A 144,179-nucleotide genomic window follows, 5' to 3' on the forward strand; every position below is an offset into this window, starting at 1 on the left:
TTGTAGCACAGTTTACTATTTTTAGCAGTTTTTAGGGTCCTGAAATTCCGGAGCCGTTTTGAGGCCCTAAATGATGTTTTTTGGGAAATCCATGGACCCCTGTTGCCCTTCCCAAAGTGGTAGTGCTCGGATAGATCTTTCTAATGAGCTATTGTACACGTCAAACAGAGATCGTATGCCAAAGCTACGACCCTGGGAAATTGATATACCAATTTACCCAAACAGGGCCCACAATTTGGCGTTTCATCTTCTAGGGTTAGGTTTTGGGATGTTAAGGGTTTTCCATTGTTTCTCAACAATAAATAGGCCTTCGAGCCTCATTGTAACACAGTTCAGAGGCATGTAGCCGCCACGTCTCTTCTCAGAGATAAGCTACAATCGCCCTAGCTGGTTTATTTCCAATTCTGTTTGCAAGCATATTTCAGCATTTTACATTAATGAAATGAAGTATTATTTCCGCTGCATCTCTGTGTTTATGGTTATCTCTGTAATTTGTTGCATTCCTATTTAAATATAGATCAGAGGTGGATGGTAATGAATGATGGTGGTGGATGACGTGGAGGAGATGAAATTGAGTGAAACGATGGGGGTGGCCCGCTGCAGGGGTAGGGAGTGTACGGGAGGTTCATCAGGCTTGAGATCAACTTGATCCCCCGCAGTGATCTCAAGCCATAGATCTTAGTCAAATACCTTGACGTCATGGTCAACTGCCGGGGTTGAGCCTAAGTTATAACTCGTGCTCATTCCCCCACGGAGTACTTTACCTGCCTCTTGAGCCCTCACTTACTTATATCTCATGATACCACTCAAACTTTAATATTTGGGTCAGAGCCCCACCTTATATCGGATTTGAATGTCGCCAATAATATAAAATAAATCATTGTTTTCGGACTTTCAAACTCTGCTTTGATTTTTAAACATAATATTTGATTTTTTTATTTTTATGATAATATTGAAAATGAAATTCAAATGATGATGGATGCTACAACATTCTTCATGTCATTTTTCAAATGAAGAAAATTTGAATTTTGAAAAACAGAATTTTGGATCCAAATAAGCCAAGTCGGTCTTGCTCCTAGTCAAGTCAGCGCTAGTCAAAGAGGCACCCATTTTTATAGCCATACTTGTATATATAAGGCACTTGACCTCCTCCCTTGGGCACAATTAAAATCACACATAAAACCAAGTATCTTTTGCAGTGGAAGTAACGAATAGAAGGTTGAATTTGTCTACAAGAAGAAGAAGATTGATCTCTCTCTCACTGTCTCACTGCAACTAACCTTGCATGTGTGAAAGGACAAAATTTCTAAGGAATTACGGTATTGCAAGACCAAAATTCTTGGGTATAGAATAAGGATGAAATTCTTCCCTAACACACTAGATTAGGTCAAGTTCTTAGGTAGTTGTTTAACTTGACTAGGAGGTAGTTGGACCAGGCTTGACCAAGTCTACTTTGTTGGTCAGTTTGACCTTGTGGTTAACTAGATGATATTGGTGTGTCTCTTGTTGCACTAAAGAATTTCTCTAGGAAAAGGTTGTTGGGTTTTTCCCCCATGTGGGTTTTCCCCAGGTAAATGATTGTGCTCTTGATTTGGTTGTCTCTTTATGATCCTAATGGCTATTGTTGAAGGTCTTCTGTGTAATTTATTAATGATTAAGATGAATATGAAAGAATCTAAAGGGGATATCATTAGAAGTGATTATCAGATAGAAGACCTACGAAAAATCAACACTGTATTAGACCTATGGTTGAAGAAACGACCTTGAAGATGTAAGATCGGGCCAAGTTTAGGAAGAGATGCCACCAAACTTTTGTGTATCTCATACCCTAAAAAGAGGGGTTTGTATAGGAAATGAATAGGAGAATAAAAAATTGAAATTTTTTGTTCTATGTACAGAAGAGGAGTGTTGAGATTTCAAGCCTCAAATATTGTGACAGGGTCTATTGAAGTAAACCAAAAAACCTCAGTTAAAATATGAAAAATCCTCAGAGACTGTACTAGTAAGTTGAGAAACTACAAACAGTGACCAAGAGTTACCTCAACCAATGGAAAAGATAGTGTACAATTTGTTTTGGTTACAAACTTGACTTGGATCAGTAGAGCATATCATGTTCATTAAAGTGATGTCATGAAAACTAAGCTTGTCCTATATTTACGTGATCATGAGTATAGTCTAAATCTCTATGACTAAGGTCAAGAAACCTCAAACATGGCTTAAGTCCATCTCTTATCTCTAAAAGAGGAAGATGCTTCAACAAAATTATTGGTAATCCTTGCAAAAGGAAGTTTGTCTAGATTCAATATTTTCTTCGGTTTGATCTGTCATCAGAATTTAGGCCGAATTTCTATGGAAAATTTGTGCTCTTTCCATATCGAAATAAAGAGGAATCATCGAAATCCTGTCTGGAAAAGATGAGTTTTGTTCTATACAAAGGAAGGAATGTCGGAGCTCCAAAAGAAGCCTAATGAGGCTCAGATTCAACCTACTATGGAAGGCTGAAATATCTCACTGAAATTTTGTGCCTCAAAAATCCGAAATAATACACTAAAATTCTATGCCTCGAGAGCCTAAAATTCCTCAAGGGGTCGAATGTGGTTGCAGGAAGGCCCCAAAACTTGTCTCATTCTGAGAAGCCTCAAAGATGGCCTCAAAATCCCGAAATTCTCAGAAGCTAAATTTGGGTGTAGGAGACCAAAAGTCTCAGATTGTCCTCAAAAAGATTGATCGGGACCTAAACCCTAGTTTAAGACCAAATTCCATCATACTCATTTCAAGGTCTATTCAAGATTGTGATGATATTCTTAAAAGGTCGAAAATCCATTTTGGTCGAGTTACCGTAGAATTGGAAGTTTGAAGGAGTCTTAAACAATCCCTTGTTATCTTAAGGAGCCAAGCTAGTGTCACCTTGAAGGAAGCAATTTTGAAATATCTTTGTCTAAGGATAAGCAAGCAAAGTCATCAGGTTGAAGTATTTGAAGATTTGTTCAAGTCACGAAGCAAGCACGACTTTGTTTCCATCCAAGCATGCTACAATAAAGAGTTAGATGAGTATGAGACCTGCGAAGTTAGAAGTTTGTGGCTTAATGCTTGGAATAAAGGGTATGTATGTATCTATAGTGATTTCATTTAGATCAAAGCTCTTGTAGACCGCAACTAGAGGAAATAATCATCTATATTATTGGTTGAAACAAATTGTATCAAGATTTTTCATGAAAATCTGAATAAGACTATGACCTACCCCTTTAGAAAGATTGTAATACTTGTATCAAAGTTGTCTTTCATGAAAAGGTCTGACCTATTACCTTATAAAAGAGATCCATGAAAAATCCTTTATAAGACAATTATAATAGATTTTGAAAGAGTTCACCTTACAAGTTCATTGATGAGATACACTACAAATATGTAGCATAAAAGTATCACAATTCGGATGATCTACATACATGTCTTGGACATTTGAAGTATGACATAAAAAACTTGAATATGTTGCATTGTATATTCGAAAGCAAGTCTTTATTGATGCCATTTATTGTAATAATTCATTGCACTATTAAAGGCCCTGAAAAATGCATTGCACTGACTATTGATATTAAGGTATTTGGATGGGGCAGATTTTTCTCAATCCTGGAGTTTATTCCTTGCATTCTAAGACAATCAAAATTTGGAATAAATATCACAATCATGGAGCAAGTTCATGTAGATTACCTTCACTTTTGACCTGATAATATTACAATGAAGAAGAGGTTGAGTTCCTCCTCAATATTGGAGACCAAAGTCATCTTGAGAAAAATGAGTCTCTCGGTGTTCTTATTATGATGAAGCATAGGCTACTTGGATTAAAAGGATAGTAATCAAAGTTTAGTTGAGAACACACGATTGCTAGCAATGAAACAATAATCAAGTATGATGTGGGTCTATCATGTTTTTTTCTTGATTAAGACATTTGAACTCTATAGTTTTTGGTCATTTGGATATGGAAAATAAAATTTGCACACTACAAATTTTGATTGGATATGAAAGAGGTATAAGATGCAACTAGGGTTTATCCTAAAATACATTGTCTTGGATGTAAAAATTCTAGAGTTTGTAGATAAACCCTAGATGTTGATTAACGTTTATGTTGAAAGAATGAACCCTAGCCTATGCAAGGAAGGAATGACATCATGTTGATGATGAGGGAAAGGATGTTAAAGTTGCAAGATGGATGCAAGGAATCTAAGATCAAGATGGAGCTAACATTTACTATAATCCTAAAAAGATAAGTGTTTTATATCTCTCTTCTTTGATTATTACTATTGTTATTGTTTTACTATTAGTCTCTTATCTTTGTATACTTTGCTTGGTTGTAATTGTTCTTCCATGGCCTCATAGTGAAGATTGAAGGTACATAGCAAAGGCTTCCAAGGCCCAGGCAGGAGATGGAAGTAGTGTAGGAACAAAGCAAATCCTATAACAAGAGGATTTTCCCTCGAATCAGTGATTTGCATTTAGAGATATTGTAATAGATGGGATATGAGCTTAGAGGGAGCAGGGAGATCAATAAGTTTGAAGTATACCTTGATTGCGCCAAAGATAAGTCATTGGGGACTTCCAAATAGATCTACAAGATCTAGCGTGTAGCAGATGGCAGCATAGTCAAGTACAAAGCAAGAGTTGAGAATAGAAGGTTATCCTAGAAAGAGGGAGAGGATCATGACAAGATGTTTTCTTCAGTTGTCAGGTACACTTTTGTTCGAAATATTATCATTGTTTTGAAAATTGCACCAAGTGGATGTAAAGATCATTTATCTCAATGGAGTAATTGAGGAAGAATAAGTGTACATAAAGCTACCTCGGGACTTCGGGGAACATGAGAAGAAGTCTCATGATTGAAGAAGGCTTTGTATGATCACAAGAAAACATGTTAGGCTTGGTATTGTTGGACTGATGGATATCTTATGAGTCTTTGTTGATCTTATTATTATATGATTTGTTTCTGGCTGAAGCATAAGGACTCATGTTTCAAAAGGAGAAATTGTTGCGGCAAGATTTGCTTCCAGAAGGGGTTGTCATGAACCCTTGTTTTAGCTTCAGAGGAAGTTGACCACTGAGATGGATTCACATTGAGATTATCAGGCTAGATAATTGAATGATGGTGAACCAAGACTAGTCAGTACAATAAGTGTCAGATAGATCGTAATTATGGCGACTAGTTGATGTTAATTGATGTACCATGTGTCAGGAGTAACAACCAGGATTATGGTGAAGATACACCATAGGTCAGAGGTACCAACTGGAATTATGGTAACTTGTTGATGTTTTTGATTTACCATGTGTCACATTCAATGACCAGATTATGGTAATTGGTTGATGCTAAATATTTACCATGTGTCACAATTGTTGACCAGATTATGGTAATTGGATATTGATGATGATTTTTTATAACCTTTTCTTAGAAAAATTTGTCAATATGAGAACATCTAGATAATCATTATGAATACCTCTCTAGCTAAGAGGGAGCGTTGAATTTTGTTGTTATGGTCGATCTTCATAATTAATATTTTAGCTCTTGATGTATTTGTAATGATAATATAAAGCATGTTCTTCATACTATTGTCAAAACAAAAAATTATAAGGCATGTTCTTCATGTCCTTTTTCAAAGAGAGATAATTTGAAATTTTGAAAATAGAATTTTGGCTCCAAATAATCCAAGTCGAATCTAGTTAAAGAGGTACCCATTCAACTAGCCAGACTTGTATATATAAGGCACTTGACCTCCTCTCTAAAAACAATTCAGATCACACATATAACCAAGTATCTTTTGTGATGGAGTCAAGGAATAGAAGGTTGAATTTGTCTAGAAGAAGAAGAAGGTTGGCCTCTCTCTCTCTCTCTCGTGAAATTCCTCACTACGGCTAACCTTGCACGTGTGAAAGGATGAATTTTTTGAAGAATTATAACACTGTAAGGCCGAATTTCTTGGGTGTAGAAGAAGGACAAAATTATGCCCTCGCATACCAGATTAGGCTGAAGTTTTTAAGAAATCATTTAACTTGACTAGGAGGCAGTTGGACCAGGTTTGACCAAGTCTGCTTTGTTGGTCAACTTGATCTTGTGGTTGACTAGATGATGCAACTGTGTCTCTTGTTGAACTGGAGAATTTCTTTAAGGACAAGATGGTTGTTTTCCCCCCATGTGAATTTTCCCAAGGTAAATGCTTGTATTTTTTAATAGGTTGTCTCTTTATGATCATAATGTCTATTATTGAAGGTCTTTTGTATAACTTCTTAATGATTAATGTGAATATGAAAGAATCTAAAGTGAATATCATTAGAAGTAACTATCAGATAGAAGACTTACAAAAGAGATAGGATAAAGGTAACCAAACAATGTAAAATTAAATTTGTTATAAGTGCAAAGTATATTAATGAAATAGAATTAGATGCAATGCCACTTGATGTACGTAGAGTTGTGGTTTGGAGTCCTGACATGTATACAAGGAATGTAATCTTCGTGCGGAGAGCCAACTAGTGTGACTCATCAATGACAGAAAATCATCCATCGTCAATGCACACAAGGGCTAGTCAGAGTCTCCATTCCCAAATATTGAACTATACAAGCAATCCATTCTCGAATCCAGTGAAGTGAAGATACAGTGGAAGTAGCTACTACAGGAAAGGGTCATTTGACCAAGTACCTCACCATGTGGATAACCCATCATTCGAAAAAGTACCTCACAATGTGGAAATTGTGCCAAGGATGGGACTTGGCAAATGTGCATTGACTATAAAGCGTTAAACAAGATTACACTCAAGAATAGGTATCCTCTACCATGGATTAATGACATTTTGGACTAATCGCAGCAAGTTAAATACTTCACCGAGATAGATTTAAAATCATGGTATCACCAAGTTCAAGTTAGAGAAGAAAATCCCTGGAAGACCGTCTTTAAAACCAAGGTTTGCATGATTGGTTAGTCATGTCTTTGGATGTATGTAATGCACTAGTTACATTCATGAAATTAATGAATGATGTGCCACACCCTTATATAGATTCCTTTGTTATTATTTTTAAATGATATATTGGTTTATAGTGCTACTTGGGAGGAGCACATCTCACACTTGATGCAAGTGCTGGAAACATTGAAGAACAAACAACGGCTAGCAAATATCAAGTGAGAGTTTGTGCAACAGTCTTTAGTGTATTTAGGATATGTGAATGGCAAAGGCCAGCGTAAGATAGATCTCGTGAAGATGAAGGTCATCATGAAGTGGTTGGTGTTTACGAATGCTTTAGAGGTTAGGAGTTTTGTTGAAAAACACAACACCAGAAGAAATTAATAGATTCACTTGCAACTATGACCACACTACTTGATGCCATAATAGTGACTAGAAGGGTTTCCAATGGGGGCAGGGTTAATAGAAAGCTTTTGAAGAGTTGAAAAGGAAAATAAGTCAAACAACAATTCTTGGGTTACCAAACTTGCAACAATCATTCAAAGTGGAGATAAATGTGATTGGGTATACCGTGGGAGCAGTCTTGTGCAGGGAGGAAGACCTGTATGTTATCATTCTCAAGTATTTCATGGGACAGTTTTCCACTTCCTTACCTATGACAAGAAGCTCATGTCATAGTACAAACTATTAAAGAGTAGAAACCCCTATCTGATGGGTAAAGAGACTATCATATGCATAGACCACCAACCACTACGGTATATACAAGTTTAGAGTAAGTTACAAAAAACTAGACATTACAAGTGGATGGGGTTCTTAGAACAATGCCATGAAGTGATCAAGTACAAGAAGAGTAACACAAACAAGTTGGTTAGCATGCTTTCAAGACCACACACATCAAAAATCATAGCTTTGGGAATTCTAATGCACATGAAGCCTTTTACCCATGATGCATACAAGAAGAAATATACAAAGAATGAGGACTTTAAGGAGATGTATCAACAACTATAAGCCCAGAGTCATGTGAACGATTGTGATAACACTATTGACTATAATCTCCATAATGGGTTACTCTAAAGATTGGACAAGTTATGTATTTTTAAAAGTGAGCGATTGCAACTAATTAGAAAGGCTCACACCTCCAAGGTTGTAGGGCATTTGGTGTTGGGAAGACAATTGTCAATTTACAAAGAATGTGTATTAGCCCAAGATGTAAGAAATGTAGCTAGGTTCATCATAGAATGTATACTTTGTTGTATTAACAAGCTCGGTAACATGAAATAGGGTCTATATCATCCCTTACATGTATTCACTATTCCTTGGAAAAACAATTCCATCGATTTTGTGGTCAGTTTACCAACAACCAGTAAGGGACATGATTGTTCGTGCTAATTGACAAATTCAACAATATGTGCATTCTCATGCCCCATAAAAAGACTATCAAAAGGCAAGAAGCAACAAACTCTTTCTTTGAACAAGTTTATGTGCTCTTTGGGATACCAAGGAGCATTGTTTCAAATAGGGACACTAGATTTTTCAGTTATTTTGGACTATGTTGTGAGAGAAGATTAACACAAAATTGAAGTTGCCTACATCATTTCATCCACAAAGATAAGGACAAACAAAAGTAGTCAACAGGACTTTGGTATAGTTTTCCATGGGTTACAATCAAAAGCATCCAAAGACCTAAGATGATAAACCGGTCTACATACAACACTCGTACAACAAAGAAATCCATAATGTATCTAGTAAGTCACCATTTGAGACTTGTTTTGGATATTTTCCACCTTCACTTCACCTTTAGTTGTATATGGGAAGCAAGGACTAAAGGAGGATCTCACAAGGAATGTTTTAAGAGCAAAAACATGTGTTAAGAAGAATAGGCAGATCAATGTATATGTACAAAAGGCATTAAAGAAGTCACAGAAAAAAAAAAAAAAAAATACAATTTTATGCATGATTAACATAGGACAGAGAGGTCATTTGGAGTAGGAGACAGAGTATGGCTACAATCGAACAAGGAGAGATTAGAAGGTCATGATAAGAAAATAAAGGCTCTGTGATATGCTCCATTCAAGATACTAGGAAAGGTGTGAGATCATGCCTACAAAGTCAATGGTGAACGTAGAAAATTTGAAACTATATGGCCTTTCTAGTTAGATCAAGAAGAGGAGTGAGTCTTGCCTTCCATAAAGGATTTAGCACCATATGCTTAAGAAAAGTTGATGGAATATGCTTAAGGGCAGCACAACCTTTGGCAGATTGAGTTGAAATGAAAACTTTCAAGCTCAAATGGTACTCCAAGGAAAAGGTAGAGGAAATTTTTCCTCTTCTCATTTAGTAGAAGCCTTTGGAGACCAAAATCCTCCCAAAATAGGGATGTACGATCAAAATTGGATCATTATATTACTTTTCATCCATCTTGATGATTTCAGAATGATAAAATTAGAGGAATCAACTTGGAAAATTGCGGACGAAAAAACTTCAGGAGCCATGTTGAGGCCATAAATGATCATTTTTTGTAGTTTGTAACTTTACACATGTAGATTCCATAATCTACACACCAATACCTTTCCAGTAGTGCAAGAATCCCCTCAACCAAAGCTCGTATGAGAAAGGTATGTCTCATGAAAGATGACATGTTGTTATTGACCACCGTAGTTCAAGAGGATGCCACGTCAACCCTATTACTCATGGAAAAGGGGCTAGCCACATGGCGGATATGAAGAAGAATATAAGAGTCTAGTTGTAACACGTGGATTAATGGGTCAAATCTAACCCTTAGTTCGTTATCAAGATATGTTATAACCGACCCACTAAGAGGACAAAGGGTTCCATTCTATTTGTTTGCACTTTGTTCCATAGTAGAACAGAGTTATTAATAGTGGATAGAGAGGAGAACATATGGCAATTTTGCTTTATAGCAACCCACAAGCCACAAGTCTCAAATAACTCCATAGAAAGTACATCATCCTTTGTATTTGCATCATTTCCATTTCAAACAAAAGAGAAGAAAATAGCAACATCTTCCAACTAGATTTTCTCCCAAGAGGGTTTCTCCAAGCATATCTTGGTGTTCATTGTGATTAGCATGTGTTTGTATTTCACTATTATCTATTTTCGCATTTTATCTATTACATGCATAAACAACAAAATCAGTGATATAAGATCTACAATCTAAAGGAATTAACCCTTCAGAATATAAAATTTAACCTTATTTTAATAGATATATTGTAATGAATTATTCAATTGAATATCCACTGTAATTTACAGATCAAAATTGGTTCAGAATTGTGGATTCGCAGATCAATTTTTCATTCATTTGGAATAAAGAAAATATTTTTGGAATATGTTTCTAATTCTCAAATACAGATCCGGTATCTTAAGAAACTATTCTTAATTTTCAATTCTAAAGGAATTATAGAGAGGAGAACATATGGCGATTTTGCTTTATAGCAACCACGAGCCTCAAATAACTCCATAGAAAGTACATTCTCCTTTGTATTTGCATCATTTCCATTCCAAAGAAAAGAGAACAAAATAGCAACATCTTCCAACTAGATGTTCTCCCAAAAGGGTTTCTCCAAACATATCTTGGTGTTCATTGTGATTAGTATGTGTTTACATTTCACTATTATCTATTTTTGCATTTTATCTATTACATGCATAAACAACAAAATCAGTGATATAAGATCTACAATCTAAAGGAATTAACCCTTCATAATATAAATTTTAACCTTGTTTTAATAGAGACATTGTAATGAATTATTCAATTGAATATCCACTGTAATTTACAGATCAAAATTGGTTCAGAATTGTGGATTTGAAGATCTATTTTCCATTCATCAGGAATAAAGAAAATCTTTTTGGAATATGTTTCTCATTTTCAAATACAGATCCAGTATCTTAAGAAACTATTCTTAATTTTTAATTCTACAAGGAATTATAGAGAGGAACATATGGCGATTTTGCTTTATAACAACCCACAAGTCTCAGATAACTCCATAGAAAGTACATTCTCTTTTGTATTTGCATCATTTCCATTCCAAACAAAAGAGAACAAAATAGCAACATCTTCCCGCTAAATTTTCTCCCAAAAGGGTTTCTCCAAACATATCTTGGTGTTCATTTTGATTAGTATGTGTTTGTATTTCACTATTATCTATTTTCGCATTTTATCTATTACATGCATAAACAACAAAATCAGTGACATAATATCTCTACAATCTAAAGGAATTAACCCTTCATAATATAAATTTTAGCCTTATTTTAATAGATATATTGCAATGAATTATTCAATTGAATATCCAATATAATTTACAGATCAAAATTGGTTCAGAATTGTGGATTTGCAGATCTATTTTCCATTCATCAGGAATAAAGAAAATCTTTTTGGAATATGTTTCTAATTTTCAAATACAGATCCGGTATCTTAAGAAACTATTCTTAATTTTCAATTCTACAAGGAATGGAAGGGAATCAAATCCTAATTTCTGATTCTGTGAGGAATCTGATATCTTCTTCAATATGGATCTAGAATCTTTGAAAGAGACTATATTTTTAGATATATTCAAATCCCGGGTGGTTGGGAGGAAGGAATGGAATCCTCCCCAACCTGGTTCAATTCTTGCAAATGACATGACAATGTTGACAGTATTGACATTATACATACATATATCATTGTCATTATACATATATTCCTTGTTTGGAATATACAACCTTGTACATGTAAAGAAAAGAAAAAACAAAACATATAAAAAAAAAAGCATCAATGTGTCGATAATCATTTAGCATAATGAAAATTAGGCTGGTTGAAATAAAGAATTGCTTCAAGTTCCTTGAGAAATTCTCAAACATATTCCTTTGAATGCACGCCTAGTAAGTCTGAACACAAAATAATGGGCATTTCAAGCTTTGGAGCTGAAATATAATCACAAAGATCTACGCTTCGTGCACTTATCATTCTCAATCATATCACCCTAGAATGTTACAAAGGTGGCAACTTGATTAACATGAGTGATAACTTTTGTGGAATGCGAATTTAATCAACGAATCAGATTGTGATGTTGTCATAGTACAAAACTTGTACTTTAGTCTCAACCAAAAAAATTCATTTAAGAGTTATTGGGAGAAGATGCCACTGATGCAAAACTGAAATTGCAATAAAAGTTCACATTATAGAATGTATGGTTATTTTTTAAGAAGCCTGGACATTGTCTTTATGAAGCATTGACCAAAGTACCACGAGTATGAGAAATGTCTTAATTTGAAAAAAGGAGGGGGGGCTCAAACTATCTCAAAGTTCCGAGTGGATAAATGTTATGGTCAACAAAGAGGTTTTCCAGTGAAGATACAAGTAGCATCACTTAAATCACTTAGAAACTGCTTGAGGTCATATAACAGTTTCAACTTTCAAGAGATAATAGGGCGAGCTGGAATTACTGAAATCTGATGTGAAGATCAATTATGGAATAACAATGCCAACAACTTCAAAATATTAAAATAAATGGAAAAACTATTAAAAATAGATTTCATGTCAATAAGATGGAACCACGTCAATGCCAACTATCCAAAGTTGCTTAAACAACCATTGATAATTATTCTTGATATTCTTCGAGAATGGGGGATGAATATTTATATTTATGGTGAATGCAGATTCTGAATAGTTTCTTTGCATGTCATTAGAAATCTGGACATTGCCTTAAATGATTACTCTCTCCAGACAGAAATACATTGCCTTGTTATGGGTCAATTGGTAATTATCTGTTGTATCATTAGATTTTCATTATTTTATTAAAAAAATAGGTTTTAAGGTTCCAAATCTCCAATTCCTAATTCCGGAATGTATAGCACACCCGTACTGGATTCTTCAACTGATTCCGATCAAACCCATGGCTCCAATAACATTGATAAACTTTTATTTATTATTAAGAATTTATTTTATATTCCAGATGGTTAACTGCTAGGGCCACAATTCCAGTCTACAAAAATGTATTAACATTTAATACTATTACTCTCCCCCAATCTTCATATTTATTTGACCAGTCAATCCATGCCAGAAAAGACGATACAGCAGACCAGTTGATCTGTGCCACAATAAGAAGATATTTAAAATAAAGCAGCCCTGCATCCTACAGAATCTACCCGCGTAGCTTCAAATGGACCTAAAAATTAATAAACATTAATTCTAAGCTCTTAGACAGCTAGGATGATAATACCATGTTCACAGAAAAATTGAAATAATAAACGTCAACAGAACCCCTTTTGTTCAGCTAGTATTCATGATGAGTTTTCCAAAACCCATTCAACCAAGGTTGAGACAGCAAATCCTGTTGCACCACGTTTCTTATCACTCCACACTGGTCCAGCCATGTCTATATGCAGCCATTGCACATTTTCATCCACAAACTGAAAAGAAGCAATTGTTACATTAGAACTTCAAAAATGGAGAGAATCCAGATACTATACCTCATACGCTACCCACCAAAACTGGCAATTTATAAACTCAGCTTAAAAACATTTTCTGGCTAGAACCCATTTATCTATGAAGTCAACCAAGGCTATAAAAGATAGTAACCACTTTGCAAGAGAGGATAATGAAACCAAAATATGAGTGAAGAAATTGGATAAATAAACATTTCATGTAGATATTCGATATTCAACATTAACATCTGAAAATAAGTCTTGTATACCTGCTTAAGAAAAAGTGCAGCAGTGATGGAGCCACCTGGACGGCCTCCAGTGTTCACCATATCAGCAATCCCAGATTTCATTGATTCCCAATAGCTTTCCTCAAGTGGCATTCTCCAAAACTTTTCTCCTGCAATTTCTGCAGCTTTGGATATTTCTTCTGCCATTTCATCATTGGGAGTGTACATTCCTGTTTGAACAGAGCTTTATCAGCCAATCAGAGAGGCAGGCCTTGTACACAATGTTTATTCTTTACAATCAAAATGTTGTCATTCCATGCTGACATGTTTGAGAAAACAATATGACATGGATTGCCCAGGAAGCCACGAATTCCTCAGCATTATGTTTAGTGAAAATATGTATCCGATGCAGGGATGGCACGTGCAGAAGGATCCTTCTTGATCCCAAAGGACAAGAGGACTTTGAATTTGCATGGGGTATAGGAGACCCCACAAACAGTGAGGCAGAGTCCCTCGCAACCGACCAACGTCTCGAACTACTAATTGAACACACTCTGCTAGGTGTTAATGTTAGGTGTTAAGTATTTTTGTGCCTTAATTGCAATCTTTTGGGGGACGTTTGGCTTATGTTTTGTATGACCAAATGGCACTATTTTTATGATGGATGAACTAGGTAATTTTGTTAGCATCTGTGGCTTTGAAGCCAATTCTACTTCTGCTTGTGGTGGCCAACTTTGTGGCCTTTTTTGTTTAAAAATTCCCTGTATGCATATATTTTTCCACATATTAACAATGTTCCACCAAGTTTCTGAGACAGGCATGAGGAGACACATGGGGACGTGTGGGAGCACCCCCAAATATTATGGATATTCAGGGGGAAGGGGAGAGGTCGAGGTATATATATGCATATATCTATATACCCCGACGTCCCCCCTGAATTTCCATAATATATATATATATATAAACATGATTCAAATTCAGTAAGGAAATAATTGATTCATACATCATAAATTATTCAATGAAAGGAAAATAGTAAAATATTGTATATATTGATTTAAGTTCATCATTCATTATTCGAGAATCTGATCAGTACTAAGCAAAAAAGTAGATAGTAAAGTTTGCAGACTAGAATTGTAAATTGAAATTACTCAAACTCAAAAATAGTAAAAAGTGGTGAATCAAAGGCTTAGTCTAAGGTCATCAGCATCTAGAGTCAAGACTCAAAAGTTAAAACTAGGAATAAACCAATGTTATCAAACTAGTCCAGTGACCAAACTAGTCAACCTCAAAACTGGGAATTGGATTAAAAACAGGGCCAAAAAATCAGTTGACCAAACAATACATGAATATTCAAATTTTGAAAAAATAGGTAAATATTCATGTGCATACACTTGAATCCAAACCATTATACACAAATATGTGAAGTTTCTCATATATATAGCAACGGTGCAAATAACCAAAATAGCAGAGTGCAATCAATATTTGCACCAAAAAATAGTAAATACATCAGCAAAAAGGTTTTATGGCCTATATATTCCAAAAGATTCATGCAACAACAAATACCTACATATCATCAAAATCATTGCATATATTGGGATCCTCATCATAAATATCTCCCTCTAGGCATTAAAATAAGATAGAAAAAGGTTAACATGTCAAGTCGAGATTTTGTTTGAGTGATAGGTACAATTTTGGTAGGTTCATGACAGAGGAGTTCAAGAATCAATGCCACCAACATTGAGGTACATAGAGGGCTTGGTGCTTTTGATTAATGCTAGTCCCAAACTCTCATACATGATAGAATCCAAAGGAAATGTTGGAATCCCCCCAATCCTGAAATCTTGAAAACTATTAAGTCTGATGGAATTTGAGAGAGATCTAAAATTATACTTTCTCCATATGAAATCCAATGAGGTCAGAACCACTCGCAAACATCCTGAGTCAATTAATGGTAATGTTAAAAATTTAAGTAAAAGGATGGAAATGAAAGATAGAGGAGAATCTTAAACATTATTGTTAATTAAATAGCATTAGTAGGGCCCTAGGGTTGAATATTAGGCTTCACCACTCACAAATTATTGTTTTCAAGCAACATTAAGGGGGGATGCCTAACCCTTTTGGGGGGGGGCACCCACAATCACCCGTTTTGGAGGAACACATCCCCCATATTGGGGAAACGTTTTTCCAGGCGTCTCCCCATCCTGGGTGCGTGGGAAACATAGGGTGCACACACCCCACCCTAGGGGATGCACCCCCATGGAACACCACATGTTAAGAATCAGAGAGTATTATTTATTCTTCATATGATCACGATGTACATTGGTTGCAATCTACACATAATCACTTAAATGGAATGCCACCATGATGGAAATTGCATGGATCACATAATACGATCTTAAGCTATAACAGTTACACAATGCAATATGTGGCCATTCATGTTGGCAAGTTCTTATCAAAGAGTACAACATCAAAACCAGAAGAGTTGCAGATTAAACAACAAACATGCATATAAATTAAGATTCGCTAAAATATTTAGCATGCAAAATTTACAATTCTCAACAATCTAAATTTCAAAAGAATACAACACTATAAGAAAATCACATTACCAGCAATTTCATTTCCAAGAGCAATTATGCAGGCTCCAGTGAGAGTTGCAAGATCGACCACCTACATCGATACAGAGGTACATCACATATTGAAAATGCAATCAATCTTAAATTTTTACATTTTGTACTTAATGCCCTTCTCACAGAAGATATGATCATAGCAATGAAAGAAACGTACGAAAAAAGATAATATCTCGCTGTCACTGTCAACATACTAAACAGTAGACGACTTTGGGTTATATAACAAATGACATGACAGCTCTAAAATACCAAGGAGCATGATTAGCCTTAAAAAAATACCACAAAACTTTCAACATTCGAGACATAAGAGGCCAAGCCATTAGCATATCAGTGCATGCTCAACAACAAAATCCCCAGATCAGATACTTCCTGCTTCATATATCACCACAAAGTCAACTGAAAATACAATGCCTATCCATTTCATTATGCAAACTCTACAACCTTTATTAAAAAGATCTTTGAAAATACTAGAGAAAGTGCTAAAACCAACTGCCACAGACATCGGCTAGGGTAATTTCAAATTAACAGAACAAAATGGACATAACTATCTAAAAATTCTGATAAAGAATCAAACTACCCCCAATTAAAATGCATGATAGTATAAATATTAGAATAAGAAACGGAATAAAGGTACCTTATGAACGCCTTGTTTACATGCATAAACCAAAGCATCTGCCAATGTCAACCTGCCTTCAGCATCCGTGTTATTTACCTACATAAATAAAGATGGATGCTTAACATCTTAGTCTTCATAATGAGCATCAATGATGCCACACAAAGATGAAACTTCATATAAAACGGCAAATAAATTTGAAACTTTAACCCATTAAAGGGCAGAAAAAGTGCACTTTAAAATCCATTAAACTTTGGAAATGCAACTAAAAGCACTCCAACACCAGTAGATGGTGGAGTGATTAAAAACAACAGAATCCTTAGAATATACTACAAATAGACGTGAAACAACAGCAGGCAGAAATCAATTGTATAGTACATCTTGACCATACATACATACTGACAATAATTCATCTTCATAAAAATGCATTGAAAGTATGGTATCTGTACAGCAGCAGTAATTATATGGCAAATAAATTTGAAACTTTAACCCATTAAAGGGCAGAAAAAGTGCACTTGAGCCCTACCAAGTGAAAAATCCATTAAACTTTGGAAATGCAACTAAAAGCACTCCAACACCAGTAGATGGTGGAGTGATTAAAAACAACAACAATCCTTAGAATATACTACAAATAAACGTGAAACAAAAGCAGGCAGAAATCAATTGTATAGGACATCTTGACCATACATACATACGGACAATAATTCATTTTCATAAAAATGCATTGAAAGTATGGTATCTGTACAGCAGCAGTAATTGTATGGATTACACAATTTTTCCTTGAATTGGAATGTATAGACATTACGGGTTGTGGCTTTTAATTCACTGTACAGCATCTAATCACACATTTAATTAATCCATACAAGACATGTATGATGAGTATTGTACGGACAATTTATGGGTTGTGGCTATACAACCTGAAATTTAACTGTACAACACTTCAGATAATTTGCTATACGGACAGCATTTATTGTGCGGATCAGATATCCTTTTGGTTGATGGCTCGGGATTCGTGGTGTCGGATTCGGGACACGCTGACCCCCGGAACAAGACACGTTAGGACACGTTATATATTATTTTATTAAAAAATATATATATATATATATATATATATATATATATATATATATATTATATATATATATATATATATATATATATATATATATATATCTTAAAAATTAGTTATTAGCATATTTCTTACACAAATTTTAATTAATGATACAAATTTATTGATTTCAAAAAACAAGAGAACAATTATTAACAGCACCCTCAGACATCTCAAAATTAGTAATATCCTCAGTGTCACCAAAATTTTGTGCAGCAATATCACTACAACACCCAAGGTTGTGCACATTTAGGCCATGATTAATCCATCTTCCTTCACACCAGCTTGTTCCTTCTTATTTTCTACCTACGGAAATTGACAAATGGATGTCTTCACAAGGTTGTTTAGTCCACATACTAGTATTTTCACCATGACCTTCACTATCTCAATCACAATAAGGTCCTCATTAAAGGATACAAAGAAGCTCTTTTGTGAGATGAGATGAACTCATGCAAATGACATGGGTCAACACTCAACAGCCTTGCTGTAATAAACTGGAGCAGTAAACAAGTTTTCACGCCGGGTATCTCTGTGATTTGGATGAGAGAACAGAACTCAAGACAGAGTTTGGAATCATTTGATGATTACAGACTACAGTATTGCTGTGATAAGGGTTCTATACACTTATCGCAATAGGAATACAGTTAAAAGGCTATGACGAAAACTTTAGCTAAATATATTCTAATACTAAAAGTTTATTCAGCTGGTCAGAGCGAAGAATTTCTATAGGTCTTCTGCCCAATTTGATTTTCTTAATCAATTCTTATAAGGAATCAGTCAGCATACCTGGGTTTGACCTGAGCCTGTCCCAGGAATTCCATTACTTTACAAAGTAACAAACAAGAAGAATTCTGTATTCTTTTTTGCAGTTAGCCATAGATAAACACACCAAATTCAGAGGCCAATCTACCAATAGTGAGCTATAATAATGCCTTTCTGTTGTGAAGGGTTAAATTATCAATATTCTTTTGGATCTTCTAGAGCAAAGAAGATACAAATTTCTGTAACGTCAATCTGTGGTTTATTGCCGTCGAAGAAGGATCACGTAATATAGTCTCGGGTAGTTGTATAACATACAAAACACGGTCTTGTGAATACAAACACAATCATGTGAGATATATCCTTGGCATACAAAATGCAGTCTTGTACTGAACATAGTCACGTGACATCTCAGTCACAAGTCTGAGTGTTGCTATGTAATACACTGAAACTTAAAACCTACAGGTCTTGGGTCATCGTAAAACATGTTTTAACGGTTACAATGCGGTCCGCTGAGCAAACTAACCTGCAAGTGTATTCCGCTCCTCGCTGCAACTGGTGATTCCGTGAACGGTGAATGAAACCTGATCGCAAATGCCAAATCGCTGTGCCTGTTTCCTTTGCAAATGCCGTCAAATGGGAGAGACAACAGGCATTTAAACCTAGCAGCAGCCCGAAAAACGAATCCGAAACCAGGACTCGATTCCAAAATTCGTGACACGTTATTCATTTTTTGAACACGCCCATGACACGACGTACCCGAATATGACACGACGAGTCCTTGCAACATGACACGTGTCAGGACAGAATCGTGTCCGATTCGTCCGATTCGGGATTCGTCCAGGGGTTTGGACGAATCCGGTTTCATAGGTTGATGGTTGTATTTTTTTTGTTTTCCTGATACATTTATTTTTAAATTTGCAGTGAAACAGGTTTTCTTTTTATTGATTTCTCAAGAGTCAACAGTGATATTTGAAAGTAAACTTCCTCATTTTTTTTCTTTATTGTTTGGTATCAGAGCTTTGTTTCTAATCCCGGCTAAGGGATGTATGAGTTATGGTTGGGTACAACAGCAGATGTGTACAGCCCGTTGAGATTTTTGCAGCAGAATTTTGTTTTTTGATTTATTTTTTCCAATTTTTCATGCAGGCATAACTCTTCGACCCTAAATCTCCTTAAAGTGAAATTCGCTAGAGTTTGGTAGAGAGCTAGCTTCTTCTCTCCCCCTCTCTATCCAACATCCTCTTCCTTTGACCTCGTCCTCTTGGCTATATATGCCCAATTGATTGAAGACGCTAGTCTTTCTGTGTTGACCAAATTATACATTCAATCTTTTTATTATTTATAGTAAACTAGGGTTAGGGTTTGGCAAAATCTACATTTTATAGCTTGATTTCACCTATATGTTATTGTCTCAACATTAGACCTTCCATCTATTAATTCTAAAATGCAAAATTCACCATTTCATGCATTTTTTAGCCACAATTTTAGGGCTGACGTCTAGGGTTTCTTAGCTGTTTTGTGCATTTTCAGCCATTAGAAACTTTGATTTAACCTTTCCCTTGTTTTCCCTTTTAAACTTTGTGTTAACCAAAGTTCCCTTGCATCTATTGATTCTAAAATGCAAAATTCACCATTTCATGCATTTTTTAGCCACCATTTTAGGGCTGACATCTAGGGTTTCTTAGTTGTTTTGTGCATTTTCAGCCACTAGAAACTTTGATTTAACCTTTCCCTTGTTTTCCCTTGCTGATAACACCCTTAGTAGGCTATTTTCAATTGCTATTATATGTTCCGCATGCTATAAAAAGCGCCTTTACCTAAAACCCCAATTTATAACAGCAATATATAAATTGATGGTGGCTAGTGGAAAACTAGCTTGAAAAATCTATAGGACATATCTCGGCCTCCTAGGATTAGCCAGTGGTTTCCATCGACCCATCATTTCTCTCTTACCTCGAACCTTTCTTTATTGAAAACCTTCATGGGTGTATGAATTAACAAGCTCCTTAGAAAGCATTTGACTTAGAATATCTTAGTCATCCAACCTCGAAGTGTTGTTGAGGAAGCCTTCCTTCTAGAGATAACTTCCAACCACAAAACAGCAAGGGAGAAGCCACTAAGTGGCAGTGGTGGCTGATCTCATGGCTTCCCTAGACCTAGAGTGCCTAGTGAGGCTTTGCACTAGGCTGCTAAACTTTGCAGTAACAGGTACCATCCTCGAAATAAAGGGAAATGCCCAAAAGATTCCCCCTGGGATATATTAAAGAATCATATCAAAAGTGAGGGTATTGAAAAAATACTTTATAAAATTTTTGTAGGTTCCTCATATTGTGTGTTCCCACTTATTACAGAAAATATACACGTTTTGGTATCAAGGGTGTACTTTGAAACAAAAAAGGTATTTCAATGAAAACAAAATGGAGTCTAGCGATGAATAAAAGGAAGATGCCCTTGGACTTACATAAAATGCACTAATGATCTATAAAATCTTATGGGGATTATTCAAGGAAAGAATATTAGCATCATTGTTTGTTGAAACTTGAAACAAGAAGAAAAAACACGCTGAATTTGACTTGGTGAATCAATTAATGATTCCATACCAAAGTATAATTAGACCTATTACGCACCAAAAGAAAATGTTCTCCTCTTTGGACAGCCTGAAGCGTAAAAACTTTTGATACACAGAATTATATGTATAAATATTTTATTAAAAAGATGAATTACCAATGATGATTGATTACAATGGGGTTCCTGGCTTATATACAGCCATGGACACCCTTTGGGAAAGGGCATGATCTTATGATCGTGCCCTTTCGTCTAATTAAAATTAAAATTAAATAATAAACCTAAAGTTAACTAATTTTTTACATAACATTGCCTTCCTCTCGAAAGAATGCTTTGTCCTCAAAGCATAAGTAACGACGGATGTTGTTGAAGAATGATTCATTCTCCCAGAAAGCATCTTCTTCGGGTAAGTCCTTCCACTTGATCAAATATTCCAAGATGATCAAGGTCGCACACTTTAAAAGGTCTTGGATTAATCTCTCAAGTTCCGTTTTTTGGTGATGTGGATATCGGTATGGCTTGATGTTGACAAGGTCTGACCCTGCCTTGACTTCTATTGTATGCTCAATTTCCGTATTAGGCGGCCTCTTCATAGGTAGGTCTTGAATTACTTCTTCATACTTCTGAATCAAATCTTGTATCCCTGGTGACTCTTCTCTAGTCATATTTGCAGATAACATTTCTAATTGGTGACATTGTATTGCATAAGCAGGTGCTCTTCTTCGACTCAGCTTCATCATCTGAGATGATGATACAACTTGATTTTCTGGTGCTTGGAATCCGTGTAGTTTGTACTTCTGACCTCCCCATTTGAATTTTATAAATTGTACTTGATGGTTGGCGGCATAAGTGCCTAAAGTTCGTAGCCATTGGATACCTAGGACTACATCTACTCCTCCTAATGGTACCGTGAAGAATGGAGACTCTAGATTAAAGTCTTCAATCTGCAAATTGACCTTATGGCATTTCCCTACCTTTTCAATCTTCTTACCATTAGCTACCATCACTTCATGTTTGGTAAGGGAAATGAAAAAATATTGAGTCTCCTTGCCACGGTTGCATCTAAAAAATTGTGTGTGCTACCCGAGTCGATGAGAACCACTACGTTGTTCTTCTTTATGTGTCCTTTTAACTTTAAAGTCTGAGGTTGTAATATACCTGTCATAGCTGATAATGACACTTGCGGAATACTTCCATCATCTAATTCTGGTGAGAATTCTGGGGTGTCTTCTGTGTCTTCTATGTCATAATCTTCACTGTTTGAATCATTGGTTGCTTCACAATTATATAGGTTCTTTGGTTCTTTTCGGGGGCGTGTATTTATTTGCCAGCGAAAATATTTTTCCTCTTTTTTTTATTAGCTAAAATAAATTTTATACATATAAATTTTAATTAATTAAAATAAATTTAATTAGTTAAATTAACATATATATATAACTTTTAATTAATTAAATTATATATATATATAACTTTTTAATTAATTAAAATAATTTTAATTTATTAAATTAACTTTTTATATATATAAAACTTATAACTAAATTAAATTATGTATTATATATAACATAAAATATATATATATATATATATATATATATATATATATATATATATATATATATATGTTATATATAATATATATAAATTAATGTTATATAAATGTTATGTATTTTTCAAGTTATATGTCACGTTATTCACGTTAATAACGGTTAGGTATGAAAAGTCACGTTCGAATGTATGAACAGTGATGTCAATTAAAGATACGTTATTGTTGACCGCACGACCATCCACCCTTGTGCGGATATCACTGCAGAGCCCACCACAGGTCAGCAGAGATGGTCACGACGGCAGAAGTCCTCCGCTGATGGTTCAATTTATCACCGAGCGTATCACCTCCCGATGTTGCGGTGTGGTTAGCTGGTGTGAAATTGTCCGTACGCGGTTAGCTGTACGCCCTGTAAAAAAACCTGCGCTTGGTTGTTGTTTAGCCACAAAGCCTATAACAACCACACTCCAGACAGAGCACGAATAGCCCACACGCACTGTTATTTTATGAAAACTCGTAGGGCCTGATGGCCAGCAGAATTTGTGGGTGTCACCAGTCTCGTGTTGGCTCTGATACCAGATGAAGCGTAAAAACTTCTGATACGCAGAATTATATGTATAAATATTTTATTAAAAAGATGAATTACCGATGATGATTGATTACAATGGGGTTCCTGGCTTATATACCGCCATGGACACCCTTTGGGAAAGGGCATGATCTTATGATCGTGCCCTTTCGTCTAATTAAAATTAAAATTAAATAATAAACCTAAAGTTAACTAATTTTTTACATAACACAGCCAGCCAGCCAACAACCATATGATGACCATCACATAACATTATGCCAGGATTCTCCACCTATTTCTCTGGTTAGATTTCTCTCCCATCTGGCATTTCTTCTTGAAGGAAGGCGAGTCATCTACTGGTAGATACTTTAACCATTTTTGTAATCATGTGCTTTTATTTAATGTCATGGGCATACTAATATGGATCACGGGGAAAACTATATGATTGACCAATCTCGACTATATTCGTATTCCTAGACTTCACCTGGGAGGTTAGTCTTTGACTCTAGTCTAGTCGGACCTCCTTTGAGGCCTTAGGGTTTATGAAGGGCACCACTAGAGAAGCACTGATTAATGTAACGTGTCCAAGATAATCCATACTTACCACTCTCCACCTCACCCTATTATCCATCTCCATTTTTTGGGCTGGTAATCATTAGTCATTGGGATTGGCACCTTTCATCACATCCTTGAGTTAGGGCCCAGAAACTTGGCCCCAAAGGTTGACGCAACTACAAGAAAGTTAAAAGCATATAAAGCCACAATGAAAGAAAAATGTAAAATGCAAAAGATGGTGTTGGCCTAAATGTCAGTGTGAAGACAGTTTTACAATTTCTCAGTGTTAATTAACAATACATTCATTTAGACATTATCTCATCAATTATCAAAATGCATCATCGCATAAGCAGCATAATTAGAAACAACGCAAGAAAGGATGACATCACAAGGAGACACAAATATTTTAGGTAGAAACCCAAATGGGAGAAAAGGATAATGGATAAGGATAATTATATTTATATTTATGTCCAACTAATGACCACAAAGTAGGTCAAAGGGACTGTTGAGTACACTGATGTATATACAAAGCGAGAGAACCAAACACTCTCCTATAAAAGATACAATGCATGAAGTAAATCAACATCCTGCCCTAGCGGAGAAGATCCAAGAGCTAATAGGTCTGAGGATCAGACCCATCTCTCCTAACATCTGAGGCTGAATGAATAACACTGAAGAAACTCAACAAAGTTTGTTGCGCCGATGAAGAGCCAATGGTAAGTGCAAACTATCCACTAAATCGTATCCTGGGGTGCTTCACACACTGCTAAATGTTGGAGGACCTAGTATGTCTCCTAGGAACGGATCTGAGACGAAACTATTGCTGAGATCTCGTGTGGCAGGGTGAGGTCCCACGGATCCTCACTGATCTGGAGTCTGGATACGTACTGGTATCAATCGATCTCTTGGTGCCCCTGTCTGAAGGTAGTACCCTGAAAAATGTCGTGATCCTCTATGTGGGGTCTGGTCTGATGGGATACTAAAGAATATGCGCTCGGAACCTAAGAGCCTCCTACATATATAGGGCCAAACATCTCTAATCAGGATACCTGAAAAAAGTTGGCGAGGGTCCAAGAATCTTTGAACAAGCAATGAAACCTTCCTCTGATCTCGTAGTAGATAGGGCATCCAAGGATGAAGTGCACCTCAGTCTCCACTTCCTATAAATAACATACCTGGCGCAGTTTGTCTAGTCTATCCACTTGGTGATCTGTCTCTACCCGACGTCTATGAGAACCCACTCTGAACTGGCCTAGAGGAATGCGAAGAGCATGCATCCAGTGGTGAAACATATACTGGGGTCGAACAATGAGCCCGTCCCTCAACTCCAAGAAGTGCTCAGCGTAGAAGGCCATCTTTGGGCGCAACCCTTCTGGAGGATTGACCCAAGTGACCTGGACGAACTGCATGTAGATGTCCTCCCTAATGATCTTGTTTAGCTCCTGTCTAGTAGGTAAAAGGTGACCAGGAGCATCTAAGGAATATCAGAAAGGAGGGAGATGATCCAACTTAATTCCCATTGAATCTAAGAGGTTTGAAACTCCTATAAACCAACATCTGGCTCGGCCTGAGGGAGTAGAACGGGAAATAGTCTCAAAAGAGCAATATGCCAAAGTAAGGATAGCAGTCCCTATTCTTTATCGAGTATGCCAAGCCCTGGACACGATGCAAGAATGAAACCAATCTGAAGACCGTCTCAAGCCGAAAGGGCTAAGCTCCAAACTCTGCAAGGATGATGTGTTGTGGCACTGTCAGTTTGCACCTAATGATGCGGCGGAGAAGAAGAATCTGGACTCTCTCAGCTGAAGCCCAATCTGACTCAAGTAAAGACGGTCCCCAAATCTCTGAGCCATATAGAACAGTGGGACGAATCAAGGTGTCCATGAGGCTCATCTTGGACAAGATGTCCTGGAAGTGATGTCGAAAGCACTGTCTCTCGAGAAGGGCTAAGGATCCATATCCTTTGCTGATCCGAGGCTGAAGCATTGGTCACAAACTAAAGCGGGGACCTAAGAATTGCACCCCCAAGTAAGTATACGTGCTAGTGATCTCAATCTCCTCCCCTCTGAATAAAAAGTGAAGGTCTGAGGTTTTCTTCACCCCATTGAAGATCATAACCTTGGTTTTACCCAGGTTGACCGTCAACTGTCGATGGTCACAAAACAGAGCTAAGGCATCCAGCTGCCTCTGTAATCCTTCTGGGGATGAGGAGAGGAGGACCACGTCGTCAATTTGCAAGCCCCAACCTACGAGAGTCAACTAGCCTCGAAATATGCAAGTTGCCACTTGTTGTAGGCTACAATCTGATTGAGGCACCAACCTTGAAGATGCGACCAACTACTCATTGTAGGCTACAACTAATTGAGGCTCCAACCTCAAGGATGAGTAGGCTCCAACCTACTCTAGGCTCCAACTTGATTGAGGCTCCAACCTGAAAAGCGAGTATGTTCCAACTAACTCTAGGCTCCAACCTAATTGAGGTTTCAACCTCAGCAATGAGTAGGCTCCAACCTCTTTCCTTTGCTTCCTTGTGGACTTCTATTTCATCACATTTTCAAACTAAATCCACGAACATAAAATATCACTGAACCATAGGTAGTGTTTTAATCTACAACCAATACATACCAATACTACCACTATCTCTACCACTACAACAATCATTATCTATGTCATAGAACCTATAACCACTACACTATCATGCAACTGTTGAAGTTTCTAAGTGTACTAGTTAGAAACCCTCCATGCACTTTACTGATTTATTCCTACCTACTTGTTTTGTTACTTAACAAGTTATTTACAATGTAAACACTGAAAATAAACACTAGTGTATGCTCAACATATTACAGATCAACAACTGAAGGAAACAGAAACAATCACACCAAATAAAACCGTTATTTTTGGACCAATGTCCCTGGATAAACCCAATGCGGGAAAACCGGTGCAACTATCTGAGGGTTTTCTTATTAAGCAATTCAGAGTACAATCTGGGTGCCAAATCCGGCTTACCCAACAGATAATTTCCTTGGCAGTAGTACATCTCAGTCTGAGACAAATGTCCCGACTGAAACCCCAAATAAACCTTCCGACAGTTCCTCAGCTCCAATCTACCCCAGAAACCCCAGCGTCTACCTTTCTGGACTGCATCAGCCTCTCTCTGCCAAGTGTTTGCCCTGCGTCACCCTGAATGGGCCTACGTCAGCCTCAAAAGGCCCTGCGTCAGCCTTCTGGCCCTCTGCGTCAACAACGCTGGCCTCTTTGAAGCACTGCACAGCTCTCGGCTGCCTCTGCGTGTCCCTGCATGAGCCTTGGCTGCTACTGCGTCACTCTCTCTGGCTCTTACGCTGCTCTCCCGACACTATCTCTGCCTCTCTGTCTCTCTATACTCAATGCCCCTCATCTACAACTTCGATCACTGATTCTATCTCTCTTAGCAAACCCCACTCTAGAGAATAGAATGACTGATCACTCTGGTGTGTTCTCCAGGTGACCCTCAAGCCTCCTCTTATACTTTTCTCGTTGACATATCAACGGCCGAGATTAAATCCCTAATCAACGGCTAAGATTAGATCTGGCTTGATCCATGTCTTTTGGACCATTATAACACAGTTTTATATTAATCCACATTAATATTTTAATTTCCCTAAGTTTAGACTTAGGGACTCCATTAAAAATATTAATTATTTTAATATCTCCTGAACTGTTTAGAATCTGCCCAAACCCTTTCTGGGTATTGGAGATCTCATGTGCCCCAACCTCTCCACCAAATTTCGTGGCTAGAGCACATCCGATGCTACCACAAATCAACACTCCCTCTTAGCGAGGAGTGTGCTCTAGTAATACTCCTCACTGAGCATCACCCTGATCATCCGGCATCGGTTCCTGTGTTGATGCTAGGCCTGCTACCCACCATCCTCTGCATTGTTGTATCTTGTACTGTTGCCCATGGTTCCGCCACTACCACTGCTGAATCTGTACAACAGCTCCCTCTGCATCTGTGCTACTGCCCATGGCTCTGCCACCGCTGCATCTCCCCTCATCATGCTGCATCGTGCTGCCCACTGCTGCACTGCAAGTCAGTTACTGAGAAGTAAGTAACTAATCTCCCAACTCTGACCTCTCTGTTGGGCTAGAGACCCTCCTGATGTTGAAGCTCCCTCTGCCGCTGACAAGTGCCCCCTCTTTGACCTCTGCGCTATTGCAACAACTCCCTTCATCTCGCACCGTTGCACACCTATCTGTGCCATCATGCAATGGTGCAACACTCCCGTGCCTCTCGCACTGTTGCAGGGAATGTTGCACCAGCTCTCTCTGTTGCTCCATCCACATCCATCTCTACCCATATCAGCCAGTCCGACTACTCCTCTTTAGGGCTGGCTCCCGTAGCAAGATCTAATCCAAGAGGCTAGGTACCTCGAGGATCCTGCCCCTCATCGCCTGTAGTCCGCCTGACTACAGCTCAATGTCTCCCCACTTTTGCTCAAGTGGTGCATGTGCACTCATGTCACAGTCATCGTCTGTCTCCACTTCCTTCTCTACCCTTGTTGGCGCTACCTTAGTCTCGGAAGACTCTCCCTTACTCTTCTTCCTTGGACACTGGGTCGCATAATGACCCAGCTCCCCACAGTGGAAGCACTTGATCTTGGAGAGATCCTTCTTCTTCCGCTTTTCTTGCTTTCCCTCAGATGCTAGGGCAACATCTTCCTCCTCTTTGACTTTGATCCCCTTACTGCTGCTTCCCGCCTTTGACTGTCATCTGATCTCTTCTTGGCGAAGAGCCGCCCACATCTCATCCCAAGGTGGAAGCGTCCCTCTGCCCAGTATACTCTAGACAAATACCTCCCAGTCTTCTAAGACTGCATTCAGAGTTGTCCTCACTATCAATTCTTGATCCGGCGTGGCTTCTATTGTAATCAACTGATCTCGGATTTCATTCAGTCCTCCGAGGAAGGTGTCAATTGGTTCTCCCTTCTTCATCTAATATGACCTCAGTTGATTCTCTAGTAACATCCTTCTCTGCACAGAAGTATGCTTGATCTGGAATTTATCTAGGACAAAGAATTAAAGGTATTATAGACTCATGTGCATGGATGTGCCTATGTTACTTATGCAACGGATCAATAAGATTGCTAGAATACATAGACACTGAGGCAATCAGAGAAAACATAACAGTCAAACATGTAAACAAAACAAGTTTAATAAGGAGTTCACCGAAAGCTCCTGGGCTACGTCTCCTTGTCCAGCCTTTCAATGGTGGCCTCTCTATTATGTTTCAAGCAGAGTTTTTACAACAGTGAGCTCAATTCGAAACTCACTAAACAGAATGAAGTCAATAGGAATGGAGTGCACAGACTCTCCTTAATGAAACTCGACCTCTGAGGGTCACAGTAGTATGTCAGGCTTATGCCGAGGAGTTTGCTTGAACCTCTCAAGCCTTCAATGGAGTATACAGGCTCTCTGACTCTCTCTGGCTCTGTCTGTCTCGACACTGCCTTCAGGTCAGCTCACCTTCTACTCTTTGTTCTCTGCTATTAGCTTCCTGCGTCTAGCTAACTCTCGTCTGCCTCTCTGTGTGTTTTTTGCTTTTGTCACGTCACGGCTTTAAAGCCAGTTTGTTCTTTTGACTGTTCGTTTCTGCTTCTCGGCCTTCTGGTTTCCTTACCTTTGTCCATTCGAATTCCTTTGCTCTGTGTCATCATCACTAGGTAACGCCTCGCAGGGAGGTGGCCACTTGTTTCCCAACAAACTGGGTGTCAGAATCCTTGAATCATTTTTGAATGGTCGTTAATTCCATTTGCTTCAAGATCGCCCGCGAATCATGAATCGTTTGCCAACTCATCATCCACGTCGGACTTCAAATCCCCTGTCATCTTTCTTTTTTTGACCTGTCAAATCTAGTCAGTCATCGGGACGCATCTCCGCCATTGATCTGGGCGCCCCAGATCCTACGGCCATCCTTCATATCTGGCGTACAAGTCGCACGATGTTTACCCATCTGATGCGGGCGATTTTCTCTCCCATCCACCAAACGCATGTCGCCCGATGTGTGGCATTAGGCGAGACTCAGCCAAAACTGCTTACCGCCTCGAGGCCTTCCGATATCCTGTCGGTTTGTGGAATCCCGCACTACAAAACCAAATGCGTTACTTTTCCAAATTTTATAGCAATTTCAAGTCCGAGCGATTCGGGGCTTTCCTTCACTGAGGGGGACGCCCTCTATCGCGTATCAGAAACCACCCCCGTTTCTTGATTTGGCCTACGGTTTTGCCAGTTTGTGCCAGTGCGCGTTACCATGGGCCAACGGTCTGCGCGGTCGACTGAGGGTCCTCGTTGCTCCGCTCTGGCCACAACTGCAACTATTACGAGGATTCATTCTGATAGCTTTGATTTTTCTAGGACTTGAATCTTTTAGCATAATTTGAAACAGTCATGAAAACTTAGAGAGTGTTCTAGGATCCAATTCCGATCATGGCCTTCCCACTAAAAAAGCTTTTGGACCACTAAAAGTTGGTTTTCTTTTAAGCATCAATCAAGTGAGGGTATTGCTTCCTTGCTTGCTCAATTTCTATCCATTTCGCACTACTTGGTTTTGAACCTGGAGTCCAATCCCGAGGTATTCAACATCCCCTATGCGCGTAGTTCTTACCTTCCTATCCAAAATTGTATCTTCCTGCAATTCATTAAGATATTCAGGCAACAGATCATCAATAGAAGGCAATTGACTCTGCTCTTCGGGATCTTCGATTAATGAAGGTTCAAATAGTCTCAAGCTGTCTGCATTAACCACTGAGTAGATGTACATGTAAGCTGGTAGATCAAGGCGAAAAGCATTCTCACCAATTTTCTCAAGTATCTTGAAAGGTCCATACCTTATTGGCTTTAGCTTCTTACCTTCACCTTGCATTCTGTCTTTGCTAATATACAGCCAGACTTGATCACCAACTTGGAAACTATGCTCCATCCGATGCTTGTCATGCCTTGCCTTGTACTTGGCCTGGCCCTTTTTCAGTTGTTCTTGTACTGCCTAGTGAATCGCTTGGATTTGTTCAATGAACTTGGTTGCCTTGTCCACATCACTGTGTCCATCAACTGCTATGTCTTTACCAAAGACAAGATCCAAGGAAGACCTCGGTATGAAACCAAAACAGGGCTCAGTTGTAAGCATGATGCACATAACATAAATGTTCATCCCAAAGTTTGGGATGCTTGTTGCAATAGCCTCTGAGCAACTGGATCACTGTCATGTTGACCACTTCAGTTTCGCCATCTGTTTGCGGATGAAAATTTGTGTTCTTCTTCAGCCTGGTGTCCGTCAATTCCCACAAAATTTACCAAAATTTCCCAACAAATCGGGTATCTCGATCTGATATTATGGAAGTGGGTAATCCAAAATGGACCCATACATGCTAGAAGAACAACTTTGCAATTTGTTCAGCTATAATCTGTTTGTTACAAGGTATTAAAATACACATTTTGCTGAACCTATCCACAACAACATATAAATAGTCATGACCTTTCCTAGATTTAGGCAGTCCTCCAACAAAGTCCATGGAAACACTTTCCCAAGGATGAGAAGGAACTGGTAGCGGAGTGTACAAGCCTAGTTTTCTATTGTTGGGCTTGCTTTTAGCACACATGGTACACCCTCTTACATATCTAGAAATTTTTTCATTCATTTTTGGCCAATATCAAAATCTTTGCAGCTGTGCAACGGTTTTACTTACACCAAAGTGACCTAATATTAGAGAAGTGTGTGCTTCTCGAATTATCTTTACTCTTTCAGTTTGTGGAATGCATAGCTTCCCATAATGATACAAAAGTTGGTCCTTAACATGATAATCCAATTCTTCTACTCGTTTGCCTTGACTTAAAGTTGCATATACATCTTTAAAATCTATATCTTGAGCATATTGTTCAATGTAGCTCTCATGCAATACTGAATTATGCTTAAGTATAGTAGATGCATTTATAATTGGTCTGAACAACATATTTGCAACTTTATTGTGTATGCCCTTTTTATATCTGATGACTAAATGAAATTGTTGTAGAAAACCCATCCATCTATAGTGTCTTGATTACTGCAACTTAGTTTGGGAGTGTAGATATTGAAGTGGTTAATGATCAGTATGTATAACTGTCTCTTTGCCCATTAAGCAATGTTTCCACTTTTTCACACTCTATATTAATGCATACAATTATTTATCATATGAGGGATAGTTAACTACTGTAGAATTAAATGTCTCAGAATGATAACATATGGATTTACCGTGCTGCATCAACACTGCTCCCATGGCATAGTCACTGGCATCTGTTTCAATCTCAAATGGTCTTTGAAGATTGACCAGTGCTAGTACTGGTGTTGTACTAATCTTTTCTTTCAAGGTGTCGAAGGCTTTCTACTGTTTGCCTCCCCACTAAAACACCTTGTTCAATCCTGTTAAAGCATGTAAGGGAGCTGCAATTAAAGAAAAGTTAGAAATAAACTTTCTCCAATATTGTGCTGCTCCTAAGAAGCTTCTAACTTCTGTAGCAGATTTGGGTTTAGGCCAATTTACAATGATTGCAACCTTAGAGGGATGTATCTTCAATTCACCACCCCCTACTATATGTCCCAAATAATTCAAAGATGTTTTGCCAAATTCACATTTTGAGAGTTTAACATAAAGATTCTCTCTTTTCAAAACATCTAGAGTCTGCTTAACATGCTTTAAATGTTCTTCCCACCTTTTGCTAAATATAAGAACGTCATCCAGATATATAATAACAAAATTGTCAAGGAAGGGTCTAAGTACATCATTCATTATTCTCATGAAATTAGCAGGAGCATTAGTTAAGCCGAAAGGCATAACCAGCCACTCATACAGTCCCTGCTTTGTTTTGAAAGCAGTCTTCCATGCATCTTGCGCTGCAACTCTGACCTGATGATAGCCACTATGCAAGTCTAACTTGGAAAAATAAATAGCTTCCTTCAACTAATCTAATAGATCATCTATGCGAGGAAGGGGATAACGATTTTTTATCGTTATCTTATTCAGTGCTCGGTAATCAATGCACATTCTCCACGAGCCATCTTTCTTTCTCACCAGAACAATTGGAGACCCGCATGGTGATGTGCTAGGTCTAATGAACCCCTTCTCGAGCAGCTCTTGTACCTGCTTCTTGATTTCTGCATTCTCTAAAGCGGACAACCTGTACATTCTGATGTTAGGCAATGGAGCATCTTGCTGCAAATTAATATCATGCACTATTTCCTTTTTGGGCGACAGACCTTTAGCTTCTTGAAACAATATATCATATTCTGAAACAAATTTTCCTAAATCAGCTTGTTGTTTAGCATTACAGCCCTCAAATACATTGGTTTTATCGGGTTTCTTTTCCTTTACAACCATCAGTAAAAATTGTTTGCATGAATTTACAATTCGTTTCATCTGCCCTAAGTTTATGAGAGTATAATTATTCTTGAGCTTATGAGCTCTTACAATATATTCGATTCCATCTTTAATGAGTAGATACTCGTTCTCAGCTCTATAGAAAACAGCGTTTCTATCATACAAGGAAGGACTTCTTAAAACAATTCCACATATATCCAGAGGAACTATATCTAACTCAACCTCATCTACAAATGCTGACCCAAAAGAAAACTTAAGTTTACATTGTCTAGTCACTTGTAGCTTTGCTTTATCACACAACCAACCTAATGGATATGGTTTCTTGTGAGGTGTGATTATTAATCCCAACTTCTTTACAATTGCTCAGAAATTAAATTTACTTGTGAGCCACTATCAAACAAAGTATCAATCTTTTGATGATTGGAAATAACTCGAATATGAAAAAGCTCATGTCTTTTTCTCTCATTTTCTTCATTATAAGTAGATTGTGCAGAATTACTAGTAGATGCTTCAGAATTTTTACCTCTTATACATGTGGCTGTGATTGTTGCTTCATCTCCTGAGTCTGACCCCAAATCCTTTTGAATAGCTGCAGCAGTCTTCTTCTTCTTGCCCTCGAACTTCTTAGGTTTCAACTCCAGATGCAGAATCCAGCAGTGTTCATCATCATGCCCATCTTTCTTACAATGAGTGCATGAAGACTTGCTTTTTTGTACACTGTTTGTCTTCCTCTCTTTCCATTTATGTTTTCTTTTCTCCTTATTTTTGCTTGCAGTGGGTTTGGATGATCCCCCAACTTCTTGGTTCCCATTCTTACCTCTAGCTTCTAGATGTGTAGCCTGAACGGATACCTCATCTATGCCGGTGGGATTAAACATGAGGATAGTGTGCCTCATGTAGCTGTGTAGACCACCTATATACTTCAACAGAGTCTCAGGTGAGTCTAACAAAATCCCTAGAATCAAAGCTCTTTTCCTAAATTCTTGGGTGTAACCTTGTACACTTTGCCCTTTCAGTTGTCGAAGAGTTTGCCAGCTCATCATGGCTTGCTGCATGTAGGCTAGTGGATAGAATTGCTTTTTAATTGCAGAAACAAATTCACTCCAGACAGAAAGAATCTTACCATGTTTCTTCATGTCAGCTTGTGTCCTGCCTTCCCACCATACCAAGGCAGTGCCTCCAAGGCATAGGCTGGCCAGCTGAATCTTACTCTTGTTGAAGTCAATGCTCTGCACTCTGCAATAAACATCAATCTGTCTGATCCAATTATCCAGCTTCTCTGCATTCAACTCTCCATCATATATTGGTAAATCAAATTTAACATCTAATTTAATCATAGATGTCTTCTTTTTATTTTCGGGGCTATTAAGAGGCGTGAGAAATGTTTCTTCTTTCCCTTCGCCTTTAGAGTGGTCATGTAGGAGAGATTCTTCTACTCCTTTGTCTTGTTTGGAGTTTGATGAATTTTCATCTCTATTTTTCTTAAATTCCCTATACAATTCCTCCACCATGGATCTCATGGTCATAAAACTATCCATGAACTGGGGGTCTGATTCCGGGTTAGTTTCAGCCAACTCTCCTTCTCCTAATTTAAGCTTTGATCTAGTTAGCATTCAACAACAAGATCCAGCACAAGCTTGTCTAACCTTAGTAACCTAAAGGCTCTGATACCACTTGATCTGAAATTTATCCAGGACAAAGAATTAAAGGTATTACAGACTCATGTGCATGGATGTGCCTATGTTACTTATGCAACGGATCGATAAGATTGCTAGAATACATAGACAAAACTTGAATTGCAAGTTGTGTGGAAAGGAGATACGCGGGGGGGTGTACAGGTTGAAGTACCACCTTGCACAAATCCCTGGACATGATGTGGGGCCCTGTATAAATACAAATCCTGAACTTATCCAAAGAGCCATGAGAGCATTGGGAGAATTAGAGCACACTAGAGAGGCCAAAGAAGAACTCAAAAGGCAACTAAGAAGGTCAGCTGAAGGAAGTGGACCAAGTGGCACTGGTTCTACTGCAGCGTCAGTCAATCCGGTAGCTGCATCATCATTTTTTGTTCCTCGAACCACACCTGGTTCACAACCAACTATCGGTTCAATGCTAAAAAGAACTGAAAAAGAACAAGTTGATAGGTTGATGGCAAAATTTCTCCTCTGGAGTGATATTCCTTCAGCATTGTAAGGAATAATCCATTTTTCCAACCTGTTGTTGATGCTATTGCCAGTGTTGGCCCGGGGTACAAAATCCCTTCTTATCATGATTTCAGAGGCCGGCTTCTTCAAGATGAAAAGCGTGACTGCACCCAAAGATTGGAGGATTTTAGGGCATCATGGGCACAAACAAGATGTACTGTTATGTCAGATGGTTGGACTGACCAAAAGGGGAGAACCCTTATAAACTTCTTGGTTAGTTGTCCCAAGGGGACTATGTTTATCAAATCTATTGATGCAACTCATCAAATCAAAGATGCAAGAACTTTATGTGATTTGCTGGATGTGTTTATTTTGGAGGTGGGTGCAGAAAATGTTGTCCAAGTCATAATGGACAATGCTGCAAATTATGTTGTTGCTGGTAGAATGCTTATGGACAGGCATCCTACTTTATTTTGAACACCTTGTGCTGCCCATTGTATTGATTTGATGTTAGAGGACATAGGGAAAATTCCCTTTGTCAAAGATATTGTTGACTCATCAAAAAGCATCACAAAATTTATTTAAAATCATACATCTGTGCTTAGCTTGATGAGAAGATGCACCAACAACAAAGAGTTGGTGCGCCCCGCCATTACACGGTTTGCGACGAGTTTCATATCTCTTCAATCCCTTTTGAATTCTATGTGGGATTTGAAGAGAATGTTTCTTTCAGAGGAGTGGCGTGCTTCGTCAATGAGTCGCAAACCAGAAGGAGAGGCCGTATGCAGACTAGTTTCATACCAGGAAGACTTCTGGGCGGGAGTGCAGGAGGTGTGCGCCGTTACTGAATCTTTGGTAAAGGTTCTTCGGTTGGTTGATGGTGAGAAACCCGCAATGGGCTATTTGTATGAAGCCATGGACAGGGCCAAAGAAGCCATTCGGTCCTACTATGATGATAAGGGAGATGATGGGTTTCAGAAACAACTCCTTCTATGGGAAGTGATTGATGAGCGATGGAACAACACACTCCATCGTCCCATTCATGCTGCTGGGCTTTTCCTGAACCCTGCATTTTCTTATGCATGTGGGTTTGATTTTGACGCTGAGGTAATTGATGGATTATTATCCTGTGTCCAGAAGATGGTGAGATCTCCAGAACAACGTATAGAGATCTCTAAACAAATTGAGACATATAAGATGTCAGGTGGCACATTTGGCTTTGAGATGGTTGTCACTGATAGGACGATTAAAATGCCAGGTATTTTTTAGTTTGTACTTTGTAACTTTGTTTCAAATTTCATTGTCTCTTCAAATTCCATTTTTTTCTTATGTTTATTTAAAATTTTATTTGTAATTTTGTTGTAGACGCATGGTGGAAGATGTATGGTGGCAGAGTACCCCTTTTGCAAAAGCTTGCCGTACGCATCCTCAGCCAAACATGCAGCTCCTCAGGATGTGAGCGCAATTGGAGTGTATTTGAAAAAATACACAACAAGAAGCGCAATAGGTTAACACTTAAAACATTTAAAATATTGCAAATTTCCAAATAAATTTTTGAATTCATTAAACAATATTTTTTTTATAATATTAATTATTAATTATTATTTCATAAACTTTGTACAGGTTGGAGTCCCATAGACTTAATGACATGGTCTATGTCTACTACAATCTTCGATTGTGGGTGAGGCAACTAGAGAGGACACCTGATATGGATGCCATCTCATTGGATGGGATTGACACCACTGCTGAATGGAGGGTTGAGACCGAGAGGCCTCTCATGGATCCCACTAATGATTGGTTAGTGCAGGATGAGGGGGAGGAGGAGGGGGAGGAGGAGCAGGAGGAGGAGCAGGTGGAGGAGGAGGAGCAGGAGGAGGAGGTGACACCGCCTACCCGGGCTACCACTACCACCAGTAGAGGACGTGGTCTCCGTCTACCTCCTGTAGCTGCTACTACTAGTTCTTCAGCTTCTAGAGCACGTCAGACTCCACTGCCATTTCCACCAACACAGGCACCAGCTTCTACATCTAGAGGGAAAGAGAAAGCTGTGCCATTTTCTCGCAAGAGGGGCAGAGGAAATCAATAGGATTAGACTTTCATTTTATTGTATATGACATTATGACATGATGAGATACATTATCATATTTTTTTTTGATATTTTGAGGCCGAGTTGGGACTCAGGACTTACTATTCAGGACATGATTCAATGTTATGTGTGATTTTAGCGCTAGAAATGATATTAAACATCTTATATATTAGTTTTTTTATCATATTTATGTGTCAATGTATTTATTTTATGTTGTAGATGGTTTAGATATTAAAAAAATTGAAAAAAAAATGAATATTTTTGTGCCAAACGCTTTTTTCCCGTTTTTTTCCGCTTTTTTCCCGCTTTTGCCGATTTTTTCCGCTTTATTCCCAGCGCCGATTTAATCCCGCTCGCGCTTTTAACAACATTGCTCTGTACTCAATGCCCCTCATTTGCAACTCCGATCACTGATTCTATCTCTCTTAGCAAACCCCGCTCTAGAGAATAGAATGACTAATCACTCTGGTGTGTTCTCCAAGTGACCCTCAAGCCTCCTCTTATACTTTTCTCGTTGACATATCAACGGCCGAGATTAAGTCCCTAATCAATGGCTAAGATTAGATTTGGCATATCCATGTCTTTTCGACCATTCTAACACAATTTTATATTAATTTCCCTAAGTTTAGACTTAGGGACTCCATTAAAAATATTAATTATTTTAATATCTCCTGCAATGTTTAGAATCTACCCAAACCCTTTCTGGGTATTGGAGATCTCATCAGCCCCAACCTCTCCACCAAATTTCGTGGCTAGAGCACATCTGATGCTACCACCAATCAACAACAACCTGCAACCACTGCCATACAACTTGCAGCCATCATCTCAATTGTCACAAAACTCATGTCAATCTCTGTTGTTGGATGCCATACTGCTATACCCAACTCTATTCCAAATAGAATTGCAATTTGGTCACTCAAACCCTTCCTCGAAACCTGTTTAATTCATGTATCAAAATCACCTACAACAAGCTCATAACTTTACCAAACATGCACAAGAGCTTTTGATCATCAAATATGAGACAAAACACAGTGAAACCCCTCTAGCCACATCTTTTTTTGAGCCCTAAACACTCTGCCTCTTCCAGATTTCAATTTGGATTAATAATGACTCCAATAACCCATAATAAACCATATAAAAGGTTAAATATTCAACAAACTGCCCCTTTCTGAGCGCCCTTCAATGGATCGTTGAATTCCAATTACCGGCACGGGTCACCAAAAGTTGAAAACACTGCGACAAAATGGGCGAATATATTAAAAAATAACCAACCTATTCACACCATAGGTCGAACTCTAGACCACACATACATTATACCAAGAACTTACCAATTCTCTCTCAGTGTACCTTGGAACACTGGCGATTCTCATTTCTTTATTATGGAGTCACCATATTCAACGAAGCCCTGTTGACTCTCCAGACCTTCCTGGGTCCGGCTATATTGTACTCGCCCTCATTTGTGAAGGCTCAAGCCCACAATGCTACATTGTACTCGACCTTGTCTATGTCAAGGTCTCAGGCCACATTGGCGACAGTACTCGACCTTATCCTCGTCAAGGCCACAGTGGCTACAATAATCAACCCCAGGGATCATAATGATATACCATACTTGGCCATTGCCTTAGGGGTCACAGTGATATACAATACTCTGCCATCATAATAGATTTGCCTAGGGCCATAGTGGCCTTCCCCTGTCAATACATGAAAGCAATGTCGAGAGGGGTTGTCAATCGATTACAAAGTGGTTGCTTAGCCACCATTCCTCGTAACGAAACCAGACTTAAAAAGAATGTGTCCCGCATACAACCCAAGTTGGAGGAACCGAACCAAATCAAACAAGAATAGCATCAAATCAAACAAAATAGTTTTGGCCGCAAACCACTCATGCCAAACCACAGACGAATGATCAATTGCCAAAGTTGTGTGACCAAACAATTTGTGACACCATATTTATAGTTTGGGCCATGGAAGGGCCAACCAATTTTGTTCTAGGGAATTCAGGATTTTAATAAATTTAAATGACCGAGCCGACATCCCATGTAACCGATTCATATGACTTGGACCTTAGGGTCTTTGGACAACTCGTCAGTGACGTCGATGATCCACGTGGGAACCTGAGAGAGATGCCATGTGTCACCCAAATTTGACCTCCTTGTCATTCCAAAAATGTTATTGATCACTGCCACATGGCAACACCTGGTGAGACCATGTGTCACTACGTTGACATCATTGAATACCATGTCATCTCCCAATAAGGTCTTCTTGTCAAAGTTTGTTTCTCTAGGATGATAGCATTTGTGAAATTCTAGGGTTTTGATGTTAAACCTTAGTAGAAGTGAAAATCTCTGATGTATGATGACAATATGATAATTTGAGATTTGTGTAAGATTGTTGAAATCTAAGTTTTAGTTGTGATTGGCGTTTGATTGAAAAATCTAGGGTTTGCAGCTAACCCTAGTAGAAGTTGGTCATGTTGATGACTAAGATATGATTGGTTTTGATTGTTAATTCTCATGTATGATATCTAGGATTTGTATGAAACCCTAGTGGGAAGTCTAACATATAAATAATGAAAGTTGTTAGATACTTTGTAGATCTATATTTGAATTGTTTCTAGGGTTTGCTATAAGTTGTAGTAGGGTATGTCGTACCTTTGGAAGGAGCATTGAAACCCTAGATGTAATGAAAGTTGTTATGAAGTAGTCTAGGGTTTATGACAAAGTCCCTAGCAAGATGTTGAAGATTATGTCTCTTGTTTGTTTTAGTATCTGATATATATAAGGTTGAAATGCTTCCGTAATTTTGATATGGCTAACTTCATGCTTCTATAGATTTGGTTGTACTTGCTATCTAAGTTGTGCAGGGACACAATCTTCAATATGGTGAAGATGTTTGTTGATATGATAAGCATGATGTGGATAGTGATGGTAATGATAACTCTGATGTAATGGTTGAAAGTGACAAAAGATTCTCCAATGTCGAAGAAAAGAAGTTGATCTCCTTAGATTAAGAGGGACCCTGAATAAGAGAGATCTCCCTGAAATTAAGTGGGAGACTGAATAAAGGGAAGCTCCCTGGTTGAAAGGGCATAGCATAGTTTTAATTGGAGAATGCTTTTTGAAAGATATGTTGCTATATATGAAGTAGGAAAGGAAAGTATATGATTGAGGAATCTTTTGTCAAAGATTCAGTTGATAGTCCTACTATGTTGAGAAGCAACATCACTTGTCTGGAAGACCCCGAAGGTTTGTATTTGATTATGTACATGTGAAAGTATATTATTGATTGGGGTTGTGTTTGTACAGGTGAATCTCTCGACGGCATGTTGGATCAAGGAGTGTTGAGGCTTTGTAAGTGAAGCATTGCCTGGGAGGACATCTGGCCGGCACTTTGTGTTGATGTCTAGGTCCCGAAGTTGGAAAGGTGTTGTTGGCCATAGAGCTCTATTTTTGGATACACACCTGGATCCCTGGGTTGATGGTTAGTAAGTAAGCTTGATCGTACATAGAGAGCCTGAAAGCTTGAGTCCATCTTAGTCCCACCTGAATAGATTGCCCTGGTGAGGAACATAGTCCGTGCAATTGCGGTGCCTAAATTGTTGAGAGACCAATGGATAGATTGCCCTGGTCAAGAATCTAGTCCATGGCATTGCGGTGCCTAAACTTCTTCATAGATGATCTGATTTGAGATCTTCCATGTACCTCTTTGATTATATGTAAATATGAAAACCTCCCTACTTAAGAGGGAATGTTGGAGAATGTAACTAGGTTCATGTTGAAGAATCTAGGGCATCTGGGTTATAGTGAGATTCTTCTTACGATGATAACAATTTGTGAAGTACTTTTTACTTTTCTTATTAACACAATCTTCTCTTACCATTATTAGAGTGAGTTCACTTACTTCATAAAATAGTTACCAAAACAAAAGAGACAAGAACACAAGATGTTGGCTCTCAACCAAGGCAAAACCTCTCTCTCGTAGAGAGGAAAACTCTTCTGCAAATTTCTCTTATTGAAGCTTCAATTGACAAATGCCAAACCCTAGACCCTTGACAAGAAGATCCTCCAAGCACAAGTCAAGCCTTTCCTTTTGATCCGAGATCACTTCCTCTTGCAACACTTCGTCCTCCTTTTTTCTCCTTTCAGTAACTAATAGCTTTACTGCAACAACCCTAGTTTGCATGCCCTAGAAGGGACATTCTTCTTTTCTTCCTTCGCTTGAGATGTATACTTTCTTAACTAGGAAGAGGACCTTATTCTTAACCCAACCAAGCTCTTTTCTCTGATGTAGTTGCAGATCTAGGACAACAGTAGTATGGCCCTTATTCTTCACACGTGTGAGGGGATACCTTCAAGAATTGTTGCTTTGTTTGCTCTCTTTCCTTCGCTTGAGTTGTCTTCTTCCTTCACTTGAGTAAGAGGCCTAATTGGCACTCTTTTCTAGCCCAACCAAGCCTCTTTGTATGACTGTACTAGTAGGTCTGTTATGGCAGCAAAATGAGCCTCTTTTACCTCGCACGTGTGACTATAATTAGGCCTGAAATGGACCTTTCAAACTCGGCCTTCTACCCTTCCTTCTTTGCTGCAATAGAGACACCTTCTCTTGTCTTTTCGCACCCTTTTCTTGCTTCACTACTTCGTTGATTTCATAGATCATTTGCTTGCTTCTTGGGTGAGGTCGAATGACCCTACATATAGGAGTTTTTCCCTCCTATTGAGCCGACTTGATCAATTGAGGTCGACTTGTCCTTAAAATTCCGAATTACTTATTTTGGTGAGGCCGACATATAGAGGAGGCTTATGACTTTGCTTGAAGGTCATTCTTTGACTCTAATACATAAATTTACATGGTGTAACATGCCGGTAAGGGTCTTCAACAATTACATTGACTCTTTGACTTTTCTAGAAGCACTCAAATATGTGCTTGACCTACCAAATGAGCAAGAAACTCATTAACAAAGATCAAAATTACATTTATGAAGACCAAACCTAGTTACACTTTCTTCAACAATTCGGTCTTCATTATTGTATTTGGGTGAAATGTAATATATTTCTAAAGCAAAAAGAATTTTTTATTATTATTAAATTGACTTATTAAAGCATGGGTTTCATGCTTGGGTCAATTACAGGTCAAGCCTCCATCGTAGGCTTTAGGTTGTTGTCAAAGCCATTTATTGTTTGGTCAAAGACTCCTCCATCAAGTCAGCCTCAATTAAATTATCTTCAAGTCAATATATTCATGTCGACCTTATACAGTGACACATCTATTCATATGGTCATGTCAGCACATTTATGATGGACAAACTACTATATATACCAAGATGAGGTTTTCGCATTATACCAACACAGAAGCTCGCATAAAATCACAGAAGGACAAGTTCGATATCTCTGAAGTGATGTGCGAATATCTCTGAAATGAAGCTCAGATTACCACAGGTTCGGTGCTACTACAATAACTTTGTTTCGGTACCACAGCAGTGAGAAGGGTATAACTATAGTGACCATGGTTTGGTTTGAGTTTAAGGGTATGACTATAGTAATAAGGGCTCGGTGTTACAACAGTGAAGATTTCGGTGCATATCAGTGAGAAAGGTTCAATGTCACTACAATGAGGAGGTCTTAGTGCTGAGTGCTATTACAATGATGATCTCTCGGTGGCATTACAGTGAAAAGGATGACATGATGGAAGGAGTCTCTAGTCTAGATTGTAAGGGTCTTAGTTGTCTCATCTTGAATCTACTGAAGGAAGAACTTTGCCTGGGTTTTCCCCTAGAGAGGGGTTTTGCCCTAGCAGCATACCTACAACTTGTGTTCTCTTTTATTTGTTGCTTGGCATTAGTCTTGATGATGAGAAAAGATAATTCAAGAGAACTAATAATAATAATGAAAACATCACAAGATAATGTCATAATCAGAGAAATCAATTAACTGCCACCTCCTTGGATTTCTCTAACATGAGGAGGCATTCATTCATCATCATAAATTCAATCTAAGGGTCTTAGTCATCTCACCTTGAATCTACTGAAGGAAGAACTTTGCCTGGGTTTTCCCCTAGAAAGGGGTTTTGCCCTAGCAGCATGCCTACATCTTGTGTTCTCTTTTATTTGTTCCTTGGCATTAGTCTTGATGATAAGAAAAGATAATTCAAGACAACTAATAATGATAATGAAAACATCACAAGATAATGTCATAATCACAGTAAAAGAATGTTCAATGAATTAATTTGGAATGAGCAAACAGCTCAATGATAATACAGAGATATTTACAATAATAGAAAGTTGAAACATCAGGTTTCTATGTAGAATATGGAAACGCTCAGTTTCATCTAAGAAACTGCTAAAAGAATACAAATAGCAACAGCTAAAAGGAATGAGCATTAAATACTAAATAGGAATATTCTAATACCCTCCCTTAATGCTCAATCTATTTACAACACCAATAGACCCTCTGAATTTTACAAATTTATCAGGACCAAGAGGCTTGGTGAAAATGTCGACAGGCTGCTCTGTTGTGGGAACATATTGCAACTGAACTGAGTCGTCTTCAACAAGCTGGCGAATGCAGTGGCAATGAGTTTCCACATGCTTTGTTCGTTCATGAAAGACTGGATTCTTGGCAAGTTTGAGCACTCCCTGATTATCACAAAACAAAGAAGTAGGCCCTGTCTGGGAAACATGCATATCTGCAAGCATACGTCGAAGCCAAACTGCCTCACAGGATGCCTTAACTGCTCCCCGATACTCTGCTTCTGTTGAGGAGAGAGCCACTGCCTGTTGCTTCTTACTAGTCCAAGTAACAGCACCGGATCCTAGATTAAACACATACCCAGCTGTAGATTTACGGTCATCAACCGAACCGGCCCAGTCAGAATCAGTGTAACCACGGAGTATAGGTTTGGAACTTCGAGTGTATAGGAGACCATAATCAGAAGTGCCACGCACATATCGTAGCACACGCTTTGCTGCTTGCCAATGATCAGCTTTAGGAGCTGACATGAAGCGGGAAATGTAGCTTACTGCAAAACTGATGTCAGGTCTAGTAGCAGTAAGGTAGATGAGACTACCCACTAATTGCCTGAATAAAGTTTCATCCACAAGGGGAGAGGACGACTGTGCTGAAAGTTTGAGCCCTGGTTCCATAGGAGTCGTGGCCGGTTTGCAATCCTGCATTCTGAACCTGTCCACAAGATTTTTGGCATACTTGGGCTGAGAGAGAAAGATCTGATTTTCAGTCTGCCAAACTTCAACCCCCAGACAGTAATGAAGAAGTCCCAAGTCGATCATCTCAAAAGTTCTGCATAAATCTTGTTTGATCCCATGGATCAAATGTGCAGAGCTGCCAGTAATGATAAGGTCATCCACATAGACAACCACAAACAAGATATCATCACCAGTATGCTTGATATACAGGTTTGCATCAGATGGACTCCGCTAAAAACCCTGATCTGTCAGGTACTGATCAATTTTCATGTACCAAGCCCGAGGAGCTTGTTTCAATCCATAGATTGCTTTAGCTAATCGACACACTTTCTGTTCTTGACCAGCAACCTTGAATCCTGGAGGCTGCGTCATGTAGACTTCTTCTTGGAGATCACCGTTTAGGAAAGCACTCTTTACATCCATCTGATGAACTTTCCAATTGAACTGAGCTGCTAGGGCAAGCATAAGCCTTATGGTACTCATCTTGGCTGTAGGAGCAAAAGTCTCCTCATAGTCAATGCCTTCCTTCTGTGAGAACCCTCGAGCCACAAGACGAGCTTTATACTTGTCTATGGTTCCATCAGCTTTGTATTTCACTTTATACACCCATTTGCAACCTATGGGTTTTTTTTCTGCAGGAAGATCAGAAAGCGTCCATGTGCGATTCTTCTGAAGGCTTTGGAATTCGGCTTCCATAGCCTGTTCCCACTCAGATGTACCCTTAGCCTCTGAATAGGTTTGAGGCTCAAAAATACTGTGTAGGTTAGCCATAAGAGCAAAATTGACTGTAGACTGTTGTCTGTTCTTATGTCTAGAAGTTCTACCTTCAAGGAGCTCATCATCCCGGAGATCACCAATGGTTTTAGCCCACCATTTAGGCCGAAGAGTAGAAGAACCAATATCAGGAGTAGAGGAACCAATATCAGGAGGAGGTGGAGAAGACTCAAGAGCAATAGGGGCCGCAAGAGGAGGGTTATTTTCTGGAGGAAGCTCAGATAGAGTATTATCCAGTACTGATGCTACATCATCCCTCCCATCAGGTGGACCGACCGGAAGAAGAACACTGTGAGGCTGATCCTCAGAACACTGCTCAGAAGAAGAAGAAGACTGAAAGAATCCTTTGTCTTCATCAAATACTACATCCCGACTGAAGCTAAGACGACCAGTGGCTATATCTATCAGCCTATAGGCCTTGTGATGATCACTGTACCCTGTCATCATGAGTTTCTGGCTTTTGGAATCCAACTTAGAGCGCTTAGCAGCTGGAATCCAAACATATGCAACTGAGCCAAATACTTTGAGATGACTGATCTTAGGCTTACGGCCAGACCAAACCTCTTCAGGAGTCTTCCCTGTAACAGCCTGAGTGGGTGATCGGTTAAGAAGATAAACAGCAGTAAATACTGCTTCAGCCCAGAATTTGTTTGGAACACTCCTGTGTTGTAGCATGGAACGAGCCATTTCAACAACCGTGCGGTTGCGACGCTCGACAACACTGTTCTGCTGAGGAGTGTAAGGAGTGGTTAATTGACGTTTGATGCCATGAATATCACAGAAGTTGGCAAACGCTGAAGAACAAAATTCCCCCCCATTGTCGGTCCTAAGGGTCATGATGTTACAACCAGATTCTTTTTCCACTAAGGTTTTAAACTTCTGAAAGGTACTAAGAGCATCAGATTTATTTTTTAAAAAATACACCCACATCTTTCTACTGAAATCATCTACAATAAGTAAAAAATATTTGCAAGCAGTGATAGAAGCTGTATTCATAGGACCGCAAATATCAGCATGAAGTAACTGAAGTACCTTAGATGCGCGCCAAGATTCTCCATTTTTGAATGAAGACCGATGTTGCTTTCCCGCTTGACAGGCGCTGCATACCCCCAACTGCTGAGTCTGAATATCAGGTAATCCAGACACAAGTCCCTCCCGAGAGAGCTGAGAGAGATACTGCATATTGAGATGCCCATATCGCTGATGCCATAGAGTGCTGATAGGAGAGATACGTGCTGCTAGAGCCACTTCTGGAGAGTCACCGGTGTCAAGTAGCCTGTATAGACCATGGTCCTCTAGGCCAACAGCAACTGTTAAACTAGTCTCCCTGTCAATAATGGAGCACTTGTGGGCACTGAACACTACATCAAGTTGAGGAGAATTCCTCATAATCTGGCTAACAGATAGCAGATTAATTTCCATACCAGGAACATAGTATACATTCAGAAATATAAGTGTGCGCCCACCAGACTGAATTTGAACTGTACCTCTGCCAGCTACTGTGTACTTTTCACCTCCGCCAAATACCACGGAATCACTGAAAGGTGAGAAGTCAATAAACCAGTCACGCCTGTGAGAGAAATGGCGTGATGCACCAAAATCAATGTACCATGCAGAGGAAGGAACAGGATCTGAAGACCTTTTAGCCATAAAGGCGTAAAAGGCAGACTCTGTCTGCTCGGAATGTTCTGCAACAATTGCTGTCTGATGTGGCCCTCCCTGTTTCCTCTGTTCAGAAGCAATCCTCTGTCGGCAATCTTTCTTCATGTGACCGAACCTGTGACACTAATTACACTGCACACTTTTCTTCCTAGCAGGATCAAAAGGCTGAGAGGAGCCTTTCTGCTGAAAGGACTGAGAGGACTGATATTTTGCAGAAAATGCATTTTCCGAGGACACTGATGAAGCACTACTACCAAACTGTTGTTTCCACCGATCCTGCTGCAGAAGTTTGGTACATAATTCTGGAAACTTCAGATCAACATTTGTGGTGGTAATGTTGAGTGTTTCTATGAAGTGTTCATAAGATTTCGGTAGACTTTTCAAAGTAATGACTACCATATCTTCTTCCTCCATGGTCCAACCAATGGCTTCGAGCTGATCTCGAATGTCTTTAATTTTGTTGAGATGTTCCTGTAAAGACGTATGTTCGTCCATCATGATGGAGAACAACTGATTTTTGAGAAAAAAAGCTCTGCTTTTGTCAGATGTCTCGTGCAGTTCTTTCAACTGTTGCCAGATTTCGGCAGCTGTCTTGCCAGAAGGAATCTGTGGTAACTGATCATCAGCGACAGAGAGCTTGAGAAGCATAACAGCCTCTCGATTTCGATCATCAAATTTATCTTGATCAGTACCAGCTGTACCGGGACGGAGCTCTTTGCCCAAAATGAGCTGATCAAGACGCCTGTATTCAAAAATGGTTAACATTCTTTGTTTCCAAATGTTATAGTTGCTGCCATTAAAGCGTTGATTTCCTTCTAGCATCAGATTGGTGAGCGTGGCCATTTTCCCAAAAAAAACAGAAGTCTGACACAGAGAAAAAAATGTAGCTGCCTGCTTATCCTTTAAATATATATATATATATATTTTTAAATATATTTACCCAGCAAAAAAAATATATCTCCCCAGTTTTAAAAACAACAGCTAATATAGCTAATGTAGCTGTACCCTTGACTGTGGGAAAGGGTCCACGCAAATCTGAAGGAGTATCTGGCTCTCTTCTGAACTCGTTCTCAGCTCAATACGCCTTTCGTTCAGCTGAAAAATGGATTCACAGCCTGCCCAGAATGATTGATAATCTCCAGCAAGGGACACACTGCCACACTCAGGCACTTTTCCGCTTTGATTTTCTTTGCTTGCAGAGACGGATCGAATTGAGATACCCACTGTTTGCCGCTGAAGCTTTTCACGTCCCACGTGAGCCGTTGAAATGTGGCACGAAGCAAGGAGATCCGAAAGTCCACGATTTGATGGACGCGTGCCCAGCGGTGTGCGGTTTACCTGGCAAAGCGGCGGGGGGATCTCCAGCAGCACGTTTGAATATCCCACGTGAGCCGTCGAATATCCCACGAGATTCGTAGATTGAAAAATATGAACCCACGATGAGACGACAAGGTTTTGCCGCAGAAGTAGCCGGATTCGAAATGTCGGGCTTTAATTTCAAGGCGATTCCAAGAATTGCATGTATCCGTAGATTCAGAAAAAAAACAGTGCAGAGACGACAGTCGGGTTCCTATTAGAAATTACACACAAAAAACTGCCTTCGCTCTGTTCGGGAGCTTAAGAACGAGCTTAGGAGACTCGCCAAATTAATTGCGGAGGAGGAAGATGATTTCTGTGGGATTGAGGTCTTCGATCACGTTTCCAGCACCGTCAGCGCTCTCAGGCGCCTCAAATTTGATCTCGAAGTGAAGAATTCGAAGAAATCATCGAAGCCGAAGAGGCCTTTGTCGGAGTTGGCGTGTATGACGAGAAATCACAAATCGATTTTACTCAGATGAAAAACACAGCAGAATTGCTAACTTGTAAACCCAATGCCGAAACAGTCCATAGAGGAATCGGAGACGAGATGAGTGCAAATTGGCCAGCCAGAAAACGAATCCCGCTCCCACGAAACGGTCACCGCCACAGGGTTAATTCCTCAGAAAAATGATAAAGCAGGAGAAGAATCCATTTCTGTATCGAGATGGACGACTGTAAGCTTTTATCACAGTGAGCAAAGCCGAGGCTAAGACTCAGTGAAGGCTACCTGGCTTACAGAGGGCTCGACCTTAGAAAGGACTCAAGAGATTAGGATGCAGAGAGAATAACTGTTCAAGAAATCTCTTAACCTGGCTCTGATACCATAAAAGAATGTTCAATGAATTAATTTGGAATGAGCAAACAGCTCAATGATAATACAAAGATATTTACAATAATAAAAACATCAGGTTTCTATGTAGAATATGGAAACACTCAGTTTCATCTAAGAAACTGCTAAAAGAATACAAATAGCAACAGCTAAAAGGAATGAGCATTAAATACTAAATAGGAATATTCTAATACAGAGAAATCAATTAAATGCCACCTCCTTGGATTTCTCTAACATGAGGCATTCATTCATCATCATAAGTTCAATCTAAGGGTCTTAGTCGTCTCATCTTGAATCTACTAAAGAAAGAACTTTGCCTGGGTTTTCCCCTAGAGAGGGGTTTTGCCCTGGCGGCATGCCTACATCTTGTGTTCTCTTTTATTTGTTGCTTGGCATTAGTCTTGATAATAAGAAAAGATAATTCAAGAGAACTAATAATAATAATGAAAACATCACAAGATAATGCCATAATCAGAGAAATCAATTAACTGCCGCCTCCTTGGATTTCTCTAACATTAGGAGGCATTCATTCATCATCATAAGTTCAATCTAAGTAAGAAGAAGTCACTAAAATAGGCCAGCGAAGGAAGAGATAATCTCAAGCAAAAGAAATCGAAGGTTTGCATCTATTTTAGGGCTTGAATCTATCACACGTGCGAGGAAGGATAAAGGCATCCATCTACTGCAGAAAAGGTTAAATTGCAAACCTTTAAGAAGTAGAATCAAGACAAGGAATCGATCTATCTTTCAAGCCAAGATCACAAGAAGACTAAATCTAGTCAAGCAAAGGAGGAAAAGGATTGAAATTACCCTAATTCCGCCACACGTGCAAAAAGTATAGTCCATTGCAAAATGTTGAGAATTGCAGTCAAGGAGCCCAAGAATTTCATACTATTGTTGCAAGAGCAAAGGCTAAAGTTGAAGAAGAGATTGCAGTTGAATCAATAAAGGATTAACTTTGACTTGAGGCAAGTTGACTTGGTCTTGGAGAAGTTCTTGGTCAAGGGTCTAGGTCTTGGAATTCATCAATTGAAGATTCTATAAGAAGAAGAATTTTGTGGGTTTTCCTCTCAAGATTGGAGAGGTTTTGGCCCTAGTTGATCGCCTATATCTTGTGTCCTTTGTCTCATTGTTATTTATGTTTTGGTAGTTGTTTGATGAAGAGAACACAATATTAATCAAGCTAAAGAAGAACCTAATTAAGAAAAGTAAAAAGTCTTCACAAGCAGTTATCATTATAAGAGAAATCGCCTAAACTTGTTGCCCCTAGATTTCTCAACACCAGACGCCCTCTAAAAGTTGACAGTACCAACTCCCTTGGTCGCGTACTTTCCATTATCTCTTAGCTCAATATGAACCTCCATGTCCTTCTCCTCCAACTGGCTGTAATACTCCTTGTTCCCGGCCATATGGAAGGAGGCCCTGAAATCAATATACCAAGTGTTACTTCCTACTGAGCTTACCATGCAAACTATCAATGAGAAGTCTTTCTCAAACTGAGAAGCAAACCCATCTAACTTGGCTGATGCGGCAACATGATCCTTACCAGATCCCTTCTTTTGTTTTGGACACTTAGAAGCATAGTGCCCAAACTCATAGCAATGGAAGCACTTGATCTTGCTCAAACCTTTCTTCTTCTTGTCACCCTTCTGACTAGACTCGCCCTTCCCTTTGCCTTTCTTACCCTTGGCTTTACCTGCAAAAGAAAAATTCTCCCCGTCATCTGTATTTGTTGATCTACCTTCTCTGGTCCCTCTCTGGATCTCTTCCTAAATGTAGTCAATCTATAACCTTTCCCAACTAAGAAAATTCTCTCTCCCACTTATAACATCCCAAAAACCATACCAAGACTTGTGAAGTCCAAGTAATGAAAAACTCATAAGGTCATGATCAAATACAGTGACACCCACACCACCTAGCTCATCTCAAACCTAAGTGAACTTCATAAGATATGTGATGATGGGCTCTTCTTGTTTCAACCAGATACTCCTTAGCTTCTCTTAAGAGCAAGCTTCCTGGTATCACTGGAACTTTGATGTAGATCTAAAATAGTCTTGAACATCTCAAAAGTTGTCTTCTTCCCATGGATATGAGGAACTATACGATCTTTGACCCCTTCTAGAATAATCTTCCTTGCCTTGATATCATACTCATTATGTTGGGTCAATTGTTGGGGATATTATGGTTGTGTAATTGCGTTCTTGACAAACTCTCCCACCCCATTATCCTCCAACACTATCATGATCCTCCCTTGCCAAGAGACGAAGTTAGAGGCTCCCTCTAAATAGTGGTCAGATTTCAATCCTTGGAACGCCATCCTTTCTCAGAGAACTCTCTCCAATCTAGTGTTATCCTTCCTAACTAATCTACATGGTTCACAAACTAATCTCGGTGCTAGTCTTTATTTTGATCTCTACTCTGATTCCATGTAGAAATTCCTTGAAATTTTGCAACTGCTATAATGAACAATTTGAACACTAGTTTCTTTTCATTAAGACACAGAATTTCTCTACCATAGATAAGCAGCGAAAATAAAAGAATATGCAGAGATAAAGAACACAAGAACACAATAAATTTTTCCTGGGAACCCAACTGGGAAAACCCACTTCTTTGCTTGAGAATTTTATTGATAGAGTTTTGAGCAATAAATCTCTTACAAAACAATCTTGTTTCAATAGACAACACACTTGTTCTCCTTTCTTGACCTAAGCTTGAAACACCCTGCTTGAAGACTTGATCCTACTCCCTAAAGCCTTGCATAGCCTAAGCCCCATTTCCTAGTGTTGGAAATCCCTATTTCCTAGCGCAATTTAGGCTCCTATTCTTTAGGGAATTCTCCCTATTTCCTAGTGCAAATCCACAAGGAAATTGTCTCTGCAATCCTACACATAGGCTCCTCACATGCTCCCCTAGCAAGAAATTTTTCTCACACAAACTCGTGCTCAACAAAAATGTACAATGATGTGCCTCTGTCCTCCTTATAAGCAATTCGACTCATCTAACTTTGCAAGTTTATTTTTGGAACTCATACTTGTGATTGACTAGTTAACTAAGTCTAATTGACTCTTGTGACTCGTCCTAGCCACAAATAAACATTGAGAATTCTCACTTGTCCTTTTCCAAATCTGAGTCGCACTAGGAGACAAACAAATTGAGCCTCTAACTATATGCATGAGTTAAATTGCTTCATGAACTCATCCTAATCTCTAGGAACTCGTGCATCTAACGAAAGACTGACCGTGAGGTCTTCTTGACTAAGGCACAAGTCAAGAAACCTTTGTCGCTACTATTTTCAACAAGATGCCCCCGGGATGGCTTTAACATTATTTGATGGACGTTGCCTTTTTTGGATCCCAACTGATGTCTAGTTACCATTGAGATGACAAGGGAGGGCTTGCACATCACCTTTGGAGCCCAACACTTGGCCTTGCATATATGATAATGCAATGTGACTCCTCTTAGCCCTAAAAGGGTGACATAGGGTATAATGTGGATGACGTCATGGTGGAGGAGGTACTTTATGGAGACATAACCATGCACTTTGAGCTTTTCCCGGAGTTAGGAGCACTCATGATCCATTTTGTCACTTGCTTATTTTTGGAGGATGACGTCGTGGTGAAGATCATTATTTCCCACACATGTAGGCTATTTTTGGCATTTTTGTTGTGTTTTTGAGCTATATTGGGGTCAGCTTGTGACCTTAGTCTTTTTGAACACCTAAGAAAACTTGTTTTAGGGCTTTACTTGTAAAATTATTAAAAATAAGGCATTTAGACCTCATATAAATGTAGGAGGCCTTATTTCATTTTATGATCATCATTCAAATTTCACTCATCACACTTTCCTCTCTTTGAGTGCACATTAATCCTTGTGCCTCTATTTGGCCAAAATGTGATCTTTTGTGGTGCAAATTTCTCTTGGAGATGGTATCTTGCTTGAGGATGGTTTCTTGGGATTGATTGAAGGGATTCTTGTGGAAAAATTTGTAAGTTTACCACATATTTTCTATATTTTGCATGTTTTATTTGTGTGATAAGGTTTCTACATGTGCCAAGATATAAATTGCTTGATTTATCTGGAAATATTGCTCCTCTATGATATGTAAAATTGTTTTCCTGGAATCCTTGAAGAGAACTCCAAGTGTGCATCTCTTAAATTTAAACTATCCCCTCACAAGGAAGTTGCTAGGGATTATAAGTGGATGGCCTTAGTCATCCCACCCATTTCAACAAAATTGTTCATTAGATTTTTCCTATAAGACTCCATTTTCCCATGGTGTTGATCAAACCCTATTCTTAATAAATTTCTCCATCACTCTTAATTTCTAGCTATTTAGGGTTAGGGTTAGGGTTTATGTGAAATATTACAAGAAAGTATTTTTTCATTGATGTGTCATTGCTCTCTAGATAGGAATTGCATTGAATAATTGTCTAAAAGCAAAATCTAGCATTCTTTGCAAATTAACCCCCTTTTTTTAAGTTGATGTAGTCATTCTTTTACTGTTTTGAGCATGTTTCAGCCATAGAACTCCATTGTAAACCCTAGATTGTTAATATCTAATTGAAGTTATTGTTCCTTCGTTGATATATCATTGAGAATCTTTTCTTCCGGCTGTTATATGACATCGCTTGCCTTACAATTGAAAATCTGCAAAATCCTAACTTATAACAGCCCTATAATTCATTTAATTGGTCTAGGGATGGAGTGCTTGAACTTTGGTAAAGATTACATAAGCCATCTAGGCTCTGCCAATGCTATATCACAATATTTAGACGTCATCCATCACCTTGAGCCATTCTTATTGAATATCCTTTAACTGATCTTCTTAGGTAAGTCTCCGTTGTGGCAAAATACCACTATACAACCGGAGAAAGGTTGTTGAGGGGATAGTGGCAACCAATCTCTTCTTGGCCTAAGGCTCGGATCCACCTAGTGAGGCTTTGCACTAGGCCTGCTAGATTTGGCAGCAACAAGGCCAAAAAAAACATTTTTGACGAGAAGCAACATGAAATTAAGGGCTTACAATTAATAATTTATATAGAAATTCATTGCCCAATTCAATGTTACATCTATATATTGAAACGAAGTTGTCATAAGTATGGGTTCAACCTTGATGGAAGCATTGGGTACTTTCATCTTAAACATGAAGAAAAAGTTCTTGACATTTTGCAAAAAGAAGAAGAGGATGACATTGCATGACATTACAATGAAGCCATGTTTTAAAAGCTTCCTCAATGGAAGATCTTAAGTACAAAAAATGCAAAACGAAATTGATAAAGTTATTGCTAATAAAAATGAAGAAATTTCTCATCATAAGAATCATAGTCAAAGCTTGATCGCACAAATTAAGAAGTTAAAAGGTAAAAAGATGTCCCAACAAGAAACACTGGAGCAACTTACCAACAAGGAATGTGTGTTCAATTAATAAATGATGACCAACCCCATTGAAATAGAGAAGTCATCAGATGTAGGATTCCACATCTTGGAAATGTGAACCAATACATATACAATCAGGCATCAAATATCAAAAAGATGCTTACATTGAAATCTGATCAACCATTAAATCACCAAAAGTATCAAACGATGAAGGTTCCAAAAACACGGCACAAGATACAGGGATGCCTTATGTCATCATAATTATAAAATTCATCCTATTATTCAACGAACTAACCAAAGATGAAATCCAAATGAGAAGCTAAGAGAAGCTCATGTGTGGAATTTTATCATTTCCCAAGTCACAAAAGTTGTCACCGGATAGCTCTATAGATAATTGAATTAGGGTAATCTGACCCTTCCATGAAAAGACCATTCTGCTCAATGCTTCATAACTCGTAACATCTCATATCATCAACCATCACAATATCAAGAACAGAGAATCATGAGAATGCATTGCAAGCCAAAAGAAACACATGTTTTTCATACAAATGCTGAAGACAAAGCATATTTGAAGGGATGGGTAATGTAATAAGCATAAATTATATAATAGTAAAATAAATGAAATGACACATCTTTAACCAAGGGACATGACCTATCAACCATTGTGACAAGTCATAAGTACACTGTCACATGGCATTATATACACATATACTCCATTCCTATCTTATTCAATTATTTATATATTATTTGTACTTTATGGACTATGAGTATGGCCTATTGTCCTTCTTATGTTGGATATTTAATAAATGAACTTTGTTCATTTCATTATATGACTCTAGCCCAAGCATGCTGAACTGCATGCTTCTGAAAGGACCCTATATTTTTTATGATATTAATAAAATTTCAATTTCTAAGTACAACTTGCCAAGCATAATATGCCCATGTGTTGACCTTGCCAACAACAGCCCATTTTCTAGTGTACTATGTATGACCTGTAAAATCATGGATATGTGCCACAGCATAACAAAATTTAACCTTTAAAGAGACATAGAACACCATAAGATGCCCTAGTCTGAATGGACTTGCCATACTACTTCGAATGACCCACCGCAGAGAGACTTCCAACAGTGTTTAGAGCAGTTCTTACAAAGCAGTGTAGAACTGATTTTAAATTTAGGTGTTAAGAAATTCTGGGTACATGGCCAGTGCTGATCTCAGCCCCAAAAATAGCATATCCAAGTGCTTCCCTTGAAGAAAACTGTTCAGACAATGTTTCCTTTCTAAATTTGCTTTTAACTGGCACTGAAGCAAACAGTTACTCGAAGGTTAAATATTTTCAAGTTCAGGTTGAATTAGAATCCTTCAACCTCACAACCAGAAGCAATTAAAAACTATGCTACCAAGCTTCCATGGATATTATATGATTAAAACCAAATATCATATATGCTACCAAGCTTCCACGGATGTAATATGATTAAAAACAATTGCAATTAGTAAAGCATGTTGTTCATCTTGACCATTAGTTGCTGAAATTCATATAATGACAAATTTCGAAAGCATTAAGAAAATTAAAAGTACATTCTAAATACTATTACCAACTGCATTTCCATCCCAAATATATTCCATTCAATTACCTCAATTGTCTTCCCGTTTGAAGCTGTAACTATGTCACCAGGCCGCATACCAGTGCCACTAATCATGTTTTCACATGCAGCAACAATGAAATGGACCTACAAAGAAAATAGAACCATTCAGCTGACCAGCATCACAATGCTTATCATCATACAGCAAAGCTTTCTTCCAAAACATAGCCTTGCAATTACAAAGGTGATAAATCAGAAGACAATGGTCTGTAATCTATGACTAATATGTTCATTATTTTTCTAGAAACACCAATTTATCCATCTAACCCAAATTTACCTCCACCCCGGGAGGCTTAATTTGACCAATAGCCTTTGCTGCACCAAGAACTGCTGCAGAACCTCCCATGTCAAACTTCATGAGTTCAATAAGACATCCTGGTCCTGTCTTGATGTTGTAACCTCCACTGCTCATATCAAACTAAAACAAATGAATAACTTCATAAAATATGAAGGCATGCTTAACAGACTAATATATTAAACAAGAGCAACAAACAGATAGATTGGGTAAATTATTCCTATAAGGAACAGAACCAAAATATTGCTCAATACACAAGTGGATTGCACCTTGGATGAAGCTTTAACTGTCAGTCAATACATGCAAAAGAGCAAAAGTTTCCTCGCTATTGGATATTGAAATATCAGATTAATAATGTCAGAATAGAAGGCTCACTATTGAATAAAATCACTTTATGACTTTTGGGTCTAAAAATGATCAAACTCAAAACATTTTAAACCATTGTCCGCCAAATAAAATTATTATTTCTTTACCATACACTAAAACAGGGCAACAGCAAATTATCATTACAAGACAATTTCTAAAAGCAGAATTGAATGCAAGACCTACAAAATTAAGCAGTTAAAAGTTTTGGGGGTGAATCAGTCAAATAATCTATTGTAAAATTACAAAGGATGTTCATATAACTGAAGGTAATTTAAATTACCTCAAGTGCCTCCACAATCAACTCCCAAACTAAACAAAGTCATAAACTCCAAATAAGACTACAAGTGCTGCAGTAGACTGTAGAACACAAGACAACAATCAAGTTACTTGTGTAGACAAATTGCTGGGACACACTTCCCAAAATATTGCTCAATACACAAGTGGATTGCACCTTGGATGAAGCTTTAACTGTCAGTCAATACATGCAAACGAGCAAAAAATTCCTCACTATTGGATATTGAAATATCAGATTAATAATGTCAGAATAGAAGGCTCACTATTGAATAAAATCGCTTTATGACTTCAGGATATATTAATGTTCACCATTTGTGTAAAGTGGTCTTATCCCACGTTCATGAGTGGAAATGCGTTGCTTAGTGCACAATGATATATAAGGAGGTAAACTCCTTTGTAATAAATGTACAATTATTCATTGATAATATTGTATTGTGTTATTACAAATATCTTCCTTTGAGCTTAGTTATGTGACTGAGTCCTATCTAGGCTTTCCTCATTTAGTGATCTAGCTCATTTTTGTAATATGGTATTAGTGCAAGAAGCCATATCAAGAGTCTCAGGCCTTTAGATGGAAAAGTTTTCACCCTTGTGATTTCAATGTGACCTGGAAAGAGAAACAACCAAGAGAACAAGAACATATGTTTGGTGAAATAGGGCTACGTGAAAGTGTAAGCATTATAGCAACCATTTGAAGGAGCTGCCATACAGAAATTCCAGCCACCATACAATTTTATCATCAAGGATAATTTTAGGGGCGAATGTTCGCCCTTTGGCGAAATTAAGGGGTTTTAAATTTTTAGTGGGCGAATATTTTGTATCATACTACATTTTTACAAATCACCTCAAATAGCCCACCTTATTTTAAGGGAGAGGGTAAAAAAGGTAAATTTAGCCCTTGAAATTAGGACTTACAACCTTCCATTCGCCCATTTTCAAGAATAGGTTTTATTTAAGTGAATCCATTCGCCCATTTTCAAGAATAGGTTTTATTTAAGTGAATCCTATGGGCCAAATACCATATTTATAAAAGAGGTATGGTAAATTAATAAAAATATAAATAAATGAGAGGTATGGTAAATAAATAAAACATTTTTTATATTTACTCCATAAGTCACCTTATATACATGTAAGGGTGTAAACAAATAAAAATATAAGTGAAGTGGAGGTATGGTAAATAAATAAAATGTCTTTTTATACTTACTCAAAAGGTATGGTAAATAAATAAAAATATAAATAAACTAGACGTATCGTAAATAAATAAAACCTCTTTTTATATTTAGTCCATAACCCTCCTCCTATTTATGAAGGCTCAAGAAAGAGGTTTTATTTAAGTGAATCCTATGGGCCAAATACCATATTTGTAAAAGAGGTATGGTAAATTAATAAAAATATAAATAAACGAGAGATATGGTAAACAAATAAAACATTTTTTTATATTTACTCCATAAGTCACCTTATATTTACGAACACTCAAAAAATAGGTTATATTTAGGTGAAACCTATGGCCAAAATACTATGGGACAAATACCATGGACTAGATTGTTATTAATACCATGCAAAAAACCATTATTAACCCTAATATTAGAATTAATAAAAATAAAAATGGCACATGGTATTGACCCATGGTATTCACCAAAATGGCACATGGTATTGACCCATGGTATTCACCTAGAATGTAGCCTATTTAAATGGGGGAATTAAACCAGCATGTAGCCGATGCTAAGATTCATTAGGACTTTACAAAGTTTTATTATTTAGTGAAAGACTCGCCAAGACCTTACAAGATTTTATAATTGAGTAAAATATTCGCCATGCCTGGTGAGAGATTCGCCAAAAAATTATATATACATATTATATTATTGATAAAATCGCCTTCCATTTTTCCTATATACCATGGAGATTCGCCCATTTATTATATTTATAAATTTAGGGGGGTTCTTAAAATTTTCCCTGTTTATCATCCAACTGATGTATTTGTAGTAGCTGTTGTTTTTTTATTTACAGCCACTACTGTACAAAAATAGTACAACCGCCTTCAATTGTTGTACAGCATGCATGCAACCATACACCAGCAGAATTTCTAATTAGTTGACTTGGGTTTCCAGATCAAACCAACAGTAGTTTCAAATTTTCCCTGATTAGAAAATTAAACATGATATGCCATTAGAAAAGTATTTTGGCTTCAATTTCCATGCCTAAAAAGTGAAAATCCAGATGCGACTAATGAACAGATACCTGCTTTGAAAAAGGGGCCGAGAAATCACCAACAAATCCAAACAAATTATTAGAATGGCAGAATTGGGATAACAAAGCCAAAGCTATTATTCGCTTTGCTCTCTTAGACTCTGAATTGCATCATATAGATCTGGAAAAAATCATTCAAAGTAATCTGGGATAATCTGAATAAGTTATTTGGAACACAAGGATTGAATGGAAAGTTTTCTCTGAATATACCTAATCAAATTCAAGATGTCTATTGAAGACACTATGTCTAGCCACATAAACAATATCTCTCATCAAAAAGTTAACTAAAGTCAAAGATATAGTAGAGGAAGAAGATGCCAAAGCCATTCTATATAGTATAAACAGTCTACCTTCAATACAGTAATTTACTTTTTACTCTCAGTCAATTACCTTCTCAAACTCTGAGAGGTATGATTCCTGCTCTCTTTGCTGAAAAAAATCATTACAGGAGAGACTGAAGGTCATCCTCAACCTAAGACAGCATTATACTCGAGAAACAATTGTAGTAGATAAGCTAAATATACTGTGGAGATGGAATGTTACTATTGCAAGAAAATGGGTCAAACAACATGGAACTGTAGATTTCAAGCCAATGGCATTTTCAATGGAAAAGTCAAGGACAGACCACATGTAGCTAATGCAGCCATTGTTGAAGATCCACTGGATGCTAACAATGGTGATGATCATACTGAAGAAAGTGCATTCCACACTTTTTAAGAAACCCACACATTGATGACAAGAATAGATCTAGTGCTGATACAGCTCAACATGGGTGGTCTACCAAACAGTTTGGGAGTTTATGGATCATGGGATCCCTCATTAGAGTTTTAAACTTCTAAGACATGCATGTGGATGGTTGTCCAATAGTCAGATTATGATACATGCATGTGGATTGTTGTCCAGTAATTTAATTCAGGAGATTTGTAATATGGAAATTCAAGGAGGTGGAATCCAGGAACCCGATAATTCAACTTGGAAGCTGTGCCTTTACAAAAATTAGGAGGCAACTAGATGGGGCTCTACCTAATCCAAGAACTGCTTTCCAAAGAAGAGGCTTTTGAAGAATGTTTGGTTCTAACTTCTAATTACTTCTGTTCATTTTGTGTTCACTCAATATGTGTTAGCTTTCAATTAATATGTTTTGCTTTCAGTACCGTGATCCTTAAGAAGGGGGGTTAGAATATAGGGCTTACTATGCAATAAAATTATAAAGTCACTATATGGCTTTAGGATATGTTAATATTCACATTTTATGTAAAGCAGTCCATCCCACATTCATAAGTGGAAATTATTTGCTTAGCGAACAATGATATATAAGAATGTAAACTCCATTGTAATAAATGTGCCAGTTATTTACTGATAATATCATATTGTGTTATTGTGAGTATCTTCCTTTGAGCTTGGTTATGTGACTCAACCCTATCTAGGCTTTCCTCATTTAGTCATCCAGCTCATTTTTGTAATAAAAATGGCAATCCTGAACTGTTTAGATGAAGCAGAAAAACATGTCCTCAAGTATGCAAAAAAACAGAGAGGATTGTAGAAAGATTAACATGGTCAGAGTAGATTAACATTGAAGGGTAAATTATATTCAGCTGAGTAGATCAGATTTTACCGACTTAAGCTTTCCAATAAGGTCATTTCTATTTTAAGACATTAGCACAGCCCTCTTAGAAGGTGACATACAGTTTTGTTTGTCCGTGATTGAATGAATGTAAGAATTGAATAAAGAAAGAAATTACATCAACATGTACATGTCCCTGCAAATGTAGGAGATAAATGACACAGGATGAAAATGCACCTATCAAATGTCAATCCTTTTCCAACTATGGCAAGTTTAGTCTTAACATCTCCAGTTGGAGGCTTGTAGCAAAGGTGAATGAACTTTGGAGGGTTTGCAGATGCTGCAGCCACTCCTAAATATGATCCCATTTTCAACTCTTCACATTGCTCTACATCCAATATCTTTGCAGTGAGTACATCACTGTAAGCAGAGGCAATGTTGGACGCTTCATTTGCAAGTGCACCTGTACAACAAGGGCAGTCATATTAGACAGCTAACATCTACATAATTCTAATTACATAAACTCCTCCATATTCACTAATGGCCATCAAATCTATATCTTTGTAGTTGGTTTAATACATCTTCCTGCAACTAGCAATAATGAAATTTAATATTTCTGAAAGTTAATACAGAATGAACTCCAATGAATAATAAACTATTGTCTTAAAAAAAATGAAAACTTTATAGAGAAGAAAAAAAATATTCAAAAGACATCCAAAGTAGTAGAAAACATTCACTTGAATAAAATAATATATTGAAAGCACAACTTTCTTCATCGTGTTCTGGATGGAAAAGAAAAGAAAACGAGAAAATGTATTCAGAAATCAATCAATTGCAATAGCCGCACCATACAGATATCCCTGAAATATCATTTTTTCTAACTTTACCATTGCACTTGAACTGTCTAACATGCAAATGCCATTATTATGTGAGAGGCCCATAAGACTGAAAAGAAAACATGCAAAAAAAGCATGAACTTACTAGGAGTAATTACGTTTGCAGGTGCATTTACAAGTTGCCTAGATAGAATAACTCCAGAACAAACTTGCTGGATATGCTTGAACTTCTGTTCAAACTCAGGACCACTGCCAAGTCCAAGAAAATCCAAACACTTGAGGAAAGAAGGCTTCTTTGCCTCTGACTTGAAACGAGTGTCCTCATAAATACCCAGAAGCACCCCTGAAATGGCATCAGATGCAAATATTAGAATCCTAAAACATTTAAATTCATGTCCAAATCAAAACATCAACTGAATAAGTGCATATTCGAACTCCTTTTATGAAATTCATTCACAAAAAAAAAACAAAGAACGTCTAGGTTAATTAAATCAGGGCACTATATTTTCTCATGTCTCAAGCAGCAGCATTCTTCTACAGTTCTACCGCATATATAGTGGCTCGGGCATCAAGGGCTGCTGCTCAAGCTCAAAGAAGGGAAAACAATTTGTTGATTTTGTTGCAGCTTCTCCTCCAAACCTAACTGCTATTCTTAGGACCTGCTGCTAGTGTTACTGCTCCAACTGAGAGAAATAGAGATGCAATTGCTGGAAGAGTATCTGCATGAAAGGAAAATCAAGAGAAAAACTACCCTTTGCGGAAATATGTAACTAAACAGGGCGTTAGGATGTCAGTGGAGGAAACCTCTATTGGACATGCAACTATAATTCCAAGTCAATGCCCATTTGTTGGGCCTCAAAGCAAGAGGAATTGGAGCATGTAAAACTGTGACTCCAAACCAAAGAAACAGTTTTGCAAGAGAGGATTTTATTGGCATGGAGCACGTGACAGCAGCATGTAGGACATATAGAGATGATGATCCTCTCTTGCAACCATGTGGGGGGTTAGGGTGTTGATGGAGGAGACTTCCAATGGACATGCAACTACTGCATGTCACCTTTAAGAACAACTATTTCCAAGTCAGGGCCCAATTGTTGGGCCTCGACTTACAATTACAGGCTCCAGGAATTGGAGCCTGTAAAACTGTGACTCCAAAGTCCAAACCAAAGAAAAAAAATTGCAAAAGAGGATTCTATTGGCAATGGGCATGGAGCATGTGGCTGCGGCATGTAGGACTCATAGAGATGATGATCCTCTTCCATTACTAGAGATTTTAGAAATGATGATCTTATGATCCTCTCTAATACCCTAATCTAAATATATATAGTCGCATGCATGTTGTGCCCAGGGTTACTAGGTAATACCTAGGTTACCAGGATGTGGATCCAGATTCGGATACGGATCCGGATACAGATCCGCCAATTTTTGGAAAAACCAGGATCCAGAAACGGCAAGTACAAGCAAATATAAAACATTTTAAAAATTTAAAAATTTAAATTTATATAAATATAAAAATAAAAACATATGATAATTTTTAAATATATAATTTTTACATACAATAAATAATTATTATATAAATAATTCCAAACTTAATGTAGCATTTATAAATATTAATGAACATTAATTAAATTTATATAAAAATAAAAACAAAATAGCAAAAACAAAAACAAAAACAAAATAGCAAAATAACAACAACAACAAAAAAACATATGTGAATTTTTAAATATATAACTTCAATATAATACTTTAAAAATAACTATTAATTTAATCATAATAGAATTAATACATCATCTATAAATATTTAAACATTTATTTTTAGTTATAATATTTATATCAAGTAAATTATTAAACTTATTTTAGAAAACTTACTTTTAAAACTGGAAAAGAAACTTTAAAATTGGTTAAAATAAAAATTTAGTTTTTAAACTTCAAAATATCTAAATAAAAACTTACTTTTTAAACTTTAAACATATCTAAAAAAAAATTTACTTTTTAAACATTAAAATAAACTTTAAAATATCTGAATAAATATGAGTGGATTATAAACTTCACGTAACCTGCATTAAACTTTAAAGTTTATAATGTCTTGTATTAAACCTTATAATATGGTCAAATAACATAAAATAATAAATTGGCATTGGCAGACTCCCTAGTTTATTTTCGCGGACGCCGATTCATTAATCCATTTCTTATCATTCCTTAATTGGCTTGCTTCTGGATGATTAAATTTTCTGTTTTGGAATTTTGTTCTGACATTTGCTGCAGATTTGTGCGTTGACGTTGACAGTTTTTTACCTGAGAGAAGCTGGACGGAACGGATCTGTGCAGATCCGGATCCGAATCCATCTCCGATCCGCGGATCCAGCCATTAGACCTGACGGATCCGGTAACATAGGGTAATACCCTAATCCAAATCTACTCAACCAATGTGCCCTCCTAGGTGGATAGAAGTGCAAAAGATGGTACACCCCAACTCGAGGATAACTATGAAATTCATGTAGGCATACTCCTCGGAATCTACACCCTCTTCAACTCTTCATGCAAGTACACCCTAGCAATCTAACAATAGATAAACAAACCCTACCCTTTCTCTCCTACATAACTCTAGTGTTACTCTCAAGAACACTAGTGTTGTGCCATCATAACAATATGTTGTGCCTTCATACTAATTGCATGAGAATCAAGGTAGCCTCGATTGGTACTATTGCACAATAAAAAAAGAGAACCAATTACAAAGCAGCAAGGTAAAAAACTAACCCTCACTCTTTTGAGAAAGGTGTTCTCCACCAAGCCCAGTTTCTCCCTCGACATCTCAAACTTCCCCTTGGCCAAGGGCTTCATCTAACTATATACAACCTATGGATCTACAGAAATATACTCAAAAACCTTGCCCATTTTAATTTAAACTCGATCCCTAGCGAAATGGTACAAAATGTCTATATGCTTTTTGCAATCCTAAAACAATGGATTCTCAAAGAATTTATTACAATTCTAATCATCACAATATACCACAACAGGCCCCAATATTTAATTGATCAACTATTTTATCAACTTGCAAAGCCAAATGGCCTCACGACTAGCTAAACTAGATGCCATGTAATCTACCTTGTTGAGCACACACTTAAACTAAGGAGGGGGTAACTAGAATATAAGACAATTCTTACTTATTTAAACATTCATGAACCATAAGAAAACAATCACATATGAGATCTATCAGCTACGGAACATGGAACACAAAATTTACATGGAAACCTTTTTGGAAGAAAACCACAAAACTTCTTTTTATAATTCTTTGCAAGCACCAACTACTATTACAAATATTTGTAGGCACCAACCTATTGGAAACATCAATCTCCACTGTTGCAAATATTAGTAGGCACCAAACTATTTCACTGAGTATGCTTGCTACTTCTACCTTCACTAGGTCTATTACCTGCTTTTTCCTTCACCAGGTATGCTTGCTACAATTGCCTTCACCAAGTCTACTTGTACAACAAGCCACGTATCCATTTTTGCAAACCTGATTCTGAAATTTTTATTTGAGGCCCTTTTGTATGTCTCCTCAGATCTCTGAAAATTTCAGAGTCTGAAAATTCCTAGAAAATAAGTTACAACAAAAATTCCAAGCTGACTTATTTGAAATTGAATTCAAGATCATTTAGAAACCCTAACTTCCACAAGGCATGACTCATTTGAAGCATATTTAAGAATCAATCACAAACCCTAAGTTCCATAAGGCATATCTCAAAAAGTATAGCAAACCAATCCTTGAAATTTTTACCACATGTACAGGAAGATCTTGCCTCCATCTAATCAGAATTTCACGGTTTAAAACATCCCAGAGGAAACGTTATAGCAAAAATGGCAAGATGACTTGTTCACTCCACATATCACATTTTTGCACCACCTTTAAAACCCCAAGAGTATTCCCCAGCTCCTCTTATGCACCTCGGATCTCTTCTTGTTTGGATAATCTGCAGATGCACTCATTTATCCTTTATTTATAGCGTTTTTGCATCCACTTATGGGGGCAACTTGTAAAACTGGTTGGGCATACCTGTACTTTCTAGCTAGGCCGACCTAACAGAATCTTTCATATCTCATCATTCATATGGAATTGAAGGGAGTGCCATAGACCATAGCAGAAGTCTCAAAATAAGCTTTTCAACCATTTACCCTATGCTCCCATTTGAGCTAGGGCTTTAGAGCAAAAAAGTCTTCAAAGATAGGGCATCCAAACTAGAAATCAAAAAAACTAGGTATCCAAACAACATTTCCAACAATCTTTATCTTGGACATTTGTAGTCTTCTCCTGTCTTTGACATCAATGACAACAATATTTCCAACATACATCCATTAAACTAAATGACAATGCTACATGTTTCCTACTAAACCAAAGACATCATACCTGAACTCAAACTGAAGTAGAACCCTAAAGTACTCTTCCTACCACTTGCATTCTCAGCCAATAAAAATCCACAAAACCATGCATCATGAAATTACCATGTCAAACCACGATGCATTGTGCTCTTCAAGTATCAATGCACATGCTTTGTCGTGATCTAATAAATCTGCCTCAAGTCAACTATGTATCGGTTTGAAGTGTTCACTACAATAATTGAAAATCACGTCTAATATTCAGCAAATATATAAGGAAACCAGTCAACTACTTGTACATAGCTAGATCTACCAAAACTAAATTTGAAGACGTTGATCACTTCAGATTTGGTATCATAAGAGTAGCCATAGGATGACAATCCATCATCTAAAATCTCTTTAAAATCTTGACCACATATTTACCTAATGCAAGGAAGGCCTCACATAGACTCTATCAAGCCTCTAGACCCAAGAAATAGTGCATAAGGCCAATGTCCTTCATATCAATCTTGCATGCCAACTCTGTCTTGCACCATACCATGAGCTTCTCAAAACTACCTGTAAGTATAAGATCACTACTTCCAAGGCTAAAACAAGCAAATTAGATTTATCAAATAAATAATGAAGAATGGAATCTACACTAATTTTAGTGAGACCCAAACCTATCAAGTACCCATCAATCCTAGAGTACGATGCACATAGTGTCTACATTTGCCCATAAAGGGCCTTTAGACTACATATATGGGTATCTTTCCATGCATCTCAAAACCTCTTAGTTTATCGATGTGCATTGCATTATCAACTAAACCATTCAAAAACATTGTCTTTCAATCCAACAAATAGAAACGGCAACCATGATGTTAACATTGTAGGAAAGGGTAACACTGTGAGGATGTTTACAACACTCAGTGGTTCTCCTGCAGCTCGATGGCCACTAGCTCAGGTGGTCCTCTCCATTGATGCCTGATATAGCCACCTTCAATCCTCTAATCTCCAATGGGTCGAAATTCTTGAAGACAAAGTCCTCATGCTTTGTCAAAAAGATTAAGGGTATTCCAAAGGTGGTCCTCTCCAATCAATCCTCACGCTTTGTCAAAAAGATTGAGGGTATTCCAAAGGTGGTCCTCTCCAATCAATCCTCACGCTTTGTCAAAAAGATTGAGGGTATTCCGAAGGTGGTCCTCTCAATCCAACAAATAGAAATGAAACCATGATGTTAACATTGTAGGAAGGGTAACATTGTGAGGGTGTTTGCAACACTCAATCGTTCTCCTGCAGCTCAATGGCCACTAGCTCAGGTGGTCCTGTCCACTGATGCCTGATATAGCCACCTTCAATCCTCTGATCTCCAATGGGTCAAAATTCTTGAAGACAAAGTCCTCACGCTTTGTCAAAAATATTGAGGGTATTCCAAAGGTAGATATCAATGCTTTTCGATCCATAACAAGGGCTCTTCAACTTGCAAAACGAGTTTTAGTGGGCCAATTCATGGGGATTTGGCCTTCCTTGCACTCCTTGAAGTAGTGGGTAAATAAAACTTGGCAACCAATGATGAAGGGTCAAATTTCCTATTCTTTTTGTGGGAGAGGGCTTTATACCACGTTCTTCGAGAATATGGAAGGCCAAAACTTTATCTTCAGAAGCAACCTTTATTTCATGGGTGTCGGGGTTCTCTAGCCCAGATTTTAACTTGCAATGTGATGTTCCTTCAACAGTTCTAGTCTGGGTTAAATTCCCCTTCCTTCCTAAGCAATGTCGGAATGATGCCACTTTTAAAAGTATTGGAAATTCCATAGGTAAGTATTTTGATCGAGTCGAGCCACAAGAGGGTTTGTTTTCTTGTGTTAGGATTTGTGTGGAAGTAGATATGGGCAAAGGGCTTCCGACCGCAATAAATCTCAATCTGGATAATTGGTCCCATATCCAAGAAGTGAATTATGACCAACTCCCTTTTAAGTACAAAGTTTGTCACAAGTATGGACACTTTGCTAGAAGTGTCCGTAAAAAGGAGACCGAGGAGCAACAGAATCATGTGGAAGAACGAGATCAATGGCAACAGCCCAAAAGGCAAAGAGGACAATCCAAACAAACTAACAACTAGACATGGCAGAGTGATCCGACAAGGGACAAAGGCAAGGGCACAAACTCTCTGGCCCAGGCAAAATCAACTCCAAGAGTGGGTACCAGCAATCACAGTGCAATGAAGGCTAATAGCAACAGCTTTGAAGTGCTCAACCTAGTTGAAGAGGGAGGCAACATTCCCTCAAGCAATGTTCCTTCCTCTACTAGGAAGGACAACAAAGCCCCTCCTAGTCTTCCCACAGTTGGAATTATGCCCTTGAGAATACCTCTGTCCATGTGCCAGGCGAGATCGCCTCTTCCTCGAATGAGGGCAAGTTCCACTCTCCTAGGGTGGCTAGAATTGGCCCCTCCCTTGCCAATCAGCTGATGAAAAATCAAAGAAAGAGAAAGAGAAGGAACAAGATCACATTTATCGTAATGTGGGAAGACAAACTAACAAAGAGGTTCGAATCAAAAAACATGAAAAGGACAAAGAATTGAAGGCAAGGTATTATGGATAAACACATCACATGGAGATGGAATAGAAAGAAAGGAGGCAATCAATCATGGGCTACAAAATCTAATAGTAAATGATGAAACTGATCTCTTAGAATTGCGGGGAGATGGGATCAGATAAAAGAATGTCAAAGGTTAAATCATTAACTCAAAAAGGAAAACCCCATATTCTCCTACTTCAAGAGACTAAATTGAGATCTATGGTCAACAATTTGGTCTTAAATATGAAAGATTCAGTCAATTCCAACAGCTTTGATGTTAAGTGCCCAAACCTAAATGATCCAGTGGATCAGATGAAATATGTTGTAATCAAGGAATATATTTTGAAGTAGGCTATATGTACTTCAAATTTTGTTTAATTTTCGGGCTTTATTGGAAGGTATTCACCTCCAAAGACCCGTATATACTTAGTATTAGTTGTATTCCTCTTTAGAGGATAATTTTGGTTCAAGAGTTTGTAGATGATATTGAAGATGGAAGAAAATCATAATGTAACTCTCGATGTACCGATGTGATCAGGCCACAAATCTTGCAATTAATACAAATATTCCCATTATATATATATATATATATATATATATATATATATATATATATATATATGCCAACCAAAATTGGATGCTCAAGCCATAATGGACATGATAGAAGTATACTCGACAATTGAAGCAAAGGTCTCCTGATACTTAACTCCCTCTCTCTTGATGAATCCTCTCACTATGAATATAGCCTCTTCCTTCTTTGTGATGCCATCTACTGCATGCTTTTGTTGGAAACCAAGAAAATGCTGAAAGGGGGGTAAATCAATATTTTAAAACTTTTAATAATTATTTAGCCAATTAAACACATTCAACAATATAGCAATGCATCAATAACATAAAGCTTGAACACAAAATATTTACATGGTAACCCATAGGAGAAAAAACCACAAATCTTCTTTTAATTATAATGTAAATGTAAGCACTAACTTTAATTTACATTGGATTATGTAGGCACCAACCCCCTTTTTTTGGAAGAACCCACTTGCTAGTGTTGGAAAATCAAAAAGGCAGAAAGATTTTCTTATGTTGATAATTGCTTATGATATTCTTTTGTTCTTATTAACTTTCTTATGTTCTTCTTTTATCTTTGTTTCATCAATCAATTATCAAATATAAAACATGAAGATCAAGGACACTAGATGTAGGCAGACAGCCAGGGAAAAACCCCTATATAGGGGAAAACCCAGTCAAGAACTCTTCCTTCAGTAGATTCATATGACAGTGAGACAACCAAGACCCTAGACCAACAGACCTTCCTCCTCCACCAAGTCAACCTTCTATGATGCAGCAACCTTCAATCTTCTCTTCTTGTTCAACAACTTCAGCTCAGCAACATCCCAAAAACTATGATCCCAATTATTGCAACCACTACAGAAATTTGGACCCCCAGCTTCAGAACTTCGATCCTACAATAGAGACAGAATTTTAGCCCTAGCTTCATCTCAATATCTTCGCACGTGTGAGAGAAAGGTAGCCCAAAAACTTGATTTTCTTCTTCAAGTTTTTTCCTTCTTCTCCTGCAACTTCGCACTCTTTTATGCAACTAGTTTACCGCAACTTTTACTACAAATTGAACTTGATCAGAGTGTGTGACAAATGAGGTCGAGTTGCTCTAATATATAGGCTTCTGGTGAGGTCGAATTACTCTCTTTGAGGCCAAGTTGGTTGGGGAGGGCTAATAGACCTAATTTACAATAAAATAATTTTCTTCTTTGACAAATAATTCCCAAGAAGGGTTCTTTACAATATGACATGGACAAGGACACTTGACATAAACCCTAGAGGTCTACAATGGAGACCTTGACCTAAAAACAATTGACCCAAGCATGAAACTCATGCTTTAATAAGTCAATTTATATAATAACAAAATTTCTTTTTCTTTCTTTTGATAAATACATTTCATTATGACAAGTACAATTATGAAGACCGAACCTAGTTACATTCTTCAACACTCCCTCTTAACTAGGGAGGTATTCATAATTTACATATATATACAAGTATATGGAAGATCTCAAAACACATGAACTACAGAGAGTTTAGGCACACTCAGTGCCACAGACTAGATTCCTAACAAAGGCAATCTATCCTTGTGGATCCGGGTGGGACTAAGATGGACTAAAGCTTTCAATCACTATAGGTACCATCAGGCTTACTTACTAACCATCAACCCAGGGATCTAGGTGCGTAATTTAAAGTCAGAGCTCTATGACCAACGCCACCCTCCCTACTTCAAGATCTAGACATTAGCCACATGTAGATGTCCTCCCAAGAATTTTGTATTACACACGATGCCTCAACACTTCCGATTATTTAAATCGGTAACATCAAATATATCCCGATCAATTAGATCAACAACAACAAATAAATCAAGCATGCTTATAAACTAAATTAGAAGTCCAAACATGCTTCCAAAACTTCGACCTTTTGAGGAGAGATTTAACTGTATAGACACAACCCCAATCAGCAACAAACTTTCAAATACATATAAGTAAACACAAACCTTCGAGATCCTCAATCATCTCGATGCCACTTATATCAAGTTATTCATATGCAACTAGTTAGAGGCTTTTCTTCTTTAACACTAAGACATCCTCAATACTTTGTAGTGCATGCATTCAATCTCAATTGTTTAATTTTTAACTTAATCATCAATATTATTATTATTATTATTATTACTATTATCCTCTTTATGATATTATTATATTATTATTAAAAAGAAATTCAAGTCTCTCAATCATGAGACTCAATCATGTCATATGTAACTCCCCTCAATTAATTCATATGTTATTCTTTCTCTCTCACTTAATGGATTCATTCCTCTCTCTCTTTAATGCTCTTACACACCTCTTATACTCTCTTACACACTTCAATGACTCGTGATAAAAAGACTCCTCTTACACCTCTTTAATGCATAAGTTACACTTCTCTCCTAAATGCATAAGTGACACTCCTCTCTGTTGAGAGATCTAGGGCTTTTCAAAGTTGACAATTTCTCTGCTTGATAATTGCTTGTGATATGCTTTTACTTCTTAACTTATTAGTGTGTTCTCTTATCAGTGTGTTCTCTTCATCAAGACAATTACCAAAATAAATAAAGACAAGTGACACATTATGTAGGCTTCTTCAGCCATGGCCAAAACCTCTCACCTCTTAAGAGGAAAACCCGATCAAAATTCTTCTTCTAGATCTTCAATTGATAAGTACCAAGACCATGACATATACCCTTGACTCTAGTATCCTCTCAAGAACCTTGTCACTAACCTTGAAGCTCTGCCTCTTCCTTTCCTCGCCTTTCTTCTTCACCTTGAACTGCTTCACCTCGACTCCTAAAGAAACTCAATCTCTATATTTTCTCCTGCACCTTTACAACTTCCCTAAAGAATCTCGGTCTCTAGGTCTTCTATAGAGAAACTCGGTCTCTACTTCGATCACCCAGAAGAGTCTTTCCTTTGCTGCCCCAGAAGGTTCCTTCCTTCGCTATCCCAGAAGAAACCCTACTTCGCAAATCCCAAAAGAATTCTACTTCGCATGCCCAAAAGAATCCTATTGGTGTGCCCAAAATAAACTTCTCTTTCTTCACACCTATTTCTAGTCCTCTTTTCGTACCTTTCTTCTACCTTCTCTTCGCACTTTTGTAGCCGAAATCAGATTGAATTGCTTATCCGAATTGTGTGTCTTCAAATGAGGCCGAGTTCTCCTATATATACACCTCCTCACTGGGTCTTTAGGTCAACTTGACAGCTGGAGTTAGCCGACTTGTTCTAGCAACTTCTTCATTGTTTGTAGGCCGACTTGAAGAGGTTTGGTAACAAGTTCTTGGAGGATACTTTACATAGACAATATTGACCTTTTACAAAGTGTAACATGACTTCATTTACATGACAATGACTCTTACATTTTATGACTAGATGATAAATAAATCCTAAAGACTCTCAATGGGAGTCTTGACTCAAAAACAAAATCCCTTGCTCATGAAACCCATGAAGCAAGTCAATATAATAATTTTTCTTATTTACATCTCATTACATAAAATCATAATTACATGTCATTATGAAGACCGAACCTAGTTACACTTTTCAACACTCCCTCTTAACTAGGGAGGTATTCATAATGGTACTTGGACTTTCTCAATTTGAAGAATCTCCCATAAGAAGAATTCGGATTTGTAACTCACTTGTATAGCATCATATCAACCAGCATTGTTATATAGCAAGGCCTTGACTAACAGCTCTATCTCTCCACAAGATCGAAACACAATGCTAGCGAGACCAATGATTTATAGACATACTTATCATTGTCTCTCTAGGAACATACATATTAAGTTTGGCAACTAGGGCCAAACTTCACCTTGGACAGTTCATATGAGGCAGTTGATATTTTTATTGAATTCCTCCCTCCGAGAGGTGTAGGATTGATCTAAAGATCATCCCATTCTGACATGTACAAATGGAATTATGAATTTATTTTGATTATGGACAAATTGTCAAGGTCGGCCAGCCATCTAATTTGCACCCTCAAGCCCACAATGTTGCATATAAATACAAGGAGCCTCTTCCTCATTTTGGCATCACACTCACAGTGATTCTTCTCTCTCTCCTTCGTTGATTGGGTAGAAATTTCAAACGCAGCTCTCCACACGTGCAAAGGAGTGTCCTTTTCTGTTCTAACTGTTGACTATCGTTGACCAAAATTGCAGGAGGCTATTTTGACTTGCGTTGACCAGCGTTGACCTATTTTGACTGCGGTTTTTTGTGGGGGATCTCTGTTTGGGTAGGCCACACTGCAGAAGGGTTTGTTGCAACATTGACTTTCGTTGACCAGATTTGACTAAACTTTTCGGACTATTTTTGGGCTGATTTCACTGAACTTTTTCGGACTGTTTTTGGGCTGATTTGACTCGCTGTTGGAGGCCGAGTTGACCAAGTTTGACCGAGCTGTTTTGGAGTCAAAATCTGCCCTGTTGACCAACATTGACTTTCTGGTTAGGGCTTTTTGTTATTGTTGTTTGACTAGTCAAATTTAACTTTGATTGGGCAAGTGAAAATTGTATATTGTACTCTCTCTCTCTGTTGAACTTTTGAAGAATTAAAAGAAGAACTGATAAAGGGTTTCCCCACATTGGGGTTTGTCCCTAGCTGGTGCCATATCTTGTGTCCTCTTGTCTTTGCTTGTCTTCTAATGTTATTGTTTATGTTCTATCTACATTTTACTATCATGTTGATGTAATTGCTAAATTGGATATTGATATTGGGCTACTAATAAAATTGAAGTAAAATTGCTCTTAAGCATAGAACATACCATTGTTATCTAAAATTAACATGGTTTCAAAGTTGAAGTGAACACAAAGCCCAAGCAAGAGTAAGAAGAGCAATCACTTAGAGGAGCAATCATTGATCACGGACAAGACTCAATGGCCTCCATATCCTACTTCAAGTCTGATGGATAAGCTTCATGATAAGTCTGATTATCATGCATGGAAGATGTCTCCTGATTTGACTTTAGAAGAGCAAGATATTATGGATTATGTGCAGGGGAAGATTTTTGAGCCTCCTTCATAAGCACCGGCTGCTGCTAAGACAAAGTAAAAGAAGGGTGAAGTCAAAGCAAAGAAGATTATCAGGGATTCTATTCATAAGCATTTAGTTGCTTACATCTCCGATTTGAACACATCGGAGGAGACATATGACAAGTTGGTTGGCATGTTCAAATCTAGCAATGCTAACCATGTTTTTTTCCTCAAGAACAAGCTGAAGGATATAAAGAAGGGAAGAAATGAAGATATTCAATCCTACTTCATGAGGATTACTAAGATAAAAAATTATTTTCTTTCAATCGGAGAAGCTATTGTTGATAGGGAGCTTACTCTCATTGTCCTTGGAGGACTCCCTCGTGAATGCCACGTGTGCAACACCGCTATTCTTAACAACAACAGGATTCCACGTTTTGCAGAATTGCTGACTAGATGTTCTCAAGAAGAAACAAGGATGATGGAACTAGATATGCCTTCAAATAGGAATGATCCTACTGCATTCTCCCCTCATCCCAAAAAGAAGAACAATGTGGGTTCAAGGAAGCAATGTCAAGGAAGCTCGGGTTTCAAAAATGGAAGGAAGGGAAGATGCTTCATTTGCAACAAGTTTGACCACTATGCTAGGGAGTGTCCTAATAGAAGGGATACACCTCATGATGATGACAAACACAACAACAACAATTTCAGGGGCAGCAACAATCAAAGGAATGGCAGATTCAACAACCAAGGAAAAAGGAATGCTCCTGCTCCTCATCAAGGAAATGGTCGCCCTCCCAAGAGATCTAGAAACACCAGGTATGATGAATCTAATGTTGTTGATAACAAGCAAAAATAATTTTATCTTATATCTACCCTCTCTACTGTATCTCCTCCGGACACTTTGGAAAATTGGTTGATTGATAGTGGTGCCTCAAGGCACTTCACTGGGTATAAGGAAGCTCTTTCAAATCTGATTGAAAATGATACAAATTTGGAAATTATCCTTGGAGACAATGCCACCTATCCCATGAAGGGTGTTGGGAGTGTTACTCTTCAATTAAATCAAGGTAACACCATTCATCTACAAGAAGTACTATATGTACTCGATCTAAAGAAGGACCTGGTATCTATCTCGGTGATGGAGGACAAAGGATTCAAGGTGGCATTCATCGATGGAAAGGCACGTGTGTGTAATAAAAATTTCAAAGATGCATTTACACTTGGATTCAGGGTTGATAGCCTATATCAAGTTGGAGCCTAGAGGAAGTCCATTGGGAGCTATGTCTTGCGACACATCACTTCAATCTGAATTATGGCACGGGAGGTTTGCTCATCTACATTATAAGGCTCTACCCGATGTGAGGAAGATGGTGACAGGCATGCCCAAATTTAAAGTAGAACATAAAGGTGTTTGTCAGGGGTGTGTCGAAGGAAAGCATACAAGGGGGCCATTCCCCTCAAGTGATAGCAAGACTACCGACATACTACAATTGGTTCATTCTAATCTATCTGGTATGATGCCTGTGAACTCATTGGGAGGATATTTATATTATGCTATCTTTATGAATGATTTCTCTCGCAAGGCTTGGATATATTTCTTGAAGAAGAAAGACGGAGTATTCTCATGGTTTCGTTCTTTCAACGCTTTGGTCGAAAATCAAACCGGGAAGAAGATCAAAATATTGTGGATCGATAATGGAACCGAATATGAATCAAATGAGTTCAATAATTATTGTAGAGAAGTTGCATTAAGAGGGAGACTACTACTGCATATACTCCTGAGCAAAATGGTGTTGCTGAAAGGAAGAATTGTTCTATCGTAGAAGCCACTCGTGCCATGCTTCATGATCAAAGCCTTCCGAAGTTCTTATGGGCCGAAGCTGCAAACATCGCCGTGTATGTTCAAAATAGATGCCCTCATCAAGCGTTGGACTCCAAAACTCCTGAAGAAGTTTTCACCGGTAAGAAACCTGATGTTTCTCACTTTAGAATTTTTTGTAGTCCCGTATATTTTCATGTGTTGAAAGAAAAAATAAGCAAATTGGATGCTTCTGGGAAGAAAGGAACATTTGTGGGCTACAATGAAAGTTCTAAGGCATATAGAATCTATGTGCCTGGCCAAAGAGAAGTGGAGATAAGTCATGATGTCACCTTCAATGAGGATGTTGCCCTTGAGAAGATTAGTAACCTTCCTCTTCCAAGGAAAGACAAAGAAGCAAATTCAGGAAAGTAGGGAGAACCACAGGATAAGCTAATGCCCGATGCTGAAGGACCAATGGATCCCATTGATCCACCCCCTCATGAGCCCTCCTCAAAAACGAGACCCTCATAGCTTAGGGAGACTCTCGAAGATGTCGAGAGACATGTTGCACCTAAGGGGACATTTCGTGAAAGCCAAAAGCCGAATAGGTACCAAGGGTACTTAAATGCAATAAGCACCATTGTTCAATCTGAGCCTTGCACATTCGAAGAAGCTGCAAAGCACCAAGTTTGGAAGGATGCAATGATCAAAGAGTATGAGTTGATTATGAAGAATGATGAATGGGATGTGGTCCCTAGGCCCAAGGACAAATCGATTGTCACCTCGAAATGGCTCTACAAGATCAAGCATGGAGCTGATGGAAGTGCTGAAAAGTTCAAGACTGGATTTGTTGCTCGAGGTTTCTCTCAAAAGGAAGCTGTAGATTATGATGAGATATTTGCACCAATTGCCCTCTACACCACCATCTGTTTGATCATTGCACTTGTTGCCTCGCAAGGATGGAATCTACACCAGATGGATGTCAAGATTGCCTTCTTCCATGGTTCACTTAAGGAGGAAGTCTATGTAGAACAACCTAAGGGGTTCGAAGTTCAAGATCATCAGACACATGTATGCAAGTTGAAGAAAGCCGTCTATGGGTTGAAGCAAGCACCCCGGGCTTGGTATGAGAGGATCGACAGCTATCTAATGAAGCTGGGATTTACAAGAAGTGAAGCTTATCTGAACCTTTACTTTAAGGTTGAGAATGATAGACCTCTCATCTTGGTACTCTATGTGGACGATCTCTTTCTGACAAGTGCAGACCCTCTTATTCATCAATGTAAGAGGGAGTTGGCTTCTGAATTTGAAATGAAGGACCTAGGACTGATGCATTATTTCTTAGGGTTGGAGGTCTGGCAAAAGCCAGGTGAGATTTTCCTTTCTCAAGGAAAATATATTGTGAAGCTACTTGAAAAATTTGGGATGGTGGACTGCAAGTCCGTGACAACTCTGATGGAACTTAACTTCAAGAAGTTATGCGAAAGTGTTGCTGGGCCCGATTTGGGAAATCCTTTTGAGTATCGAGAACTCGTGGGGGCCCTGATGTTCTTGGTGAACTCTCGTCCGGACATATGTTCTGCAGTGAATACATTCAGTCAGTTTATGGTCGAGTCTCATCACATATATTGGATTACTGCCAAGAATCTCTTGAGATATCTTCAGGGCATAATCACTTATGGACTGAGATACACTGTTGGGAATGTGAGGCTCCATGGTTACTCTGATGCAGCCTGGGCTGGCAATGTGGTGGATCGTAAAAGAACATCTGGATGTTGCTTCTCTCTAGGTTCTGCTTCGATATCATGGATGAGCAAAGAAGCAGAAGTCGGTTGCCTTGAGCACCACTGAGGTTGAATACATTGTTGCTAGTATGACCTCTTGTGAAGTTGTTTGGTTGAGGAAGCTCTTTAGTGAGTTGTTTGGACATGTTCTAGATACCACCGTGATCTTCTGCGACAACCAAAGTGGGATTCGTCTTTCTGAGAATCTCGTGTTTCATGACCGCTCCAAGCATATTGATATCAAGTGCCACTTTTTATGCAGGATATGGTACAATGGGGAGCAATAAGGCTCCAACACATTGGGATTCATGATCAGGTCGCCGATATTCTTACAAAGCCCCTTGGGAAGGTCAAATTCTTAACCTTCCATGAACGACTTGAAGTCGTGGAGAGACCCTCTTATGAGGGTCCCATATGAGATGGATGTTGAGCTCTGGGAACTCTAGGGGGCCTGGGGTACTTATTGGAGCGATGAGCGACCATAAGGTGAGTGGTTCACCTTCCCCTAATGGTGCACGATGTCCAAGAAGAGTGGTTCACCTTCCCCTATGATACCCCATGTTGAGATATGCATAGGATGAGTGGTTCACATTTTCCTATGGAATATAAGTAGGATGAGTGGTTCACCTTCTCCTGTCGGCACATCCTACCCATGTAGTCCGGGACTCATGGGCAGTACCTCTCATCTGGGAAATGAGTAGGGAAAAGAGGATAGGACCATAGTACTATCGATGGACGCATCGTGTACTACCATACTCCCTATGCTAGGATGTTGATATTGATCTGGGATCAATGAAAACTGACTTCGGGTCAGTTAAGAGTGGTATGACAGACTCTCTATTATAAAAGATTGAATTCGGGTCAGTGGAGAATGGTATTATACATTCTCGATCATTTCTTCTTTCTTCATGGTTCAGTAGAGCAAAGTAGAGCAGAGATAGGGATGGTACAGTTTATCAAACAGTTTGGTAGGTGAAGTTCTCCCTAGTTGAGAGGGAGTGTTAAATTTGGCAACTAGGGCCAAACTTCACCTTGGACAACTCATATGAGGCAGCTGATATTTTTAATGGATTCCTCTCTCCAAGAGGTGTAGAATTGATCTAAAGATCATCCCATTCTGACATGTACAAATGGAATTATGAATTTATTTTGATTATGGACAAATTGTCAAGGTCGGCCAGCCATCTAATTTGCACCCTCAAGCCCACAATGTTGCATATAAATACAAGGAGCCTCCTCCTCATTTTGGCATCACGCTCACACTCATTCTTCTCTCTCTCCTTTGTTGATTGGGTACGAATTTCAGAGGCATCTCTCCACACGTGCGAAGAAGGACTGTACTTTTCTGTTCTAGTCGTTGACGATCGTTGACCGAAATTGCAGGAGGTTGTTTTGCTTGCATTGACCAACATTGATTGCGGTTTTGTGTGGGGGATCTCTGTTTGGGTAGGCCACATTTCTAGGCACATAAATCGAAATTATTTGACCATTGTTTGACCAACGTTGACTACAAAAGGGTTTGCTGCAACATTGACTTTCATTAACCAAATTTCACTGAACTTTTTCGCACTGTTTTTGGGCTGATTTGACAAGTTGTTGGAGGTCGAGTTGTCCAAGTTTGACCGAGCTATTTTGGAGGTCAAAATCTGCCCTGTTGACCAATGTTGACTTTCAGGTTAAGGCTTTTTGTTACTGTTGTTTGACTAGTCTGGTTTCACTTTGATTGGGCAAGTGAAAATTGTATATTGTACTCTCTCTGTGCTGAACTTTTGAAGAATTATAAGAAGAATTGATCAAGGGTTTCCCCACATTAAGGTTTGTCCCTGGCTGGTGCCATATCTTGTGTCCTCTTGTCTTGGCTTGTCTTCTACTATTATTGTTTATGATCTATCCGCATTTTACTATCATGTTGATGTGATTACTAAATTGGATATTGATATTGGGTTAATAAGAAAATTGAAGTAAAATTGCTCTTAAGCATAGAACATACCATTGTTATCTAAAATTAACATAACCCCACCCGGGTTCACTCAGGTTATGCTCCATAAGGACTATTCTTTTCTTGGACTCCCCAGTCCCACAAATAATATCAGTCCTGCACGACTACTCTTTCATGGGATGCCCTATCTCATCCCCTAAGAGTATCGGATGCCAAATGATTACACAATCCTCCATTCTGTCTTCCCAGGTGAAGATCAGAACAACATGTCTATCTCTCCTTTTCAAACCAGGAGGTTTTATTCCATTAAAGGAATGTACCCATTCCTACCACAGAGGAATGTACCTAAGATCCCTGCTTAGGAATTTCCAAGTTTCTTCCAAGTAAGAAACTTCTTTTCAGGCTCCCTCTTAGCCAAGGACCTAACGTAGCTCCTTCATGTGGATATCCTATAACTACTAATTGCTTGAAGTGCTCCTTCCTTTGATGTCATGAAATTTGTCAAGGAGTTTTCATCTTTGGGAACTTCTATATATAGGACACAGTTCATTCATCACTTTTGCTGTTGAGTCAGTCACGTCCTCAACTCATCAGAAAGTGATCCATCAAATTTTCCATTTGGCTTTGCTTCATGTCATTCTGCGTTCATGCCATATTTTCGGAAAGACATTACATCCTTCTATATGGTATGTTTGGAAGTCATTCACAAATCTTCCCTTCGACAGTTTTACATAAGCCCAACCAAATGTTAGTTCAAAAATAATCAATCATTTCAAATCAAAATTACCTTTGTGATGATCTTTCACCATGACATCTTCCTGTAAGTATCAGCATCCTGCATGCAGATTGACACATCTCCCACAGATATTTAGTGTCAAGGGTCTCTATCTTTTTCTAACTTCCATCAGAGTCTTCACATCCTTTCGGGAGATCTTCTAGTCAAATTTTCTTGGACTTCGAATGTTGAATGCCTTCTACCTTCGTTGCATATTATCACGATCTCTTCCTATCTTTTCACACTTCATTCCCAGGAGCTTCCAATCATAGTTCTATGATTGTAAACAACTTCCTCGTGATTCATGTGAGAAGATATTAAGTTGATTTCATCCACTATGACTTATGTTTTGCTGCAATCCTTCGAAGGAAAATATCCTTTTTTCTCTTGATCATATTTCCCAGGATGGAAATAGTGATCCATATTATCTGTAACCATATGACATGACTTTCATAATTGTCTATGTCAACATACATACCTCATCTTACTTTTCAGTGATCCAGACTTCTTGTAACAACGTTATTCGAAAGGACTTTATCCTTCAAACCTGCTTTCTTGTTATGTCATCATGCCATCATTCCTTGAATCCCACGAGTTGGAAATCCTGATGAAAACCTTTGCTTCCTTTCTACATCGATGAATCCTTTGATGAGACTTCTATCAGAGAAACTCGAGAATGTTTCATATCCTCACCCAGCAGATGTTTTATTCTATAATGATTCCAGTCAATGATGACCTCTGCTTCTATAAGTATTAATGAGGTTTCCTAAGAGCTTCCTATTCTTTGTAATTAGTAGGATTTGTACCAGACATACTTTCTGCTTCCCATGTCACGAGCTCTTACTTCTAATGCTTCTATCATGTTATTTTCTAATCTGATGCATCCTATCTTATTTAAACTGCATCCTATCCATAATTTACAAGTGGAAAGTACCTTCTCGAGAAGAAGATCATCTCAGTCATAGTAGAGATCTTTTACTTCATCATTCTTAGGCTTCTTTTACTCAGGTTTTTTCACTTCTTCAGTAATGTGTGCTTCTTCTCTATTCCTCTTGTCCTTACCACGATTAGGACAATCTATTCTATAGTGCCCAAGTTCATGACATCCATAGCATCTTATCTTATCCATGTTCTTCCTTTTCTTTGAAGGACCAAACTTTCCAAATTTTCCCTTTCTTCTTGTCATTGCAGCATATGCTTGATTCTGCTCACTTGGTCTGACATCAATCTTTGCCTTTAGTCTAGTTTCTTCGATCTTACAGAGTGACCATAGATCTTGAAATGGAGTAGTTTCTTTCTTCCCATATAGACTTGAAGTGAAGTTACCCCATTCTTCCGATGATGCATTTAGTACCACTGTGGTCATTTCTCTATCAGACATAACTTCTCCTAGTTCTTGTAGTTGATCTCGAATTTCTAATATCCTCGTGAAGTATGATGCTATTCCATCTTCCTCGGATATCTTTAGTTTGTAGAGTTCTTTCCTTAAGGAGATTACTTCTCCTGGGGTACTTACGGAAAACAACTCTACCAGTTTGTCATATATAGCTTTTGCAGTCTCCAATTTGATACATATGGGATTAGTGAGTCTTTTATAGATTCTATAAGAATCCTTTGGGTTCTCACTTCTCCCTTCATGTATCTAGCATGAGCTTGAGTATCTTCTTTTGGAAGCTAGGTTAATGATCCCTTAATGTGATCCATGACCTCATTCTCAATAAGATTTAGGTCAGTTATTTTCTTCCATGAAAGGAAATTTACAACACCAACCAATTTGTTGCCTTCCTTGCAAAAAGACATTTTGATATTATCAGATATAGTCATAGACTTACTTGAAAGATTGTTGCTTGCTTCCTCTTAATCCCGATGTTGATAGAGGGCCTTCTTCTTGAGTGATTGATGAGAGCTTGATTCACGATCCTTCTTGAATTGAAGAGCTTTCACTCCTTTGATGACGTGATGATATCTAAAGTGCTTCTAGGGTTTTTTGTCTTTCTTTCTGCTTCCTTCTTCAATCTAGGGTTTCTACAATGTAGATCTTGATCTTGTTGATAACCTTCGACTTGCTTTGATGTCTACTTTGAAGATCGATTCTTGTGTGTCAACTTGCTTTAACTGCCCCTTCTTGTCTTCAGCACCTAAGCTCTGATACCATGTTGAGCAATCTAGGGCATTTCAAAGCTGACAATTTCTCTGCTTTATAATTGCTTGTGATATGCTTTTACTTCTTAATTTATCATCTTTTCTTCGTTAGCTTATTAGTGTGTTCCCTTCATCAAGACAATTACCAAAATAAATAAAGCGAAGTGACACAATATGTAGGCTTCTTTAGCCAAGGCCAAAAACTCTCACCTCCTGAGAGGAAAACCCGATCAAAATTCTTCTTCTAGAACTTCAATTGATAAGTACCAAGACCTTGACACAGACCCTTGACTCTAGTATCCTCTCAAAAACCTTGTCACTAACCTTGATGCTCTGCCTCTTCCTTTCCTCGCCTTTCTTCTTCACCTTAGACTGCTTCACCTCGGCGCCTTCTAGAGAAACTTTGTCTCTATCTTTTCTACTACACCTTTACAACTTCCCTAGAGAATCTCGGCCTCTAGGTCTTCTATAGAGAAACTCGGTCTCTACTTCGATTACCCAGAAGAGTCTTTCCTTTGTTGCCCCAGAAGGTTCCTTCCTTCGCTATCCCAAAAGAAACCCTACTTCGCAGATCCCAGAAGAATTCTACTTCACATGCCCAAAAGAATCTTATTTGTATGCCCATAATAAACTTCTCTTTCTTCACACCTTTTTCTAGCCCTCTCTTCGTACCATTCTTCTGCCTTCTCTTCGCACTTCTCTAGTCGAAATCAAATTGGATTGCTTATCCGAATTGTGTGTCTTCAAATGAGGTCGAGTTCTCCTATATATACACCTCCTCACTGGGTCTTTAGGCCAACTTGACAGCTGGAGTTAGGCCGACTTGTTCTAGCAGCTTCTTCATTGTTTGTAGGCCGACTTGAAGAGGTTTGGTGACAAGTTCTTGGAGGATACTTTACATAGACAGTATTGACCTTTTACAAAGTGTAACATGACTTCATTTACATGACAATGACTCTTACATTTTATGACTAGATGATAAATAAATCCTAAAGACTCTCAAAGGGAGTCTTGACTCAAAAACAAAATCCTTTGCTCATGAAAACCATGAAGCAAGTCAATATAATAATTTTTCGCATTTACATCTCATTACATAAAATCATAATTACATGTCATTATGAAGATCAAACCTAGTTACACTTTTCAACACTCTCCTTTATGGCACAAGTTACACTCTTATTTTGACATTTGTAACTCCTCCTCAAGGCATAAGAGTTGTTCCCTCATGAATTCAACCTCCTTGCTCTTACTATATATTTGTGTCTCTCATCCTCATTTGACACACTTACTTGTGCTTGTGAAAAGAGAATTCGAACTTGAGAAAGAGAGAGTTTGAGAGTCTAGAGGAAGATTGAGAGAGAGAGAGAGTCTTGAAGAGCAAGAGCAAATCTTGGAGAGTCAAAGTGATTCAGTGTTTGCATCAACCACTGCTATCAAAGATCTTCTTCAAATTTGGGTGAACTTCTTCATTCTCTCATTGTACTTTGTATCTCTACTGAACAATTGATTTCTAATAGAAGAAGAATCTGGTTGGGTTTTCCCCTTGTGGGTTTTGCCCTGGTCATTGACCTAACTTCTCTGTGTCTCATTGAGTTCTTGACTGTCTTCCATTGTGCATATGGTTTATATGGTTTATGTTCTATCTACAATTACTTAACATATTTTGCAGCATAAAGAAGTTCTGGATTTAAGTGATTGTAACAACATAGAACATCAAAATTTCAACATGGTATCAGAGTTTTGGTGAAGAGAAGCTCAAGAATACAAGTTCCATTTCCAACTCTCTTTCTACTGGAATATTTCTTGCTGTCAACTCCATTTTCAGCTCTCTTTCTGTTGGAATATCTCTTGTTGTCTGCTCCATTTGCAGCTCATTTTTTGCTGAAATATAGCTTGTTGTCTACTCCATTTGCAGTTTCTTTTCTGCTGAAATATAGCTTGTTGTCCGCTCCATTTGCAACTCTCTTTCTGCTGAAATATAGTTTGTTGTCCGCTCCATTTGCAGCTCTCTTTCTACTGAAATATCTCTTGTTGTTCCTTCTACTTACTGTTCATTTTCTGCTGAAATTTCTCTTCCATTTTGCTGCTGAAATATCTCATTTACAGCTGAAATATCTCTTGTTGTCCCTTTCTATTTGCTGCTGAAATTTTGAGCAGATCAAGATGTCTTCCTCCTACTTTAAGAATGAAGAGAAGTTGGTTGATGCTTCAAACTTCTTCCCTTGGAAAGCCAAATTGGATATTACTCTTGAGGAACATGATGTTCTACAGTATGTTGAAGGAGAGGTAGCAGAACCAGCGGAAAACTCCAATGCTGCTATCAAGGCCAGATACAAGAAAAAAGAAGTCAAAGCTAAAATGATTACCCTTGACTCTCTTGGAGACTACCTCATCACTTATGTTTCCAATTTGAAGAAAGCCAAATAAATGTATGACAAGTTGATTGGAATTTATCAAGTTAACAACTTGAGTCAAATTCTTGCTCTGAAGAATCAACTCAAAGACGTTAAGATGAATAGAGGAGAAACCATTCAAGTATACTTCAAGACGATATCGAAAATCAAAAATCCGTTGTCAACTTCTGGTGAAGTTGTTTCCGATAAAGAACTGGTATTGATTATGCTTGGAGGTCTTCCTTCTTCTTGGGAAACTTTTATTACTACCATCAGTAATAATGACAAGTTTCCTACATTTGATGAGCTCCTAGGAAAGTGCAGTCAAGAAGAAGCCAAAATGATTTCCAGAGGGAGAATTCCCAAGCATGAGGAGGGAGAACCTATTGCCTTTGTTGTACAAGGCAAGAAGAAGAAAGGAAGAAGAGGAATGCACTATTCAAGAAAGTCTACTCCCAATAGCTCCTCTCAATGGACCAGAGACTTATCAAAAGTCCAATGCTACAACTGTCGCAAGCATGGCCACTATGCTCGTGATTGTTCAGAAAACAAAAGAGCATCAAAATCCAACTTCAACAATCGCTCCAACAAATTTGATTACAGAAAAAGAGAAGCTCCTTTTGTTCGCAGAGGAAACTATCATTCCTCAAGGAACCAAAGGTATGATAATAATGCAGTTGAGACTCAATTAGAGTACTTTCTTGTTTCTGCTCTTTCTAGTTCATCTCCTGTAGATTCTTATGATTGTTGGTTAGTTGATAGTGGTGCTTCAAAGCACTTTACTAGTTACAAAGAAGTACTCTCTAATCTGGTTGAGAGGGAGACAGATTTGAAGATCATTCTTGGAGATAACTCTACATATCCCATAAAGGGATCTGGTTTTGTTTCTTTCCATTTGGATCAAGGTAAAACTTTGACTCTTCAAGAAGTTTTATATGTACCTGGTTTAAAGAAGAATCTTGTGTCCATATCAACTTTAGAAGATAAAGGAATGAAAGTTGCTTTCATAAATGGTAAAATTATCACTTGGCCATCGAGATCCAACATAAAAGATGCCCTCACTCTGGGATCTAGATGTGAAGGTCTATACAAAATCAATGGAAGACCTATTCATGCACTAATCCATGACATCAATCATCAAAGTGAACTTTGGCACTGAAGGTTCACTCACTTGCACTACAAAGCATTACCTCATTTGAGAAAGATGGTTTCCAGAATGCCGAAAATCAAATCTAATCATGATGGTGTTTGCCAAGGATGCGCAAGTGGAAAGCAAGTGAAGGGACCATTCCCTTTAAGCAAAAGTAGAACCAGTAAGGTATTGCATCTTGTACATTGTAGAACCAGTAGGACCAATGCCTATAACTTCTCTTGGTGGTTACTTGTATTATATTATCTTTGTGGATGATTTTTCTCGCAAAACATGGATTTATTTTTTGAAAAAGGAAAGTCAAACTTTCAACATGTTCAAAGATTACAAAGCTCTAGTAGAAAAACAAACTGGAAAGCAGATCAAAATTTTCAGATCTGACAATGGAGGAGAATTCACTTCCAGTGATTTCATTGACTTCTGCAAAGAAGATGGAATCATAAAAGAGACCACTGTACCATATAACCCAGAACAAAATGGTGTGGCCGAGAGAAAGAATAAAACTATCATGGAAGCGGTCAAAGCTATGTTGCATGATCAGAAATTGCCAAAGTTTCTATGGGGAAAAGCTATGAACACAGTTGTCTATGTCCAAAATAGATCTCCTCATTGTGCCCTAAATAACAAGACTCCTGAAGAAGTCTTCACTGGCGAGAAGCTCGAAGTTAGACACCTGAGGATCTTTAGATGTCCTGTCTACTTCTAAAGTTCTATGTCCCAAAAGAGAAAAGGAACAAGTTGGAAGCTTCAAATAAGAAAGGTACATTTGTTGGTTATTGTGGAAATTCTAAAGCTTACAGAATATATGTACATGGTCAAAGAAATATAGCATTTAAGACGGACATAACATTTGATGAAGATGCAACTCTTGCAAAAGCAAGAGACACTCCTCCTGCTAATGTTGATAGTCAAGATGTTGTATTTGAAGGACAAGAAGATCATGAAGCTAAAATTGATCTTGTTGATGAACCCATGGAGCCCATGGATCCTTTAGATCCTCCTCCATGTGATCCTCCTAAAAGGAGACCTTTATGGCTTTGTGACACTCTTCAAGACGTTGATAAAATGCTACCCAAGAGGAACTTTCAAAGAAAGCAAGAAAGCTTGTTGGTTCCAAGGATATGTTGTAGCCATGAGCAACATTATTCAAGCTGAACTGTGCACTTTTGAAGAAAATGTAAAGGCCCAAGGGTGGAAAGATACAATGGCTGAAGAATATGAATCCATCATTCAAAATGATGTATGGGAAGTGGTTCCAAGACCCCAAGGTAAATTTGTTGTATCTTCTAAATGGTTGTATAAAATTAAACATGGTGTTGATGGCAACATTGAAAAATATAAAGCTAGAATTGCGGCTAGAGATTTCTCTCAGAAAGAGGGAATAGACTATGACGAAATTTTTGCACCTATTGCCCATTACACCACCATCTGATCTATTGTAGCTCTAGCTGCTAGCCAAGGATGGTCTCTTCACCAAATGGATGTGAAGACTGCTTTTTTGCATGGCTTCCTTAAAAAAGAAGTATTTATGGAGCAACCACAAGGATTTGAAGTACATGATCCAAAAACTCATGTGTGTAGGCTAAAGAAAGCCCTCTATGGTTTGAAGCAAGCTCCAAGAACTTGGTATGCTCGCATAGATAGCTTCTTAATGAAGCTTGGTTTTACCAGAAGTAATGCAGATCCAAATCTTTACTTTAAGACAGTCCAAGGTATGCCTTTGATTTTGGTATTGTATGTTGATGATTTATTTCTGACCAGTTGTGAACCTCTTATTCTCCTTGAATTTGAAATGAAGGATCTTGGTTTGATGCACTACTTTCTGGGCCTGCAGGTATGGCAAAAATCTGGTGAGATTTTCCTTTCTAAAGGAAAAAAATTGTCAACCTACTAGAAAGGTTTGGCTTGACTGAGTGTAAGTCCATGAATACTCCAATGGAAATGAATTTCAAGAATCTTTGTGGTAATGTTGCAGGACCTGATTTGGCTAATCCTTCTGAGTATCGTGCATTGATTGGGACACTAATGTTCTTAGTGAACACTAGACCAAATATATGCTTTGCAATCAACACTCTAAGTCAATACATGATTAAGCCTGCTCATGCACACTGGGTTTCTACAAAGCATGTGATGAGGTACCTGCATGGGACCATCAATCTTGGATTGAGATATACTGCCGAAGATGTAAGGCTACATGGATGCTCTAACGCTGATTGGGTTGGTAACTCTACTGACAGAAAGAGCACATCAGGGTGTTGCTTCAGCTTAGGATCCACCATGATATCTTGGATGAGTAGAAAGCAAAATTTTGTGGTCCTTAACACGGCTGAAGCAGAATACATTGTTGCTAGCATGGCTAGCTATGAGGCAGTATGGCTAAGGAAGCTCTTTGGAGAGTTATTTGAGCAAGTATTGGATACTACAGTAATTTACTGTGACAATAAGAGTGGGATTCAACTTGCTGAAAATCTTGTGTTCCATGACAAGTCCAAACACATTAAGATCAAATATAACTATATTCGAGATATGGTGCAAAGAGAAGCAATAAGACATCATCATATAGTGATTGATGACCAAATCACTGACATTCTTACCAAGCCTTTGTCGAAAGGAAAGCTTTTGGTTTTCAGAGAGCAGCGTGGACTGACAGATGTGACCCTTCCTAGTAAGGGTGGTCATGGATGATAAGCCTTAAATGTGAGAGATCCTTGTCATGTGTTGACAAGTGGATCACCCCAAGCAGTGACGAGCCTTGGATGAGCGAGATCCTTGTCATGTGTTGACAAGTGGATCCCCCCAAACAATGATGAGCCTTGGATGTGCAAGATCCTTGTCATGTGTTGACAAGTGGATCCCGCCAAGTTGTGATGAGCCTTGGATGTGCGAGATCCTTGTGATGTGTTGACAAGTGGATCCCCCCAAGTGTGTATAGTGATGGACGTATCTCCCCTATGATGATTCTTCTTCATTAGATTGTAACGTCATTGTTCCAAAGCAGAGATAGCAAAGATCCTTATATCAGAAAGAAATCCCTCCCTAACTGAGAGGGAGTGTTTAACTTGACAGCTATGGGATGAATTTCCTTGAACAAAATTTCATTTCCGACCTTCCTAAAGTGACTTTCTAGAAATAGAAAGTCATGTATATCTTTGCAACCATGACTTACCAAAAATAGTAAATCACCTTCCATCAAATTGTAATCATATATATATATACAATGGAAAATCACTTAACTTGTCGTTATCAGTCTCAATTGTTTAATTAAACTTGTCCTTATCAGTCTCAATTGTTTAATTTTTAACTTAATCATCAATATTATTATTATTATTACTATTAACCTCTTTACAATATTATTATATTATTATTAAAAAGAAATTCAAGTCTCTCAATCATGAGACTCAATCATGTCATATGTAACTCCCATCAATTAAATCATATGTTACTCTCTCACTCTCTCTTGATGGATTCATTCCTCTCTCTCTTTAATGCTCTTACACACCTCTTACACTCTCCTACACAAGTTAATGACTCGTCATAAAAAGATTCCTCTTACACCTCTTTAATGCATAAGTTACACTTCTCTCCGAAATGCATAAGTTACACTCCTCTCCTTTATGGCATAAGTTACACTCCTATTTTGACATATGTAACTCCTCCTCAAAGCATAGGAGTTGCTCCCTCATGAATTCGACCTCCTTGCTCTTCCTATATATGTGTGCCTCTCATCCTCACTTGACACACTTACTTGTGCTTGTGAAAGGAGAATTCAAACTTGAGAAAGAGAGATTTTGAGAGTCTAGCGGAAGATTGAGAGAGAGAGAGAGAGAAAGAGTCTTGAAGAGCAAAAGCAAATCTTAGAGAGCCAAAGTGATTCAGTGTTTGCATCAAATACTGCTATCAGAGATCTTCTTCAAAACTGGGTGAACTTCTTCATTCTCTCATTGTACTTTGTATCTCTGTTGAACAATTTATTTCTAATAGAAGAAGCATCTAGTTGGGTTTTCCCCTTGTGGGTTTTTCCCTAGTCGTTGACCTAACTTCTCTATGTTTCATTGAATTCTTGATTGTCTTCCATTGTGCATACATTTATATGGTTTATATATGGTTTATGGTTTTCACTCCCTAGCCTTTTTTCCAACAATGCTTCTAGAGACCTCTAAGACAAAAAAAAAAAAAAAAAATTCTTTAAAAGAGGGTTTCACTCTCAATTTGCACCAACATGTTGGCAATTACTGGTAATTAAATTCTTAAAGTAGTTAAATTTTTAACCTTACCATTAATTGTTTTAAGATGTTTGAGAGTGGATCCAACCTCATCAAACATCATATGGAGAAAGTAGATATTCATATCCTATTCAAAATTCAACAGATTTAACAGTTTTCAAGGTTTCGAGATTGGTAGGATTGTCGCATTTTCATTAGATTTCATCATGTATGAGAGTATGGAATTGACAATTAATCAAGAGCACCAAGCCGTTTGTGTACCCCAATGTTAGCGATATTGCTTGTTCGACTCCTCTGTCATGGCTTTAGCAAAAATGTACCCTTCACTCAAACCAAAATCATTGATTAGGCATGCTAAGCTTTTCATACCATATTTTAAAGATTGGATTAGGTAGATTAATTAAAATTGGCTGGTGTTAACTGATGTCCCTAGAGGATTGAGGTAGAGGCAAAGGGTGATACTAATTATGAGGATCCCAATATAAGCGATGGTGGAACATTGCTTGTCATTTATGTTTGTCATTTAAATGTTCTTCCTCATTTAGTCAAAATGATTTCTTTCCAAGTTTCAATATAATGTGCTATGTCTATCACATTTTCCCATTTCCAAATTTTTGAGAGGCCATATTTCCAGTGTGTTTCCATTTCAGGAACATGCACCTGTTTCCTCATATCATGCAACTTATATGTGTGTGTGTGTGGTGTATTGATGTGTGTTTGATGTAGTTATATTTTTCTAAATGTTTAAAAAAAATATATCTTTATGTCTATGTTACATCTTTATAATTTTAACAAACACACACACACACACGTATTCATTCTATTAAGGGATAGTGTTTCAAACTTTCAAAGCACCTCCCCAAACACCACCTTGGGATCCTCCAAAGTAGGGATGGCGGAAATTAAATTCCAAGGATACCAAACCTTGTAGGTGGAGGAGGGGTCTTAAAACTCCATGACGGAAGAACCTAGATGATTTATCACATCTTCCTAAATCAGGGGATGAACAAAAAAGGTGAAGCTGAAGGATTTGCATTGGCCTAAGGAATAAGAAAATCTCAGAAAATGGGATTCAAGAAGATTGTTAATGAAGGTGATTCAAAGGTTCTTAGTGAACCTCATGGCTGGCAAGGTCATGAACATGGCATGGGATTGAAATCATAATCAAATGATGCAGAGACACACTTTCATCCATTGACAAATTCTGCCTGTCTCATGTTCAAACATTGAAGATCAGCAAACACGATAGCCAACTGGTAAGAGCTAATCTAGCCATTGAATGAACAACAATGGCTCTTTCTAACTGAACCCTTGAGGATTCTAGATGGCATAAAGAATCAACGAGGTGCTTGGATCTTGAGCACATCAAAGGCCAGGCCGTGATATGGCAATGGAAGACTAGCCAGCTGTAGAAAAGAACTGAAAAAAGTCAACCTTTTTGCCATACTCCTACTCAGACTACCCACAGAAAATATTACAGGGCAGTCATACATGAAATTCATGTTTGATTATCACAGACATTATGATGTGAACCTAGAGACGAATTCTCTCCTCCAAAACAAAGGTGATACCGGAGTTGCAATTACATGTTGAGGTAGAACAGCCAGACATTGCCGACTACAGAAGTTGGAGGAATAAATGGATGGCTTCAAAGAGTTATGAAGTTCTAAAAAGAGAATGATGGGGAAGTCCTCAAACAGTTGCAGAACATTCATTCAGAGATGACCTGGATTCAGGTTGGTGAAAGTTGAGTCCCATGGAAAATTTTAGGGGCTAATATTCGCCCAGTGGGCTAATTTTCCATGGTTTTTCCACAAAAAAGATTCGCCAATTTCCAATTTTTATAAAAGATGATTCGCCCAAATTTTAGAATATAAAATTATTTTACCTTAAAAATCGCCAACATTATATAGAGACTATATATAAAATCATTATAAATTTGAATAATTTTACAAATATATCAGTAAACATTTTATAGTTTGCATATTAGGGATTAGTGAGATTCGCCAATGTTTTTAAACTTCAAGAAAATTTTCCATCCTTAAAATTTTCCTTAGGTGAAACCATCATCAAAGAAGAACCTGCTCCAACTTCAATGTTATCTGAAAGACTGCTCCCTGGTTCTCCCTGCTCCAGCCAGGTTTTTGTTAAAAATTACATGATTATAGTCTGTAGTTGTCCTTTAATATGGAAACTTTTGTAAAATTGTTGATCTGTGTATGGCTGTACTTTTGTTTACCTGAGAACTGTCAGTCTCGTATTTTGAGAGAGGTATTAGGAACAACTCAACAATTCTGTTTATAATACAATAAACTTATATATAGGGAGAGAGATAGGGAAACGTGGACAGACAACCCAATGATGCAGTCCCTGCATTTAGCGGTTTATTAGCAAATATGAGGTTGCTGGTCCTGAGTCCGCTTAGAATACAAATAATTGCCCATAGACTACAAAAATGATTAGCAAATGCCCCAAAAGCAGCAAAGAAACAAACCAAACCCAACAAACCCTATACACCAACGGATCAAGCCCACGAGGATTTGAACCTAGGACATATCAACAGAAACTGCTCCAAGTTGTCAGTAGACAGCACCCAAATGGACATGTGTGTGTGTATATCGATGTCCCCATGCGAGAGGTCAATGTGTATCATGTTGGGTACCCGTAGCCCCAATGCCCATGTACCAGTATCAAATGAGTTAGTTTGGCTGGAAAATTCAGCGCCCGCATTCAGCTCATTGGACTGAGAGTGATGCTTTGAATGCTTAAATCTGGTTTTGTCATATCTGGGAAAATTTGACAGTACATGAGTTTCATCTTTGTTTGCTTATTCATCAATATTAATTGTCTTTTAAATGACGATGGCATTAAATGTTTGCTTGTTTGGACTAGTAAGAAGCGAAGTAGAAAAACTGTGGCTTATTAAGCCATCCACCGGGATTCCAATCCAGAGGGGTTCCCCCCATTCCTAGCAGCACGGCTGGGGCCAGGTACAGGTCGTGGGTGACTCCTGGAACAGGCACAACTTGTCATGGCATCTTACACAAGCATCAGATTGACCATTTTGGGGTGGTTCACCCTTCGTCAGCCACCGAGTCTGTTGGGTCACTAGCACGACACAAAACATGAAAGAGCATTAAAGATGAGTAACGCATCAAGTTGTATGGGTTCTTGACGGTTAGATTAGCAATATAAATCCGACATTAATGATTAGTGTTATCCCTCTTTGGGTGGCAGAGTGCCCTCGTCTATCTTGTTAGGGCAGGCACTGTGCGGTCCATAATTTGGAAGCAGCATATTGCCCCCTGTATCTCTGTATTTGAATACAATTTAAAATACTTTAGCTATTTCCTAAAAATTTCATGACTTGCTGTTATTTCTTTGCATGTTTCTGTATTCAGGGCATTATATCGTCCATGAAGACTAAACTTTGTATGTGATGACAATGGAACACTTACCCAAAAATTTCACAAATTTAATGGAAATGCAACAAGGAGATAGAAATGCAAAACCTGCTGCTATAGTCAATACAGCGTTGAGCTTCAAAGAAATAGAAAGATCTTCGGTGGAAGCTAAAGTCACAGCCACTTCGGTGGCCTGGGCAGTCTTTGCAGCTCCAGCAAGATTCTCCGCAAACCCTTTCAATGACTTAGTCAAAGAAGTAGACCCATTCTTTCCGAGGCCAATCAATCCCACTCTCTTAAACCCAAAACCAGGAAGCCTAACAAATGTTGCCTGACCAGCCTTCCCTGAGAAGTCCTCCTCCTTCATGACATCACTCAACACACCCCCGACATGGCTGTCAAGCTTCTTCAGTGTAGGATTTGCAAATACCCCACTCTCATCCTTTGTCACGTCGTTTTCAAACACACCCACTGCCAAGATATCACCTTTCCACTCTGTCACGTGGATTTCCTTGGCAGAAAATGTGAACTGCAGCAAACATGAGCATTACAATCTGTCAGAGGTTCTCAAACACACCCAAAAAAAACCAAAAAACCAAAAAAAATATCCTAATAATCTGCAACAAGTTTAATACATCGAATGGTTCAATGGGACATAACAAAAATCATCCATGTTACTGTTGTAATAAACTGTAACCTATGTTAGCTTCCCAATATATTTACAGAGAATTGATCTATTATCAGGAACAGCAGATCATCAGAGATATGTCATAAACAACTGTACAGCAATTACAATCGCATAGAGATATTGAAATTGCTTAAAGATGAATGGTGACCTACCTCTGGCAAAGTGACCTCTGCAGGTTTCGTCAATCCAAGGTTAGTCCCGGTCACAGCAGCCGAGGGCGTGATATCAGAAACCCCCCCTGCACCCATTGCAGTGAACTTCCTTGTTTGCTCCTGCCAGATGAGTTTAGGCCTCAGTCCAGCAAAACCCACTTGAAACAAGGCCTTGGGAGATGACCCAAATCGCCTACTACAGCGGTGTGATAAGCTTGAAGGAAGACTCAGTTCCTGGTATAATTTGAAGGACAGAAAGGACGATCTAGGCAAATACAGAGCTAATGTGCGTGGTAAGGCTAGGGGTGTTGATGCCATATTTAAGCTTTACTACCAAGGATTCGCTATTCATCTCTCTCCATGACACATTACATTTCCATCTGTCTTCCTTTATGCCGGGACCCATTCATGTTGATGTTGCTGCACATAATATTATTTTAATGTGCAGATAAAGCCTAAGCCTAATTTTTTGTTTAAAAAAATGAGGTTAATATAATGTACACGTGTTACCCAACCTAGATTAAGGGTTAGGAGTAAGTATATATTCTAAGTGCAGTTAAATTTATTAAAAGTATTATTTACGATATTAGGTCGATAAAAAGTATGGTCGTAAAAAGTTTATGGATTTTAAGGTGGTAGAGGGTATTTTATGGTTTCAAGGAAGTTAAAGTTGTAGTATATTTATGAGGTTTATGGTGAATAATAAATAATCAAGCTAAAGCTTATGCTTTTTACTAGGGTTTAGTTAGCAAAGAAAATTATGAAGCTTTTCTTGATGTTTTAGGAGACTCTCATTTTTATTCAGCATTTGGTAAAGGGCTCTTCTCTGAGGGACAAAACATTAGAGAGTCTTATGAAAAGAATTATGAAAGCAAGAGAAGGGTTGTCTTCAATAACATATTTCCACGTTCTATGTGATCTCAATAAAGACATGGACTTATGTGCTAATGAAAGGTGTAAATTAAGATTGGGAGATTTAAAAAACAATGATTGAATCAGGCCCTCTCCTATTCCTTGGAGCTAAATGGATTGGCATTGCATAGTTATGAAGGTTTTCACTATCAATTAGTTATAGTATGACATGTAAATTTTGTTTTTTTGTGGGCTATTTTTGTAAGTATATACTTATAAACCCATTTTTTTGTTGTTCATTGTTTCTCTCAAAAATTTTGTAGTTTTGTTGGATAAGAGGGTTCACAAAAGAATTTTGTAGATATAGCTATGTATTATATGGTTTGTTTGTTGCAATCCAGGTGTAGACTTGCATATGAATACAAAATTCTCATTGTAGTTTAAAAAAAGAAAAGTTTGTGGGTTTTTTTAGTTTCAATTTAGTTCAATATGGGATACTAAATAGTAAGAAAATCCACATTTTTGCAAAGGTGTTACTAACAAACATCTCTTTCATGACATACATGTTGTGCACCAATGTAGATTATGTTGAAAAGTGATGCGGTTGATGGATGGGAATTTTGGTGTGCCTTTGTGTAAGAGAGGGATGCCTATTGTGTTGTATCAAAAGAATGTAAACTTTGTCGTCATGCCTTGTATCACACGGATGGAAACTTTGTGGCAATGTAATGTATAACATAGATATAAATAGATTTAGTTGTGTGTTTTATCACATGTTAGACAATGATTAAAAGTGTTTGACGAGGGGCTATGATGGTTTAACCATGGTTGATTATATTTGATCATTGTTAACCATGGTTGAGCATGTTTAGCTATGTAAAAATGTTAAACATGGTATGACCTTTGCGTTTTATTTACATAGGGCAAGCCACTTCAATTTAATCGTTTCATAATTTTAGTAATGGGCATAGGAAAATGCCCTCCTGTTATTTTATTAATGAAAAACAAAAGGGTGTATACAATGGAGATCATAACATGTTATATGCCCTTCTATTAAATATAGGGTTTTACAAATTACAACTTGATTGCATGATGCCAATTTTGGCAGCGATAATTTTCCAGTTCTCCTTTATTGAATACTTTCAATATTGTCAACACTTGTTGAAAATATTAATGTCACAACATTATGTATTGTAATTTAATTTAAAAATGCCCTTAGAATGACTCAATTAACACATACTAGGGAGGAATTTGATCATGTGTATATTTAACATGCTTGTTGATTATGTTGGGTGGCCAGTTTGTTGGTTGTGAATAAGTGCATAGAAGCATGGAAGGTATGTAAATGTTCTCACCATATTAAAAGTCCCTACCTCAAAGATTAAGCCTAAAATGTTTGAATAATCCTCATTTCATTATCCCCCCAAATACCTAAAATGAAACAACACATGCAAACTAACACAATAAAAATTAAAGTACAAATTGAGTCCACACATTTAAAATACAAATTGAGTCCACACATGGTTCCCTATGCATGTGGTTCCTCTATGATTTCCCAAAAAGTTAAGGTGACAACACACTAAGTGGGGGATATGATTTGTTATGAATTATCAGAAAACACAATAACATAATGGTGCATATATGGTTGTATTATTTTTTGTTTTTATGGGACTTTTTTTTCATCATTTGGTTATGATTTGTTAAGTTGAAAATTACATAGTCTATATTCCACGACATTAGAAGAGTTTCTGAAAAAGCTCACCATGAAGAAAAGTATACAAAAAAAATTGAATTAAATGTGTTATTTTATTAACATAGATCACGAGTTTAACTTCAAACATTGAGGTATCATGCAATGGAGGTCTACAACTTAGGGTGGCTTGCAATTTATGGGAGGTCAAGAGCTAAGTCTTTCGAAGTTGTGGTCGCCAAGATAATTGAAGACAAATTAGAGGAGTGAGGCCTGGTGTACATAGCCTTATAGGGATAGTCAAAATACATAGGTTGCTCTTGGTGGAGGGATCTCCCCTCCTCTTGTACTGTGGGCAGCTTTTTTCTAATTGCAAGCCAACCAGGTCTATAGCCGATAGGTTTCCAGGGAACTTTGGTGTTCAATATAATTTGTTGGTCAGTCATGTTGGGTTTTCCATAGAGGAAGTAGAGTTGGGTGATTTCAAACCGAAGGAAGGTGGTGATGTTCGGATTTGGGTATCCACCCCAGATTTCAAGTCTAAGTTGGAGGTAGATAGGATGGAAGCATGGTCAGAAACTGAGCCCTAGCATATTCCCATTCCAGTATCGGTTGCCTTGGAAGAAAATAGGGATCCAACTAAAGGATCGACAAGAGCACTGACATCCATGACTCTTTTGGAGGTAGATATGCAATGGATATCAAGCCTAGGCCCATAAGAACAAAGCTAGGCTTTTGTAAAGATGTCTTGAGGGTTCCTAGAAGAACTTACTCCTTATATGAATTACTTCCAATAATCTATATGACATGAACAAACTTCTAAACAATTCAGGCCCTAATAGAACCCCTTGTGGAACCAAAATTCATTGAGGGGTTTCTCTTTATAGGGTTCACTAATTTCAAGCCCTCCAAAGGGGCATACTTTTCAGTAATTAGCAAATAGCTTCTTGAGGGATCTACCCACCTTAGAAGAAGGAAAAGGTCAAAACTTAGAAACATTCAATGAAAAGGAATCACAGGAAAATCCTCTAATTACTTCAGGTGGAACATTGGGATGGGGTCCCCTAGTCAATTTTGGGGCAAAAGCCCAAGTTTTGATGTATAAAGATGTAGAGTCTCCGCAATTATGGTCGCGGAGAGCGTAGTTAAGAAAAAACTCAAAAAGGGTTTTTACCCTCTTTTATGTAAGTTAAGTTGGCTTTTGAAGATCTATTCATGGTCCGCGAACCATGTGACTGTATAAATATGTGTGTCTTATAAAGAGAGGGAGAGAGAAATGGGGGAGAGAGAGAAGGAAAGAGGCAAGGAGATAAACACAAAATGGAAGGTGGAGAGAGAGGCAAGAAGAAAGAGACACACAAAGACAAATACACACATACATTTTGATCATTGATTTCAATGTAGTTTTTTTATTTCTAATCCTATTTGATCATTTGCACTAGATGCATTGATTTCAGTGTAGATGTCGATTTCGAATCCTATTTGATAGATTGCATTAGATGCATTGATTTCAGTGTAGATGTTGATTTATACTCCTATTTGATTGCTTGCACTAAAAGCATTGGTTTCAGTGTAGATATTGATTTCTAATCTTATTTGATTACTTGCACTAGATGCATTGATTTCAGTGTAAATGTTGATTCCTAATCCTATTTGATTGTTTGCACTAGATGCATTGATTTCAGTGTAGATGTTGATTTCTAAACCTATTTGATTACTTGCACTAGAAGCATTGGTTTTAGTGTAGATATTGATTTCTAATCCTATTTGATTGCTTGCACTAGATGCATTTATTTTAGTGTAGATGTTGATTTTTAATCCTATTTAATTGTTTGCACTAGATGCATTGATTTAAGTGTAGATTTTGATTTCTGATTTAATGCAACTAGATGTTTGATGTACATTAATTTCAAAGTAATTAGATTAATAATGTGTATTGATTTCAGTGCAAGCACATCTCTGCCCCCTCCATCTATATCTCTATCTCCCATTGTCTCTCCTTCTTTGTCTCTCTAACTCACCCCCAAACATACTCTCTCTCTCTCTCTCTCACACACACACACACACCCTTCTCCCTCTATCTTCCAATTCTCTCTCCATAACTATCTCTCTTCCTCTCTCCTTCTCTTTGCCTCTCTCCCCCCTCCATTTATATCTCTATCTCCCCTTGTCTTTCCTCCTTTGTCTCTCCTTCTCACCCCCCAAAACATACAAACTCTATCTCAATGTAAGCACACAAAAATTATTCATGACGTGCATTAACTTCTATGTTACAAACTAGAGTGGTGGATATTCAATTTGTAACTGGATCGAAAGTGGGAGACCACGGTTGCATGAATAAACCAACACTACCCAAAAACCATGGACCGAATTTGCAAATAACTTCTTCATCTTCGATGTTGTTAAAGACAACTGCGAAAAATCCCCAAGCCATGGGGTAAACATTCAAGTCATCTGAAATATAGGGCTTCTGAGATTCAGATATACACTTATGCGGATCCGTCAGCCGTGACCAAAAGCCATTGACCGACAAACCAATTGTTGCTCTGAGAAAAACTTTTCACAACTAAAAGCTTCCTTGTCCAAATCCATATCAAGAGAAGAAATTCCGTGAACTATCAAGAGGGTAGAGCCTAACTTCAAAATGGAGCTATAAGAGGTAGAAGATGAACCTTCCTTTCCAACTAACATATCGGCAATTGGAGTCGTCTTCACCACAGAGTCACCAAGTTTCTCCATTGTTCTAAATGTCATAAAAAATTGCAAAAAACCACTCATTCTAGGCATAGATCAACTGGGTAGGGTGAAACCCTGGCCACTGTGAGAGTTTTTAGAGCATGATAATCCCAATTGATTATTTAAATATATTTCATATAAATTTAAAAATATTATATATATATATATATAGAGAGAGAGAGAGAGAGAGTAGTCTTTCGGTGAAAAAGTTTGTGCCCAAATCTTGATTTGTGTTGTTTAAACTAGTTTTTTCATTGCATAGATGGATTCAAAACCCTCAAAAACCCCTGAGAACTTCGATCGTGAAGATTTCACCTGTCAAACTTGTAATTTCAATGAATCCTTGTCGGATTTTAAGCAAATTAGATCAGAAAATAAATTAGAAAACTTTTCAAAAAATCACACTTAAAGACTATATATATAGATAATGTTCTTTAAAATTTAAGTCCTTAACATTTTCGTGAGATTTAAAGATATCAAATTTAAGCCGCGCATTCTTAAATAAATATACCCAATTTTTTCTTTGAAAAAAAAAATATGATTCATTTGAACACTTTTCACTTAGGTTCTTAAATACACTTGCTCAATTACACTTATTAAAATATTTAAATAACATTCGCTTATAGAGTTTAAGATTCACTTTCATCTTTAGTAAATATAAAGAATAATAATGATGCAAAGTTGAAAGTATATACAGCGATTTCATTTTTTTTTGTGAAAATAAAGAATAATGTCTAACATTTTGATTCCTTAAAAACATTTACTTTCACACTCTTTAAGGTTTACTTTACTAAAATATAATATGCAAAGTTTAAAAAGTGTATAAATTTTGATTCCTTAAAAACATTTACCTTCACACTCTTTAAGGTTTACTTTACTAAAATATAATATGTAAAGTTTAAAAAATGCATATAAAAAAAAAAAAAAAATATATATATATATATATATATATTTAAGTATAGGCCAATTTCATGTGGAGTGAAAATAAATAATATTTTTTTACAATTATTCTTTTAAGCCTTTAATTGAGGCTCTTACACGTCCATGTTGATTTACATCTGCAAGAAAAATTAACAAATAATTATATAAATTAATTATTTTTAAAGTTTTAATATTTGATTCTCTAAAAGTTGAGTTTTTTTTTTTAATTGTTAATTTTTAATTTTATTCAAAAATGAATAGTGTAAAGTGTATATATCAATTTCATCTTTAATGAAAATGATGAATAATCTCCTCCTTTTATAAATTAATTATTTTTTTAGTTTAATGTTTGATCCCTTAAAACCTTTCGGTAAAGTTAAGTTTTTTAAATTTTATTAAAAAATGCAAAGTGTAAATATTGAGGTTCTTACGCATGAATATTGAGTCACGCTCAAGAAAAATTAAAGAATAATCTCATTAATTAATGGTTTTCAAAGTTGTAATGTTTGATTCCCTAAAGCCTTTTAGGGAAGTTGAGTTTCTTAAATATATTCAAACCATATATTCATATGATTTACAAAGTTTTAACGTGTCATTCTTATATTATATATATATATATATATATATATATATATATAAAATTGAATATCAAAATAATATATCTTAAATATTTTAAAAGTTTTTAATTTTTGAGTTAAAAGATATATAGATGAAATATAGTTATGTTATATTTTATTTCGAAGTGTTAAAATAATTATCATTTAAAATTATAAATATGAAAAGAGGGATAAAAGCACGAAAGAAATAAAGTAATATTTTTCTTAAAGTTTTTTTTTTTAAATAATTTAGGTAAAGTTTTCAGATTATTTCAAAAATTGTTAAAATTTGCAATATGTAAAATTTCGCTATAACAAGGGATTTAGTGATAATTCTTAGGTATTTGATTAAAGATTCATTTCACTAGATGTTAAGTTAGCATTGGTTTTCAATAGGACCAAACATCTAATCGACTAATTCTCCAATATAAGTTACTTTCATGTTTTAAGAAGTAACAATTTCAAAGCTGATAACCTAGTGTCCTAAGCCACAGGAAGACAAATTGGGACCTTAATCATTAATCATGTAGTCAGCTTAGAAGATATCCTTTAATTATTTTTCATGGTACTTGATGCATCAACAGAAAGGTTTGTTCATATGGTAGTGTTTTTAGATTCATTAAAGTGAGAGAGGGTGCAACAAGACCCTCCATTACTGCATGCATGCACTCCTCCTTTAAATGACACCCCAAAATGTTATTGCAGAAACAAGTGATGGAATATTATGGGATATTCATGGCCGACAGTTGGTGACTGAATGATATTCCTCTTAGCATTTCTCTAGCTTCTCAATCTTGAGGGTTAGGTTCTCCATGGTTTGAGATCATTATTGGTTCCCATGGATGGTTCCTCTATTTTTTTGCCTCAACTCCCTAGGTGTGGTTTTTTCTTCTCTCTCCCATTTTCTTTGGATTCTTTAATCGAGGACTTAGTCACTCATGTTGAAGGCTCTCTGGTGGACAATTTGATTGGAATTTTTTAGAGTTATGGTGCTTTTTATGTGAATTGGGTTGGAGGGGGGCCCACTCATATAGTATAACTTTTGTCTTTGCAAAAAGCCCTATGTGGTTTTCCTTAGGTGTCGGATCCCTTCTCTTTTAATTATGGATTATTACAAAATTGAGCAAACCATGAAGGACTCTTAAGAGGCATGATAAAGCTCTAGAGGATTTTCTAGAGAATTTAGAAGCTCAAGGAGCAACCTTCAGCTCACATGAAGAATTGATTATGAGCATTCTATTGACTTAAATAAGAAGAATTTCAATACTGGAGGCTGAATTGTTTTCCCCCAAAAATAGTTTAGCTAGCATGGTCAAGAAGGGACATGAAATCTTTGGCCCATCAATTACCATTATTGCTCTCTAACAATGTTCTTAAATCTATTTTGAATAGTCTAGATAAGCCCATTCCTCTGATCAGAGATGTAGAAGCAAAAGAAAAAATTATATGAAGAAGATCTCCTTCCTAGTTAAATACTTTTTTGGTTTATGTATTTCAAATAGTCAAGATTTGAATTCTTCCTTGTAGGTATTACACTCATCATTTTGAACTACATCTCATATATTTTGAGCATGTCCAGGATGTAGACATACTATTAGATTCCCTTTTGATTATGATATGTACTTATTTGCATAGCCTCCTCTATTTATGTTCTCTTCGTTGCAAATATTTTGCAGTGTTTTATAATACAAGTCTACCAATTCTAGGTTACAAAAAAAATCATAAATATACAAATTCTCACTTAAATGTTATGATTATAGTCCATCCATTGACTCCAATGTGTGTGTAAACATGGAAAGCTAAACCTTTTACTTGTGTATTTGAACTAACACATTTATCCTACTTCTCAGCAACCTTTTCAATCTTATAGAGCTTGAGATTTGATTGGTTATGCCTATATTGAGCTTCTTCAATACTCTCAAGCTTGAGATTATGTTTTCCAAAGTGGGTAATGTAGATGGCGATTTATGGGTTTCCTAAAGCTTGTCTTGGCTTGAGAAAGAAGGATAGAAAGATTTTTCTCACCTTTATTATAGAAATTCGATGTAGTGTTGGGAATCATCCTTGGCAAGCAATGTCAAGCTCCATGGATGGTAAACTTACTTGTTGTCATCACTTAGCTACTTCTGAAGTAGAAGATACATTTAACATAATCAATGGGGTGTAAATACCATTTAATTAATATGTTTATTGATTCCGCAAAGCCATATCCTCTTAATTATGGTTTCAAAGTCAATGGGATGTTTCCATTGCCCAAAGTAGTTTATTTTTGTGCCTAGTTGTAGGCTTTTTTTTAATCTTATACACCCATTGTAGGGATAAATAAACTCATGTTTTCACAATTTAGAATGTGAAAGAGCGCCTGAGATATTACTTGCTAGCAAGTCATTCCCCTCACTCCATCTACAAACTTATATCACTTTCTTTGCTTGTGTAGTTGTGTAATGCTTAGGTTGCTTGCTTGAATGAAAGTCTTGTTCCTTACCCCTTAGTTGTGTCATGCTTAGGTTGCTTTCTTGAATGAAAGCCTCTTTCCTTACCCCTTCACATGCTTTATCTAGGCCTTCTTGCAAAGCTATAAGAAATTCATGGAAATAACTAATGGGTTTCTAAATTGACACATATTTTCCATCTTCTATAGTCATTATCTTGATAGAACCTAATTTCTTCCCATTGTTAATTTTGATACTTGTCCAACTAACTTATTTTGTAACTAATGGAAATTTGTTGATTAATTACTTACAAAGGTTAATTTTAGTTGCATTTTATGAGCAATTATATGAATATGCTTGAGATTTCTTTTGCGTTGATGAGTAGGGAATAATGATGTGTTTGTTGATGAATTTTATTACTATAGCCTTAATCACTATTGATGTATAAAAACTATTTTGATTGTTTTTCCTAGCATTTAGTCTCGACACTAGCACCTATCCTAGTTATGATAAGGAAGATAAACAGGTGAATGACCATATTATTTCTATTCCACAACCAATATGTGTTCATCAATTCAAGAAGGAAGACAATGCACCACTTGGTAGAGAATCATAGCACATGAGTTTGACTTTCCTCTTTGACCAAAATATGGAGAAAAGGGGCTACGAAAGCTCACACTCCACAATACTCCAACTTGAGAATATTGGTAGTGGTTACACACTCCACAATACTCCAACTTGAGAATATTGGTAGTGGTTACACACTCCATGACAATTTATTAAAGCAATTGACCATGAGGAAGAGTGTTTCTTTTGATTTTGTAGCAAACCGTCTAGTTTAGTTTCAAAGAAGGATTGCACACCCTAGAATATTGTTCCTCAACAAGCCACCATAGCTAATGCAAAGGAAGTTGGTACTTTCAAGGGTAAGATTGTTAGTATAGAGCTCATAGTTGTCTATTGGGTTATCTCAGGTTGTTGGGGGGAACAATTGTTATCCTCCCCACCTAGGTTCAATTCCCACGAGTTACATGTTGAGCTCATATTGTGTATATTGTTGTAACGACTTCAAGCCTAGTTATTGAACAACCTTGAGCCTTGAAGAATATCTTACCCTTTCCTATTGGATAGAGAGTGGGGTGCTTGGTTACACGGAAATAAAAGAGCTCAGAGTTTCTCAACATGAATCTAAGGCTTCTTTAGTATAAATATGATCACATGTAGCTCAAGTTAGGGTTTATAATGGTACATTTTGAAGTTGCATACAATCATGGTTAAAGAGATGCAAATTTGAGTTTTAATTTTTTTAACCATAACTGGGAGATTTTTGTATTAATAAAATCAATTACCAAGGCTCACAACAATATTACAAAAACACGTGCCTTCGAATGTCAAGCAAAATTGCTAGCTCCTTATTTTGAAAATACATAAAATATTTATGTCCACAAAACTTCATCTTGATATTTGTTACATGAGTAACTTCTCACAAATTGTTGACATAATAAAAAAATAGAAATAATGCATAAATAAACTAGATTATGGGGCCTGCTTCTTACCACCATAGACTATGCTATTGAATAGTATTTTTCCTTCTTTAGTACTGTTGTCCAAGATTCTTTTGTCTTTTATGAGGTCCTTGGTATTCCTACCATTCCCAAGTTATCATGATATAAGAGTTCCAATTGTTTCTATATCTCATATTCTTCAGCCTAATCCACCAAACTCACCTTAGGGGGCTTTATATCCTGAACTAGATCTAAGAAAAAGTAGCTTCCTCTTCCACCAAACCTTGTTGGGTTGATCCTTGCTAAGATTAAGGGTCTTCCTTTGAGGGAGTATCCCTAGTTTTCTCTAAATCCACTAACACATCCCCATTTTCATATGTATCCACTTTTGAATCTTCCATGGAAGTTTCGAATTTAGGTGGATTTTCCTTAGCAATTAATTGATCTTCTTCCTTGGCTTCAATCCACCAAATTCATTTTCTTTGTTGCTTCTTAACTTGTTGTGGTCATTTTGGAAAATTTGTTGCTAAATTCACTCTTTCAAGGTAAACTCTATAATGAAAAGAAAAATGTTCATAATCAATATTTTTTATCCATGAGCAGTTTTCACATTTTAGAATTATTTCTACTGAAAACCCTTTGACAAAGTCCATTTTCACACATATGAGGGCGTATGTAGTGATGCTTCATTTCTTTGTTTTACAAATTTTGTGATTGTATCTTCTAGGAACTTTACCAATGGCTTGAAGAGTGCTTGAACCCATAAATGCAAAGGTATATTTGGAGGTTTAAACCACACAATAGTTGAAGAAAGAGAATTTGTGAGTGGGTTTAACGAAGGTGTCCAATGTTTCATACATAGTTTGGAGATTCCCTGGAAAAGAGGTCCAAAGTTTATAATCAAATCCCTTTCTTTAACAAGATCAACTCAACAATGAATAATCCCTTTACATAGGGAAATAAAATCCTTCTCTTTTAACTAAGGTTTTTAGGAGCCAGTGAAGAAAATAAGGTTTCTAGGAGTCTGAATTTCATTTGTACAAATCTATTAATCAAGGCCAAAGACCATTGAAACAAAAACAAAAAAAAACACTACGGAAGGTTGTCTAGACTACAATATATTTCACTACAAAAATATTTATGGTAGGAGCCTCTTGAACCGGACGACAAGGAGAACACAAGATCTTCTTCACCATATTGTTGAAAGAATCCTTACCTGGATTACCATTTGAAAGAAGAGGAATAGATCTACATCCAGTATCCATATTGGCTCCCACAAACTACTCAAGATAAGATTCCATGTGAGTATCCAAAACACAAGTGGAAGAAGGTGTTGTAGAAACTTATTAAGTTTCCACCATGCAAGGACTATATCTTCAAGAAGGGAAGATCCATTTGGAATAGTCGCCACCAAGGAAGACTACAAGGAAACAATGCTTATAAAGGAAAGAATGGCCATGTGAAGCCATATCAAGGTTGAAGGAAGGTTTGTATCCATGGCTAGGGTAGAACCCAACTGCCACTACATGTATCAGTCACACATGCTCCATTAGAAGTTTCTTTACCTTAATTATTATTATAAATGAAATTGATTTTATTCTTTTGAAATTACTAATGAAATGCAGGAAGAGCTACCACCATGCAAGGAAAAGATTCTTCTATAAGGGAATATCCATTTGGAATAGTTGCCACCAAGGAAGAATGCAAGGAAACAATACTTGGAGAGGAAATAATGTCCATGTGAAGCCATATTGGAGCTTAAAAGTTTTGTATCCATGGCTAGTGTTGAACCCTAGTTGCCACCCCCTGTATTAGTCACACGTGCTCCATTAGAAGTTTCTTCACCTTGACTCTTATTATAGATTAAATTTATTTTATACTTTTTAAAATACTGATGAAATAAATGATTATTTTCTTCCAGGAAATTTTAAGTTTTAATAAGGTATTTAATGATCCTCTTCAAATATGGCTTGCTCGAAGAGGATGTTGGTGAATGCATCTTAGTGTGTGTTTTTTCATGTAGATATGTATTTATGTGTGTTGATGCTTTTGGTTATGTAGAAAGAAGATTCATGTTATTATGATTATCCATTTTACTAATGTACCATGAACCTATGGTTGGAAATGGAATTGTTGTCGCGACTCAGTTTGTTATAGATTAGATTTATTTTCTAACATTGAATTTATTTTTTAGGTCATTAATTTCTTCGATGTAACTATTTTTTTCTTTTAACATTATATTATCAATTTCAAAGAGTCATATAGTTTTTAAAGCACCGATCAAAGAACTAAAAGGCATTGGATGCTTGAGGAATTTTATTGTGGACCGCTAGAACTTTGTTGTATTATGAATATAAACCTCGTGTAGTTAACATTCTTTAAAAGAAGATAATACAAAACATCCTCTTTAATTATTTCACCCTTAAATATTGCTAAAATATTCAAGGATGAAAGCACTATTTAATGGGATTCCACTATAAAAGGGAGAAGGAATCAAGGTTTTCAAGAGTTTCCTTTTGCACATGGTCTCTTTTTATGTAGATTGATTTTAAGAAAAAATCATGATTTGTACATGAGGGCTTCAATTTGTTGACCAATATCTTACCATGTTCATTCATAAAGGGTGTTATAGGATATTTTGTCACATCTGGTCAATAGGCCTGCAAACCAGATCAATCAACATCTGTGAACATGTTGTCATCATCCCTTCACAAAGCCCTAAGCATGACCTTTCCAAAAATTTTGAGTTTTTGGGATTAATTTCTCAAAATCAATGTTTTTAGCCCCATCACACCCTGTCCCTTTAGCCACTTGCGTTCATCATTGGTTTCTCCCTTCTACACCAGTTCTGGTCAGCACTAGTTGCTCATTTTTGTAGGTGTGTTAATTCTAGAAATTCAAAAAAATTAAAAATAATTCCAAATCTTCCTCTTCCAGAAGCTTCCAAGGGTTGTTTTAACTATTTACCATGGATAAGAGCTTGAATCCTCTTTGATCCTATATTTGAGACTTCACCTCTTATCCCTTGAGCTCATCCTCCCATCATATGTGGATCTCAAGCCCATAATGGTAAATCCTAAACTACCACTCCTATAAATTTACTACCATCCATAGCATCAAGGTTGACTTTTGGAGATTGATTGTGTCTTATGGTGTTTCCTTTGAACCTAAAGGAGGCATCATCTTCATGCATTAGGGTTTATGTTGAGGTGTGCTTTATGACAAGGAAGGGCAAGTCAACTTGGGGAGACTTCTACAAGATCAGCTACTATTTATGGTTGCCAACTCTCTCATATTTCTATTAACACAAAGAGTATCTTGTTTTCCTATATGTGTTGTAGTATGTTTGCACCCATGTATTTCAATGCCTTGCTAATTCATTGAATAGAGATATTAGATTATGCTGCTTAGTTGATGTAGATCCTTGGCTTGTTTTAGTCGTATGTGTAGGTTATAATTATAGCTCTTGGAGCTACAATTGGAGCTTACAAGAGAGGACGAAAAGAAATCTTGCTACAGATCCAAGGTATGCCTCTTTCCATTCTCTAATTTCTCTAAGGAAAACTTTATGATTTTTGTCTTATGTTGTTCTAGACGAGTCCACTAGGTCTAGGGAATTCACCCTTGTCCGCAATCATAAATTACACATAACAAATTGGCGACCATACTGGGGATTTATTTCTTCCCTTATTGGTTTCCTTGACCTTAGAACCTTTTTTCACCTCTTAAACTAACCTTGATTGACTCACTCATACCTTGATTGACCCTAGGAAAACTCTTCTCTGAGCTTGATTTGATTTTTGTGTTGTATTTTGGTTGAATCTACCTCAGTGCACCCCCTGGTATGGAAATAGAGTGCTTCAGCGCACCCTCTCCTTCTTTGTACTTGCACTGTAGAGCACTGGTACATGTTCGACACCTGCGCTGATCCATGTAAGATGCAAAATATTGCTTTTCTAGCCTTTCTCTTTGATTTTCTTTGGTCCTGCTTGTTTTCCTGTTGTCTCTGAGTGTGTCCTTATCTATGAAAAGCCTTCACTTAGTTTGATTTTGGTTTTGGTAACCTTTGATAAGAATTTGTTTGTATTTTGTTTGTTCTTGTCATTTAGGTCATTGGAAAACTTTTGCTTGATCATTGATTGTATGAGAAAATCAATATTACAGTCATCACTCTATGTGGTTTATCTCATCAATGATTTAGAAATCATATTAGTATTAATTTCATTGGGAAATTAAGAGGATTGAAAATAAAAAACTCATCATTTTTCATTTGGCATTGCATTTAGGGTTTTGCGTGTGAAACTGGAAATTGGAACAATTGCATTAGGGAAATTTACATAACAAATTTTGTTTGTTACATCTTGTATGTTGTATTATTGTTTGTTTCTTCCCTCTCGTACATAGATTTTCATTGAAATAAATGATTTCATTTTATCATGCTAGATTGCATCTTTAGGATATTCAGGTGAAATTTGCAGTGAGCCTTAAGAACTAAAACTTAATTCAAGATAAACATAGGTGCTATCATTTTTTTCCAGCATTTCATTCAGTGGGTGATATATCGTTCCACGTACGTAAGTGTAGTAGACCATTCTCCACATACCTCCAGGAATGATTTCATCATACGGTTACGCATTAGATAGCACTAACACGAATTGTGCTTCCACATTCCTTCGGGTATATTTTGGAATTCCACACTAGGTTTCTATCCTCACCTTAGTTAACCAAGTTGGTCGCCTTATACACTATGATACATTGAACACAACATTCAGGGAGATTGTAAGATCATACGTAAATCCTTAGTTCTCCAAGGTTGTATATTGCAGTTCACAGTTGCTTGGTAAACCCATTTTGACTGGTTACCCGTATTTTATTTATTTTTTGTTATTAATTTCTAAAATTTATTAAACCACTGTGGAAGAACAACCTCATCAACCCCATCATTCATGTAGGATGTAAAGATTGCCTCCTCTTACACCTGAGGCAACTCATGGACGTCATCAGAAGAACAAAAAGATGCAAACTACCGAATATGGTACTTCGGGAGCTACCCCTTTTGGTCCTCCATCTGAAATTGATCCACCAGAATCCTCTTTTCCCGTGAGTATTTAACCCAAGATTACTTCTCCGCTAGCTAGTGAGTCTGACACAATCAAAACAGAAACACCTAAGATTTTATTACCCTAGTATCTTGAATCAGAAACACTAAAACTAAGGTTATATAACCTGAGGCATATCAGTTAACTACACTTGTTACTTCAGGCACTTCCTCTTCTCTTCCTATGTCTCATACCCAACTGTAACCTATATATCTTGGACCTGACGGTGAATCACTTCCACCTGGCCTTGTGAGCATTGAGGAGATTCCTCAAGAAGAGGCTCGACCCTCCTCTCATATACATTTGAGAGGGACTCATCTTTATCAATCCCATCCTTTCCCTTCTCCTCATACTTTGTCACAAGCTCCTTTGTCTGGTTCATCTCTTTTCAACTCACCTTTGAGTTTCCCTCGGCAATCATCTTTGGGAAATGTGAACATGACTAAGCCTGTTATGGTTTCTCAGCCCATATCTTCTATTACGGCCGAGACAACCAATGTTTCAGCTTCTTCTATGTTTGCAACATTACCATAGACACATATATATGGTGGCCTATCCATTCTTCCCGGTTACCAATCATTATCTGCTACCTTTTCTAGTGCAGCATCCAGTCCAATGGAATTCTCCCATATCATCTTCTTTTGGAATCCCATCTGGAACTTATTTGATGAGCGCTACACAGTCTCCTCTATCTCCTCCATTTCAACCTTCAATAGAGCAGCAATATGGTCCTTACGTTAGTGGGTATGGACACCTACAATAGCCCAATCCACCTCATATTGGGTACCCTCCTCCTGGGGGGAAATTTCCTCTATATTCACTTCCTCCTTCAGTAGGGGGAAAACCTATTATCGGAATGTTCCCACCCACTAGTCCAGTAGTGAAAGCAAGTGCTCAACCTCATTCAAGTCCTCCATATCCACGAATGGCTGCCAATTCTTAGCAACCTATATTTCCCATCAAACCTAGCTTGGCTGTGAATCAAATTCAAACCTCTCAACTTGTTCTGCCTACATCTCAGATTCCTATTTTTCAACCTATATCTCAACTTGTTCAAGCTCAAGTTCATGTAATTCAAACTTTTCAGGTTTCACCTCTAACTCAACCTCTTCCACTGGTATTTGGGGTTTCCCAAGTCCCACTTACCTAGCCTCTTTTACAACCTCCACTGCTTGGTCAGGCTATTCCTCAAATCCAAATGGGTCAACCTGTATATGGCATGGCATAGACACAACCTATCCCACCTTACGTAGGGATGATGAAAAATCCCACAAGGCAACCATATCAAAGTATTCCTCAAATGCCTTACCAAGGTCAGTAAATGTAAACCCAGCCATTTTAACCTTTGCAAGGTTATCTTGGAATTGGGCAGCAAGGTTATCCCATAATTGGTCAGTAGGGTTATGTTTATCCAGGGTATCGGAATCCTCCCTATCCAAGAGTGTAGATACGTTTTGCTCAAACCATCCCATCTTACCTAGGATACCCTCCACTAGACTTTACTTGACAGTTTCCATTTGTGGAAACCCTTAAATTTCCATAGATTTTGACTCGACTTACAAATGATCCCATTTGTCACTCTCCCTAGTGGTCGGTTATTCCTATGAAATTTCCCAATGATATCCCAAAGTTCAATGGAAATCATAGAGAATACCCATCTACGCGTGTCATGACATATCATTTATGGTGTTCTTCGAACACTTTAAATGACGACTCTATTCGATTACATATTTTCTAGCAAACACTTACCGATATGGTAGCAAAGTGGCATATTAAATTTCCACGAGCTTCATTCGACAATTTTAGTGCCTTAGCAACCATGTTCTTAACTCATTTTTAGTTTCCCATACACTATGAAATTGGTACTGAAATTTTGACTTCCTTCAAACAATATGATTCCACTCATATTTCTGATCATATTCATGAGTGGTGGCATCATTGTCGTTTAGTCAAAACCTTTGTTCCTTACCAATTACTATCTGAATGGTTTATTAAGTCTTTGTTACCATCCATAACAAAAGGCATTGCTAAAGGTACCGTTGTGATTGAAGAGGATGACGTAAGGGATGAACAACCCATTTATTATTTGATTCAGAACTTAAATGATATCGAAATCAAATATACTCATGTTGAAATTTTAGCTTTAGAAATTGTCCAAGTTGTCCAAAGTTTTCACCAATATATCCTGCTTCGCAAGACTATGGTTTTTTAATGATTGCAACCCCCTGATGTACATCTTATCATGAAAAATGATAGGTGGCAAGTATTCCAAATGGATTTTCATCCTCCAGGAGTTCGATTTGGAGTTCATCAAATTCAAATCCAGGAAATCTTTAGCCTTTATCAAATTGATCTGCGACCTTCCCACTTCCAAAACTGAAACGACATCTGACGATTCTATTCAATACAAGTCATTGTTCTTGATAGATTCATCTGACCCATGGTATGGAGACATCATCATATATCTACAGACCCAGACTTTCTAGTATGATACCTCTCGCTTTGACCAACGATGTATCAAATATTAAGCTAAAAATTATATTATAATTGGCAACACCCTTTTATCGTCATGGTATCAATACAATTTTTAGATGGTGCCTCACTCATGAGGAGGTGGAGAAAGCTCTAAGCTAATGCCATGTTGGGGCATGTGGTGGAGATATGTCTGGTTATGCCACCACACAAAATATTCTACAGGTTGGCTACATTTGGCCTACTATGTTTCGTGATTTTATCCTTGCGATCCTCAAGTGTCATGCCTGTTAGATATATGATCGTAAAACCCATGCTCCACCAACTCCTTTACACCCTGTTATCGTTGTTGGACCTTTCGCCAAAAAGGGGCATTGAATTTATGACATGTAACCCTCACTCGGTCAAGGGGCATGGCTACATCATTGTCGTGGTAGACTATTTTACCAAGTGGGTAGAGGCGATGTCTACAGATAATAACATCGACAAAATAACTACTCTCTTTAACAAGAAATTTTTCGATGTAAATCACATGATATTTCATTTGTCGATGCGTTTCGAACCAACGAGTGTGGTTCATCGTCAGGACAAGTTGAAGAATCAAATCAAGCTATGCATGTTAAATAGTTAGAGCAGAGCCTCCAACGGTTATAATTCCTGACTAAGCAACGACTATATTGACCAACGGCTAAATTTGACTGGGGATTAGTTAGCATGACAAGGGGCATAAAAATAAGTTAATTTAATATATTAATTTGGAAGTTATACTAAGTCAGAGGGACGCATGACATCACCTTATATATATATATATATATATATATATATATATATATATATATATATATATATATCTAAAGGGAGAGAGAGAGAGAGAGAGAGAGAGTAGATTCTAAATGGTTATTAAGTTAATAGTTAGTTATAAGAGGTATGACCTAAAAAAAATAAAAATAAAATAATAATAATAATAATTTTCAATATTAATATTGAAATTAATTGTTTCACTAATTGTTAAATAAACTATCCATATTTGATTAATTGGTTCGAAACGCGTCGACAAATGAAATATCATGTGATTTACGCCAAAAAATCTCTCATTAACTTGATATGGATCACAAAAGCCTCAATTCAACAACTACTCTCTTTCTCTTTAATCATGTCATTACAAGGTTTGGTATACCACGGGATATAGTTACAAACCATGGGAAGCATTTTTGTAATCATAAACTGTCTTAGCTAACTACCAAGTTGAGCCTTCACGATGAGAGTTAAACTCCCTACTACCCACAAGAGAATGGGCAATTCGAAGAAGAAAAAAAAGTCTTGAAAACAATGCTTCAATGCATGATAGGGATCGACGAATCAGATTGGCATATTATCCTTTATGCAGCCTTGTGGGTGTATTGAACCTTTTTTCAGACTATTATTGGATTCACACCATTTCAACTAGTGTATGGCCTAGAAGCAATCCTTCCTTAGAGTGTGAAATTCCATCTCTGAAACTTGTTGTCGAACTCCTTCCTACCACTTCCACAAAACAAGAGTGTCTCTTACATCTGACATGCTTAGATGAAACATGGTGCGATGTCGTGATGGCCAATGAGGCCCACAAGAAACACATTAAGTCGCAATACGATAAGAATGTTAAGCCTCATGCCTTCTCAGAAGGTGACCTTGTCCTATTGTATGATCAGGAGTCTAATAAGTTAGGGTATGGGAAGTTCAAGCCAATGTGACTAGGCCCATACATTGTTAAATGTGTTCTTGCTAAAGGGGCCTATGAGCTTATTGATTTTGATGGAGTTACGTTGGCGCAACCCAGAAATGGGTTGTACCTCAAAAAATATTATGCTTAAGCAATTTTTGTGTAGTTCATTGTGTACATATTTTTTATAGGTGTGTTAAGTGTGTTTGCAGTGTGTTCCCTTCAAAGTTTCCTACCGTCTCTATTAATATTTCTTTACATTTGGTTTGCAGATGTCAGCATCCTTTCAACCATATGTTGGTTATTCTAATGGCGCTAGTCATAGTACTCGGAACCTTTAGTCCGCATCGTGGGCTATATATGTTCCAAGTGGCGAGTTAGTGAGTTTACAAGGGATTTGTAGTGGTTGCTCTACCAATAACATCATTGAGTATAACACAGTGATCGAGCTATTATATGATGTTATTTCTCGTGGTATCCACCGTATAGTTGTTAGACTTGACTCACAACTTGTAGTACTACATTTGACTAATGTATATTCAGTTAGAAGTCAACCTATTCTTCATATGTTTTTAAGGATTCTCCTTTTGGAAAGACATTTTGATTATATCCAATATCAACACATTCCCTAGAAGTCCAAACAAATTGACAGATGCATTAGAAAATCATGTTTTAGACAGACATTTGCGACATATCTAAATTAGATTCAATTCACATCATATATAGTGAACAAGATAATAAAACACATGAGAAACACCGATAGGTAGATAGTTGTATAAATATAAAAGTTTGGTTTTACAAAATATGTGCCCGAGACACATATGGCCACACGGCCTATCATATCAAAATACATGTAGTCAAAATATGGCATTATAGCCTCCTAGTAGACTAATCATGATGGTGCTCGTGGTAACAAACAACTGCATGAGATACTTTTCCCAGTAGCTGACTAATACGCTCAGGCACCCCGATAGTATGGCATTGAAGTCTCATAGGGATCTATATGACTCTAATATTTGGTATGCCCTGGGTCAATCCCTCGACATGTCACCCAAACTCTACAAGAGTCTCAGCCACATTGAAATCTTATAACACCTCTCGTGCCCTGCAACAAACTGTACTCCAACCTGTGCCTGTTGTGGGTCTCCAACACGTTAAAGATAGGATAAACCCACTAGTCAAACGGGTCCAATGTCTACATGTAAAAATCGATAGTTAGTCTTGGATACATGAAAAATACCAAAAATTTGTAAAACTCAAAAATCAAAAAACAATCAAAATGATCATGTTTTACCTATGCCACTCCATTTCTCACCTTTAGGTAGCACAAGCTCTGGATCTCCACGGTAGTCCATCCCAACATATGGATAGTCTTCAACCATAATGAGTTGCATACGCAGCCATCAAAAGAAGATAGGTATGAAACTCATGGAAGATGGACCTGCATGTCTAGACATGAGGTCTACCCATTACCTCATCCGTGGAGCTCTAGGATCTGGAAGCTCGAGTGAGATATGTTGTGGACGGAGTAATGGAATCCTCTCCAAAGTGAATGAGATCAAAATGGAACCATACCCAAAAAAAATTAATCACCCATATTTTGCCTTGGTGAGTTGTTCCTTCATGTTACTAATACCTCCTCACTCCAGTTGAACATTGTCAACTCTATGCACTCTACTGCATATTACATTTGGGACCTGTTAGCAAAATGTGAGGTAATGTTGTTGACCAATCTAGCAATGATGAAAAGGATTGTCCTTAGAGGAAAATGGATCACATTCTTTATCTCGATTTTCCCATATTTTTTTCGGTTGGGATTGAGGTCTACAATGTGTAGCAATATAGTCCTTGATAGTATATCGACCCCTTCTCGAACTAAATAGCGAGATAGGAGCACCTCTCTTCGATAAACCTATCAAGAAATAAATATCTTCCACTTGTATGCTAAGCATATATGCTCTGAGCCTGAAGGATTATACCTACACATCCCATGCCCTAATAATATACTCCAATAGTTCCATCTGTTGTCTCATCATACGAAGCCAAAATAACTTGAGAATCCCACAATTTCTTAATGCCTGGATGGTTCCTGGATCATTGGCAGCATCCATGTCTTGGACTACAGGTTCTCTTTCTCGCTAAATAAAAGCCATTTTGTTCTGATGGGTACCTTAAACATGACAAGAGAAATCATTAGGATAAATCCCATACAAAAATCTCAGAGAAATTTGAGTGAAGAAAGCAAAACAAAATTTTCAAATGCACCTAGTGCACCGTGCTAAAGGGAGACAACGCCCTAAAACACTCTCCACAGTTAAATTTTCACTGTCCCAATGCACTTTCGACATTGTTGCGGTGCGAGCTAGGGTGAAAAATTAAAGCCCTAAATCATCAAAACTTGGAAAAAATTGCATGAAATGAAAAACCGGAATCGTAAACAGAAATAGGAAGGCAAGATATCATACTTGGAAGTGACAGAACTGAAAATGATCCACAAAATTGGTCATAATCATCTGTTGAATATCGGGGGGGAAATTCACTCAAAGCTCACTCGCCAAGAGGTAAAATGTGAAATGGTAAAAATGAAATTAGTTTTCACCTATTTATGGCTATTTTATGAATATTTAATTATATTTTATTGTTTTGACCTAATTTTTACCATGTATCCGATATTTTTAATCTTCTGGTGACATTCTGAATAGATTAACGGTTATTTGAAGGAACTAATGATGTTTTGAGTTAAAACAGATTATTTTGACTATGGAGCATACTTTTATCACTTTTTCGAGCTCTATAAACTCACGAAAAAGGAACCCCCTTGAGTCCTCTTTCAGCTCTTTTCAGACTCCCTAAACATGAAAATATTGTTGATCACTTGTGTTTTTGAGCTCGTTAAAGTAAATGAAAAGACGTCTACTCAATATAAGTTTAACCCTTTTCTGGACCGAGATAAAATATTTATGAGAAAGGAATGCCTTAGTCAAACATGGCTAAGAGGTTCTCCTGAGTATTATTTTCTACCTTTTTGGACTCAAGAGACCATTTACGAAATGGAACCATTAGAGTTTTATTTTTAGCCTCTTTTTCAAACTATCTAAACATGAAAAAGGATTCGAGTTACACCTTCGTTGGACTCGTAAAGCATCAAACAACATTGGACATGTTGAACATGATGGGATCGAACCAATCCTTCTCGTGGTTCGTTAAAAATATTCAGAGGGATTCATCTGAAGGATGAACTTATAGATCAATCTTATGTTATCCTCCTCAAGCGTGTCACAAAATAAAGAGGTACTGATCATAAATGGTTTGGAAAATTGGTAAAATAGGGTACTTGACCTATTAATGGAAATGAGTCGCTCTTGAAAATGACACTCTTTCACTTCATCTTCGTTACTATTGGGTTGGCAAATCTACTTGTCTTTGGTTCATCACACCATATCAAAGCCTCTGCATTTAGTTTGGGGTCAATACTGCCAACTCCATTCAGTGTGATCGATATGTTCAAGATAAGTCCTTTATTTAATATGTGCTATAATACTCCTAAGCCTTCATTCATGTCTACTGTTCCTGAACCAGTTCCACATCAACATAATTTTGTCTCTAAAATATTGATACTCGTTTCATGTCGTTGATGGGGGATACATCAAGGCCCTCCTGCGATGGGCGCTTCCCGTCAATATTAGCTCATTATCCAGGAAGTTGACTTAGAAACTCCCTTTAGTATCTTGGGGATTGCATACATCAATGGCAAGTCTCTTCGCTCTCAGTGACAAGTTTTCATCATTGGCCTTCGACCAAAATATTTGTGTGGTGTTCGACTTCAACTCATTCATTCACACCATACGGATTGTACTATGGTACCTTGAGAGCCATTAACATCATCGGTGGTTTCTCTTGCAATCATTAACAACTTACATCATTGGTCGGTAATCAAATGGTGTCTACCATGTTTGACTTCAACTCATTTATTCACATGGTTAGACTCATATGTTGGATGATCGAGTGAACGAGATAGAAGACCCTGGATCTAGTTTCATCCATTCGGGCTGCGATTTCAGGATTAATGCAATATTATAAAGCATGATGTCCATGATCATAAATACAGTCATTCAAGAATGGTTCCATTCTCTGTCATCATTGGACAGACTTCTTTATCATTGTACATGTAATGTTAGCTTATGTGCTGAGCATGGGTATGCCTCCCTCAACAGTGATATCATGATGAAAATGTATTGTAACAGATGATGATCTTGACCAATCATTCTTGATCTGAAATTGTCACAAGGTAAATAACTTCAATCATCAACTACCATTTCAGACTTCATACTTTTTTGGGTGTTAACCCTGAGGTGCAGCGCTGCTATGTTAAAGGCTAAAGGAAGGAAATGGTCTGTTTTGCTGTCATGGAGAGGTTCCCACACGGGCCATCACCCCACTTTCCTCACTCCTCCACTCCCATTCTCGTTTGCTCATATCCTAACTCAACCCTCACATCCTAACAAAACCCACTTTTGCCTCGGCCCTACGTAAATTAACCCATTTATACCTCGAAAACCTTACCTTTTCACTCATACGCGCCCTTTGCATGTTTCTCGAGGTCATCCCGTACCTCTGTGTCCCCCCGCCGTCGATCTTCCCACCGATCCGACGGCCCGCACTTCACCTGACCGACGTGACATGCTCGATCAATCATCACCGTTAGATCATTCCCGCCAGATCTAACGGCTGTCGCGCATATCGCGCGGGCAACAAGCGAGAGGGATACCCGCCCGATAAAGGTGGTTTCCTCTCTCTCCTCCGCTGCTACATGGTGCCCGATGAATGGCATCAGGTGGGCTCCAACCTTTACCACTTACTACCCGATGACCTCTCGATGTGAACCATTTCCTGCTTGGGTAAAACCACTCCTAGGTGTTAACTTTCGAGCACCTCCTCCGCCTGATGGTCATTCGATCTACTCATCTAAGATCTGATGGCTTAGACTTATTTCGCTCCTGCCATGACTCCAGGCCTCTAGTGATTGATCTCCTCCGTCCATCTCTCTCGATCCAACGACCTTTGTTCATGATCACCTCAATTCGTCCTCCGCCTCGCGACCAACACCCTGACCGTTGATCCATCTCATCCAATGGCCCATATGCCCCGTACCCCACTTCCCATCAGTCACCCGAGGAGGAAAGTTGTTGGCTCTGTCAATGTTTGTGACAGTCGGATAGTTGAACTGAATTAACGGAAGGCATGGCCGAAAGGGGAAAAATAACAACACGATGCAGCCGAACTAACAGAAATGATCGTGGAACATCACAGCGCGTACAAGCCACCTGACAGTGTGGCGAAATTACCAGAATTTGATTACCGTGTTTGTTAGGAAAAGAGACCTCTGGCTCATGTCTATCTAGTTATGGCATCAAGTAGTTAGAAGCCAGAGGGGATCGATTAAGACATCTCAAGCCTCAGAGAGCCCGAGAGAATTGTAAAAAGCCTATAAATGGCTGAAAGTTAGAAGAAACAGGGGTTCAACTTTTGGAGACTGTGGATACTCTATTCCTCTCAGCGTCTCATCTTCATTCCAGTAATACAAGCTTCTTTTGTTGTTACATGTTCAATTGCCATCTTCTCATTTGTTCTAAGCTTGCACTTGAATAAGTTATTCATGTTTTCTTCTGTGTCTAATGCCAGATAACTGTCATCTTATCTCTGTGTTGATAAATTAGATTTGCAAGCTTCATTCACTTTTTGTAGCTAGCCATTCATATATGTTTATGTATGCATCTGCTGGTACAGGCAATATTCTCCATCTATCCATTCAATCTATAAACTATTGAGCATTATTGGTCTAAAGCCTTGTCAATCTGAGGGTGTTCATGCATGTCTGGAGTGAAAACAGAGTTGAAACAATCATTTGACTTGATCCGAACCTTAATGCATTCCAATAGTTCAGAGAACAATATTGAAGATTTATATGTTACCAGGCATCTCCAAGCTACAACCTAGGAGAGTTTCTTGGAGTGATAACATAATTGGCGTCGTTGCTGGGGATCGGAGATTGAAGCTCAGCTTCCCTAGGGGACAACACAGATCCAACTTTGATGATAGACAAAGTCTGGACATTATTTGGGTTGTAATCATCTATCTGGCGACTCTATTGGAGGACAAACCTCTTGGCGACTCCACTCCATAGTTCTAGCTCAGTTTGGGAGGCATACTCGGAGAAATCCTCGAAGCCACAAGCTGACCCAGTACCTGACCCGTAAAGAATCATCAAAGAAAGAAAGGTGTTGCAGAAAGGAGCATCAGGTTTAGGTAGTTCTAAACAATATTTTATACCTCTTCAAGAAAATCCTGTAATAGAACAAATACATGTTGAGAGTATAGCATCTAATACTAGCAGTGAAGAAAGAATCTCAGATTTTCATAGAGCTCCTCATTCTTTAGGTTCTTCTTTTGTTGTAAGCCCAAAGGAAACCTCTCTTCCTATCCATCATACTCCTTTAATCCTATCAGTCACTCCTCAACCCTTTGTCATTCAGACTTCCAGTACCCTTGTAACCACCACAGCTATGGCAGGACCACAAGCACCTACCAAAATGGAAAGAATCATAGCGGCTAGGTATGGACCTTTAGTACTGCCCACTCCTATGAATGCCATGCCTACTGGAGAATATCATAAGTATATGCCTAAGTTCACTAGGACTGAAGGTGTTACAACTGAGGAACATCTTGAATCATTCTATAGCTATGCTAATAACCTGGACATTAGTGAAGATGATGTGTGGATGAGAGTCTTTGTCCAAAGACTAGATGGAGAGGCTAGAAAATGGTTCAAAGAACTAACCCCAAGGTCTATAACAATGAGGCTTTAGATGATGCATTCCTAAAGCTTTGGGGGGATAAGAAGGATCTACTCTACTACCACACCGAGTTTGGCAACTTAAAGAGGGAAAATGGTGAGTTGTTGTCTAATTTTAATAACAGGTTTAACCGCATGTATAGCAAGATACTAGCTGAAGTAAAACCCACCACTACCTCTGCTAAACTCACCTATGCCAGTGCATTTGGCTCTGACTTCTGTCTATTGTTAAGGGAGAGGCGATGTGCTACCTTGGCTGATATGTAGGATGCAGCCTTGGAAATAGAATCAAACATCATGGCTGCAGATAAGCTCAAGGGGAATGTTGATAGAAGGAGACAGAGGGGCGAATCTTCATCATCTTCAGACCCTAAGATAGATAAAATGACCAAGATGATAGAGTCATTAGCCTTTGAAATCTCCAAATTAAAGGTTGAGCAACACCTTGGGAAAGGAAGAGTTCCTAATACCTTTGCTCCTAGAAATCCAAATCCATATAGAAGAGCTAATGAGCAGTTGTAGATACTGCAAAGAAGCAAAGATGCCAATGAAGACCAAAGGGTGAAGACCCCTTTTCAAAATGTAGTCATGGAAGAGGAGCAGATTGATGAAGATGATGAGATCCATTGTATGGAAAACAAAGGCAGTGCCTCCTTTTTGACCTTATATGCTTATGAAAAGTCATTATCCAATGACCAAATCAGCCGAGAGTGGGATGGTGGAGCTGTTCTGCAAACTGATGATCGGCACAGATATGATCTGAGGTCGAAGATGAATAATGTCAAGGAAACTCCTATTCAAAGAGTTGTTTTCCCTGCAATACGACAAGCTAATAAGCAGAAACGACTGACAGTTGATCCCATCATCCTCAAAGCTCTAGCTCACGACGTAAGAGGCCTTGACAAGTCTCCTTCTCCTTTCAGTTTTCAATCAGAATTCAGAAGCTAAGAATACCTATACCTCTAATTGAACTAGTGAAGAATGAGTCCTTCAAGAGATCTATCCTCGAGGCCCCTAAGCCTAGTGCCATCCAAGCCTCCACTGACTATGTAAATCTGCAAGATGACAAATCGGCAGTTGTTCTGAGCCCCATGATTGAAAATTATGATGACAGCTCCCCATCATTCTATGTCTCTTTGACTATTCATGACAAGATCCTTCATAACTACCTTCTAGACATAGGAGCCAGTCATAATCTAATGCCCAAGGCTGTCATGGATGAATTGGGTTTTGACATTACCAAGCCTTATCATGACCTGTTTTCTTTTGACTCCAGAAAAGTGAAATGTTTGGGATTAATCAAAGACCTAGCCATCACCTTGTCTCAGCTGCCTATGAAGAGCATGATGATGGATATTGTGGTAGCAGATGTGCCGCCCAAGTTTGGCATGTTGCTTTCCAGAGGTTGGATCAAGGGATTAGGTGGAACATTGCAAAATGATCTGTCCTATGCTACTTTCCTAGTTTTTGGAGGTGAGAGTAGGATATTATATAGAGAAGCTCAGTTGGCTTATATCATTAGTGATGAGAAGAATCCCACTAATCATCCCATCTATGCTGTTGACACTGATTTTGAAGCCTGTATTCCTCAGATTGAAGAATCCCAGTTGGCCTTCATGAAGCTTAGGAAACTGGTTTGCCAGATCACAGAGGAAGAAGGCCACAAATTTGGGACATGTTCTTTGATGGAGCTTGCTCCAAGGAAGCTGCAGGGGCAGGTGTAGTCCTTGTATCCCCCACACAAGAATGCATTCATTTATCTTTCAAGTTAGCTTTTAAGGTCACAAATAACATAACAGAGTATGAAGCCTTGGTATTGGGCTTAAACGCTACTAAAGAAATGGGCATCAAAGGTCTAAAGGTGTTTGGAGATGCAGACTTTATCATTCAGCAGGTGAACAAAGCTTTCCAAGCAAAGCATCGAAGGCTGAAAGCATACAGAAATGAGGTATGGAAGCTCAAAGGTTCTTTTGACAATTTCAACATTTTTTACATCCCTAGAATGAAGAACCAGCTTGTTGATTCCCTTGCTGTGTTTGCTAGCGCGTTTATCCCTCCTTTGCCTCCTAAATTGACTTATGAAGTTCAGGTGAAATATAGACCATCTCTGCTTGACAATGTCAAATATTGGAAATTTTTTAAAGATGGTGATGAAATTAATAGGTTTTTGCAAGTCATTGATGAATTTTCTGAAATGCAGATTGACCAAGAAAACAAAACCATTGAAGAATGCAACCATTCCAAGCTAAGGGACGAAATTGGTCACAATAACATTGTTCAGCTGCCTAGTAACCATATACCCAAAGGATTGGTACATCTAGAGAAGTTGTTTGATCATAATGATGTACCTTATAAGCCTGCCAAAAAAGAAAATGAGTCTGCAGTTCATAGACATAATGTAGGGAGTCCAGACCATCCAAAGTACATAAACCTGTCCACCCACTTGTCTTCTGCCCAAAGTTCTGAGTAATGCACCCTGATGAAACAATTTGCTGATATTTTTGCTTGGGAATACAGTGATCTTAAGACCTATGACACAAACATCATTCAGCATATGATTCCACTGGAGAAGAACACCATCCCCTTTAAGCAGAAATTAAGACCTATCAGCCCTCTCTTATTGCCTTTGATTGAAAAGGAAATCAAGAAGCTGTTGGATGCCAAGATCATAGTTCCCCTAAGGCATTCAAAGTGGATAGCTAACCTTGTGGTAGTAAGAAAGAAGAATGGAGAAATCAGGCTTTGTGTTGACTTCAGGAATCTGAACAAATGCTCTAAAAAAGACAACTACCCCCTGCCTAAGATGGAACACTTGCTGCAAAAAGTTTCAGGGGCTAGAGTCATGTCTTTTTTAGATGGATTTTCAGGTTACAATTGTTGTACATCGAGAAGATCAGGAAAAGGCTGCCTTCGCTACTCCTTGGGGCACTTTCATGTACTCCAAGATGCCTTTTGGACTCATGGATGCTGGGGCTACTTTTCAGAGGGCCATGGACATAGCCTTTGTGGGAGAGAAGGACAAGTTTGTCCTTGTTTACCATGATGACATAACAGTGTTTTCCAGCAGTCACAAGGACCACTTGCAACATTTGAAGAAGGTGTTTCTAAAGTGCAGACAGTTTGGAATTTTTGTGAACCCAAAGAAGTCACAATTTGCTCTAGAAGAAGGCAAACTTCTGGGACATATTGTTTCTGCCGAAGGTGTGAAGATCGATCTAGCAAGGGTTCAAGCAATTCAGACATTGTCCATCCCAAGGTCAAAAAGGGACATTCAATCTTTCTTGGGTATGATTAACTTTGTCAGGAGGTTTATTCCAAACTTTGCAGAGCTAGTGAAGCACATCACTTCCATGCTGAAGAAAGGATCAGAAATAAAATGGACATATGCCGCAAGAAGCTCTTTTGATGCCATCAAACAAGCTATTATGGAAGCTCCCACTCTAATCAGTCCAGATTACACCAAGGAGTTTTATATCTTCTCTTTTGCCTCTTATGATACACTTGCAACAACTCTATTGAAAAAAAATGATGAAGGTGTAGAGCACCCTGTGGCCTTTTTCAGCAAAACTCTAAGGGATGCTAAACTAAGGTATGACCTTATTCAAAAACAAGCTTATGCTCTCATAAATTCTTTAAAGGCATTCAGAATTTATATTCTGCATTCCAAAGTGGTTGCATATGTACCTTCAGCCTCAGTAAAAGATATCCTAACTTAGCCAAACATTGATGGAAAGAGAGCTAAATGGATTGCAAAATTCATAGAGTTCAACATAGAGGTGAAGCCCACCAAACTTGTCATGGCCAGGGCTTGGCTAAGCTTATGGCTGAGGAAACTTGCAGTTTGCTAGACATCAATTGCATGAGTTCGAATTTAGGTGGGAAGCAGATAGAGGAAGCAGCAGAAGAGCAAGAGCGGAATCAGCCTTTAGCTGAAAATCTAGCCACCTGTGAATGGTATTCCAATATAGTTCATTTTTTGCAGAAGCTAGAAGTCCCTCCAGGGCTCAGCTCAAGTCAAGCTCGGGCCATTAAGCTCAGATCAGCCAAATTCAGCATTACTAAAAACCTGCTTTATTGGAGAGATCCATCAGGGATCCTCCTGAGATGTCTAGATAAAGGACAATCTGTGGAAGTCATGCACCAGCTCCATTCTAGCATCTGTGGAGGGCATCATTATTGGAAAACCACAACCCACAAGATCCTGAGAGCTAGGTATTATTGGCCTACTCTGTTCTCTGATGTGTTTTCTTTTGTGAGGTCTTGTGACAAATGCCAGAGGTTTGCAGGAAGACAACAGCTAAAATCTCTGCCCTTGAAGCCAATACATGCCAATGGTCCCTTCCAGTAGTGGGGCTTGGACTTCATAGGTGAGATTAAGCCACAATCCAGTGGCCAGCACAAATGGATCTTGGTAGCCACTGATTATTTCACCAAATGGATTGAGGCTATACCCACTAAGAATTCTAATCATCAGGTTGTCATAAAGTTCCTGAATGAGAATATTTTCACTAGATTTGGTTGCCCAACCAAACTAGTCACTGATAATGCAGCAGCTTTCAGGGCCAAAGAATTGGTAGACATGTGTGAATCCATGGGCATTCAGTTGGTGCATTCTACCTCATATTATCCTCAAGGCAATGGCCTGGCAGAATCATCTAACAAGAGTCTTGTAAGGATAATCAAAAAACTGTTGGAGGACAACAAAAAGAGCTGGGATTCCAAGTTGAAGTTTTCACTGTGGGCTGACAGGGTTACCAACAAGAAGTCCATAGGAAATTCTCCATTCAAGCTGGTTTATGGCACTGATGTTGTTTTTCCTATCCAACTGATTCTCCCTGTGGCCAAATTCTTGCAAGAAGAGCAGGATGAAGAGAATGACATGGCGAGGAGAATGAGTAACTTGGTTGAATTACAGCAGATCAGAGAACAACTAGTTGAGAAATCAAGAATTCATCAGAAGAAGATCAAAGAAACCTTTGATAGAAAGGCAAAGGTGGACAGTTTTCAGGTTGGTGATTGGGTTCTCAAATGGGATGCATTGAAGGAAAAGAAGGGAAACCATGGTAAATTTGATGCCTTATGGACATGACCATTTGTCATTGCTCAAGATCAAATGAACAATACTTTCATTCTGCACAATTTGGAGGGGGAAGGTGTCTTTGATGGCCCAATCAATGATCAGTTTTTGAAATTTTACTTCATATGAGGCTTTAACGCAATAGGTTTTTCAGTTTTTGTTTTTATGAAAATAAACTCCATGCCCAATGGAACACTAGGAGATAAGTTTGTTTTGGTTGTTACTAGAAAGGCAGTGATCTACAGTTCTTGAAACCTCACAAGGAGGCTTTCATCCCTAGAAGGAGCCAATGTTAGCCCTGAGATGCAGCGTTGCTATGTTGAAGGCTAAAGGAAGGAAATGGTCTGTTTTGCTGTCATGGAGAGGTTCCCACACGAGCCATCACCCCACTTTCCTCACTCTTCCACTCCCATTCTTGTTCGCTCATATCCTAACCCAATCCTCACATCCTAACAAAACCCACTTTCGCCTTGGCCCTATGTAAATTAACCCATTTATACCCTAAAAACCTTACCTTTTCACTCATACGCGCCCTTTGCACATTTATTGAGGTCATCCCATACCTTTGTGTCGCCCGCACTTCACCTGGCCAATGAGAAATGCTCAATCAATCATCAGCATTAGATCATTCCCACTAGATCTAACGATTGTCGCGCATATCGTGCGGGCAACAAGCGAGAGGGATACCCGCCCGATAAAGGTGGTTTCCTCTCTCTCCTCTGCTGTTACGTGGCACCCGATGAATGGCATCGGGCGAGCTCTGACCTTTACCACTTACCGCCCGATGACCTCCCAATGTGAACCATTTCCCGCTTGGGTAAAACCGCTCCCGGGTGTTAACTTTCGAGCACCTCCTTCACCCGATGGCCGTTCAATATACTCATCTGAGATCTGATGGCTCGAACTTATTCCGCTCCCGCCACGACTCCAGGCCTCTTGCGATTGATCTCCTCCGTCCATCTCTCCCGATCCAACAACCTTCGTTCATGATCACCTCAGTTCGTCCTTCGTCACCCAACCAAAATCCTGACCGTTGATCTATCTCATCCAACTGCCTATATGCCCCCATACCCCACTTCCCATCAGTCACCCAAGGAGGAAAGTTGTTGGCTCTGTCAGTGTTTGTGATAGTCAGACAGTTGAACTGAATTAATGGAAGGCATGGCCGAAAGGGGAAAAACAACAACACGATGCAGCCGAACTAACAGAAATGATCGTGGAACATCACAGCACGTGCGATCCACCTGACAGTGCGGCGGAATTACCAGAATTTGATTACCGTGTTTGTTAGGAAAAGAGACCTCTGGCTCATGTCTGTCTAGTTATGGCATCAAGCAGTTAGAAGCCAGGGGGGATCGATTAAGACATCTCCAGCCTCAGAGAGCTCGAGAGCATTGTAAAAAGCCTATAAATGGCTGAAAGTTAGAAGAAATAGGGGTTCAACTTTTGGAGACTGTGGATACTTTGTTCCTCTCAGTGTCTCATCTTCATTCTAGTAATACAAGCTTCTTTTGTTGTTACATGTTCTATTGCCATCTTCTCCTCTATTCTAAGCTTGCACTTGAATAGGTTATTCATGTTTTCTTTGGGTCTAATGCCAGATAACTGTCATCTTATCTCTGTGTTGATAAATTAGATTTGCAAGCTTCATTCACTTTCTGTAGCTAGCCATTCATATATGTTTATGTATGCATCTGCGGGTACAGTTAGTATTCTCCATCTATCCATTCAATCTATAAACTATTGAACATTAGTGTTCTAAAGCCTTGTCAAGCTGAGGGTGTTCATGCATGTCTGGAGTGAAAACAGAGTTGAAATAGTCATCTGACTTGATCCGAACCTTAATCCATTCCAATAGTTCAGAGAACAATATTGAAGATTTATATGTTACCAGGCATCTCCAAGCTACAACCTAGGAGAGTTTCCTAGAGTGATAACAGGGGGTAATATGTTATAGGCCATAATTTCGCATCTGGTCAATAGGCCTGCAAACCGGATCAATCAACATTTGTGAACATGTTGTCATCATCCCTTCACAAATACCTAAGTATGACCTTTCCAAAAAGTCTAAGTTTTTGGGATTAATTTCTCACAATCAATGTTTTAGCACCAGCACACCCTTTCCCTTTAGCCACTTGCGTTCAATGCTAGTTGGTCCCTTCTGCACCATTGTTGGTCAGCACTAGTTGCTCTTTTCTGCAAGTGCACTGATTCTAGAAATTCGGGAAAATTAAAAAGAATTATGAAGCTTCATCTTCCATAAGATTCCAAGGGTTGTTTTAACTATTTAGCATGGATAAGATCTTGAATCCTATCTGCTCCTATCTTGGAGACTTCACCTCTTATTCCTTGAGATCATCCTCCCATCATATGTGGATCTAAAACCCATAATGGTAAATCCTAAACCACAACCCTTCTCCTATAAATTTACTTCCATCGTAGCATCAGGGTTGGCTTTTGGAGATTAATTATGCCCTTATGTTGATGCCTTGAACCTAAAGAAGTCATCATCTTCATGCATTAGGGTTGATGTTGAGGTGTGCTTTGTGACAAGGAAGTACAAGTCAACTTGGGGATACTTGTACAAGATTAGTGTCTATATGGTTGTTATGCATGCATTTCCATGGTTATAGTTGTCATGCATGACTTCATTGTATGCAGTTGGTGTCGTCATGCATGATGTCGGTATATTGATATAATTATGTATATACATGTATCATGCTAATCTGCACTGATTTTGCAAACAAGATAGCCTCCCCTGATCTTCACTGAGGTATGTTGATTATGTTTATATTTGGTTATCTAACATGATATGTTTACAGGAAGAAGAGGATCAAAAATGACTATCAAAATGGTGGATTACAGTTCACAAGACTCCCCTTACAGATTAGATGAGAAACTAAGAGAGGGGTAATCTCTGGACATAACATACACTTTGTGAAGTTTAAAGGCAGAGATTAGAAGTTGCAAAGCAGATAATGACAAGATCATCCAATCACCATCCAATCACGGGAGAGACTTCCCAAGACACATGAGAAACAAGTAGAGGTCAATGCAATTATTCTTCATAGTTTTTCAGACTTGCAGAGCGAGGGACAGCCATAAATCAGTGATGGAAAAGAGGATATGACTAATTGAGTGTATGGTAGCAGGTCTCATGGTGGGCACAGGTCAGACTAAGATGACACAGTAAGAGATGAAAGGTTCTTGGATACACTCGAGAGGAGAAGCAGTGGATATGGGTTCTACTCTAGTTCTGATTCAGACAGGTATCATGGTCATCATCACTATCATCCTTACAGGAGGAGTGACAAGGGATATTTCCTGGATGAGTTCAAGAAATACAAGCCACCTACATTCGATGGACAGTTGAAGAAACTGGAGGATGTAGAGGCATGGTTACTTGGAATAAAGAGGTTCTTGAGTTGCATTATTACATAGAGAAAATGAAGGCCAAGATAGCTATTTTCAATCTCAAAGGGAAAGCATATATTTGGTGGGAAGAGACATCAGGAAAGAGGAGTTAAGTTGGCATGAATTCAAGAGACTCTTCGGGAAGAAGTACTTGTCAGAGAGGTACTACGATGGAAATTCCAAGGAGTTATATGAGTTGAAGATGGGATCGATGACATATGAGGAATACACGACCAAGTTCCTGGAGTTGTTGAGGTATGTGTCATATCTTAAGGATGAGAATACAAAATTTCATAGATTTATCAGTGGATTGAAATTAGGATTTAAGGATTGGATTGAGTATGATGAGCCTCATTCTCTGGAAAAAGTCATTGGGAAGTTGAAACAATGTTATGAGCAATCAAAGAGTAAGACTGAATCTAAGCAAGGTTGGAAAGGGAATGACAAGACTAAAGGTAAATGGCCACCAAAGCGAGAAAAACCCTAGGATGCAGGTGAGAAAGAGAATGTTTCTTCTTACAAGAAGTTTAATGCAGTAGAGAAGGTACATGGACCTCATCCTTGAGAGAAACAAAATAGAGGTGATGGTAGGAGACAGTTGTAGTGTTGGATATGTGGCAAGGATTGTTTGTCATATCAGGGTGGTAGGCCTCATATCTATAATGATCATGAGGTGGAGATAGTTAGGGATGTTGGAAAGAGCATTCCTCATATATATGCAGCAATTGATAACAGGCGGGAGAATCACCAGGCCTATTATTGAGATGGAAGGTAATCTCTATGATCGAATTGTTTATATTTTGATTGATCCTAGATCTAATTATAGTTATGTTAATCCTGACCTAGTGGATAAGTGTGGTTTGAGAAAAGAAGTGCATGCTGAGTCTTGGTTGGTGTATTTGACTATAGATACTAAGAAAATAGTTCACCATTGGGTAAGACCTTGTGCATTTGAGCTTAATGGAATGCCTACATCAACACATCTAAATGTGCTTCCATTGGGATCATATAGTATGCTTCTGGGTATGGATTAGTTGTATCTTCATAGGACTAAGGTGGATTTTAGGATCAATCTATTGAGTGCGTGGATGATGATGGAGAGAAGAGAATATTGCAGGTTAAGAAGAAGGCTACATCAGTCGTAAGGTTACAACTATATAGGAAAAGCACAGCTGCAGGAAAGGGTGTGTATTGTTTGCAATGCATGTTTCCAGTTATAAAGGTAAGGATGTTGAGGATGAAAAAGTCTTGAAGTGGTACCCAATTTTGCAGCAGTTTCAGGATGTATTTCCAGCAAATATTTCAGAGTTTCCACCTCACAGGGAAGTGGAATTTTCTTTTGAGTTGGTACCATGGGCAACACTAGCATCTAAGGCACCTTACAGGATGAGCACTCATGATCTAGTGGAATTGAAGTTGTAGTTGAAGTAAATGCTTGACAAGGGATACATTAGGCCAAGTGTGTCACCTTGGGGTGCATCAGTGTTGTTCATAAAGAAGAAGGATGGTACTCTCAAGTTGTGTATTGACTAAAGGAAGCTGAACAAGGTAACCATTAAGAACAGGTACCCTTTGTCGAGGATCGATAACTTGTTTGATCAGTTGAAGGGAGCAGCAATGTTCTCGAAGATTGATTTGAGATCAGGATACCATTAGGTATGCATCAAAGAAGAGTACATCCACAAGATTTCTTTTCGGACCAGGTATGGGAATTATGATTTTTTTTATAGTTCCTTTTGGTCTAACTAATGCTCTAGCTAATTTCATGTGTTTGATGAATAGCGTGTTGTGTCCTTATCTGGACAAGTTTGTGATCATATTCATTGATGATATATTGATATATTCTAAGAACGAGGAAGAGCATGCAGAACACTTAGTAGGAGTACTGAGATTTGATAAGAGAGAATTAATTGTATGCCAAGATTATTAAATGCAGTTTCTTTCAGACATAGGTACATTACTTGGGGCACATTGTTTCCAAGGAAGGCATAGTAGTGGATCTGGAAAATATCAGAGTGATCATGGAATGGGAAACTCCTAGGAATGTGGATGAGGTCAAATAATTCATGGGGTTAGTAGGTTACTATAGGAGGTTCATCAGGAGCTTCTCACAAGTTTCCTATCCTATTACATCATTGAAGAGGAAATGAAAGAAATTTGGATGGATAAAGGAACGTGTAGCTAGTTTTGAGCAGTTGAAGTAGTTGCTTACAAATTCTCAAGTTTTAAATATTGCATATCCAGACAAAGAGTTCGTGGTGTGTACAAATGCTTGCGAGAGGGGACTTGGTGGAGTCTTGATGTAGGAGGGATAGGTGGTATGCTACAAATCAAGGAAACAAAATGAGCACGAAAAAAAATTATGCGATGCATGATCTTGATTTGGAAACAATCACTCATGCATTGAAGATGTGGAGACATTATCTACTTGGTAGGAGGTTTGTGTTGATGAGTGATCACAGTGGATTGAGGTACTTTTTTGACCAAACTAATTTGAATGCCAACCAAACTAGATGGTTGGCCATGCTCAGTGAGTTTGACTTCGAGATTGGGTACAATAAGGGAAAGGAGAACATGGTTGAAGATGCCCTTCACAGAAGAGTGCGGGTAAATCATATACTGACTATGAGTTTATATGGGGCAAATTTATAGGATTGGATCTTACAGGCAAGACAGTAGGATGACAGGTATAGGGGGTTTAGGCACATGTTATAGCAGTAGGGTATAGGTGAACAAGATGCGGCTTATCATCTCACAATAGATGATTTGGTGAGATTCAATGACATTATCTATGAGATTCATGGAAAGGATCTATGTGTCGGACAACAATGAGCCCAAGAATCTTATCTTGCGGGAATTTCATGTTAAAGTCTATTCAAGTCATCTGGGATATCAAAAGACTCTAACAGCGGTTAAGAAATTCTACTACTGGCTGAATCTGAAGAAAGAGGTATTTAAGTTCATCGCTAGGTGTTTGGATTGTCAATAGGTAAAGGAAAAGTGCAAGCATATAGGTGGCCTATTGCAGTTGATTTCAATTCCAGAGTGGAAATAGGAGGTCATTTCTATGGATTTAATTACAGTTTTATCGAGAAAATATAAACAACATGATTCCATCATGGTTTTGGTTGACAGGTTGACAAAGGTAGCTCATTTCTTAGAGGTTAAGTCTACTTATTTTAATAGTGAGGTAGCTTGGGTATTCATCAAGGAGATAATGATATTGAATGGTATTTCTACGAAGATTGTATGTGATAGAGATACCAAGTTCACTTCCAGGTTTTGGAAGGAGTTATTTGTAGGTTTGGGTACAGAGTTGGCCTTCAGTACAACTTATCATCCACAGACATATGGACAAACAAACAGGGTGAACATGATTCTAGAGGACATATTGAGAATGTATGTCATGCACTAGTAGAGGAGTATCTTCCATTGGTTGATTTTTCTTACAAAAATGGTTATTAGGAGTCACTGAGGATGAGTTTGTTTGAGGCACTTTATGGGTGGAGTCGTAACACTCATATTAGCTGGAGTGATCCAGTGAACAAGGTACTAATCAGACCGAATATGTTGGCATAAACGGAACATGAAATGCAAGTTATCAAGAAGAATCTAAAGGAAGCACGGGGTAGACATAATAGTTATGCAAATCAACACAGGGAATTTGAGGAGTTTCAGGTTGGGAAGAATGTGTACTTGTGCATCAAGCCCAAGAAGATCTCCTTGAGGATTGGTTCATGTGCCAAGTTAGCACCTCGATATTGCAAGCCTTTCAAGATCCTTAAGAGGATTAAATGAGTGGCCTACATACTCGCACTGCCACCGATAGTGAAATTCAATGATGTTTTCCATGTTTCATTGCTTAAAATACATGTGAAAGATGTTAATCATGTGACTGGCTGTTCTGTATTGCAAGTGGAGCTAGAAGGAGAATTCCAGTCGGAACCTCAGTGCATATTGCAACAGAAGCAATTCATGCTCCAGAGTTGAGCAATCGATCAATTTAAAGTGCAGTGGAAGCACTTTGGGCCCAATGAGGCTACATGGGAGATAGTTGATCAAATGTAGGTTATGTATCCTTCATTTTTTTCTGGTTGAGGCAAAGGAGTTTTGGTATATGTACATATTTATGAATGGTTGTTATTGTATATACCGTAATGAGCTGTGTTATAAAGCTCCAATAAGTGGTATGGTTGTCATGTTGTTATTGTTGTGAAGGAAAATACCCTCTGTGGACAAAGGCGATCTCTCTATCCCAATGAGTGGGTCTAGAAACAAACTAAACAAACTAACATACAACTTGCTAGCTTATGTTTAAAAAATGCACAGAGAGAGTAGCCTACCTCACTCTGATGCTAATTGCTCAATCCTTTGGAGATGAATTTGATTCATTTGCTTCTAGACTCTCTCCTTACTTGTTCTTCACCTCTGAGTACCTATAAGAAATATCAAAGAGAAATGCAAGATACAAGAGCATATTGGCATACATCAAACATAAACTACTTAATAGACCAAGGAGTATTAAGCTAAAAGCATAAACACTTACACAATTATGGAAAGTGAACATCAAATGTATATATTATTAAGATAAAAAGGGAAGCATGCAACATATGACTGGATGCTGGAGACCTCCTTTTGGAGGATGTCCAAGTCCAAGCAAAGACTCTTAAAACACTCCTTCTCCAAGTTAGAATGGGCAGCATTTGGGCATAATCTTAGCATAGGAATGCAGGCAATCAATGACCAACCATTTGGGAATGGAAGGGAGTTGATTTATAGGAAGGGAGAGGGAGTTAGGGATCCACAAAAGAGGGAGGAAGGTCCACATCTCAAGGGGAAGGCCCATAATGATAAGATCAAGAGCTCCAAAATGGATAGCTCGGCCATATCTACAACAACTAATATCCAGCTCGTTGTTCTCGAAGTTTCTAGCATACGAAGCTTCTATCCCATTTTTGGAAAACATGCCAGAAGAGGTTCAATGCAGGTTTTCATATCGAAACCCGCACTGCCAGCACTAGGGTAAAGCAATGCAACCGTCCATCAGCACAGGTAGGCAGTGGAGCAGAGCGTGTTGACCCTAAAAATTAGGGTTTTAGCTAACCTTCTTCAGAATTGACTAGGGGCAGTTTTCCTTTGGTTTCTTCGAGATGTTTTTTTAACTGTGTATCATGATGGATATACTTCATAGTTTTCAACACTTTGGCACTTTGGGATATGGAACAAGAAGTGAAAAGGAGGTGTGACAAAATATTGTGTAACAGAAGCCTCCTAAAGCATGAAGGCGGAACAGGGAGTGATGGTTGAGATGCTTTACGAGCCAAGGCAAAGACTATAACAACACCGTCAATAGACCTGCAAATCAAGCATATACATATACATATACATATCTAACATCTCTGATAAACATGCCTAGTGATAGATGAATAGGCATCTAATGACACATGAATCCATAGTATGGACGCAACCATCCAAATAGAAGGGATCATGTGTATGGATCCATGGTATGGTCATAGCCATCCAAATAAAGAGGATCATATATATGGACCCACGATATGGTCGCAGCCATCCATACAGAGGAAAACATGTGTACAATCATGAATAACTCATAACTCCATGTAACCTAGATTTTATCAGACAGAATCTAGGGTCTTGCACTCCATCTCATCCTGATCAATGTATGAATTCTAACATGTGAATAGATGTTTCGAAGTCGAACATGATAGAAAACCACCTGGTTATCAGTCAAAGATGCAAACTATTAACAGGCATGAGAGAAACTGCCAATAATGACAATGGCTCTCAAGGTACAATAAGCACAATCCATGAATGTGAATAATGTTGAAGTTGAACACCTGTGGAATCCTCTGATCGCAGGTCAATGATGTAAACTTGTCGTCGAATGCTAAGAACTTGCCATTGATGCATGGAAGCTCTAAGGTACTAGAAGGGAGTTTCTAGATCATCTTCCCAGATAATTGCCAAAAGTCGACAGGAAATGATCTGTCGAAGGAGGGCCATAATTAATCCCACATCATCAACATGAAACAAAGGATTAGTAGAGTAGATAAGTGTGATCCAGGACTGTGGAAAAAATTCAGAGAGTGTATAAGTGGTAAAGAACCGCAAATAGAACTTCTCTTGAACATATCGGTGTCACGACTCCAAAGTTTGGCAACATATGACTCAACATAGGATCATAAGTCTTGATGACAAAGTGCTATAATGAGATGAGAGGCAAAATGGATATCCAAAACCCAGGAAGGCAAGTGACTAAGTGAGGATGTCCAAAAATTGACATGAGCAACAGATGAGTGTCATGTTCAAGAGCGACATGCTGCCTTTACAAAATACAAGAGATGATCGCTTTCACTTTTTCCCCCACCATTTCTAGTGAGTACCCCATTATTTTTTATTGCAAGCTTGAAGGGGATAGCATATGCTTTCCATATAAGTTCATCCTTCGGATGAATCCATCCTAGTAATTTTTACGAGTCCTAGGAAGGAGAAACTCGGTCTCGTCATGGTGACAAGTCCTGCGTTGTTTAAGTTTTACGAGTCTGACGGAGGGGAAACTCGACATCTTTTTCATGTTTAGAGAGTTTGAAAAAGAAGTGGAAAAGAAAACTCCAAAGGTCCCTTTTCGTAAATCGTCTCTTGAACCCGAAAAGGTAGAAAACAATATCCAAGAGAACCTCTTAGCCATGTTCGACTAAGGTATTCCTTTTTTATACAATAATCTATCTCAGTCCGGAAAAGGGTTAAAGTTATACTAAGTAGACGCCATTTCATTTATTTTAACGAGTTCAAAATGACAAGTACTCGGCAATCTTTTCATTTTTTGAGAGTCAACAAAGATCTTAAAGATGACTCCAGGGGGTCGCTTTTTCGTTTATTTTTAACAAGTCAAAAAAAGTGTTAAAATAAAACTCGTTGAATTAGTCAAAATAAATCACCGTCACCAAGCATGCATGACCTGTCACTGCACAAGGAACACACATTACCGATTTCGAGGAAAAATATTTAAAAATGAGTGAAATATGGCCTAATTTGGTAAAAAAATATTATTTAAAATTTATAAAAAGCCCAAAAAGTAAATCATTTTTACCATTTCACCAATTTGTAAATCTGAGAGAATTTTACCTCATTTTACCTTGATTTTCAGGCAAGGAGTATGATCAATCCCGAACACCATTCACTGAGCCGTTTGCTACAGGTAAGAGATTTGTCCCTTCCCTTCATTTTGGTTCTCATTTCATGCATTTTCATCCATAGATTAGGTTGCAAAGAGGATTTGAAATAAAATTATGTTAATGGCGGTCAGCGCGGGTTTTACCCATTCGACCTGTGCTGATCACCCTGTGGTCAACTAGGCCATCGCGCTAACAGTGGGTGAAATTCACCCACAATCACGATGGCACCAAGGTAAAAAAAAATTGTGAAATCCTCCATGTTGAATGGTTTTTCTTCAATTTTGTCTCCATGGAAGCTCATGAAATGTTGTTTTATTGATTCTCCACAGGATAATCAGTGCACGATGGCTATTGAATGGAAAGAACGAGGACATGAAGTTGAATACCATCAAGCAGCTCATGATCCAAATTGTATTGATGCCCTAGGAGCATGCAGTTTTCTCAAGTTCTTCAGAATTCCTAGGATTAGATCCCAACATGAGTTACTACAACATCTGATTAGCTGCTGGGATGTGGATCGCCAACTATTCATAATTGGGGACCAAGAACTGGAAATATATGTCGTAGACATTTATTTCATCACCGGCTTATCCAGAAGAGGAGAACAAGTTCAGCTATCTGGTTCTTGTGCTGTTAGGGAGAGCACAAACACATTGATTTCAAGGTATTTCCCCGGGACTAAAAAGACCCAAAGTGGGAAGATCAATATAAAGACCATAAAAAATATCCCACTATGAATAATCCTGCATACCATTGTCCGAATAGTTGGGGCTCAGGCGTTGCATGAAGTAATAAAATCTCATTTCCAGTACGCAATCGATTGTCTAAGTCCCACGGTCTTCAACTGGTGTGAGGGTTTGTTGGTTTATATGAAATGCCAAGTTACGAAGTGAAAGTTGGGAATTTTGAAATAATTTAGTTTCTGATCCATCTTGGTGACATTCTTTTTGGAACATGTGCCATTGTTTCCTTATCAGTGGATAGAAGTGGAGGCACCAGCTCCTCAAGATCCATGATTACTTAGATGAGGCGAGTTGATGCCTCGACATGGAGGTGGCCAGCAAATGCCATTCCGTCCAACATTTTTTGGATGGTTGCGTCAACAACTAATCATGGTTTTACGATTGGGCATATGCAGACATTGATTTCCGAGGAGATCTAGATCTTCCACTTCCACCAAGCGCACAGTGGACTGATGCAGGTAAAAACTATTTTCTAAATTTTTGATTTTTTTTGTATGTGTACTAAGATTTAACTTATGATGATTTGTAGATGTGGGACCAGAGAGACATCCTGGGGTTTCTCCGATAGGAAGACGAGTGGCACGCCAGATTGAGGAGGATCCTTATGAGGAGGGAGTAGATCCAATTGTTGAGGTAGAGCATAACTTGGAAGCTTTAACTAGGGGCATTCCAGAGTACGCCTCAATAGATGAGGTGCCATTGTGATACTAGAGACACACTGTAGGGGTTTCCGCCAGACTACATCAGTTGTTGGGACGAGTTATTAAGGCTATTGCGTGCTACCATGAACACTATGTGGGCGAATAGTCAGCTCTAGTTTACTTTTTGCACTAATGTAGGCTTATGAAGCCATGTGTCTCAAAGCATCAGGCAAGAGATCATACAACATGCCAGATTGTGAATACACCAAATCAAAATATTGGGCACAGGCAATGGCTTGATCTTCAATCACACATCCACCCATAGATATTTCCTTCACAATTTTATTAATGAATGATTTGGTAAACCATTCAGTTAAAATATCATCAGGTATATCGAACTTGATAAGGCGACACCGACGTATCCATTCATGAATATGATCGGAGATGTGGGTAGCAGTATTTTGTTTCAAGGACGTTAGGAGATGGGTACCAGTTTCATATCGAACTGGTAATTGGAAGTGGGTAAGGAAAGCCATTTCCAAAGTGTTGAATTTTTGGTAGGCACCTCAAGGTAACTCAATGTACCATTTCATGGCAGCACCCGTCAAGGTTCGTTGGAAAAGACGTAGACGAATGGAATCATACCCCCAAGATTTGGATGAACACCGTAAATGGTAAGTCGTAACGTGGGCCTGGGGATCTTCTCCAGAATTTCCTTTGAATTCTAAATAGTAGTCAAGAATCTTAGTAGGAACTAGAGACCAATATGGCGAATGGAGTATTGGGTCATTTGTGAGTCTTGACACATCCGGTAGCTCCAACATTGCTAGAAATGGAAATTGTGGATTAAAAGACATGGGGGGGGCCTTTGATAAGGCCCATCTTGTGGATTCCAACCTTGTTGGTATTGATTATGCCCCCAAAGTGACATATTTTGACCATAATGAGCTTGATATTTCCCCCATTGAGAGGTATTTTGACCATACAAGGGTTGATTTTCCCCCCCAAAAAGGTGGGTTTTGACCAGGGTAATGTTGATACTGACCCTTCATAGGTCATTGAGAACCATAAGGTGGATAAACAACTTACGAATAATAGGGAGTATAATGTTGTTGTTGCAACTGTTGACCTGCTGCTTCAGGGGTTGACCTTGTTGATGTAGGGGTTGGCCTTGTTACACCAAATGTTGGGTTTTCTACTATAAGGGTTGGCCTTGCTGCTGCAATGGATGTTGATAAGGCCTTTGTTGCACATAAGGTCCTTGTTGTAAATAAGGTTGTTGTTATCGGAAAGTTCCATGTGGAATTTGTTGGGTTCCAGGTTGGTACTGATAGGTTCCAGTGTGAAATTGACCAGACGTCCCAAATGAGGGATTTGGACCAGACTGCATTTGGGGTCCTGCTTTTTGATTAAAAGGTGTATTTTTAGGTTGTTGTGAGCCATACAGAGGGTATGTTTGTTGGTAGGGTATCTAGGCCAAAAGAGGTTGTTGATATGGGATTTGGCTTCATCTAGATGGAATAGATGATCCATTAGGATAAGGTACACTGCCAACATTTTGATTAACTCCGGTAGCGTGAGTTTGAGATCCACTCACATAAGTTCCACCGGAAACAGAAGGTACATATGGAGGAGGTGGTTTTTGCCCCCCATGCGGTGGTATAGGTGGTGGCACATATTGTTCACTTAATGGAGGACCTGAGGAACCAATAGGGACATTAATCGTCTCAACTGTAACTATCGGTTGTACATGAACTGAAGAAATTGTAGTTTGCACAGGAATTTGAGAGGCCATGCTAGGGATTTGAGAGGATCTCGGGGAGAGGTGGGAATCTCACCTTCTGATGCCATGGGTGGAAACAGTTAGTGAGGGGGAATCCGCGATGATCAAGGACAAGGCTCAAAAGGTACGTCGAGATTATCGAACAGACTATATGGTCGTTGAGGAGATATGATCAATGGATCAAAAATCGGATTCAAAGGGATAATAATGAAGAAGAATCACAAATCCATATAACCATATGCACAACAAATTAACACACAAAAATTAAACTGGTGGAAAAGGCAGAGAGCCATCATGTGGTCTCTCATGCTCATGTAATTCTCATTATTCGAAAAATTTAATAATAAATTTAAATGCATGAGTAAGTGGTGTAGAAATTTCACCTGTAGAACAAACCGATATATGCAATGTCCTAAAGCATAATACTTGTTCTACTTCTACAAAACATTAAGCGGAAGCATAATCGAATTCATGAGCAACATCAAGTAGAAACATGCATAACTGATCAAGAGAAATAATCACACATAACACGAGATATATCCAAGGGAAAGCACCAGCATAAAACCCCAACCATCTATTATCAATCAAGTGGAAATCCTCTTCAACATACAAAAAGAATCAGCTCAATAGTTATTCTTCTCTCTCTGTACTTTGATGATCTTCAATCAGAAGATGAAAATCATGGACTACCTAGGCCTCAATATATAGGCCACAAGTCCTCCAATCTCTTATAATATATCCTTCTCCATGCAAGGAATACTTACTAGAAATATCCAAGCATCTGATAGTACACTGTCCCACATCTGATCTCAACTGGGTCTCTGATAGAACTGACATGCAACAGTTATCCATGAGTGAATCCTCAGTTATCTAAAATAATAGCTGTCACATGCATGCAAGCATTAACAAACTATATTTTATTATTTTAACAACTTGTTAAAATAATCTAACTCGACTTGACTAATTAGAACTAAGTCATCTGATTCTCTCATTATAGAACTCATACTTATTCCCTCAATCAGTGGAGGAAATTAAGGATAAATTCCTCAATCAGTGGGACAACTCATGTGCATGCTCACAAAGACTTCAAATTCGAATTTCCTTAACTAATTAACTCAACTGAATTAATTAATTAATATTTCCAACTGCTGTTAAGACCAAAATCAATTTTACTTCCTATAGATAGACTAGGGATTGCTATAAATAGGAAGGGACCCAGAAATGCTATTTATATAACTTTCTATTTTTAGCAGTTTCACCTCTCACCCAATGTGGCCAATGACCTCACTGGCCAAACTGCTATTTTTAGACATGCTATTTTTAGCACATTCTAAATTTAACATTTCTTGTTGCACATTTTTCAACACTCCCTCTCAACAAGAAAGGCTTTCTCTCGAACCCGATCGTGTAACTCTGGAATGTTCTGCAGCAACACATCTACGTAGTCCACTTGCTCCAACAACACTTGGAACAAAGACACTCCCAACTGACCACTCCGTTGGGTTAGGAACATACTCTAATGTTGAAGCTCTACTTGCTGCTGACAAGTGCTTCCTCTCTGACATCTGCGCTACTGCAACCTCTCCATGCATCTGGCACCATTGCACACCTCTCTGTGCCACCTAGCACTGTGCAAAACACTTGTGCCTCTTGCATTGCTGCAGCCTGCTAGCTATGCGCTGTCGTGGGATTCCTTGCACTATCGCTCTCTCTGCCGCTCCATCGGTATCTATCTTTACCCAATCAGTTAGTTCCTGCTACTCCACATCGGGGCTCCTGTAGCAAGGTCTCATCCAAGAGGTTGGGTACCTCAAAGATCCTGCCCCTCCTCCTTGGGACGATCACTCCTCATCGCCCCACCTCCTACCTGGAGGTATGGATGCATTTGATCCCTCTGCCCACCTGGCTCGAAGTTTTCCCCTACTACTGGAGGTCTCTGCATGAGTAGATGTCTCTATTCGATCTCCTCTCAGCTTCCCCTGTTGTGGCTGCTCCACAACCTCCTGAAGCTGCTGCACCAATCGTGGCTCCTCCACAATCGTTTGGGACTTCTTCTGGCTCTGCATGTTGAGAGGTAATATACCCTCCCTCTCAACCACCAAGTCTCCATTAGTTGCCTTGCTGCTCAAGGCTTTGCATGCATCTTGAACCTCAAGAGCATACAGGTTCTTGACCCGTGAACCAATCTGCTTCACCTGTCTAGTGATGATGTGTCCAAGGAAAACCTTTCCCTTACTGAAGACTACATCATAGCCTCTGTCTTCCAGCATCGCTATCGACACCAAGTTTCTCTTCAGTCCTGGTACATACTTGATATCGGTCAAGGTAAGGCGAGATCCATGCTCCCTCTGAAAAATAACCATGCCTACACTTGAGACACTATACTTCTCATCATTACCCATCGCTATGAGTATTTGGAGATCTTTCTCCTTCAAAGTACTAAACAAAATCTTGTCGCCGGTCATGTGGAAAGAAGCTCCATTGTCAAGAAACCAACCACTTCCCACCATGGATGAAACCATGCATGCGAAGAGTGTGAAATCCAACTCAAACTGTGAAGCAAGTGCCTCACCCTCAGATCCTTCCCCGGATCCCTTCTTGGATTTTCTCCGTGGACAATTTGCAGCATAATGGCCCACCTCATGACAACAAAAGCATCACACTTTCGATTTATCAACCTTCTTCCCATCATTGGAAGAGCTGGATTCGGAAAGAGAAACCCTCCCCTTCTTCGCCTTACTCACTAAGGCACAATTCTCCTCATCATGCATGGATAAAGAACTGTCTCTGGTGCTCCGTCTGATCTCCTCTTGCATCAAATCCGACCATAGTCATTCCCAATCTAGCAGTTTCTCCCTTCCATTCACTGAGTCCTGGTAGCTATGCCAGCTCTTAGGAAGGCCAAGGAGTGCTAGACTCACCATATCCTCATCCGATGTCACGACCCCTACACTTTCAAGCTCATCCCTGCATGTGATGAGCTTGGTCAGATACATAGAGATCATCTCATCCCTTTCACACTTGATCTTTCAAAGTTTGTCCTTCAATGCCAGCTTCCTCTGATCATTGCTATTCTGATATAAATCTTTCAATGTTTTCCACATTGCATGCGGAGTCTCCTTCCCATGGAGGCTTGAGACAATGTGATATCGCACTCTCCACAAGAGAATTCTCCTAGCTCTAGCCACACACTTCCTCCATTCCACTTGCTTAGTCTTGTCAGTAGGCTTAGGAATTTCTTGATCAATGAAATCCTTAAGTCCATTTTCTTCCAAAACTGCCTCCATGCAATCCTTCCAAGCCTCAAACCATAGAATGCCATCGATGAAATAGATGTGATAAGAACTTGAGATCTATATCCCGAATAATAAACTTCGAATTTCTCCTGCTAGTATACTATTCTTGCTTGATCACACGTGCTCTGATACCATGTAGGAATTTCACTTGTAGAACAAACCGATATATGCAATGCCCTAAAGCATAATACTTGTTCTACTTCTACAAAACATTAAGCAGAAGCATAATCAAATTCATGAGC

At 38.1% G+C, this 144,179-nt stretch overlaps 2 protein-coding genes across 2 annotated transcripts; one reads left to right on the forward strand and one right to left on the reverse strand.

The window, feature by feature from the left end:
• Window positions 1-12,839: 12,839 nt before the first annotated feature.
• LOC149140215 (leucine aminopeptidase 1-like) lies at window positions 12,840-95,317 on the reverse strand. Its single transcript, XM_089449786.1, has 10 exons — window positions 94,933-95,317; window positions 94,201-94,621; window positions 62,126-62,323; window positions 61,382-61,607; window positions 56,656-56,782; window positions 56,370-56,465; window positions 16,845-16,922; window positions 16,190-16,250; window positions 13,626-13,813; window positions 12,840-13,341 (listed from the first exon to the last, which is right to left on the reverse strand). The coding sequence occupies exons 1-10, from the start codon at window positions 95,248-95,250 to the stop codon at window positions 13,213-13,215; spliced, it is 1,842 nt and encodes a 613-aa protein (XP_089305912.1). The 5' UTR covers window positions 95,251-95,317; the 3' UTR covers window positions 12,840-13,212.
• Window positions 36,658-37,537, forward strand: LOC149140216 (uncharacterized). Its single transcript, XM_089448412.1, has 2 exons — window positions 36,658-36,958; window positions 37,075-37,537. Exons 1-2 carry the CDS (start codon window positions 36,831-36,833, stop codon window positions 37,535-37,537), a joined length of 591 nt encoding a protein of 196 aa, XP_089304538.1. The 5' UTR covers window positions 36,658-36,830.
• Window positions 95,318-144,179: the final 48,862 nt, after the last annotated feature.

Source organism: Pinus tabuliformis, chromosome X (genome assembly GCF_031772625.1).
Source record: "Pinus tabuliformis cultivar Carrire ecotype Pingquan chromosome X, CPIR1, whole genome shotgun sequence".
In the NCBI taxonomy this organism is placed as follows: domain Eukaryota; kingdom Viridiplantae; phylum Streptophyta; class Pinopsida; order Pinales; family Pinaceae; genus Pinus; species Pinus tabuliformis.

Coding starts and splice junctions, on each gene's coding strand:
- LOC149140216 (XM_089448412.1), top strand. CDS start 36,831: ATGTATGGTGGCAGAGTACCCCTTTTGCAAAAGCTTGCCGTACGCATC. Junction 36,959..37,074: donor CACAACAAGAAGCGCAATAG/GTTAACACTTAA, acceptor AACTTTGTACAG/GTTGGAGTCCCATAGACTTA.
- LOC149140215 (XM_089449786.1), bottom strand. CDS start 95,250: ATGGCATCAACACCCCTAGCCTTACCACGCACATTAGCTCTGTATTTG. Junction 94,622..94,932: donor CAGAGGTCACTTTGCCAGAG/GTAGGTCACCAT, acceptor TGTTTGCTGCAG/TTCACATTTTCTGCCAAGGA. Junction 61,608..62,125: donor TGCAAACGTAATTACTCCTA/GTAAGTTCATGC, acceptor CTTGTTGTACAG/GTGCACTTGCAAATGAAGCG.